The sequence below is a fragment of the Scyliorhinus torazame genome, chromosome 1 (genome assembly GCF_047496885.1).
Source record: "Scyliorhinus torazame isolate Kashiwa2021f chromosome 1, sScyTor2.1, whole genome shotgun sequence".
Classification (NCBI taxonomy): domain Eukaryota; kingdom Metazoa; phylum Chordata; class Chondrichthyes; order Carcharhiniformes; family Scyliorhinidae; genus Scyliorhinus; species Scyliorhinus torazame.
This window is the reverse complement of record NC_092707.1, coordinates 423,755,016-423,898,362: the sequence shown is the minus strand read 5'-3', so window position 1 is coordinate 423,898,362 and position 143,347 is coordinate 423,755,016. Positions and strand designations below refer to the sequence as shown.

At 58.0% G+C, this 143,347-nt stretch overlaps 1 protein-coding gene across 1 annotated transcript; it reads left to right on the top strand.

Moving 5' to 3' along the window:
- The first annotated feature begins 23,986 nt into the window (after positions 1-23,986).
- Positions 23,987-114,614, top strand: cenpo (centromere protein O). The gene is made up of 4 exons (XM_072515500.1): positions 23,987-24,116; positions 106,551-106,816; positions 110,967-111,138; positions 114,085-114,614. Exons 1-4 carry the CDS (start codon positions 23,987-23,989, stop codon positions 114,249-114,251), a joined length of 735 nt encoding a protein of 244 aa, XP_072371601.1. The 3' UTR covers positions 114,252-114,614.
- Positions 114,615-143,347: the final 28,733 nt, after the last annotated feature.

The window sequence follows — 143,347 nt, the reverse complement described above, 5'->3', positions numbered from 1 at the left end:
TTCCTCACAGGAACATGCCTGTCCTGTATTCCCTTCAACTGACACTTGAAAGCCTCCCACATGTCAGATGTTGATTTGCCCTCAAACATCCGCCCCCAATCTATGTTCTTCAGTTCCCGCCTAATATTGTCATAATTAGCCTTCCCCCAATTTAGCACATTCATCCTCGGACCACTCTTATCCTTGTCCACCAGTACTTTAAAACTTACTGAATTGTGGTCACTGTTACCAAAATGCTCCCCTACTGAAACATCTACCACCTGGCCGGGCTCATTCCCCGATACCAGGTCCAGTACCGCCCCTTCCCTAGTTGGACTGTTTACATATTGTTTTAAGAAGCCCTCCTGGATTCTCCTTACAAACTCTGCCCCGTCTAAGCCCCTGGCACTAAGTGAATCCCAGTCAATATTGGGGAAGTTGAAGTCTCCCATCACCACAACCCTGTTGTTTTTACTCTTTTCCAAAATCTGTCTACCTATCTGCTCCTCTATCTCCCGCTGGCTGTTGGGAGGCCTGTAGTATACCCCCAACATTGTGACTGCACCCTTCTTATTCCTGATCTCTACCCATATAGCCTCACTGCCCTCTGAGGTGTCCTCTCGCAGTATAGCTGTGATATTCTCCCGAACAAGTAGCGCAACTCCGCCTCCCCTTTTACATCCCCCTCTATCCCGCCTGAAACATCTAAATCCTGGAACGTTTAGCTGCCAATCCTGCCCTTCCCTCAACCAGGTCTCTGTAATGGCAATAACATCATAGTTCCAAGTAGTAATCCAAGCTCTAAGTTCATCTGCCTTACCCGTAATGCTCCTTGCATTAAAACATATGCACTTCAGGCCACCAGACCCGCTGTGTTCAGCAACTTTTCCCCGTCTGCTCTGCCTCAGAGCCACACTGTCCCTATTCCCTAGTTCTCCCTCAATGCTCTCACCTTCTGACCTATTGCTCCCGTACCCACCCCCCTGCCATACTCGTGGCCGTTGATGAAGACCGCCGTCATTGCAGTCGCGAGTGTCCGAGGTCGATTTTGGTCCAACGTCACCGAGGCCAGATGGAGCAGTTGCGGGTTGTGATCGGGCAGCATGTAGTCGGCCGTGCTGGGGGCCTGGGGCCCCATCCAAGATGGTGTCTCCCATGGATCGCACATGGTGGTCGGGGAGGGACAAAATGGCGGCGCCCATCCGTCCAGCGTGGTGTCCGAGGGGCAAGATGGCCGCGCCCGTGGGTCGGACGTAGCCCTAGGATAGGGGGGTGGCGGTGAGTGCTGGCCGCCTGGGGCCCGTAGGGAAGATTGCCGCGGCGGTCCGGAGTCGCTGTAGACCGCGGCTACGGCTCGTGCTTGGCAGACCCCCACAAAATGGCCCTTCTTGCCGCACCCTTTGCAGGTGGAGGTGCGGGCTGGGCAGCGCGTGCGGAGATGCTTCACCTGCCCGCAGAAGAAACCGGGGCCCGACGGAGTTAGCAGGCTGTCTTACAGCGCAGGCCTGCGGGGACACGGGGAAGGTCAGTGGGGCTGCCGCTGCAGGATGCCACGCAGCCCAGGGGGCCGCCGCGCGGTCGGACGCATAGGACTGCACGTTTCTGGAGGCAACATCCATGGACCCTGCCAGGGCCCGTGCCTCTCACTCCCAGGGTGTCCTTTTCTAAGAGTCTTTGTCGGATCTCAAAGGAGCTCATACCTGCTACGAAGGCATCCCGGATCAGAAGTTCCTTGTGCTCGCTGCCCGAAACTTGCGGGCAGCCACAGTTTCTGCCCAGCACCAGTAGCGCACGGTAGAAGTCCTCCAGCGGTTCCCCGGGGCTTTGCCGTCTAGTTGCAAGCAGGTGACGTGCGTAGACCTGGTTTACAGGGCGTATATAATGTCCTTTTAACAGTTCGATCGCAGCATCGTAGTCCTCCGCCTCCTCGATGAGGGTGAAGATTCCAGGGCTTACTCTCGAGTGCAAGAGATGCAGTTTCTGTTCTCCTGAGGGGGTGCCTCCGGCCGTCTTGAGGTAGCCTTTAAAGCACGCCAGCCAGTGCTTAAATATCGACGCCGAGTTCTCCGCGTGGGGGCTGAGTTGTAGACACTCCGGCTTGATTCGGAGATCCATTATTTCAGCTTAAGAGTAGTCTATTAAATTGACGCACGATCAATTAAACTCAAAGACGAGGTTGTAACATAACTGAAGGCTTTAATAGACTAGAACTGTTCCCCAGCAGCTTCGGTACAGAATGAGGCTGCTGGGACGGCACCGGTTCTTATACCCCGCCTGTCAGGGCGGAGCTACATACCAAACAGCCAATGGTAAACTCCTAGGTTTACCCAATGGTCTACAGACTCTCCGGTACTGCAATACCTGATAATACCACAACATAGGAGCAGAACTAGGCCACTCGGCCCATCGAGTCTGCTCCGCCATTTAATCATGACTGATATTTTCTCATCCCCATTCTCCTGCCTTCTCCCCATAACCCCTGATCCCCTTATTAATCAGGAACCTATCTATCTCTGTCTTAAAGACACTCAGTGATTTGGCCTCCACAGCGTTCTGCGGCAAACAGTGCCACAGATTCATCACCCTCTGGCTGAAGAAATTCCTCCTCATCTCTGTTTTAAAGGATTGCCCCTTTACAAACAAAGAACAAAGAAAAGTACAGCACAGGAACGGGCCCTTCGGCCCTCCAAGCCTGTGTCGGCCATGCTGCCCGTCTAAACTAAAATCTTCTACACTTCCGGGGTCAGTATCCCTCTATTCCCATCCTATTCATGTATTTGTCAAGATGCCCCTTAAACGTCACTATCGTCCCTGCTTCCAGCACCTCCTCCGGTAGCGAGTTCCAGGCACCCACTACCCTCTGTGTAGAAAACTTGCCTCGTACATCTCTAAACCTTGCACCTTAAACCTATGCCCCCGAGTAATTGACTCCTGTACCCTGGCAAAAAGCCTCTGACTATCCACTCTGTCTATGACCCCCATAATTTTGTAGACCTCTATCAGGTCGCCCCTCAACCTCCTTTGTTCCAGTGAGAACAAACCGAGTTTATTCAACCGTTCCTCATAGCTAATGCCCTCCATACCAGGCAACATCCTGGTAAATCTCTCCTGCACCCTCTCTAAGCCTCCATATCCTTCTGGTAGTGTGGCAACCAGAATGTGTGGCTAACTAAGGTTCTGTACAGCTGCAACATGACTTGACTTGCCAATTCTTATACTCAATGCCCCGGCCAATGAAGGCAAGCATGCCATATGCCTTCTTGACCACCTTCTCCACCTGTGTTGCCCCTTTCAATGACCTGTGGACCTGTAGAGATGGTGTCCTCTGGTTTTAGTTTTTCCTAGAAGTGGAAACATCCTCTCCACGTCCACTCTATCCAGGCCTCGCAGTATCCTGTAAGTTTCAATAAGGTTCCACCTCGTCCTCCTAAACGCGAGAGTACAGACCCAGAGTCCTCAACCGTTCCTCGTACGACAAGCTCTTCATTCCAGGGATCATTCTTGTGAACCTCCTCTGGACCCTTTCCAAGGCCAGCACATCTTTACTTAGATACTGGGTCCAATACTGCTCACAATACTCCAAATGGGGTCTGACCAGAGCCTTATACAGCGTCAGAAGTACACCCCTGGTCTTGTATTCTAGCCCTCGCAACATGAATGCTAACATTGCATTTGCCTTCTTAACTGCCAACTGAACCTGCACATTAACCTGAAGAGAATCATGAACAAGGACTGCCAAGTCCCTTTGAGCTGATTTCCTAAGCATTTCCCCATTTAGAAATTAGTCTGTGCCTTAAAATCCTCCTTCCAAAGTGCAGAACCTCACACTTTTCCACATTGTATTTAATTTGCCACTTCATTGCCCACTCTCTTAGCCTGTCCAAATCCTTCTGCAGCCTCCTTGCTTCCTCAATACTACCTGTCCCTCTACAGATCTTTGTATCATCTGCAAACTTAGCAACTGTGCCTTCAGTTCCTTCTTCCAGATCATTAATGTATATTGTGAAAACAAAAGAGAGATTGTTCATTTAAATCAATCATTCCTATTAAAATGCAAATGCAGGGCAAGGAAAGACTGGATGGGGGAGGGGGGGGGGGGGTTTGGCTGTGGAAGGGGAATGGGAGGAAATGGATTTGGGGAGAAGGGGGGGGGGGACAGAAAACAGACGATGGGGATTAGAGCAAGTGGAGTGTAAGTGCAAAATGGGCTTCTTCAGCTGAATTTTTTTTTAAACAAACAATTTTATTGAGGTATTTTAGGCTTATAGAAAAAATGACATTGTACAGTACAAACAAAAAAAGAAGTCAAGACACAAATTCCACATTACACATAATGCAAACTACGGCTCTGTTCACACAGGGACCTGCCTCAATATCCCCCTACTCTACCCTCGCCCCCCCCCCCCCCCCCCCCCCCCCGGCTGACGCTTACTCCTCTGCGAAGAAGTCAATGAATGGCTGCCACCTTCGGGCGAAACCTAGTAGCGAACCTCTCAAGGCGAACTTGACTTTCTCTAGGCCAAGAAAGCTCGCCACGTCCGATAGCCATACCCCAGCCCTCGGGGGCTTTGAGTCCCATCATGCTGACAGTATTCGTCGCCGGGCTACCAGGGAAGCAAAGGCCAGAACGTCGGCCACTCTCTCTTCCTGGAATCCCGGGTCCTCCGAAACCCCAAAGATTGCCACCTCCGGGCTCATTACCACCCCAGTTTTCAACACCCGGGACATGACATCTGCGAATCCCTGCCAAAACCCCCCGAGTTTAGGGCACGACCAGAACATTTGTACATGGTTAGCCGGCCCTCCAGCGCATCTAGCACACTTGTCCTCCAGCCCGAAGAATTTACTCATCCGGGCCACCGTCATGTGGGCCCGGTGCACGACCTTAAACTGGATCAGGCTGAGCCTGGCGCATGTTGCGGTCGTGTTTACTCTGCTCAGGGCTCCTGCGCAAATACCGTCCTCCAGCTCCCCCGCGGGCTCCTCCTCCCACTTAAGCTTCAGGTTCTCGATCTGTGTATCCTCAGCTCTCATTAGCTCCTTGTAGACGTCTGAAACTCTACCTTCTCTCACCTCTCCCCTAGAAACTACCCTGTCCTGCCTCCCCTTCGGCGGGAGACGTGGGAAGGACGGCACCAGTCTGCGTACAAAATCCCTCACCTGCAAGTATCTAAAGTCGTTCCCTCTCGTCAGCCCAAACTTCTCCTCCAGCGCCCTCATGCTTGGAAAGCTCCCTTCCAGGAACAGATCCCCCATCCTCACAATCCCCGCCCTCCTCCACAGTTGATACCTCCCGTCCATGTTCCCTGGGGCAAATCGGTGGTTGCCCAGATAGGGGTCCACACCGATGCTCTTACCTCCCCTACATGCCTCCTCCACTGGCCCCAGATCCGAAGAGCTGCCACCACCATCGGGCTGGTGGAGTACCGTGCCGGCGAAAGCGGCAGAGGCGCCGTGACCAGGGCTGCTAAGCTAGTGCCCCTGCACGAAGCAGCCTCCATCCGCTCCCAAACCCACCCCGCACCCACCATCCATTTCCTTATCATCGCTATGTTGGCCACCCAGTATTAGTTGCTGAAGTTCGGCAACGCCAGCCCCCCTTCTCCTCTGTTCCTTTCAAGCATCACCCTCTTCAGGGGCTGTTTAGCACAGGGCTAAATCGCTGGCTTTGAAAGCAAACCAAGGCCGGCCAGCAGCACAGTTCAATTCCCGTAACAGGCACCGGAATATGGAAACTAGGGGCTTTTCACTAACTTCATTGAAGCCTACTTGTGACAATAAGCGGGGACTTCCCTGCCCATACAAATCCCAGGATAATTTTATTCAGCCTCTTAAAGAAGGACAGCGGGATAAAGATGGGGAGACACTGAAAAACAAACAAGAACCGCGGGAGAATCGTCATGTTAACAGTCTGCACCCTCCCCGCCAATGACAGCGGGAGCGCATCCCACCCACGGACCACCAGTCGGGACAGGTTGAGCTTGTGCAACCTGCCCCAGTCCCGTGCCACCTGAATCCCCGAATATCGGAAACTCTCACCCACTAGCCTGAACGGCAACCCCTTCAGCCTACTCTCCTGCCCCCTCGCCTGAATTACAAACAACTCACTCTTAGCCATGTTCAGTTTGTATCCGGAGAACCGGCCAAATTCCCTCCGGGTTGCCATAATAACGTCCATCCCCACCATCAGGTCTGATAATCCGTGTATAAAGAGACTCTATGTTCCACTCTTCTCTTCCCCCCCCCCCCCCCCCCCCCCCCCCCCCGGACCAGCCCTTTCCAGCCCCTAGAAGCTCTCAATGCAATTGCCAGCGGCTCTATGGCCAGCGCAAATAGCAGTGGGGAGAAAGGGCAGCCCTGTCTTGTCCCACAGTGCAGTCTAAAGTAGTCCGATGTCGTCCTGTTCGTCCTTACACCCGCCTCCAGAGCCTGATACAATAGCCTAGCCCATGAACCCCCCCCCGAACCCGATCCGTCCTAGTACCTCCCACAGATACTCCCACTCGACCCGGTCAAAAACCTTTTCAGCTTCCATGGCTACCACTATCTCTACCTCCCTCCTTTCCGGGGGCATCATAATCACGTTGAGCAGCCTTCTTATGTTGGGCACCAGCTGCCTCCCCTTTACAAACCCGGTTTGGTCCTCCACAATTACATCCGGGACACAGTCCTCAATTCTGGTCGCCAGAATCTTGGCCAGTAACTTGGCGGCTACGTTGATCAAAGAAATCGGCCTGTGTGACCCACAGGCCTCCGGGTCCTTATCCCGTTTCAGAATGAGCGAGATGGTGGCCTGCAACATCGTCGGGGTAAACTCCCTCTGTCTCTTGCCTCGTTAAAGACCCTGACCAGCACCGGCCCCACTATCCCGGCAAATATTTTGTAAAACTCCACCGGATACCAGTCCGGCCCCGGGGCTTTACCCGACTGCATTACCTTAGAACATAGAACATAGAACAATACAGCGCAGTACAGGCCCTTCGGCCCACGATGTTGCACCGAAACAAAAGCCATCTAACCTACACTATGTTTATCCAATAAACTTTTAAATGCCCTCAATGTTGGCGAGTTCACTACTGTAGCAGGTAGGGCATTCCACGGCCTCACTACTCTTTGCGTAAAGAACCTACCTCTGACCTCTGTCCTATATCTATTACCCCTCAGTTTAAAGTTATGTCCCCTCGTGCCAGCCATTTCCATCCGCGGGAGAAGGCTCTCACTGTCCACCCTATCCAACCCCCTGATCATTTTGTATGCCTCTATTAAGTCTCCTCTTAACCTTCTTCTCTCCAACGAAAACAACCTCAAGTCCATCAGCCTTTCCTCATAAGATTTTCCCTCCATACCAGGCAACATCCTGGTAAATCTCCTCTGCACCCGCTCCAAAGCCTCCACGTCCTTCCTATAATGCGGTGACCAGAACTGTACGCAATACTCCAAATGTGGCCGTACCAGAGTTCTGTACAGCTGCAACATGACCTCCCGACTCCGGAACTCAATCCCTCTACCAATAAAGGCCAACACTCCATAGGCCTTCTTCACAACCCTATCAACCTGGGTGGCAACTTTCAGGGATCTATGTACATGGACACCTAGATCCCTCTGCTCATCCACACTTTCAAGAACTTTACCATTAGCCAAATATTCCGCATTCCTGTTATTCCTTCCAAAGTGAATCACCTCACACTTCTCTACATTAAACTCCATTTGCCACCTCTCAGCCCAGCTCTGCAGCTTATCTATATCCCTCTGTAACCTGCAACATCCTTCCACACTATCGACAACACCACCGACTTTAGTATCGTCTGCAAATTTACTCACCCACCCTTCTGCGCCTTCCTCTAGGTCATTGATAAAAATGACAAACAGCAACGGCCCCAGAACAGATCCTTGTGGTACTCCACTTGTGACTGTACTCCATTCTGAACATTTCCCATCAACCACCACCCTCTGTCTTCTTTCAGCTAGCCAATTTCTGATCCACATCTCTAAATCACCCTCAATCCCCAGCCTCCGTATTTTTTGCAATGGCCTACCGTGGGGAACCTTATCAAACGCTTTGCTGAAATCCATATACACCACATCAACTGCTCTACCCTCGTCTACCTGTTCAGTCACCTTCTCAAAGAACTCTATAAGGTTTGTGAGGCATGACCTACCCTTCACAAAGCCATGCTGACTATCCCTGATCATATCATTCCTATCTAGATGATTATAAATCTTGTCTCTTATAATCCCCTCCAAGACTTTACCCACTACAGACGTGAGGCTCACCGGTCTATAGTTGCCGGGGTTGTCTCTGCTCCCCTTTTTGAACAAAGGGACCACATTTGCTGTCCTCCAGTCCTCTGGCACTATTCCTGTAGCCAATGATGACATAAAAATCAAAGCCAAAGGTCCAGCAATCTCTTCCCTGGCCTCCCAGAGAATCCTAGGATAAATCCCATCAGGTCCCGGGGACTTATCTATTTTCAGCCTGTCCAGAATTGTCAACACCTCTTCCCTACGTACCTCAATGCCATCTATTCTATTAGCCTGGGGCTCAGCATTCTCCTCCACAACATTATCTTTTTCCTGAGTGAATACTGACGAAAAATATTCATTTAGTATCTCGCCTATCTCTTCAGACTCCACACACAATTTCCCATCCCTGTCCTTGACTGGTCCTACTCTTTCCCTAGTCATTCACTTATTCCTGACATACCTATAGAAAGCTTTTGGGTTTTCCTTGATCCTTCCTGCCAAATACTTCTCATGTCCCCTCCTTGCTCGTCTTAGCTCTCTCTTTAGATCCTTCCTCGCTACCTTGTAACTATCCATCGCCCCAACCGAAATTTCACACTTCATCTTCACATAGGCGTCCTTCTTCCTCTTAACAAGAGATTCCACTTCCTTGGTAAACCACGGTTCCCTCGCTCGACGCCTTCCTCCCTGTCTGACCGGTACATACTTATCAAGAACACGCAGTAGCTGATCCTTGAACAAGCCCCACTTATCCAGTGTGCCCAACACTTGCAGCCTACTTCTCCACCTTATCCCCCCCAAGTCACGTCTAATGGCATCATAATTGCCCTTCCCCCAGCTATAACTCTTGCCCTGCAGTGTATACTTATCCCTTTCCATCATTAACGTAAACTGGCCCTCCAACACCTCTTCGATCCTGACCAGGGCCCCCAGTCCGTCCACCAACCCCCTCCCCACTCTTGGGAAGGTCAGTCCGTCCAAGAATCGCCTCATCCTCCCCGATCCCCCGGGTGGTTCTGAAGTGTACAGCTTCCTATAAAAGTCCCTAAAGAACTTGTTCAGCCCCGCTGGATCACCCACTAGATTACCTTCCCCATTCACTACCCTCCCTATTTCCTTAGCCGCTTCCCTCTTCCTCAGTTGCTGCGCAAGCATTCTATTGGCCTTCTCCCCATGCTCATAAATCGCGCCTTTTACCTTTCTAAGCTGCTCTACAGCCTTGCCTGTAGTCAGCACCCCAAATTCGGCCTGCAGCTTCTGTCGTTTCCTGAGTAACTCTGGCCTATCCGTCTGTAGAATTTCCTTAATCAGTCTGTCCGTCTCTGCCCTATCTGTTCTGGTCCTGTACGCCCGGATTGAAATCAGCTCCCCTCTCACCACTGCCTTCAGTGCCTCCCAGAGCACCGCTGCCGAGACTTCTCCAGTATCGTTCACCTGCAGGTAATTCTGCATGCATTTCCTCAGTCTCTCGCACACCGCCTCGTCCGCAAATAGTCCAACTTCCAGCCTCCATGGTGGGCGCTGAAAGCTATCATTACAAACTGCTGGTCTACTCAGTGCAGAGCATGGTCAGATATGACAATTGCCGAATATTCTGACCCCACCATTCCGGCCAGCAGGTCCCTACTCACCACAAAGTAGTCAATTCGGGAATACACCTTGTGGACGTGGGAGTAGTACGAGAACTCCCTCGCCATCGGCCGGCTAAGTCTCCACGGATCTGCTCCCCCCGTTTGCTCCATGAACCCTCTCAGTTCCTTTGCCATCGCCGGCAACCTGCCCGTTCTTGAGCATGGCCGGTCCAGGCTCGGGTCCAGGACTGTATTAAAGTCCCCGCTCATGATCAACTTAGGCGAGTCCAAGTCGGGGATCTTCCCTAGAATCATCCTAATAAAATCCACATCGTCCCAGTTAGGGGCATACACACTGACCAGGACTACTCTCACCCCTTCGAGCATTCTTCAGCTGAAGTTACATGTGCTTTATTTTATGTTCTATGTACCTGTGTGTGAGCCTCACAAACTCGTCCTGTTTTGGTTTGAATTCTCTGCTCACTCTGCCGCCGTCGCAGTGTCAGTTGTGAGAAATGCTACTTCTGTAATGGGACCTCATGAAGCCCGTGCGTGTTTTCAAAACATTCTTCCTCAGGCTGTGGGTGTTACCTGCTCGCCCAGCATTCATTGCTCATCCCTATTGCCTTTGCGAGGTGGTGGTGAGCTGTCTTCAACTGCTACAGTCCGTGTGGTGTAGGTACTGTTGCAACACCCTGGGCGAGTACACAGTCAATTCCAGTCCCACAGACCCCCGAGTCCCAACACAAATGAATTAACCAATAATTCGTATAAAAGTTGCAGAATCTTAAGTCCGTTGACTATTCAATAAGTTATAGCCACCAGGTTTGTAAATTGAACACAATAACTGTTTATTTATTACAGAAACAAAGAATTATTATTATTTGTTTTATAAATTTAGAGTACCCAATTTGTTTTCCAATTAAGGGGCAATTTAGCGTGGCCAATCCACCTACGCTGCACATCTTTGGGTTGTGGGGGTGAGACCCACGCAGACACGGGGAGAATGTGCAAACTCCACACGGACAGTGACCTAGAGCCGGGATCGAACTCGGCGTCATGAGGCAGCAGTGCTAACCACTGCACCACCATGTCGCCCTATAAATTAGAGAATTATAAGGGAATAACAGCCAGCTGAATCTACTTTACCGTCGCACCCTCTATCGTAACCTCTACCCAAACACACATCAGACAGACATACACATAGTTTGGGAGGAATAATAAGGGGATTAAGGGTCCTGTGCTGGTCCCTATTATTTGCCATTTGTTTTTTTAAATAAATTTAGAGTATCCAATTCATTATTTCCAATTAAGGGGCAATTTAGCGCGGCCAATCCATCTACCCTGCACATCTTTGGGTTGTGGGGGTGAGACCCACGCAAACACGGAGAGAATGTGCAAACTCCACACGGGCAGTGACTCAGAGCAGCGATTGAACCTGGGACCTCGGCGCCGTGAGGCAGCAGGGCTAACCCACTGCGCCACCGTGCTGCCCCCTGTTTACCATTTATATATACGATATAGATGACTGAGTAAGTTTGCGGCTGACACAAAGATAGGCCGGACGGTTAACAGTGAGGCTGAGTGTCCCGGGTTACAGGGAGATACAGACGGGATGCTCAAATGGGCAGATGGAATTTAACCCTGAAAAGTGTGAGGTGTCACACTTTGGAAGGAGTAATGTGACAAGGAAATATTCAATGAACGGCCTGACACTGGGAGGTTCCGAGGAACAAAGGGACCTTGCCGTGTTTGTCCAGAGATCTCTGAAGGCAGAAGGGCAGGTTAATAGGGGGTGAAAAAGGCATATGGGGCACTTGCCTTTATCAATCGGGGCATCGATTACAAAAGCAGGGGGGTCATGTTGGAGTTGTACAGAAAATTGGTGAGGCCACAGCTGGAGCACTGTGTGCAGTTCTGGTCACCACATTATAGGAAGGATGTGATTGCACTGGAGGGGGTGCAGAGGAAATTCACCAGGATGTTGTCTGGGAAGAAACATTTAAGTTATGAAGAGAGGTTGGATAGGCTTGGCTTGTTTTCTCTGGAGGAGAGAAGACTGAGGGACGACCTGATTGAGGTGGACAAGATTGTGAGGGGCATGGACAGGGTGGATAGGAAACAGCTGTTCCCCTTAGTTGAAGGGTCAGTTACGAGGGGGACACAAGTTCAAGGTGAGGGGAGGGAGATTCAGGGGGGATTTGAGGAAAAACCTTTTTACCCAGAGGGAGGTGAGGGTCTGGAACGCACTGCCTGGGAGGGTGGTGAGGGTCTGGAATGCGCTGCCTGGGAGGGTGGTGAGGGTCTGGAACGCGCTGCCTGGGAGGGTGGTGAGGGTCTGGAACACGCTGCCTGGGAGGGTGGTGAGGGTCTGGAACGCACTGCCTGGGAGGGTGGTGAGGGTCTGGAACGCGCTGCCTGGGAGGGTGGTGATGGTCTGGAACACACTGCCTGGGAGGGGGGGTAACGGTCTGGAACGCGCTGCCTGGGAGGGTGGTGAGTGTCTGGAACGCACTGTCTGGGAGGGTGGTGAGGGTCTGGAACGCGCTGCCTGGGAGGGTGGTGAGGGTCTGGAACGCGCTGCCTGGGAGGGTGGTGAGGGTCTGGAACGCGCTGCCTGGGAGGGTGGTGAGGGTCTGGAACGCGCTGCCTGGGAGGGCGGTGAGGGTCTGGAACGCGCTGCCTGGGAGGGGGGTGAGGGTCTGGAACGCGCTGCCTGGGAGGGTGGTGAGGGTCTGGAACGCGCTGCCTGGGAGGGTGGTGAGGGTCTGGAACGCGCTGTCTGGGAGGGTGGTGAGGGTCTGGAACGCGCTGCCTGGGAGGGTGGGAGAGGCGGTTGCCTCACATCCTTTAAAAAGTACCTGGATGAGTACTTGGCCGTCATAACATTCGAGGCTACGGACCAAGAGCTGTTGAATGGGATTAGACAAATGGGTCGGGGGCTTTACCTGCGTTGGTACTGACCCGATGGGTTGAAGGGCCTCTTCTGCTCTATTATTCTCTGAACCTGGGGGATACGAAGAGTGTGAAGGGCACAGAGGGTGCAAAATTCTGGAACTGTATTCAAGAGAAGCTTTTTAGCCAACACGCAAAAACCCCAATGAGACTAGATTTGGTCTTGGGAAATGATGCTGGGAAAGTGGATGAAGCCGCGTGTGGGAGCTTTTTGGAAATAGTGACCATAATACAATTAGATTTAGCATCATTTTTTTTAAATTTAAGAGGCCAATCCACCTACCCGGCTCATCTTTGGGTTGTGGGGGCGAAACCCATGCAGACACGGGGAGAATGTGCAAACTCCACACGGACAGTGACCCAGAGCCGGGATCGAACCTGCGACCTCGGCGCCGTGAGGCAGCAGTGCTAACCATTGCGCCACCGTGCTGCCCTCAGATTTAGCACCATTATGCAGAACCGAGGAGGCTGAGCGGAGACCTAACTGAAGTGGACAAAATTATGAGGGACGAGGATAGGGTAGACAGAGAAGACCTGTTTCCTTCCAGAAGAAATTACCAGCAAGGATAGATGAGGATATTTGTAAAAGGATGAGAGGGGACAAGAGGAAAAACCTTTTCACCCAGCGGGTGGGAGGTGTCTGGAATGCACCACCTAGATTGGTGGTTGAGGTAAAAAGCAACTCATTTAAAAGTACCTGGGTCTGACGTGCTGTAAGCTGAAGTGTAAGTGTGAGTGCCGTCAGTGTGAGTGCCATCGGTGTTGGTGCCGTCGGTGTGAGTGCCGTCAGTGTGAGTGCCGTCAGTGCGAGTGTCATCGGTGTTGGTGCCGTCGGTGCGAGTGCCGTCAGTGCGAGTGCCGTCGGTGCGAGTGCCGTCGGTGCGAGTGCCATCGGTGTTGGTGCCGTCAGTGTCAGTGCCGTCGGTGTGAGTGCCGTCGGTGCAGGTGCCGTCGGTGTGAGTGCCGTCAGTGTGAGTGCCGTCGGTGTTTGTGCCGTCGGTGTTTGTGCCGTCGGTGTTGGTGCCGTCGGTGTGAGTGCCGTCGGTGTGAGTGCCGTCAGTGTGAGTGCCGTCGGGGCGAGTGCCATCGGTGTTGGTGCCGTCGGTGCGAGTGCCGTCGGTGCGAGTGCCGTCGGTGCGAGTGCCGTCGGTGCGGGTGCCGTCGGTGCGGGTGCCGTCGGTGCGGGTGCCGACGGTGCGGGTGCCGTCGGTGCGGGTGCCGTCGGTGCAGGTGCCGTCGGTGCAGGTGCCGTCGGTGCGAGTGCCGTCGGTGCGAGTGCCGTCGGTGCGGGTGCCGTCGGTGTTGGTGCCGTCGGTGTTGGTGCCGTCAGTGTGAGTGCCATCGGTGTTCGGTGCTGGTGCCGTCGGTGCGGGTGCCGTCGGTGTTGGTGCCGTCGGTGTTGGTGCCGTCAGTGTGAGTGCCATCGGTGTTGGTGCCGTCAGTGTGAGTGCCGTCGGTGCGAGTGCCGTCGGTGCGAGTGCCGTCGGTGCGAGTGCCGTCGGTGCGGGTGCCGTCAGTGCTGGTGCCATCGGTGCTGGTGCCGTCGGTGTGAGTGCCGTCGGTGCGAGTGCCGTCGGTGCGAGTGCCGTCGGTGCGAGTGCCGTCGGTGCGAGTGCCGTCGGTGCGAGTGCCGTCGGCGCGGGTGCCGTCGGCGCGAGTGCCGTCGGCGCGAGTGCCGTCGGAGCGTGTGCCGTCGGAGCGTGTGCCGTCGGTGTGAGTGCCGTCGGTGCGAGTGCTGTCGGTGCGAGCGCCATCGGTGTTGGTGCCGTCGGTGTGAGTGCCGTCGGTGTGAGTGCCGTCGGTGTGAGTGCCGTCGGTGTGAGTGCCGTCGGTGTGAGTGCCGTCGGTGTGAGTGCCGTCGGTGTGAGTGCCGTCGGTGCGAGTGCCGTCGGTGCGAGTGCCGTCGGTGCGAGTGCCGTCGGTGCGAGTGCCGTCGGTGCGAGTGCCGTCGGTGCGAGTGCCGTCGGTGCGAGTGCCGTCGGTGCGAGTGCCGTCGGTGCGAGTGCCGTCGGTGCGAGTGCCGTCGGTGCGAGTGCCGTCGGTGCGAGTGCCGTCGGTGCGAGTGCCGTCGGTGCGGGTGCCGTCGGTGCGGGTGCCGTCGGTGCGGGTGCCGTCGGTGCGGGTGCCGTCGGTGCGGGTGCCGTCGGTGCGGGTGCCGTCGGTGCGGGTGCCGTCGGTGCGGGTGCCGTCGGTGCGGGTGCCGTCGGTGCGGGTGCCGTCGGTGCGGGTGCCGTCGGTGCGGGTGCCGTCGTGTGATTGCCGTCGGTGCTGGTGCCGTCGTGTGAGTGCCGTCAGTGTGAGTGCCGTCAGTGTGAGTGCCATCGGTGTGAGTGCCGTCAGTGTGAGTGCCGTCAGTGTGAGTGCCGTCAGTGCGAGTGCCATCGGTGTTGGTGCGGGTGCCGTCAGTGTGAGTGCCGTCAGTGTTGGTGCCGTCAGTGTTGGTGCCGTCAGTGTTGGTGCCGTCAGTGTTGGTGCCGTCAGTGTTGGTGCCGTCAGTGTTGGTGCCGTCAGTGTTGGTGCCGTCAGTGTGAGTGCCGTCTGTGTTGGTGCCGTCAGTGCGCGTGCCATCGGTGTTGGTACCGTCAGTGCGAGCGCCGTCGGTGTTGGTGCCGTCAGTGTGAGTGCCGTCAGTGTGAGTGCCGTCGGTGCCGTCGGTGTTGGTGCCGTCAGTGTGAGTGCCGTCGGTGTGAGTGCCGTCGGTGTGAGTGCCGTCGGTGTGAGTGCCGTCGGTGTGAGTGCCGTCGGTGTGAGTGCCGTCGATGTGAGTGCCGTCGTGTGAGTGCCGTCGTGTGAGTGCCGTCGTGTGAGTGCCGTCGTGTGAGTGCCGTCGTGTGAGTGCCGTCGTGTGAGTGCCGTCGCGTGAGTGCCGTCGCGTGAGTGCCGTCAACGTGAGTGCCGTCGGTGCGAGTGCCGTCGGTGCGAGTGCCGTCGGTGCGAGTGCCGTCGGTGCGAGTGCCGTCGGTGCGAGTGCCGTCGGTGCGAGTGCCGTCGGTGCGAGTGCCGTCGGTGCGAGTGCCGTCGGTGCGAGTGCCGTCGGTGCGAGTGCCGTCGGTGCGAGTGCCGTCGGTGCGAGTGCCGTCGGTGCGAGTGCCGTCGGTGCGAGTGCCGTCGGTGCGAGTGCCGTCGGTGCGAGTGCCGTCGGTGCGAGTGCCGTCGGTGCGAGTGCCGTCGGTGCGAGTGCCGTCGGTGCGAGTGCCGTCGGTGCGAGTGCCGTCGGTGCGAGTGCCGTCGGTGCGAGTGCCGTCGGTGCGAGTGCCGTCGGTGCGAGTGCCGTCGGTGCGAGTGCCGTCGGTGCGTGTGCCGTCGGTGCGTGTGCCGTCGGTGCGTGCGCCGTCGGTGCGGGTGCCGTCGGAGCTGGTGCCGTCGGTGTGGGTGCCGTCGGTGTGAGTGCCGTCGGTGCGGGTGCCGTCGGTGCGGGTGCCGTCGGTGCGGGTGCCGTCGGTGCGGGTGCCGTCGGTGCGGGTGCCGTCGGTGCGGGTGCCGTCGGTGCGGGTGCCGTCGGTGCGGGTGCCGTCGGTGCGGGTGCCGTCGGTGCGGGTGCCGTCGGTGCGGGTGCCGTCGGTGCGGGTGCCGTCGGTGCGGGTGCCGTCGGTGCGGGTGCCGTCGGTGCGGGTGCCGGCGGTGCGGGTGCCGTCGGTGCGGGTGCCGTCGGTGCGGGTGCCGTCGGTGCGGGTGCCGTCGGTGCGAGTGCCGTCGGTGTTGGTGCGGGTGCCGTCAGTGTGAGTGCCGTCAGTGTTGGTGCCGTCAGTGTTGGTGCCGTCAGTGTTGGTGCCGTCAGTGTGAGTGCCGTCTGTGTTGCTGCCGTCAGTGCGCGTGCCATCGGTGTTGGTACCGTCAGTGCGAGCGCCGTCGGTGTTGGTGCCGTCAGTGTGAGTGCCGTCAGTGTGAGTGCCGTCGGTGCCGTCGGTGTGAGTGCCGTCGGTGTTGGTGCCGTCGGTGTTGGTGCCGTCGGTGTTGGTGCCGTTGGTGTGAGTGCCGTCGGTGTGAGTGCCGTCGGTGTGAGTGCCGTCGGTGTGAGTGCCGTCGGTGTGAGTGCCGTCGTGTGAGTGCCGTCGTGTGAGTGCCGTCGTGTGAGTGCCGTCGGTGCGAGTGCCGTCGGTGCGAGTGCCGTCGGTGCGAGTGCCGTCGGTGTTGGTGCGGGTGCCGTCAGTGTGAGTGCCGTCAGTGTTGGTGCCGTCAGTGTTGGTGCCGTCAGTGTTGGTGCCGTCAGTGTTGGTGCCGTCAGTGTTGGTGCCGTCAGTGTGAGTGCCGTCTGTGTTGCTGCCGTCAGTGCGCGTGCCATCGGTGTTGGTACCGTCAGTGCGAGCGCCGTCGGTGTTGGTGCCGTCAGTGTGAGTGCCGTCAGTGTGAGTGCCGTCGGTGCCGTCGGTGTGAGTGCCGTCGGTGTTGGTGCCGTCGGTGTTGGTGCCGTCGGTGTTGGTGCCGTCGGTGTGAGTGCCGTCGGTGTGAGTGCCGTCGTGTGAGTGCCGTCGGTGCGAGTGCCGTCGGTGCGAGTGCCGTCGGTGCGAGTGCCGTCGGTGCGAGTGCCGTCGGTGCGAGTGCCGTCGGTGCGAGTGCCGTCGGTGCGAGTGCCGTCGGTGCGAGTGCCGTCGGTGCGAGTGCCGTCGGTGCGAGTGCCGTCGGTGCGAGTGCCGTCGGTGCGTGTGCCGTCGGTGCGTGTGCCGTCGGTGCTGGTGCCGTCGGTGCGTGCGCCATCGGTGTTGGTGCCGTCAGTGCGAGTGCTGTCGGAGCGAGTGCCGTCGGTGCGAGTGCCGTCGGTGTTGGTGCCGTCGGTGTGGGTGCCGTCGGTGTGAGTGCCGTCGGTGTGAGTGCCGTCGGTGTGAGTGCCGTCGGTGTGAGTGCCGTCGGTGGGAGTGCCGTCGGTGCGAGTGCCGTCGGTGCGAGTGCCGTCGGTGCGAGTGCCGTCGGTGCGAGTGCCGTCGGTGCGAGTGCCGTCGGTGCGGGTGCCGTCGGTGCGGGTGCCGTCGGTGCGGGTGCCGTCGGTGCGGGTGCCGTCGGTGCGGGTGCCGTCGGTGCGGGTGCCGTCGGTGCGGGTGCCGTCGGTGCGGGTGCCGTCGGTGCGGGTGCCGTCGGTGCGGGTGCCGTCGGTGCGGGTGCCGTCGGTGCGGGTGCCGTCGGTGCGGGTGCCGTCGGTGCGGGTGCCGTCGGTGCGGGTGCCGTCGGTGCGGGTGCCGTCGGTGCGGGTGCCGTCGGTGCGGGTGCCGTCGGTGCGGGTGCCGTCGGTGCTGGTGCCGTCGGTGCTGGTGCCGTCGGTGCTGGTGCCGTCGGTGCTGGTGCCGTCGGTGCGAGTGCCGTCGGTGCGAGTGCCGTCGGTGCGAGTGCCGTCGGTGCGAGTGCCGTCGGTGCGAGTGCCGTCGGTGCGAGTGCCGTCGGTGCGAGTGCCGTCGGTGCGAGTGCCGTCGGTGCGAGTGCCGTCGGTGCGAGTGCCGTCGGTGTTAGAACATAGAACATAGAACAATACAGCGCAGTACAGGCCCTTCGGCCCACGATGTTGCACCGAAACAAAAGCCATCTAACCTACACTATGCCATTATCATCCATATGTTTATCCAATAAACTTTTAAATGCCCTCAATGTTGGCGAGTTCACTACTGTAGCAGGTAGGGCATTCCACGGCCTCACTACTCTTTGCGTAGTCTTTGCGAGTGCGGTCGGGGTGAGGTCCGGGCGGGGCGAGTGCGGTCGGGGAGAGGTCCGGGCGAGTGCGGTCGGGCGAGGGCGGTCCGGGCGAGTGCGGTCGGGGAGAGGTCCGGGCGAGTGCGGTCGGGGCGAGGGCGGTCCGGGCGAGGGCGGTCGGGGCGAGGTCCAGGCGAGTGCGGTCGGGGCGAGGGCGGTCCGGGCGAGTGCGGTCGGGGCGAGGTCCAGGCGAGTGCTGTCGGGGCGAGGGCTGGGCGAGGTGCGGTCGGGGCGTATGTGTTGGTGCCGTCAGTGTGAGTGCCGTCAGTGCGAGTGCCGTCAGTGCGAGTGCCGTCGGGGCGAGTGCCGTCAGTGTGAGTGCCGTCAGTGCGAGTGCCGTCAGTGCGAGTGCCGTCAGTGCGAGTGCCGTCGGGGCGAGTGCCGTCAGTGCGAGTGCCGTCAGTGCGAGTGCCGTCAGTGCGAGTGCCGTCGGGGCGAGTGCCATCGGTGTTGGTGCCGTCAGTGCGAGTGCCGTCAGTGCGAGTGCCGTCGGGGCGAGTGCCGTCGGGGCGAGTGCCATCGGTGTTGGTGCCGTCAGTGTGAGTGCCGTCAGTGTGAGTGCCGTCAGTGCGAGTGCCATCGGTGTTGGTGCCGTCAGTGCGAGTGCCATCGGTGTTGGTGCCGTCAGTGCGAGTGCGGCCGGGGCGAGTGCGGCCGGGGCGAGTGCGGTCGGGGTGAGGTCCGGGCGGGGCGAGTGCGGTCGGGGCGAGGGCGGTCCGGGCGAGTGCGGTCGGGGCCAGGTCCAGGCGAGTGCGGTCGGGGCGAGGGCGGTCCGGGCGAGTGCGGTCGGGGCGAGGTCCAGGCGAGTGCGGTCGGGGCGAGGTGCGGTCGGGGCGAGGTCCGGGCAGGGCGAGTGCAGTCCGGGCGGGCGGGGCGAGGTCCGGGCAGGGCGAGTGCGGTCGGGGCGAGGTCCGTGCGGGGCGAGTGCGGCCGGGGCGACGTCCGGGTGGGGCGAGGTGCGGTCGGGGCGAGGTGCGGTCGGGGCGAGGTCCGGGCAGGGCGAGTGCAGTCCGGGCGGGCGGGGCGAGGTCCGGGCAGGGCGAGTGCGGTCGGGGCGAGGTCCGGGTGGGGCGAGGTCCGGGTTGGGCGAGGTGCGGTCGGGGCGAGGTCCGGGCGGGGCGAGTGCGGTCAGGGCGAGTGCTGTTGGGGCGAGGTCCGGGCGGGGCGAGTAGGGTCGGGGCGAGGTCCGGGCGGGGCGAGGTCCGGGCGGGGCGAGTGCGGTCAGGGCGAGTGCTGTCGGGGCGAGGTCCGGGCGGGGCGAGGTCCGGGCGGGGCGAGTGCGGTCAGGGCGAGTGCTGTCGGGGCGAGGTCCGGGCGGGGCGAGTAGGGTCGGGGCGAGGCCCGGGCGGGGCGAGTGCAGTCGGGGCGAGGTCCGGGCGGGGTGAGTGCGGTCGGGGCGAGGCGCGGTCGGGGCGAGGCGCGGTCGGGGCGAGGCGCGGTCTGGGCGAGTGCGGTCGGGGCGTATGTGTTGGTGCCGTCAGTGTGAGTGCCGTCAGTGCGAGTGCGGTCGGGGCGAGGTCCAGGCGAGTGCTGTCGGGGCGAGGTCAGGGCGAGGTGCGGTCGGGGCGTATGTGTTGGTGCCGTCAGTGTGAGTGCCGTCAGTGCGAGTGCCGTCAGTGCGAGTGCCGTCGGGGCGAGTGCCGTCAGTGTGAGTGCCGTCAGTGGGAGTGCCGTCAGTGGGAGTGCCGTCAGTGGGAGTGCCGTCAGTGCGAGTGCCGTCAGTGCGAGTGCCGTCGGGGCGAGTGCCGTCAGTGTGAGTGCCGTCAGTGTGAGTGCCGTCAGTGTGAGTGCCGTCAGTGTGAGTGCCGTCAGTGTGAGTGCCGTCAGTGCGAGTGCCGTCAGTGCGAGTGCCGTCAGTGCGAGTGCCGTCAGTGCGAGTGCCGTCAGTGCGAGTGCCGTCAGTGCGAGTGCCGTCGGGGCGAGTGCCGTCAGTGCGAGTGCCGTCAGTGCGAGTGCCGTCAGTGCGAGTGCCGTCAGTGCGAGTGTCATCGGTGTTGGTGCCGTCAGTGCGAGTGCCATCGGTGTTGGTGCCGTCAGTGCGAGTGCCGTCAGTGCGAGTGCCGTCAGTGCGAGTGCCGTCGGGGCGAGTGCCGTCGGGGCGAGTGCCATTGGTGTTGGTGCCGTCAGTGCGAGTGCCGTCAGTGCGAGTGCCGTCAGTGCGAGTGCCGTCAGTGCGAGTGCCGTCAGTGTGAGTGCCGTCAGTGCGAGTGCCATCGGTGTTGGTGCCGTCAGTGCGAGTGCGGCCGGGGCGAGTGCGGCCGGGGCGAGTGCGGCCGGGGCGAGTGCGGTCGGGGTGAGGTCCGGGCGGGGCGAGTGCGGTCGGGGCGAGGGCGGTCCGGGCGAGTGCGGTCGGGGCGAGGGCGGTCCGGGCGAGTGCGGACGGGGCGAGGTCCAGGCGAGTGCGGTCGGGGCGAGGTGCGGTCGGGGCGAGGTGCGGTCGGGGCGAGGTGCGGTCGGGGCGAGGTCCGGGCAGGGCGAGTGCAGTCCGGGCGGGCGGGGCGAGGTCCGGGCAGGGCGAGTGCGGTCGGGGCGAGGTCCGTGCGGGGCGAGTGCGGCCGGGGCGAGGTCCGGGTGGGGCGAGGTCCGGGTTGGGCGAGGTGCGGTCGGGGCGAGGTCCGGGCGGGGCGAGGTCCGGGCGGGGCGAGTGCGGTCAGGGCGAGTGCTGTCGGGGCGAGGTCCGGGCGGGGCGAGTAGGGTCGGGGCGAGGTCCGGGCGGGGCGAGTGCAGTCGGGGTGAGTGCGGTCGGGGCGAGGCGCGGTCGGGGCGAGGCGCGGTCGGGGCGAGTGCGGTCGGGGCGAGGTCCAGGCGAGTGCGGTCGGGGCGAGGTGCGGTCGGGGCGAGGTCCGGGCAGGGCGAGTGCAGTCCGGGCGGGCGGGGCGAGGTCCGGGCAGGGCGAGTGCGGTCGGGGCGAGGTCCGGGTGGGGCGAGGTCCGGGCAGGGCGAGTGCGGTCGGGGCGAGGTCCGGGTGGGGCGAGGTCCGGGTTGGGCGAGGTGCGGTCGGGGCGAGGTCCGTGCGGGGCGAGTGCGGTCGGGGCGAGGTCCGGGTGGGGCGAGGTCCGGGTTGGGCGAGGTGCGGTCGGGGCGAGGTCCGGGCGGGGCGAGGTCCGGGCGGGGCGAGGTCCGGGCGGGGCGAGGTCCGGGCGGGGCGAGTGCGGTCAGGGCGAGTGCTGTCGGGGCGAGGTCCGGGCGGGGCGAGTAGGGTCGGGGCGAGGTCCGGGCGGGGCGAGTGCGGTCGGGGCGAGGCGCGGTCGGGGCGAGGCGCGGTCGGGGCGAGTGCGGTCGGGGCGAGGTCCAGGCGAGTGCGGTCGGGGCGAGGTGCGGTCGGGGCGAGGTGCGGTCGGGCGAGGTCCGGGCAGGGCGAGTGCAGTCCGGGCGGGCGGGGCGAGGTCCGGGCAGGGCGAGTGCGGTCGGGGCGAGGTCCGGGTGGGGCGAGGTCCGGGTTGGGCGAGGTGCGGTCGGGGCGAGGTCCGGGCGGGGCGAGGTCCGGGCGGGGCGAGTGCGGTCAGGGCGAGTGCTGTCGGGGCGAGGTCCGGGCGGGGCGAGGGCGGGGCGAGTGCGGTCAGGGCGAGTGCTGTCGGGGCGAGGTCCGGGCGGGGCGAGTAGGGTCGGGGCGAGGTCCGGTCGGGGCGAGTGCAGTCGGGGCGAGGTCCGGGCGGGGCGAGTGCAGTCGGGGCGAGGTCCGGGCGGGGTGAGTGCGGTCGGGGCGAGGCGCGGTCGGGGCGAGGCGCGGTCGGGGCGAGGCGCGGTCGGGGCGAGTGCGGTCGGGGCGAGGTCCAGGCGAGTGCGGTCGGGGCGAGGTGCGGTCGGGGCGAGGTGCGGTCGGGCGAGGTCCGGGCAGGGCGAGTGCAGTCCGGGCGGGCGGGGCGAGGTCCGGGCAGGGCGAGTGCGGTCGGGGCGAGGTCCGGGTGGGGCGAGGTCCGGGTTGGGCAAGGTGCGGTCGGGGCGAGGTCCGGGCGGGGCGAGGTCCGGGCGGGGCGAGTGCGGCCAGGGCGAGTGCTGTCGGGGCGAGGTCCGGGCGGGGCGAGGTCCGGGCGGGGCGAGTGCGGTCAGGGCGAGTGCTGTCGGGGCGAGGTCCGGGCGGGGCGAGTAGGGTCGGGGCGAGGTCCGGTCGGGGCGAGTGCAGTCGGGGCGAGGTCCGGGCGGGGCGAGTGCAGTCGGGGCGAGGTCCGGGCGGGGTGAGTGCGGTCGGGGCGAGGCGCGGTCGGGGCGAGGCGCGGTCGGGGCGAGGCGCGGTCTGGGCGAGTGCGGTCGGGGCGAGGTCCGGGCAGGGCGAGGTCCGGGCGGGGCGAGGTCCGGGTGGGGCGAGTGCGGCCGGGGCGAGGTCCGGGTGGGGCGAGGTGCGGGTGGGGCGAGGTGCGGTCGGGGCGAGGTGCGGTCGGGGCGAGGTGCGGCCGGGGCGAGTGCGGCCGGGGCGAGTGCGGCCGGGGCGAGTGCGGCCTGGGCGAGTGCGGCCTGGGCGAGTGCGGTCGGGGCGAGGTCCGGGTGGGGCGAGTGCGGTCGGGGCGAGGTCCGGGTGGGGCGAGTGCGGCCGGGGCGAGGTCCGAGTGGGGCGAGTGCGGTCTGGGCGAGTGCGGCCTGGGCGAGTGCGGCCTGGGCGAGTGCGGTCGGGGCGAGGTCCGGGTGGGGCGAGTGCGGTCGGGGCGAGGTCCGGGTGGGGCGAGTGCGGCCTGGGCGAGTGCGGCCTGGGCGAGTGCGGCTTGGGCGAGTGCGGTCGGGGCGAGGTCCGGGTGGGGCGAGTGCGGTCGGGGCGAGTGCGGCCGGGGCGAGGTCCGAGTGGGGCGAGGTCCGGGCGGGGCGAGTGCGGTCGGGGCGAGGTCCGGGCGGGGCGAGGTGCGGTCGGGGCGAGGTGCGGTCGGGGCGAGGTGCGGTCGGGGCGAGTGCAGTCCGGGCAGGCGGGGCGAGGTCCGGGCGGGGCGAGTGCGGTCGGGGCGAGGTCCGTGCGGGGCGAGTGCGGTCGGGGCGAGTGCGGCCGGGGCGAGGTCCGGGTGGGGCGAGTGCGGTCGGGGCGAGGTCCGGGTGGGGCGAGGTGCGGTCGGGGCGAGGTGCGGTCGGGGCGAGGTGCGGTCGGGGCGAGGTGCGGTCGGGGCGAGGTGCGGTCGGGGCGAGGTGCGGTCGGGGCGAGTGCAGTCCGGGCAGGCGGGGCGAGGTCCGGGCGGGGCGAGTGCGGTAGGGGCGAGTGCGGCCGGGGCGAGTGCGGTCGGGGCGAGTGCGGCCGGGGCGAGGTCCGGGTGGGGCGAGTGCGGTCGGGGCGAGGTCCGGGTGGGGCGAGGTGCGGTCGGGGCGAGGTGCGGTCGGGGCGAGGTGCGGTCGGGGCGAGGTGCGGTCGGGGCGAGGTGCGGTCAGTGTGAGTGCTGTAACCTGCAGGGCTGCGGACCAGGGATTAAAATGACCGGTAATTTCTCCTTTTTTTTGGGTCAGTACAAACATAGGCTGAATGGCCTCTTTCTGTGTCACTATGTTTCAATGGTTCAATATCAGGGTGAGGTGCAATATTGTCTATAGACAGCTCAGTGTTGGTTCCACCATCCCATACTCACACCTGGACTCTTTATGTGCAGCCCATGTTGGATATCCTTGCAGAGACACGCGCAATCTCAACACCACAGTCGGACCAGGTGGATGTTCGTACCACGTTGCTGAAAGAGAGGGTGAAGACTCTGCAAGACATTCTGGGGGCTTATCACTTTACAGGTGGGTTCCTTTTACATCTCAACATTCATGAACTCACAGCTGGGTAGCGTGGTTTGAGCACTGACTACATTACATTGTGAGCGCCGACTTCATGAAAAGATAAGAGTGGGTTAGGAGTCTATGGTCACTTGGCTTTGTCATGCTGTATGTTCATGGATGATCATTGGCCTTCTCTCCACTTTCTCACTCACTGCCCATATCCATTGGTTCCCTGCGAGACTAACAACCTGTCCATCTCAGCCTTAAATATACTCAGCAAAGAAGACTCCGTATCCACCTGGAGTACAGAATTCCAAAGGTTCACAATGCTCTGCTCGTCAATGATTTAATTTCTCCTCATCTCAGCGCAAACAATTGTTCCCACGTTCTACATTCCCCAGCCAGGAGAGACGACCTCTCTGTCCACCTTATCAAGTCCCTTTAGATCTTTGAATGAGATTACCTCTCTAATCATCAGAGAATAGAAACCCAATTTACTCAGCCTTTCATTCCAGCAACTAGTGAAGTGAACCTTCGCTGCATCACCTCCAATTCCTTGAACATGGAGACCAACATTGCACACACTATTCCAGACGTCGTCTCACCAAAGACCTGTAGAATCCGAGCAAGATTCTTGTATTCCAATCCTCTTGCAATAAAGACCAACATGCCATGTGCCTTTCTAATTGCTGGCTGTACCTGCATTCTAACTTTCTGATGTTCCTTGTACAAGCACGCCCAGATCTCTCTGAACATCAACAGACACAAGTTTCATACTGTTGCTAACTTTGCCTTAGTTCAATTGCTCTGTTTTATTACCTTTGCTCTCGAGTCGCCAGGTATCTTTATGATACCACCACGAGGTTCAAGTCCAAGTAATTGGCACTCACGACATAGGTAGGAAAGGGGACAAGGATGTCAGGCAGGCTTTCAGGGAGCTAGGATGGAAGCTCAGAACTAGAACAAACAGAGTTATCTCTGGGTTGTTGCCCGTGCCACGTGATAGTGAGATAAGGAATAGGGAGAGAGAGCATTTAAACACGTGGCTACAGGGATGGTGCAGGCGGGAGGGATTCAGATTTCTGTATAACTGGGGCTCTTTCTGGGGAAGGTGGGACCTCTACAGACAGGATGGTCTACATCTGAACCTGAGGGGCACAAATATCCTGGGGGGGAGATTTGTTAGTGCTCTCTGGGGGGGTTTAAACTAATGCAGCTGGGGCATGGGAACCTGGATTGTAGTTTTAGGGTACGGGAGAATGAGAGTATAGAGGTCAGGAGCACAGATTTGACGTCGCAGGAGGGGGCCAGTGTGCAGGTAGGTGGTTTGAAGTGTGTCTACTTCAATGCCAGGAGTATACGAAATAAGGTAGGGGAACTGGCAGCATGGGTTGGTACCTGGGACATCGATGTTGTGGCCATTTCGGATACATGGATAGAGCAGGGACAGGAATGGATGTTGCAGGTTCCAGGGTTTAGGTGTTTTAGTAAGCTCAGAGAAGGAGGCAAAAGAGGGGGAGGTGTGGCGCTGCTAGTCAAGAGCAGTATTACGGTGGCGGAGAGGATGCTAGATGGGGTCTCATCTTCCGAGGTAGTATGGGCTGAGGTTAGAAACAGGAAAGGAGAGGTCACCCTGTTGGGAGTTTTCTATCGGCCTCCAAATAGTTCTAGGGATGTAGAGGAAAGGATGGCGAGGATGATCCTGGATAAGAGCGAAAGTAACAGGGTAGTTATTATGGGAGACTTTAACTTTCCAAATATTGACTGGAAATGATATAGTTCGAGTACATTAGATGGGTCGTTTTTTGTACAGTGTGTGCAGGAGGGTTTCCTGACACACTATGTTGACAGGCCAACAAGAGGCGAGGCCACGTTGGATTTGGTTTTGGGTAATGAACCAGGCCAGGTGTTGGATTTGGAGGTAGGAGAGCACTTTGGGGACAGTGACCACAATTCGGTGACGTTTACGCTAGTGATGGAAAGGGATAAGTATACACCGCAGGGCAAGAGTTATAGCTGGGGGAAGGGCAATTATGATGCCATTAGACGTGACTTGGGGGGGATAAGGTGGAGAAGTAGACTGCAAGTGTTGGGCACACTGGATAAGTGGGGCTTGTTCAAGGATCAGCTACTGCGTGTTCTTGATAAGTACGTACCGGTCAGGCAGGGAGGAAGGCTTAGAGCGAGGGAACCGTGGGATACCAAAGAAGTGGAATCTCTTGTTAAGAGGAAGAAGGAGGCCTATGTGAAGATGAGGTGTGAAGTTTCAGTTGGGGCGATGGATAGTTACAAGGTAGCGAGGAAGGATCTAAAGAGAGAGCTAAGACGAGCAAGGAGGGGACATGAGAAGTATTTGGCAGGTAGGATCAAGGAAAATCCAAAAGCTTTCTATAGGTATGTCAGGAATAAGCGAATGACTAGGGTAAGAGTAGGACCAGTCAAGGACAGGGATGGGAAGTTGTGTGTGGAGTCTGAAGAGATAGGCAAGATACTAAATGAATATTTTTCGTCAGTATTCACTCAGGAAAAAGATAATGTTGTGGAGGAGAATGCTGAGCCCCAGGCTAATAGAATAGATTACAGTACGAAGTCTTACAACACCAGGTTAAAGTCCAACAGGTTTGTTTCGATGTCACTAGCTTTCGGAGCGCTGCTCCTTCCTCAGGTGAATGAAGAGGTCTGTTCCAGAAACACATATATAGACAAATTCAAAGATGCCAAACAATGCTAGGAATGCGAGCATTAGCAGGTGATTAAATCTTTACAGATCCAGAGATGGGGTAACCCCAGGTTAAAGAGGTGTGAATTACATCAAGCCAGGACAGTTGGTAGGATTTCGCAGGCCAGATGGTGGGGGATGAATGTAATGTGACATGAATCCCAGGTCCCGGTTGAGGCCGCACTCATGTGTGCGGAACTTGGCTATAAGCTTCTGCTCGGCGATTCTGCGTTGTCGCGCGTCCTGAAGGCCGCCTTGGAGAACGCTTACCCGGAGATCAGAGGCTGAATGCCCTTGACTGCTGAAGTGTATTGTTCCTGGGGATTGCTCATTAGTATGCAGGTGGCTGGTGTTTTGTTATGCTGATGGTTGCTGATATCGATATTGTCTGGCCTTTCCAGAGGTAAATACACAGCCAACCTGCAGCTGCTCGATTTTGTCCTGTTGGCTGACTTTCCCATCAGCCTTTGCCGTTCGCCATTTTGAATCGGGAGTTGGCCATTTTAAGTGGCTACAATACCTTTTTTGAAAGAAAACTGTTTTGCTATTATGAATAAACTGAATAACCGCAATGTCTGTGCGGAATCTGCGCGTTCTCCCCGTGTCTGCGCGTTCTCCCCGTGTCTGCGCGTTCTCCTCGACTCTGCGCGTTCTCCCCGTGTCTGCGCGTTCTCCCCGTGTCTGCGCGTTCTCCCCGTGTCTGCTCCTTCTCCCCGTGTCTGCGCCTTCTCCCCGTGTCTGCGCCTTCTCCCCGTGTCTGCGCGTTCTCCTCGTCTCTGCGCGTTCTCCCCGTGTCTGCGCGTTCTCCCCGTGTCTGCACCTTCTCCCCGTGTCTGCACCTTCTCCCCGTGTATGCGCATTCTCCTCGTCTCTGCGCGTTCTCCCCGGGTGACTGCGCGTTCTCCCCGTGTCTGAACCTTCTCCCCGTGTCTGCGAGTTCTCCCCGTGTCTGCGCGTTCTCCCAGTGTCTGCGCCTTCTCCCCGTGTCTGCGCGTTCTCCCCGTGTCTGCGCGTTCTCCCCGTGTCTGCGCGTTCTCCCCGTGTCTGCGCGTTCTCCCCGTGTCTGCACGTTCTCCCCGTGTCTGCACGTTCTCCCCATGTCTGCGCCTTCTCCCCGTGTCTGCGCCTTCTCCCCGTGTCTGATCCTTCTCCCCGTGTCTGATCCTTCTCCCCGTGTCTGCGCGTTCTCCCCGTGTTTGATCCTTCTCCCCGTGTATGCGCGTTCTCCCCGTGTCTGCATCTTCGCCCCGTGTCCGCGCGTTCTCCTCGTCTCTGCGCGTTCTCCCCCTGTCTGCGCGTTTTCCCCGTGTCTGCGCGTTCTCGCCGTGTCTGCGCGTTCTCGCCGTGTCTGCACCTTCTCCCCGTGTCTGCACCTTCTCCCCGTGTCTGCGCGTTCTCTCCGTGTCTGCGCGTTCTCCCCGTGTCTGCGCGTTCTCGCCGTGTCTGCGCGTTCTCCCCGTGTCTGCGCGTTCTCCCCGTGTCTGCGCCTTCTCCCCGTGTCTGCGCCTTCTCCCCGTGTCTGCGCGTTCTCCCCGTGTCTGCACCTTCTCCCCGTGTCTGCGCGTTCTCCCCGTGTCTGCGCGTTCTCCCCGTGTCTGCACCTTCTCCCCGTGTCTGCTCCTTCTCCCCGTGTCTGCTCCTTCTCCCCGTGTCTGCACCTTCTCCCCGTGTCTTCGCGTTCTCCCCGTGTCTTTGCGTTCTCCCCGTGTCTGCGCGTTCTCCCCATGTCTGCGCGTTCTCCTCGTCTCTGCGAGTTCTCCCCGTGTCTGCGCGTTCTCCCCGTGTCTGCGCCTTCTCCCCGTGTCTGCGCATTCTCCCCGTGTCTGCACCTTCTCCCCGTGTCTGCACCTTCTCCCCGTGTCTGCGAGTTCTCCCCGTGTCTGCGCGTTCTCCACGTCTCTGCGCGTTCTCCCCGTCTCTGCGCGTTCTCCCCGTGTCTGCGAGTTCTCCCCGTGTCTGCGCGTTCTCCCCGTGTCTGCCCCTTCTCCCCGTGTGTGCGCGATCTCCCCGTGTCTGCGCGCTCTCCCCGTGTCTGCGCGCTCTCCCCGTGCCTGCGCGTTCTCCCCGTGCCTGCACGTTCTCCCCGTGTTTGATCCTTCTCCCCGTGTCTGCGCGTTCTCCCCGTGTCTGCGCATTCTCCCCGTGTCTGCACGTTCTCCCCGTGTTTGCACGTTCTCCCCGTGTCTGCGCGTACTCCCCGTGTCTGAGCCTTCTCCCCGTGTCTGCGCCTTCTCCCCGTGTCTGCGCCTTCTCCCCGTGTTTGATCCTTCTCCCCGTGTCTGCGCGTTCTCCCCGTGTTTGTGCCTTCTACCCGTGTCTGATCCTTCTCCCCGTGTCTGCGCGTACACCCCGTGTCTGATCCTTCTCCCCGTGTCTGATCCTTCTCCCTGTGTCTGCGCGTTCTCCCCGTGTCTGCGCGTACTTCCCGTGTCTGCGCGTTCTCCCCGTGTCTGCACGTTCTCCCCGTGTTTGCACGTTCTCCCCGTGTCTGCGCCTTCTCCCCGTGTCTGCGCCTTCTCCCCGTGTTTGATCCTTCTCCCCGTGTATGCGCGTTCTCCCTGTGTCTGCACCTTCTCCCCGTGTCTGCGCGTTCTCCTCGTCTCTGCGCGTTCTCCCCGTGTCTGCGCGTTCTCCTCGTCTCTGCACCTTCTTCCCGTGTCTGCACCTTCTCCCCGTGTCTGCGAGTTCTCCGCGTCTCTGCGCGTTCTCCCCGTGTCTGCACCTTCTTCCCGTGTCTGCACCTTCTCCCCGTGTCTGCGCGTTCTCCTCGTCTCTGCGCGTTCTCCCCGTGTCTGCACCTTCTCCCCGTGTCTGCGCGTTCTCCCCGTGTCTGCACCTTCTCCCCGTGTCTGCGAGTTCTCCCCGTGTCTGAGCCTTCTCCCCGTGTCTGCACGTTCTCCCCGTGTCTGCACGTTCTCCCCGTGTCTGCACGTTCTCCCCGTGTCTGCGCTTTCTCCCCGTGTCTGCACCTTCTCCCCGTGTCTGCGCGTTCTCCACGTGTCTGCACCTTCTCCCCGTGTCTGCACCTTCTCCCCGTGTCTGCGCGTTCTCCTCGTCTCTGCGCGTTCTCCCCGTGTCTGCGCGTTCTCCCCGTGTCTGCACCTTCTTCCCGTGTCTGCACCTTCTGCCCGTGTATGCGAGTTCTCCCCGTGTCTGCGCGTTCTCCCCGTGTGTGCGCGATCTCCCCATGCCTGCGCGTTCTCCCCGTGCCTGCGCGTTCTCCCCGTGCCTGCGCGTTCTCCCCGTGCCTGCGCGTTCTCCCCGTGTCTGCGCGTTCTCCCCGTGTCTGCGCGTTCTCCCCGTGTATGCGCGTTCTCCCCGTGTCTGCATCTTCGCCCCGTGTCCGCGCGTTCTCCTCGTCTCTGCGCGTTCTCCCCCTGTCTGCGCGTTTTCCCCGTGTCTGCGCGTTCTCCCCGTGTCTGCACCTTCTCCCCGTGTCTGCGCGATCTCCTCGTCTCTGCGCGTTCTCCTCGTCTCTGCGCGTTCTCCTCGTGTCTGCGCGTTTTCCTCGTCTCTGCGCGTTCTCCCCGTGTCTGCGCGTTCTCCCCGTGTCTGCGCGTTCTCCCCGTGTCTGCGCCTTCTCCCCGTGTCTGCACCTTCTCCCCGTGTCTGCGCGTTCTCCCCGTGTCTGCGCGTTCTCCCCGTGTCTGCGCGTTCTCCCCGTGTCTGCTCCTTCTCCCCGTGTCTGCTCCTTCTCCCCGTGTCTGCACCTTCTCCCCGTGTCTTCGCGTTTTCCCCGTGTCTTCGTGTTCTCCCCGTGTCTGCGCGTTCTCCCCGTGTCTGCGCGTTCTCCCCGTGTCTGCGCGTTCTCCTCGTCTCTGCGAGTTCTCCCCGTGTCTGCGCGTTCTCCTCGTCTCTGCGAGTTCTCCCCGTGTCTGCGCGTGCTCCCCGTGTCTGCGCCTTTTCCCCGTGTCTGCGAGTTCTCCCCATGTCTGCACTTTCTCCTCGTGTCTGCGCGTTCTCCTCGTCTCTGCGCGTTCTCCTCGTCTCTGCGCGTTCTCCTCGTCTCTGCGCGTTCTCCCCGTGTCTGCACCTTCTCCCCGTGTCTGCGCGTTCTCCCCGTGTCTGCACCTTCTCCCCGTGTCTGCGAGTTCTCCCCGTGTCTGAGCCTTCTCCCCGTGTCTGCACGTTCTCCCCGTGTCTGCACGTTCTCCCCGTGTCTGCACGTTCTCCCCGTGTCTGCGCTTTCTCCCCGTGTCTGCACCTTCTCCCCGTGTCTGCGCGTTCTCCACGTGTCTGCACCTTCTCCCCGTGTCTGCACCTTCTCCCCGTGTCTGCGCGTTCTCCTCGTCTCTGCGCGTTCTCCCCGTGTCTGCGCGTTCTCCCCGTGTCTGCACCTTCTTCCCGTGTCTGCACCTTCTGCCCGTGTATGCGAGTTCTCCCCGTGTCTGCGCGTTCTCCCCGTGTGTGCGCGATCTCCCCATGCCTGCGCGTTCTCCCCGTGCCTGCGCGTTCTCCCCGTGCCTGCGCGTTCTCCCCGTGCCTGCGCGTTCTCCCCGTGTCTGCGCGTGCTCCCCGTGTCTGCGCCTTTTCCCCGTGTCTGCGAGTTCTCCCCATGTCTGCACTTTCTCCTCGTGTCTGCGCGTTCTCCTCGTCTCTGCGCGTTCTCCCCGTGTCTGTGCGTTCTCCCCGTGTCTGCGCGTTCTCCCCGTGTCTGCACCTTCTCCCCGTGTCTGCGCCTTCTCCCCGTGTCTGCACCTTCTCCCCGTGTCTGCGAGTTCTCCCTGTGTCTGCGCGTTCTCCCCCTGTCTGCGCGTTTTCCCCGTGTCTGCGCGTTCTCCCCGTGTCTGCACCTTCTCCCCGTGTCTGCGCGATCTCCTCGTCTCTGCGCGTTCTCCTCGTCTCTGCGCGTTCTCCCCGTGTCTGCGCGTTTTCCTCGTCTCTGCGCGTTCTCCCCGTGTCTGCGCGTTCTCCCCGTGTCTGCGCGTTCTCCCCGTGTCTGCGCCTTCTCCCCGTGTCTGCACCTTCTCCCCGTGTCTGCGCGTTCTCCCCGTGTCTGCGCGTTCTCCCCGTGTCTGCTCCTTCTCCCCGTGTCTGCTCCTTCTCCCCGTGTCTGCACCTTCTCCCCGTGTCTTCGCGTTCTCCCCGTGTCTGCGCGTTCTCCCCGTGTCTGCGCGTTCTCCCCGTGTCTGCGCGTTCTCCCCGTGTCTGCGCGTTCTCCCCGTGTCTGCTCCTTCTCCCCGTGTCTGCGCCTTCTCCCCGTGTCTGCGCGTTCTCCTCGTCTCGGCGCGTTCTCCCCGTGTCTGCACCTTCTCCCCGTGTCTGCACCTTCTCCCCGTGTATGCGCATTCTCCTCGTCTCTGCGCGTTCTCCCCGTGTCTGCGCGTTCTCCCCGTGTCTGAACCTTCTCCCCGTGTCTGCGAGTTCTCCCCGTGTCTGCGCGTTCTCCCAGTGTCTGCGCCTTCTCCACGTGTCTGCGCGTTCTCCCCGTGTCTGCGCGTTCGCCCCGTGTCTGCGCGTTCTCCCCGTGTCTGCGCGTTCTCCCCGTGTCTGCACGTTCTCCCCGTGTCTGCACGTTCTCCCCATGTCTGCGCCTTCTCCCCGTGTCTGCGCCTTCTCCCCGTGTCTGATCCTTCTCCCCGTGTCTGATCCTTCTCCCCGTGTCTGCGCGTTCTCCCCGTGTTTGATCCTTCTCCCCGTGTATGCGCGTTCTCCCCGTGTCTGCATCTTCGCCCCGTGTCCGCGCGTTCTCCTCGTCTCTGCGCGTTCTCCCCCTGTCTGCGCGTTTTCCCCGTGTCTGCGCGTTCTCGCCGTGTCTGCGCGTTCTCGCCGTGTCTGCACCTTCTCCCCGTGTCTGCACCTTCTCCCCGTGTCTGCATCTTCGCCCCGTGTCTGCGCGTTCTCTCCGTGTCTGCGCGTTCTCCCCGTGTCTGCGCGTTCTCGCTGTGTCTGCGCGTTCTCCCCGTGTCTGCGCGTTCTCCCCGTGTCTGCACCTTCTCCCCGTGTCTGCGCGTTCTCCCCGTGTCTGTGCGTTCTCCCCGTGTCTGCACCTTCTCCCCGTGTCTGCTCCTTCTCCCCGTGTCTGCTCCTTCTCCCCGTGTCTGCACCTTCTCCCCGTGTCTTCGCGTTCTCCCCGTGTCTTTGCGTTCTCCCCGTGTCTGCGCGTTCTCCCCATGTCTGCGCGTTCTCCTCGTCTCTGCGAGTTCTCCCCGTGTCTGCGCGTTCTCCCCGTGTCTGCGCCTTCTCCCCGTGTCTGCGCATTCTCCCCGTGTCTGCACCTTCTCCCCGTGTCTGCACCTTCTCCCCGTGTCTGCGAGTTCTCCACGTCTCTGCGCGTTCTCCCCGTCTCTGCGCGTTCTCCCCGTGTCTGCGAGTTCTCCCCGTGTCTGCGCGTTCTCCCCGTGTCTGCCCCTTCTCCCCGTGTCTGCGTGATCTCCCCGTGTCTGCGCGCTCTCCCCGTGTCTGCGCGCTCTCCCCGTGTCTGCGCGCTCTCCCCGTGTCTGCGCGCTCTCCCCGTGCCTGCGCGTTCTCCCCGTGCCTGCACGTTCTCCCCGTGTTTGATCCTTCTCCCCGTGTCTGCGCGTTCTCCCCGTGTCTGCGCATTCTCCCCGTGTCTGCACGTTCTCCCCGTGTTTGCACGTTCTCCCCGTGTCTGCGCGTACTCCCCGTGTCTGAGCCTTCTCCCCGTGTCTGCGCCTTCTCCCCGTGTCTGCGCCTTCTCCCCGTGTTTGATCCTTCTCCCCGTGTCTGCGCGTTCTCCCCGTGTTTGTGCCTTCTCCCCGTGTCTGATCCTTCTCCCCGTGTCTGCGCGTACACCCCGTGTCTGATCCTTCTCCCCGTGTCTGATCCTTCTCCCCGTGTCTGCGCGTTCTCCCCGTGTCTGCGCGTACTTCCCGTGTCTGCGCGTTCTCCCCGTGTCTGCACGTTCTCCCCGTGTTTGCACGTTCTCCCCGTGTCTGCGCCTTCTCCCCGTGTCTGCGCCTTCTCCCCGTGTTTGATCCTTCTCCCCGTGTATGCGCGTTCTCCCTGTGTCTGCACCTTCTCCCCGTGTCTGCGCGTTCTCCTCGTCTCTGCGCGTTCTCCCCGTGTCTGCGCGTTCTCCTCGTGTCTGCACCTTCTTCCCGTGTCTGCACCTTCTCCCCGTGTCTGCGAGTTCTCCGCGTCTCTGCGCGTTCTCCCCGTGTCTGCACCTTCTTCCCGTGTCTGCACCTTCTCCCCGTGTCTGCGCGTTCTCCTCGTCTCTGCGCGTTCTCCCCGTGTCTGCACCTTCTCCCCGTGTCTGCGCGTTCTCCCCGTGTCTGCACCTTCTCCCCGTGTCTGCGAGTTCTCCCCGTGTCTGAGCCTTCTCCCCGTGTCTGCACGTTCTCCCCGTGTCTGCACGTTCTCCCCGTGTCTGCACGTTCTCCCCGTGTCTGCGCTTTCTCCCCGTGTCTGCACCTTCTCCCCGTGTCTGCGCGTTCTCCACGTGTCTGCACCTTCTCCCCGTGTCTGCACCTTCTCCCCGTGTCTGCGCGTTCTCCTCGTCTCTGCGCGTTCTCCCCGTGTCTGCGCGTTCTCCCCGTGTCTGCACCTTCTTCCCGTGTCTGCACCTTCTGCCCGTGTATGCGAGTTCTCCCCGTGTCTGCGCGTTCTCCCCGTGTGTGCGCGATCTCCCCATGCCTGCGCGTTCTCCCCGTGCCTGCGCGTTCTCCCCGTGCCTGCGCGTTCTCCCCGTGCCTGCGCGTTCTCCCCGTGCCTGCGCGTTCTCCCCGTGTCTGCGCGTTCTCCCCGTGTCTGCGCGTTCTCCCCGTGTATGCGCGTTCTCCCCGTGTCTGCATCTTCGCCCCGTGTCCGCGCGTTCTCCTCGTCTCTGCGCGTTCTCCCCCTGTCTGCGCGTTTTCCCCGTGTCTGCGCGTTCTCCCCGTGTCTGCACCTTCTCCCCGTGTCTGCGCGTTCTCCTCGTCTCTGCGCGTTCTCCTCGTGTCTGCTGGTTTTCCTCGTCTCTGCGCGTTCTCCCCGTGTCTGCGCGTTCTCCCCGTGTCTGCGCGTTCTCCCCGTGTCTGCACCTTCTCCCCGTGTCTGCGCGTTCTCCCCGTGTCTGCGCGTTCTCCCCGTGTCTGCGCGTTCTCCCCGTGTCTGCTCCTTCTCCCCGTGTCTGCTCCTTCTCCCCGTGTCTGCACCTTCTCCCCGTGTCTTCGCGTTTTCCCCGTGTCTTCGTGTTCTCCCCGTGTCTGCGCGTTCTCCCCGTGTCTGCGCGTTCTCCCCGTGTCTGCGCGTTCTCCCCGTGTCTGCGCGTTCTCCTCGTCTCTGCGAGTTCTCCCCGTGTCTGCGCGTTCTCCTCGTCTCTGCGAGTTCTCCCCGTGTCTGCGCGTGCTCCCCGTGTCTGCGCCTTTTCCCCGTGTCTGCGAGTTCTCCCCATGTCTGCACTTTCTCCTCGTGTCTGCGCGTTCTCCTCGTCTCTGCGCGTTCTCCCTGTGTCTGCACCTTCTTCCCGTGTCTGCACCTTCTCCCCGTGTCTGCGCGTTCTCCTCGTCTCTGCGCGTTCTCCCCGTGTCTGCTCCTTCTCCCCGTGTCTGCGCGTTCTCCCCGTGTCTGCACCTTCTCCCCGTGGCTGCGAGTTCTCCCCGTGTCTGAGCCTTCTCCCCGTGTCTGCACGTTCTCCCCGTGTCTGCACGTTCTCCCCGTGTCTGCACGTTCTCCCCGTGTCTGCACGTTCTCCCCGTGTCTGCGCTTTCTCCCCGTGTCTGCACCTTCTCCCCGTGTCTGCGCGTTCTCCACGTGTCTGCACCTTCTCCCCGTGTCTGCACCTTCTCCCCGTGTCTGCGCGTTCTCCTCGTCTCTGCGCGTTCTCCCCGTGTCTGCGCGTTCTCCCCGTGTCTGCACCTTCTTCCCGTGTCTGCACCTTCTGCCCGTGTATGCGAGTTCTCCCCGTGTCTGCGCGTTCTCCCCGTGTGTGCGCGATCTCCCCATGCCTGCGCGTTCTCCCCGTGCCTGCGCGTTCTCCCCGTGCCTGCGCGTTCTCCCCGTGCCTGCGCGTTCTCCCCGTCTCTGCGCGTTCTCCCCGTGTCTGCGCGTTCTCCCCGTGTATGCGCGTTCTCCCCGTGTCTGCATCTTCGCCCCGTGTCCGCGCGTTCTCCTCGTCTCTGCGCGTTCTCCCCCTGTCTGCGCGTTTTCCCCGTGTCTGCGCGTTCTCCCCGTGTCTGCACCTTCTCCCCGTGTCTGCGCGATCTCCTCGTCTCTGCGCGTTCTCCTCGTCTCTGCGCGTTCTCCCCGTGTCTGCGCGTTTTCCTCGTCTCTGCGCGTTCTCCCCGTGTCTGCGCGTTCTCCCCGTGTCTGCGCCTTCTCCCCGTGTCTGCACCTTCTCCCCGTGTCTGCGCGTTCTCCCCGTGTCTGCGCGTTCTCCCCGTGTCTGCGCGTTCTCCCCGTGTCTGCACCTTCTCCCCGTGTCTGCTCCTTCTCCCCGTGTCTGCTCCTTCTCCCCGTGTCTGCACCTTCTCCCCGTGTCTTCGCGTTTTCCCCGTGTCTTCGTGTTCTCCCCGTGTCTGCGCGTTCTCCCCGTGTCTGCGCGTTCTCCCCGTGTCTGCGCGTTCTCCTCGTCTCTGCGAGTTCTCCCCGTGTCTGCGCGTTCTCCTCGTCTCTGCGAGTTCTCCCCGTGTCTGCGCGTGCTCCCCGTGTCTGCGCCTTTTCCCCGTGTCTGCGAGTTCTCCCCATGTCTGCACTTTCTCCTCGTGTCTGCGCGTTCTCCTCGTCTCTGCGCGTTCTCCCCGTGTCTGCGCGTTCTCCCCGTGTCTGCGCGTTCTCCCCGTGTCTGCACCTTCTCCCCGTGTCTGCGCCTTCTCCCCGTGTCTGCACCTTCTCCCCGTGTCTGCGAGTTCTCCCTGTGTCTGCGCGTTCTCCCCCTGTCTGCGCGTTTTCCCCGTGTCTGCGCGTTCTCCCCGTGTCTGCACCTTCTCCCCGTGTCTGCGCGATCTCCTCGTCTCTGCGCGTTCTCCTCGTCTCTGCGCGTTCTCCCCGTGTCTGCGCGTTTTCCTCATCTCTGCGCGTTCTCCCCGTGTCTGCGCGTTCTCCCCGTGTCTGCGCGTTCTCCCCGTGTCTGCGCGTTCTCCCCGTGTCTGCGCCTTCTCCCCGTGTCTGCGCGTTCTCCCCGTGTCTGCTCCTTCTCCCCGTGTCTGCTCCTTCTCCCCGTGTCTGCACCTTCTCCCCGTGTCTGCGCGTTCTCCTCGTCTCTGCGAGTTCTCCCCGTGTCTGCGCGTTCTCCTCGTCTCTGCGAGTTCTCCCCGTGTCTGCGCGTGCTCCCCGTGTCTGCGCGTTCTCCCCGTGTCTGCGCGTTCTCCTCGTCTCTGCGAGTTCTCCCCGTGTCTGCGCGTTCTCCTCGTCTCTGCGAGTTCTCCCCGTGTCTGCGCGTGCTCCCCGTGTCTGCGCCTTTTCCCCGTGTCTGCGAATTCTCCCCATGTCTGCACTTTCTCCTCGTGTCTGCGCGTTCTCCTCGTCTCTGCGCGTTCTCCTCGTCTCTGCGCGTTCTCCCCGTGTCTGCACCTTCTCCCCGTGTCTGCGCGTTCTCCCCGTGTCTGCACCTTCTCCCCGTGTCTGCGAGTTCTCCCCGTGTCTGAGCCTTCTCCCCGTGTCTGCACGTTCTCCCCGTGTCTGCACGTTCTCCCCGTGTCTGCACGTTCTCCCCGTGTCTGCGCTTTCTCCCCGTGTCTGCACCTTCTCCCCGTGTCTGCGCGTTCTCCCCGTGTCTGCACCTTCTTCCCGTGTCTGCACCTTCTGCCCGTGTATGCGAGTTCTCCCCGTGTCTGCGCGTTCTCCCCGTGTCTGCGCGTTCTCCCCGTGTGTGCGCGATCTCCCCATGCCTGCGCGTTCTCCCCGTGCCTGCGCGTTCTCCCCGTGCCTGCGCGTTCTCCCCGTGCCTGCGCGTTCTCCCCGTGTCTGCGCGTTCTCCCCGTGTCTGCGCGTTCTCCCCGTGTCTGCGCGTTCTCCCCGTGTATGCGCGTTCTCCCCGTGTCTGCATCTTCGCCCCGTGTCCGCGCGTTCTCCTCGTCTCTGCGCGTTCTCCCCCTGTCTGCGCGTTTTCCCCGTGTCTGCGCGTTCTCCCCGTGTCTGCACCTTCTCCCCGTGTCTGCGCGATCTCCTCGTCTCTGCGCGTTCTCCTCGTCTCTGCGCGTTCTCCCCGTGTCTGCGCGTTTTCCTCGTCTCTGCGCGTTCTCCCCGTGTCTGCGCGTTCTCCCCGTGTCTGCGCGTTCTCCCCGTGTCTGCGCCTTCTCCCCGTGTCTGCACCTTCTCCCCGTGTCTGCGCGTTCTCCCCGTGTCTGCGCGTTCTCCCCGTGTCTGCACCTTCTCCCCGTGTCTGCTCCTTCTCCCCGTGTCTGCACCTTCTCCCCGTGTCTGCACCTTCTCCCCGTGTCTTCGCGTTTTCCCCGTGTCTTCGTGTTCTCCCCGTGTCTGCGCGTTCTCCCCGTGTCTGCGCGTTCTCCCCGTGTCTGCGCGTTCTCCTCGTCTCTGCGAGTTCTCCCCGTGTCTGCGCGTTCTCCTCGTCTCTGCGAGTTCTCCCCGTGTCTGCGCGTGCTCCCCGTGTCTGCGCCTTTTCCCCGTGTCTGCGAGTTCTCCCCATGTCTGCACTTTCTCCTCGTGTCTGCGCGTTCTCCTCGTCTCTGCGCGTTCTCCCCGTGTCTGCGCGTTCTCCCCGTGTCTGCGCGTTCTCCCCGTGTCTGCACCTTCTCCCCGTGTCTGCGCCTTCTCCCCGTGTCTGCACCTTCTCCCCGTGTCTGCGAGTTCTCCCTGTGTCTGCGCGTTCTCCCCCTGTCTGCGCGTTTTCCCCGTGTCTGCGCGTTCTCCCCGTGTCTGCACCTTCTCCCCGTGTCTGCGCGATCTCCTCGTCTCTGCGCGTTCTCCTCGTCTCTGCGCGTTCTCCCCGTGTCTGCGCGTTTTCCTCGTCTCTGCGCGTTCTCCCCGTGTCTGCGCGTTCTCCCCGTGTCTGCGCGTTCTCCCCGTGTCTGCGCCTTCTCCCCGTGTCTGCACCTTCTCCCCGTGTCTGCGCGTTCTCCCCGTGTCTGCGCGTTCTCCCCGTGTCTGCGCGTTCTCCCCGTGTCTGCTCCTTCTCCCCGTGTCTGCTCCTTCTCCCCGTGTCTGCACCTTCTCCCCGTGTCTTCGCGTTTTCCCCGTGTCTTCGTGTTCTCCCCGTGTCTGCGCGTTCTCCCCGTGTCTGCGCGTTCTCCCCGTGTCTGCGCGTTCTCCTCGTCTCTGCGAGTTCTCCCCGTGTCTGCGCGTTCTCCTCGTCTCTGCGAGTTCTCCCCGTGTCTGCGCGTGCTCCCCGTGTCTGCGCCTTTTCCCTGTGTCTGCGAGTTCTCCCCATGTCTGCACTTTCTCCTCGTGTCTGCGCGTTCTCCTCGTCTCTGCGCGTTCTCCCCGTGTCTGCGCGTTCTCCCCGTGTCTGCGCGTTCTCCCCGTGTCTGCACCTTCTCCCCGTGTCTGCGCCTTCTCCCCGTGTCTGCACCTTCTCCCCGTGTCTGCGAGTTCTCCCTGTGTCTGCGCGTTCTCCCCGTGTCTGCGCGTTCACCCCGTCTCTGCGCGTTCTCCTCTGAGTGAGACCGATGTGTGACTGACTCACACGGTGTCCACAGAGTGAGACCGGTGTGTGACTGACTCACACGGTGTCTACAGAGTGAGACCGGTGTGTGACTGACTCACACGGTGTCCACAGAGTGAGACCGGTGTGTGACTGACTCACACGGTGTCTACAGAGTGAGACCGGTGTGTGACTGACTGGCACGGTGTCCACAGAGTGAGACCGGTGTGTGACTGACTCACACGGTGTCTACAGAGTGAGACCGGTGTGTGACTGACTCACACGGTGTCCACAGAGTGAGACCGGTGTGTGACTGACTCACACGGTGTCTACAGAGTGAGACCGGTGTGTGACTGACTCGCACGGTGTCTACAGAGTGAGACCGGTGTGTGACTGACTGGCACGGTGTCCACAGAGTGAGACCGGTGTGTGACTGACTCCCACGGTGTCGACAGAGTGAGACCGGTGTGTGACTGACTCGCACGGTGTCTACAGAGTGAGACCGGTGTGTGACTGACTCACACGGTGTCTACAGAGTGAGACCGGTGTGTGACTGACTCGCACGGTGTCTACAGAGTGAGACCGGTGTGTGACTGACTCACACGGTGTCTACAGAGTGAGACCGGTGTGTGACTGACTGGCACGGTGTCTACAGAGTGAGACCGGTGTGTGACTGACTGGCACGGTGTCTACAGAGTGAGACCGGTGTGTGACTGACTCGCACGGTGTCCACAGAGTGAGACCGGTGTGTGACTGACTCCCACGGTGTCTACAGAGTGAGACCGGTGTGTGACTGACTCCCACGGTGTCTACAGAGTGAGACCGGTGTGTGACTGACTCCCACGGTGTCTACAGAGTGAGACCGGTGTGTGACTGACTCACACGGTGTCTACAGAGTGAGACCGGTGTGTGACTGTCTCGCACGGTGTCTACAGAGTGAGACCGGTGTGTGACTGACTCCCACGGTGTCTACAGAGTGAGACCGGTGTGTGACTGACTCCCACGGTGTCTACAGAGTGAGAGCGGTGTGTGACTGACTCCCACGGTGTCTACAGAGTGAGACCGGTGTGTGACTGACTGGCACGGTGTCTACAGAGTGAGACCGGTGTGTGACTGACTCACACGGTGTCTACAGAGTGAGACCGGTGTGTGACTGACTCACACGGTGTCTACAGAATGAGACCGGTGTGTGACTGACTCACACGGTGTCTACAGAATGAGACCGGTGTGTGACTGACTGGCACGGTGTCTACAGAATGAGACCGGTGTGTGACTGACTGGCACGGTGTCTACAGAATGAGACCGGTGTGTGACTGACTCGCACGGTGTCTACAGAGTGAGACCGGTGTGTGACTGACTCGCACGGTGTCTACAGAGTGAGACCGGTGTGTGACTGACTCACACGGTGTCTACAGAGTGAGACCGGTGTGTGACTGACTCGCACGGTGTCTACAGAGTGAGACCGGTGTGTGACTGACTCACACGGTGTCTACAGAGTGAGACCGGTGTGTGACTGACTCACACGGTGTCTACAGAGTGAGACCGGTGTGTGACTGACTGGCACGGTGTCTACAGAGTGAGACCGGTGTGTGACTGACTCACACGGTGTCTACAGAGTGAGACCGGTGTGTGACTGACTCACACGGTGTCTACAGAGTGAGACCGGTGTGTGACTGACTCACACGGTGTCTACAGAGTGAGACCGGTGTGTGACTGACTCGCACGGTGTCTACAGAGTGAGACCGGTGTGTGACTGACTCGCACGGTGTCTACAGAGTGAGACCGGTGTGTGACTGACTCGCACGGTGTCTACAGAGTGAGACCGGTGTGTGACTGACTGGCACGGTGTCTACTGAGTGAGACCGGTGTGTGACTGACTCACACGGTGTCTACAGAGTGAGACCGGTGTGTGACTGACTCACACGGTGTCTACAGAGTGAGACCGGTGTGTGACTGACTCGCACGGTGTCTACAGAGTGAGACCGATGTGTGACTGACTGGCACGGTGTCTACAGAGTGAGACCGGTGTGTGACTGTCTCGCACGGTGTCTACAGAGTGAGACCGGTGTGTGACTGACTCGCACGGTGTCTACAGAGTGAGACCGGTGTGTGACTGACTGGCACGGTGTCTACAGAGTGAGACCGGTGTGTGACTAACTCACACGGTGTCTACAGGGTGAGACCGGTGTGTGACTGACTCACACGGTGTCTACAGAGTGAGACCGGTGTGTGACTGACTGGCACGGTGTCTACAGAGTGAGACCGGTGTGTGACTGTCTCGCACGGTGTCTACAGAGTGAGACCGGTGTGTGACTGACTCGCACGGTGTCTACAGAGTGAGACCGGTGTGTGACTGTCTCGCACGGTGTCCACAGAGTGAGACCGGTGTGTGACTGACTGGCACGGTGTCTACAGAGTGAGACCGGTGTGTGACTGACTCGCACGGTGTCTACAGAGTGAGACCGGTGTGTGACTGACTCGCACGGTGTCTACAGAGTGAGACCGGTGTGTGACTGACTCGCACGGTGTCTACAGAGTGAGACCGGTGTGTGACTGACTCGCACGGTGTCTACAGAGTGAGACCGGTGTGTGACTGACTCACACGGTGTCTACAGAGTGAGACCGGTGTGTGACTGACTCACGTGGTGTCTACAGAGTGAGACCGGTGTGTGACTGACTCACACGGTGTCTACAGAATGAGACCGGTGTGTGACTGACTGGCACGGTGTCTGCAGAGTGAGACCGGTGTGTGGCTGACTGGCACGGTGTCTACAGAGTGAGACCGGTGTGTGACTGACTCACACGGTGTCTAGAGTGAGTCCGGTGTGTGACTGTCTCGCACGGTGTCTACAGAGTGAGACCGGTGTGTGACTGACTCGCACGGTGTCTACAGAGTGAGACCGGTGTGTGACTGACTCACACGGTGTCCACAGAGTGAGACCGGTGTGTGACTGACTCGCACGGTGTCTACAGAGTGAGACCGGTGTGTGACTGACTCACGTGGTGTCTACAGAGTGAGACCGGTGTGTGACTGACTCCCACGGTGTCTACAGAGTGAGACCGGTGTGTGACTGACTGGCACGGTGTCTACAGAGTGAGACCGGTGTGTGACTGACTCGCACGGTGTCTACAGGGTGAGACCGGTGTGTGACTGACAGACACTGAGTCTACAGAGTGAGACCGGTGTGTGACTGACTCGCACGGTGTCTACAGAGTGAGACCGGTGTGTGACTGACTCACACGGTGTCTACAGAGTGAGACCGGTGTGTGACTGTCTCGCACGGTGTCTACAGAGTGAGACCGGTGTGTGACTGACTCGCACGGTGTCTACAGAGTGAGACCGGTGTGTGACTGACTCACACGGTGTCTACAGAGTGAGACCGGTGTGTGACTGACTCACACGGTGTCCACAGAGTGAGACCGGTGTGTGACTGACTCACACGGTGTCTACAGGGTGAGACCGGTGTGTGACTGACAGACACTGAGTCTACAGAGTGAGACCGGTGTGTGACTGTCTCGCACGGTGTCTACAGAGTGAGACCGGTGTGTGACTGACTCACACGGTGTCTACAGAGTGAGACCGGTGTGTGACTGACTCACACGGTGTCTATAGAGTGAGACCGGTGTGTGACTGACTGGCACAGTGTCTACAGAGTGAGATCGGTGTGTGACTGACTCACACGGTGTCTACAGAGTGAGACCGGTGTGTGACTGACTCACACGGTGTCTGCAGAGTGAGACCGGTGTGTGACTGACTCACACGGTGTCTGCAGAGTGAGACCGGTGTGTGACTGACTCACACGGTGTCTACAGAGTGAGACCGGTGTGTGACTGACTCACACGGTGTCTACAGAGTGAGACCGGTGTGTGACTGACTCACACGGTGTCTACAGAGTGAGACCGATGTGTGACTGACTCACACGGTGTCCACAGAGTGAGACCGGTGTGTGACTGACTCGCACGGTGTCTACAGAGTGAGACCGGTGTGTGACTGACGCGCACGGTGTCTACAGAGTGAGACCGGTGTGTGACTGACTCGCACGGTGTCTACAGAGTGAGACCGGTGTGTGACTGACTGGCACGGTGTCCACAGAGTGAGACCGGTGTGTGACTGACTCACACGGTGTCTACAGAGTGAGACCGGTGTGTGACTGACTCGCACGGTGTCTACAGAGTGAGACCGGTGTGTGACTGACTCGCACGGTGTCCACAGAGTGAGACCGGTGTGTGACTGACTCACACGGTGTCTACAGAGTGAGACCGGTGTGTGACTGACTGGCACGGTGTCTACAGAGTGAGACCGGTGTGTGACTGACTCGCACGGTGTCTACAGAGTGAGACCGGTGTGTGACTGACTCACACGGTGTCTACAGAGTGAGACTGGTGTGTGACTGACTCGCACGGTGTCCACAGAGTGAGACCGGTGTGTGACTGACTCACACGGTGTCTACAGAGTGAGACCGGTGTGTGACTGACTCACACGGTGTCTACAGAGTGAGACCGGTGTGTGACTGACTGGCACGGTTTCCACAGAGTGAGACCGGTGTGTGACTGACTCGCACGGTGTCTACAGAGTGAGACCGGTGTGTGACTGACTCACACGGTGTCTACAGTATGAGACCGGTGTGTGACTGACGCACACGGTGTCTACAGTGTGAGACCGGTGTGTGACTGACTCACACGGTGTCTACAGAGTGAGACCGGTGTGTGACTAACTCGCACGGTGTCTACAGAGTGAGACCGGTGTGTGACTGACTGGCACGGTGTCCACAGAGTGAGACCGGTGTGTGACTGACTCACACGGTGTCTACAGAGTGAGACCGGTGTGTGACTGACTCGCACGGTGTCTACAGAGTGAGACCGGTGTGTGACTGACTCGCACGGTGTCTACAGAGTGAGACCGGTGTGTGACTGTCTCGCACGGTGTCTACAGAGTGAGACCGGTGTGTGACTGACTCACACGGTGTCTACAGAGTGAGACCGGTGTGTGACTGACTCACGTGGTGTCTACAGAGTGAGACCGGTGTGTGACTGACTCACACGGTGTCCACAGAGTGAGACCGGTGTGTGACTGTCTCGCACGGTGTCCACAGAGTGAGACCGGTGTGTGACTGACTCACACGGTGTCTACAGAGTGAGACCGGTGTGTGACTGACTGGCACGGTGTCTGCAGAGTGAGACCGGTGTGTGGCTGACTGGCACGGTGTCTACAGAGTGAGACCGGTGTGTGACTGACTCACACGGTGTCTAGAGTGAGTCCGGTGTGTGACTGTCTCGCACGGTGTCTACAGAGTGAGACCGGTGTGTGACTGACTCGCACGGTGTCTACAGAGTGAGACCGGTGTGTGACTGACTCACACGGTGTCCACAGAGTGAGACCGGTGTGTGACTGACTCGCACGGTGTCTACAGAGTGAGACCGGTGTGTGACTGACTCACGTGGTGTCTACAGAGTGAGACCGGTGTGTGACTGACTCCCACGGTGTCTACAGAGTGAGACCGGTGTGTGACTGACTGGCACGGTGTCTACAGAGTGAGACCGGTGTGTGACTGACTCGCACGGTGTCTACAGGGTGAGACCGGTGTGTGACTGACAGACACTGAGTCTACAGAGTGAGACCGGTGTGTGACTGACTCGCACGGTGTCTACAGAGTGAGACCGGTGTGTGACTGACTCACACGGTGTCTACAGAGTGAGACCGGTGTGTGACTGTCTCGCACGGTGTCTACAGAGTGAGACCGGTGTGTGACTGACTCGCACGGTGTCTACAGAGTGAGACCGGTGTGTGACTGACTCACACGGTGTCTACAGAGTGAGACCGGTGTGTGACTGACTCACACGGTGTCCACAGAGTGAGACCGGTGTGTGACTGACTCACACGGTGTCTACAGGGTGAGACCGGTGTGTGACTGACAGACACTGAGTCTACAGAGTGAGACCGGTGTGTGACTGTCTCGCACGGTGTCTACAGAGTGAGACCGGTGTGTGACTGACTCACACGGTGTCTACAGAGTGAGACCGGTGTGTGACTGACTCACACGGTGTCTATAGAGTGAGACCGGTGTGTGACTGACTGGCACAGTGTCTACAGAGTGAGACCGGTGTGTGACTGACTCACACGGTGTCTACAGAGTGAGACCGGTGTGTGACTGACTCACACGGTGTCTGCAGAGTGAGACCGGTGTGTGACTGACTCACACGGTGTCTGCAGAGTGAGACCGGTGTGTGACTGACTCACACGGTGTCTACAGAGTGAGACCGGTGTGTGACTGACTCACACGGTGTCTACAGAGTGAGACCGGTGTGTGACTGACTCACACGGTGTCTACAGAGTGAGACCGATGTGTGACTGACTCGCACGGTGTCTACAGAGTGAGACCGGTGTGTGACTGACTCGCACGGTGTCTACAGAGTGAGACCGGTGTGTGACTGACGCGCACGGTGTCTACAGAGTGAGACCGGTGTGTGACTGACTCGCACGGTGTCTACAGAGTGAGACCGGTGTGTGACTGACTGGCACGGTGTCCACAGAGTGAGACCGGTGTGTGACTGACTCACACGGTGTCTACAGAGTGAGACCGGTGTGTGACTGACTCGCACGGTGTCTACAGAGTGAGACCGGTGTGTGACTGACTCGCACGGTGTCCACAGAGTGAGACCGGTGTGTGACTGACTCACACGGTGTCTACAGAGTGAGACCGGTGTGTGACTGACTGGCACGGTGTCTACAGAGTGAGACCGGTGTGTGACTGACTCGCACGGTGTCTACAGAGTGAGACCGGTGTGTGACTGACTCACACGGTGTCTACAGAGTGAGACTGGTGTGTGACTGACTCGCACGGTGTCCACAGAGTGAGACCGGTGTGTGACTGACTCACACGGTGTCTACAGAGTGAGACCGGTGTGTGACTGACTCACACGGTGTCTACAGAGTGAGACCGGTGTGTGACTGACTCGCACGGTGTCTACAGAGTGAGACCGGTGTGTGACTGACTGGCACGGTTTCCACAGAGTGAGACCGGTGTGTGACTGACTCGCACGGTGTCTACAGAGTGAGACCGGTGTGTGACTGACTCACACGGTGTCTACAGTATGAGACCGGTGTGTGACTGACTCACACGGTGTCTACAGAGTGAGACCGATGTGTGACTGACTCGCACGGTGTCTACAGAGTGAGACCGGTGTGTGACTGACTCGCACGGTGTCTACAGAGTGAGACCGGTGTGTGACTGACTCGCACGGTGTCTACAGAGTGAGACCGGTGTGTGACTGACTCACACGGTGTCTACAGAGTGAGACCGGTGTGTGACTGACTCACACGGTGTCTACAGAGTGAGACCGGTGTGTGACTGACTCACACAGTGTCTACAGAGTGAGACCGGTGTGTGACTGACTCACACGGTGTCTACAGAGTGAGACCGGTGTGTGACTGACTCGCACGGTGTCTACAGAGTGAGACCGGTGTGTGACTGACTCACACGGTGTCTACAGAGTGAGACCGGTGTGTGACTGACTGGCACGGTGTCTACAGAGTGAGACCGGTGTGTGACTGACTCGCATGGTGTCTACAGAGTGAGACCGGTGTGTGACTGACTCGCACGGTGTCCACAGAGTGAGACCGGTGTGTGACTGACTCGCACGGTGTCTACAGAGTGAGACCGGTGTGTGACTGACTCACACGGTGTCTACAGAGTGAGACCGGTGTGTGACTGACTCACACGGTGTCTACAGAGTGAGACCGGTGTGTGACTGTCTCGCACGGTGTCTACAGAGTGAGACCGGTGTGTGACTGACTCACACGGTGTCTACAGAGTGAGACCGGTGTGTGACTGACTCACACGGTGTCCACAGAGTGAGACCGGTGTGTGACTGACTGGCATGGTGTCTACAGAGTGAGACCGGTGTGTGACTGACTGGCACAGTGTCTACAGAGTGAGACCGGTGTGTGACTGACTCCCACGGTGTCTACAGAGTGAGACCGGTGTGTGACTGACTCACACGGTGTCTACAGAGTGAGACCGGTGTGTGACTGACTCACACGGTGTCTACAGAGTGAGACCGGTGTGTGACTGACTCACACGGTGTCTACAGAGTGAGACCGGTGTGTGACTGACTCGCACGGTGCCTACAGAGTGAGACCGGTGTGTGACTGACTCACACGGTTTCTACAGAGTGAGACCGGTGTGTGACTGACTCGCACGGTGTCTACAGAGTGAGACCGGTGTGTGACTGTCTCGCACGGTGTCTACAGAGTGAGACCGGTGTGTGACTGACTCGCACGGTGTCTACAGAGTGAGACCGGTGTGTGACTGACTCGCACGGTGTCTACAGAGTGAGACCGGTGTGTGACTGACTCGCACGGTGTCTACAGAGTGAGACCGGTGTGTGACTGTCTCGCACGGTGTCTACAGAGTGAGACCGGTGTGTGACTGACTCACACGGTGTCTACAGAGTGAGACCGGTGTGTGACTGACTCACACGGTGTCTACAGAGTGAGACCGGTGTGTGACTGACTGGCACGGTGTCTACAGAGTGAGACCGGTGTGTGACTGACGCACACGGTGTCTACAGAGTGAGACCGGTGTGTGACTGACTCGCACGGTGTCTACAGAGTGAGACCGGTGTGTGACTGACTGGCACGGTGTCTACAGAGTGAGACCGGTGTGTGACTGTCTCGCACGGTGTCTACAGAGTGAGACCGGTGCGTGACTGACTCACACGGTGTCTACAGAGTGAGACCGGTGTGTGACTGACTCACACGGTGTCTACAGAGTGAGACCGGTGTGTGACTGACTGGCACGGTGTCTGCAGAGTGAGACCGGTGTGTGACTGTCTCGCACGGTGTCTACAGAGTGAGACCGGTGTGTGACTGACTCACACGGTGTCTACAGAGTGAGACCGGTGTGTGACTGACTCACACGGTGTCTACAGAGTGAGACCGTTGTGTGACTGACTCACACGGTGTCTACAGAGTGAGACCGGTGTGTGACTGACTCACACGGTGTCTACAGAGTGAGACCGGTGTGTGACTGACTCGCACGGTGTCTACAGAGTGAGACCGGTGTGTGACTGACTCACACGGTGTCTACAGAGTGAGACCGGTGTGTGACTGACTCACACGGTGTCCACAGAGTGAGACCGGTGTGTGACTGACTCACACGGTGTCTACAGGGTGAGACCGGTGTGTGACTGACAGACACTGAGTCTACAGAGTGAGACCGGTGTGTGACTGTCTCGCACGGTGTCTACAGAGTGAGACCGGTGTGTGACTGACTCACACGGTGTCTACAGAGTGAGACCGGTGTGTGACTGACTCGCACGGTGTCCACAGAGTGAGACCGGTGTGTGACTGACTCACACGGTGTCTACAGAGTGAGACCGGTGTGTGACTGACTGGCACGGTGTCCACAGAGTGAGACCGGTGTGTGACTGACTCACACGGTGTCTACAGAGTGAGACCGGTGTGTGACTGACTCGCACGGTGTCTACAGAGTGAGACCGGTGTGTGACTGACTCGCACGGTGTCCACAGAGTGAGACCGGTGTGTGACTGACTCACACGGTGTCTACAGAGTGAGACCGGTGTGTGACTGACTCACACGGTGTCTACAGAGTGAGACCGGTGTGTGACTGACTCGCACGGTGTCTACAGAGTGAGACCGGTGTGTGACTGTCTCGCACGGTGTCTACAGAGTGAGACCGGTGTGTGACTGACTCACACGGTGTCTACAGAGTGAGACCGGTGTGTGACTGACTCGCACGGTGTCCACAGAGTGAGACCGGTGTGTGACTGACTCGCACGGTGTCTACAGAGTGAGACAGGTGTGTGACTGACTCACACGGTGTCTACAGAGTGAGACTGGTGTGTGACTGACTCGCACGGTGTCCACAGAGTGAGACCGGTGTGTGACTGACTGGCACGGTGTCTACAGAGTGAGACCGGTGTGTGACTGACTCACACGGTGTCTACAGAGTGAGACCGGTGTGTGACTGACTCGCACGGTGTCCACAGAGTGAGACCGGTGTGTGACTGACTCACACGGTGTCTACAGAGTGAGACCGGTGTGTGACTGACTGGCACGGTGTCTACAGAGTGAGACCGGTGTGTGACTGACTCACACGGTGTCTACAGAGTGAGACCGGTGTGTGACTGACTCGCACGGTGTCCACAGAGTGAGACCGGTGTGTGACTGACTGGCACGGTGTCTACAGAGTGAGACCGGTGTGTGACTGACTCACACGGTGTCTACAGAGTGAGACCGGTGTGTGACTGACTCACACGGTGTCTATAGAGTGAGACCGGTGTGTGACTGACTCACACGGTGTCTACAGAGTGAGACCGGTGTGTGACTGACTCGCACGGTGTCTACAGAGTGAGACCGGTGTGTGACTGACTCGCACGGTGTCCACAGAGTGAGACCGGTGTGTGACTGACTCACACGGTGTCTACAGAGTGAGACCGGTGTGTGACTGACTCACACGGTGTCTACAGAGTGAGACCGGTGTGTGACTGACTCACACGGTGTCTACAGAGTGAGACCGGTGTGTGACTGACTCACACGGTGTCTACAGAGTGAGACCGGTGTGTGACTGACTCACACGGTGTCTACAGAGTGAGACCGGTGTGTGACTGACTCACACGGTGTCTATAGAGTGAGACCGGTGTGTGACTGACTCACACGGTGTCTACAGAGTGAGACCGGTGTGTGACTGACTCGCACGGTGTCTACAGAGTGAGACCGGTGTGTGACTGACTCACACGGTGTCTACAGAGTGAGACCGGTGTGTGACTGACTCACACGGTGTCTACAGAGTGAGACCGGTGTGTGACTGACTCACACGGTGTCTACAGAGTGAGACCGGTGTGTGACTGACAGGCACAGTGTCTACAGAGTGAGACCGGTGTGTGACTGACTCGCACGGTGTCCACAGAGTGAGACCGGTGTGTGACTGACTCACACGGTGTCTACAGAGTGAGACCGGTGTGTGACTGACAGGCACGGTGTCTACAGAGTGAGACCGGTGTGTGACTGACTCACACGGTGTCTACAGAGTGAGACCGGTGTGTGACCGACTCACACGGTGTTCACAGAGTGAGACCGGTGTGTGACTGTCTCGCACGGTGTCTACAGAGTGAGACCGGTGTGTGACTGACTGGCACGGTGTCCACAGAGTGAGACCGGTGTGTGACTGACTCGCACGGTGTCTACAGAGTGAGACCGGTGTGTGACTGACTCACACGGTGTCTACAGAGTGAGACGGGTGTGTGACTGACTCACACGGTGTCTACAGAGTGAGACCGGCGTGTGACTGACTCACACGGTGTCTACAGAGTGAGACCGGTGTGTTACTGACTGGCACGGTGTCTACAGAGTGAGACCGGTGTGTGACTGACTGGCACGGTGTCTACAGAGTGAGACCGGTGTGTGACTGTCTCGCACGGTGTCTACAGAGTGAGACCGGTGTGTGACTGACTCGCACGGTGTCTACAGAGTGAGACCGGTGTGTGACTGACTCACACGGTGTCTACAGAGTGAGACCGGTGTGTGACTGACTCGCACGGTGTCTACAGAGTGAGACCGGTGTGTGACTGACTCGCACGGTGTCTACAGAGTGAGACCGGTGTGTGACTGACTCACACGGTGTCCACAGAGTGAGACCGGTGTGTTACTGACTCACACGGTGTCTACAGGGTGAGACCGGTGTGTGACTGACAGACACTGAGTCTACAGAGTGAGACCGGTGTGTGACTGTCTCGCACGGTGTCTACAGAGTGAGACCGGTGTGTGACTGACTCACACGGTGTCTACAGAGTGAGACCGGTGTGTGACTGACTCACACGGTGTCTACAGAGTGAGACCGGTGTGTGACTGACTGGCACGGTGTCCACAGAGTGAGACCGGTGTGTGACTGACTCACACGGTGTCTACAGAGTGAGACCGGTGTGTGACTGACTCGCACGGTGTCTACAGAGTGAGACCGGTGTGTGACTGACTCGCACGGTGTCTACAGAGTGAGACAGGTGTGTGACTGACTCACACGGTGTCTACAGAGTGAGACTGGTGTGTGACTGACTCGCACGGTGTCCACAGAGTGAGACCGGTGTGTGACTGACTCGCACGGTGTCTACAGAGTGAGACCGGTGTGTGACTGACTCACACGGTGTCTACAGAGTGAGACCGGTGTGTGACTGACTGGCACGGTGTCCACAGAGTGAGACCGGTGTGTGACTGACTCGCACGGTGTCTACAGAGTGAGACCGGTGTGTGACTGACTCACACGGTGTCTACAGAGTGAGACCGGTGTGTGACTGACTCGCACGGTGTCCACAGAGTGAGACCGGTGTGTGACTGACTGGCACGGTGTCTACAGAGTGAGACCGGTGTGTGACTGACTCACACGGTGTCTACAGAGTGAGACCGGTGTGTGACTGACTCACACGGTGTCTACAGAGTGAGACCGGTGTGTGACTGACTCACACGGTGTCTACAGAGTGAGACCGGTGTGTGACTGACTCGCACGGTGTCCACAGAATGAGACCGGTGTGTGACTGACTCACACGGTGTCTACAGAGTGAGACCGGTGTGTGACTGACTCACACGGTGTCTACAGAGTGAGACCGGTGTGTGACTGACAGGCACGGTGTCTACAGAGTGAGACCGGTGTGTGACTGACTCACACGGTGTCTACAGAGTGAGACCGGTGTGTGACTGACTGGCACGGTGTCCTCAGAGTGAGACCGGTGTGCGACTGACTCGCACGGTGTCTACAGAGTGAGACCGGTGTGTGACTGACTCACACGGTGTCTACAGAGTGAGACCGGTGTGTGACTGACTCACACGGTGTCTACAGAGTGAGACCGGCGTGTGACTGACTCACACGGTGTCTACAGAGTGAGACCGGTGTGTTACTGACTGGCACGGTGTCTACAGAGTGAGACCGGTGTGTGACTGACTCGCACGGTGTCTACAGAGTGAGACCGGTGTGTGACTGACTCGCACGGTGTCTACAGAGTGAGGCCGGTGTGTGACTGACTCGCACGGTGTCTACAGAGTGAGACCGGTGTGTGACTGACTCGCACGGTGTCCACAGAGTGAGACCGGTGTGTGACTGACTCGCACGGTGTCTACAGAGTGAGACCGGTGTGTGACTGACTCGCACGGTGTCTACAGAGTGAGACCGGTGTGTGACTGTCTCGCACGGTGTCCACAGAGTGAGACCGGTGTGTGACTGACTCACACGGTGTCTACAGAGTGAGACCGGTGTGTGACTGACTCACACGGTGTCCACAGAGTGAGACCGGTGTGTGACTGACTCGCACGGTGTCGACAGAGTGAGACCGGTGTGTGACTGACTCACACGGTGTCTACAGAGTGAGACCGGTGTGTGACTGACTCGCACGGTGTCCACAGAGTGAGACCGGTGTGTGACTGACTCACACGGTGTCTACAGAGTGAGACCGGTGTGTGACTGACTCACACGGTGTCTACAGAGTGAGACCGGTGTGTGACTGACTCGCACGGTGTCTACAGAGTGAGACCGGTGTGTGACTGACTCGCACGGTGTCGACAGAGTGAGACCGGTGTGTGACTGACTCACACGGTGTCTACAGAGTGAGACAGGTGTGTGACCGACTCACACGGTGTCTACAGAGTGAGACCGGTGTGTGACTGACTCACACGGTGTCTACAGTATGAGACCGCTGTGTGACTGACGCACACGGTGTCTACAGTGTGAGACCGGTGTGTGACTGACTCACACGGTGTCTACAGAGTGAGACCGGTGTGTGACTGACTCACACGGTGTCTACAGAGTGAGACCGGTGTGTGACTGACTCACACGGTGTCTACAGAGTGAGACCGGTGTGTGACTGACTCGCACGGTGTCCACAGAGTGAGACCGGTGTGTGACTGACTCGCACGGTGTCTACAGAGTGAGACCGGTGTGTGACTGACTCGCACGGTGTCTACAGAGTGAGACCGGTGTGTGACTGTCTCGCACGGTGTCCACAGAGTGAGACCGGTGTGTGACTGACTCACACGGTGTCTACAGAGTGAGACCGGTGTGTGACTGACTCACACGGTGTCCACAGAGTGAGACCGGTGTGTGACTGACTCGCACGGTGTCGACAGAGTGAGACCGGTGTGTGACTGACTCACACGGTGTCTACAGAGTGAGACCGGTGTGTGACTGACTCGCACGGTGTCCACAGAGTGAGACCGGTGTGTGACTGACTCACACGGTGTCTACAGAGTGAGACCGGTGTGTGACTGACTCACACGGTGTCTACAGAGTGAGACCGGTGTGTGACTGACTCGCACGGTGTCGACAGAGTGAGACCGGTGTGTGACTGACTCACACGGTGTCTACAGAGTGAGACAGGTGTGTGACCGACTCACACGGTGTCTACAGAGTGAGACCGGTGTGTGACTGACTCACACGGTGTCTACAGAGTGAGACCGGTGTGTGACTGACTCACACGGTGTCTACAGAGTGAGACCGGTGTGTGACTGACTCGCACGGTGTCTACAGAGTGAGACCGGTGTGTGACTGACTCACACGGTGTCTACAGAGTGAGACCGGTGTGTGACTGACTCGCACGGTGTCTACAGAGTGAGACCGGTGTGTGACTGACTCACACGGTGTCTACAGTATGAGACCGCTGTGTGACTGACGCACACGGTGTCTACAGTGTGAGACCGGTGTGTGACTGACTCACACGGTGTCTACAGAGTGAGACCGGTGTGTGACTGACTCACACGGTGTCTACAGAGTGAGACCGGTGTGTGACTGACTCACACGGTGTCTACAGAGTGAGACCGGTGTGTGACTGACTCACGTGGTGTCTACAGAGTGAGACCGGTGTGTGACTGACTCACACGGTGTCTACAGAGTGAGACCGGTGCGTGACTGACTCACACGGTGTCTACAGAGTGAGACCGGTGTGTGACTGACTCACACGGTGTCTACAGAGTGAGACCGGTGTGTGACTGTCTTGCACGGTGTCTACAGAGTGAGACCGGTGTGTGACTGACTCACACGGTGTCTACAGAGTGAGACCGATGTGTGACTGACTCGCACGGTGTCTACAGAGTGAGACCGGTGTGTGACTGACTCACACGGTGTCTACAGAGTGAGACCGGTGTGTGACTGACTCGCACGGTGTCTACAGAGTGAGACCGGTGTGTGACTGACTCGCACGGTGTCTACAGAGTGAGACCGGTGTGTGACTGACTCACACGGTGTCTACAGAGTGAGACCGGTGTGTGACTGACTCACACGGTGTCTACAGAGTGAGACCGGTGTGTGACTGACTCACACAGTGTCTACAGAGTGAGACCGGTGTGTGACTGACTCACACGGTGTCTACAGAGTGAGACCGGTGTGTGACTGACTCGCACGGTGTCTACAGAGTGAGACCGGTGTGTGACTGACTCACACAGTGTCTACAGAGTGAGACCGGTGTGTGACTGACTCACACGGTGTCTACAGAGTGAGACCGGTGTGTGACTGACTGGCACGGTGTCTACAGAGTGAGACCGGTGTGTGACTGACTCGCACGGTGTCCACAGAGTGAGACCGGTGTGTGACTGTCTCGCCCGGTGTCTACAGAGTGAGACCGGTGTGTGACTGACTCGCACGGTGTCCACAGAGTGAGACCGGTGTGTGACTGACTCGCACGGTGTCTACAGAGTGAGACCGGTGTGTGACTGACTCACACGGTGTCTACAGAGTGAGACCGGTGTGTGACTGTCTCGCACGGTGCCTACAGATTGAGATCGGTGTGTGACTGACTCACACGGTGTCTACAGAGTGAGACCGGTGTGTGACTGTCTCGCACGGTGTCTACAGAGTGAGACCGGTGTGTGACTGACTCACACGGTGTCCACAGAGTGAGACCGGTGTGTGACTGACTGGCATGGTGTCTACAGAGTGAGACCGGTGTGTGACTGACTGGCACAGTGTCTACAGAGTGAGACCGGTGTGTGACTGACTCACACGGTGTCTACAGAGTGAGACCGGTGTGTGACTGACTCACACGGTGTCTACAGAGTGAGACCGGTGTGTGACTGACTCACACGGTGTCTACAGAGTGAGACCGGTGTGTGACTGACTCACACGGTGTCTACAGAGTGAGACCGGTGTGTGACTGACTCGCACGGTGTCTACAGAGTGAGACCGGTGTGTGACTGACTCACACGGTGTCTACAGAGTGAGACCGGTGTGTGACTGACTCGCACGGTGTCTACAGAGTGAGACCGGTGTGTGACTGTCTCGCACGGTGTCTACAGAGTGAGACCGGTGTGTGACTGACTCGCACGGTGTCTACAGAGTGAGACCGGTGTGTGACTGACTCGCACGGTGTCTACAGAGTGAGACCGGTGTGTGACTGACTCGCACGGTGTCTACAGAGTGAGACCGGTGTGTGACTGTCTCGCACGGTGTCTACAGAGTGAGACCGGTGTGTGACTGACTCACACGGTGTCTACAGAGTGAGACCGGTGTGTGACTGTCTCGCACGGTGTCTACAGAGTGAGACCGGTGCGTGACTGACTCACACGGTGTCTACAGAGTGAGACCGGTGTGTGACTGACTCACACGGTGTCTACAGAGTGAGACCGGTGTGTGACTGACTGGCACGGTGTCTGCAGAGTGAGACCGGTGTGTGACTGTCTCGCACGGTGTCTGCAGAGTGAGACCGGTGTGTGACTGACTCACACGGTGTCTGCAGAGTGAGACCGGTGTGTGACTGTCTCGCACGGTGTCTACAGAGTGAGACCGGTGTGTGACTGACTCACACGGTGTCTACAGAATGAGACCGGTGTGTGACTGACTGACACGGTGTCTACAGAGTGAGACCGGTGTGTGACTGACTCGCACGGTGTCCACAGAGTGAGACCGGTGTGTGACTGTCTCGCACGGTGTCTACAGAGTGAGACCGGTGTGTGACTGACTCGCACGGTGTCCACAGAGTGAGACCGGTGTGTGACTGTCTCGCACGGTGTCCACAGAGTGAGACCGGTGTGTGACTGACTCGCACGGTGTCCACAGAGTGAGACCGGTGTGTGACTGTCTCGCACGGTGTCTACAGAGTGAGACCGGTGTGTGACTGACTCGCACGGTGTCTACAGAGTGAGACCGGTGTGTGACTGACTGGCACGGTGTCTACAGAGTGAGACCGGTGTGTGACTGACTGGCACGGTGTCTACAGAGTGAGACCGGTGTGTGACTGACTCGCACGGTGTCTACAGAGTGAGACCGGTGTGTGACTGTCTGGCACGGTGTCTACAGAGTGAGACCGGTGTGTGACTGACTCACACGGTGTCTACAGAGTGAGACCGGTGTGTGACTGTCTCGCACGGTGCCTACAGATTGAGATCGGTGTGTGACTGACTCACACGGTGTCTACAGAGTGAGACCGGTGTGTGACTGTCTCGCACGGTGTCTACAGAGTGAGACCGGTGTGTGACTGACTCACACGGTGTCCACAGAGTGAGACCGGTGTGTGACTGACTGGCATGGTGTCTACAGAGTGAGACCGGTGTGTGACTGACTCACACGGTGTCTACAGAGTGAGACCGGTGTGTGACTGACTCACACGGTGTCTACAGAGTGAGACCGGTGTGTGACTGACTCACACGGTGTCTACAGAGTGAGACCGGTGTGTGACTGACTCACACGGTGTCTACAGAGTGAGACCGGTGTGTGACTGACTCGCACGGTGTCTACAGAGTGAGACCGGTGTGTGACTGACTCACACGGTGTCTACAGAGTGAGACCGGTGTGTGACTGACTCGCACGGTGTCTACAGAGTGAGACCGGTGTGTGACTGACTCGCACGGTGTCTACAGAGTGAGACCGGTGTGTGACTGACTCGCACGGTGTCTACAGAGTGAGACCGGTGTGTGACTGTCTCGCACGGTGTCTACAGAGTGAGACCGGTGTGTGACTGACTCGCACGGTGTCTACAGAGTGAGACCGGTGTGTGACTGTCTCACACGGTGTCTACAGAGTGAGACCGGTGTGTGACTGACTCGCACGGTGTCTACAGAGTGAGACCGGTGTGTGACTGTCTCGCACGGTGTCTACAGAGTGAGACCGGTGCGTGACTGACTCACACGGTGTCTACAGAGTGAGACCGGTGTGTGACTGACTCACACGGTGTCTACAGAGTGAGACCGGTGTGTGACTGACTGGCACGGTGTCTGCAGAGTGAGACCGGTGTGTGACTGTCTCGCACGGTGTCTACAGAGTGAGACCGGTGTGTGACTGACTCACACGGTGTCTACAGAATGAGACCGGTGTGTGACTGACTCACACGGTGTCTACAGAGTGAGACCGGTGTGTGACTGACTCGCCCGGTGTCCACAGAGTGAGACCGGTGTGTGACTGTCTCGCACGGTGTCTACAGAGTGAGGCCGGTGTGTGACTGACTCGCACGGTGTCCACAGAGTGAGACCGGTGTGTGACTGTCTCGCACGGTGTCTACAGAGTGAGACCGGTGTGTGACTGTCTGGCACGGTGTCTACAGAGTGAGACCGGTGTGTGACTGACTCACACGGTGTCTACAGAGTGAGACCGGTGTGTGACTGACTCACGTGGTGTCTACAGAGTGAGACCGGTGTGTGACTGACTCACACGGTGTCTACAGAGTGAGACCGGTGTGTGACTGACTCGCACGTTGTCTACAGAGTGAGACCGGTGTGTGACTGACTCACACGGTGTCTACAGAGTGAGACCGGTGTGTGACTGTCTTGCACGGTGTCTACAGAGTGAGACCGGTGTGTGACTGACTCACACGGTGTCTACAGAGTGAGACCGGTGTGTGACTGACTCACACGGTGTCTACAGAGTGAGACCGGTGTGTGACTGACTCGCACGGTGTCTACAGAGTGAGACCGGTGTGTGACTGACTCGCACGGTGTCTACAGAGTGAGACCGGTGTGTGACTGACTCACACGGTGTCTACAGAGTGAGACCGGTGTGTGACTGACTCACACGGTGTCTACAGAGTGAGACCGGTGTGTGACTGACTCGCACGGTGTCTACAGAGTGAGACAGGTGTGTGACCGACTCACACGGTGTCTACAGAGTGAGACCGGTGTGTGACTGACTCACGCGGTGTCCACAGAGTGAGACCGGTGTGTGACTGACTCACACGGTGTCTACAGAGTGAGACCGGTGTGTGACTGACTCGCACGGTGTCTACAGAGTGAGACCGGTGTGTGACTGACTCACACAGTGTCTACAGAGTGAGACCGGTGTGTGACTGACTCACACGGTGTCTACAGAGTGAGACCGGTGTGTGACTGACTGGCACGGTGTCTACAGAGTGAGACCGGTGTGTGACTGACTCGCATGGTGTCTACAGAGTGAGACCGGTGTGTGACTGACTCGCACGGTGTCTACAGAGTGAGACTGGTGTGTGACTGACTCGCACGGTGTCTACAGAGTGAGACCGGTGTGTGACTGACTCACACAGTGTCTACAGAGTGAGACCGGTGTGTGACTGACTCACACGGTGTCTACAGAGTGAGACCGGTGTGTGACTGACTCACACAGTGTCTACAGAGTGAGACCGGTGTGTGACTGACTCACACGGTGTCTACAGAGTGAGACCGGTGTTTGACTGACTCGCACGGTGTCTACAGAGTGAGACCGGTGTGTGACTGACTCACACAGTGTCTACAGAGTGAGACCGGTGTGTGACTGACTCACACGGTGTCTACAGAGTGAGACCGGTGTGTGACTGACTGGCACGGTGTCTACAGAGTGAGACCGGTGTGTGACTGACTCGCATGGTGTCTACAGAGTGAGACCGGTGTGTGACTGACTCGCACGGTGTCCACAGAGTGAGACCGGTGTGTGACTGACTCGCACGGTGTCTACAGAGTGAGACCGGTGTGTGACTGACTCACACGGTGTCTACAGAGTGAGACCGGTGTGTGACTGACTCACACGGTGTCTACAGAGTGAGACCGGTGTGTGACTGTCTCGCACGGTGCCTACAGAGTGAGATCGGTGTGTGACTGACTCACACGGTGTCTACAGAGTGAGACCGGTGTGTGACTGTCTCGCACGGTGTCTACAGAGTGAGACCGGTGTGTGACTGACTCACACGGTGTCCACAGAGTGAGACCGGTGTGTGACTGACTGGCATGGTGTCTACAGAGTGAGACCGGTGTGTGACTGACTGGCACAGTGTCTACAGAGTGAGACCGGTGTGTGACTGACTCACACGGTGTCTACAGAGTGAGACCGGTGTGTGACTGACTCACACGGTGTCTACAGAGTGAGACCGGTGTGTGACTGACTCCCACGGTGTCTACAGAGTGAGACCGGTGTGTGACTGACTGGCACGGTGTCTACAGAGTGAGACCGGTGTGTGACTGACTCGCACGGTGTCCACAGAGTGAGACCGGTGTGTTACTGACTCACACGGTGTCTACAGAGTGAGACCGGTGTGTGACTGACTCGCACGGTGTCTACAGAGTGAGACCGGTGTGTGACTGACTCACACGGTGCCTACAGAGTGAGACCGGTGTGTGACTGACTCACACGGTGTCTACAGAGTGAGACCGGTGTGTGACTGACTCACACGGTGTCTACAGAGTGAGACCGGTGTGTGACTGACTCGCACGGTGCCTACAGAGTGAGACCGGTGTGTGACTGACTCACACGGTGTCTACAGAGTGAGACCGGTGTGTGACTGACTCGCACGGTGTCTACAGAGTGAGACCGGTGTGTGACTGTCTCGCACGGTGTCTACAGAGTGAGACCGGTGTGTGACTGACTCGCACGGTGTCTACAGAGTGAGACCGGTGTGTGACTGACTCGCACGGTGTCTACAGAGTGAGACCGGTGTGTGACTGACTCGCACGGCGTCTACAGAGTGAGACCGGTGTGTGACTGTCTCGCACGGTGTCTACAGAGTGAGACCGGTGTGTGACTGACTCGCACGGTGTCTACAGAGTGAGACCGGTGTGTGACTGTCTCACACGGTGTCTACAGAGTGAGACCGGTGTGTGACTGACTCGCACGGTGTCTACAGAGTGAGACCGGTGTGTGACTGACTCGCACGGTGTCTACAGAGTGAGACCGGTGTGTGACTGACTGGCACGGTGTCTACAGAGTGAGACCGGTGTGTGACTGTCTCGCACGGTGTCTACAGAGTGAGACCGGTGCGTGACTGACTCACACGGTGTCTACAGAGTGAGACCGGTGTGTGACTGACTCACACGGTGTCTACAGAGTGAGACCGGTGTGTGACTGACTGGCTCGGTGTCTGCAGAGTGAGACCGGTGTGTGACTGTCTCGCACGGTGTCTACAGAGTGAGACCGGTGTGTGACTGACTCACACGGTGTCTACAGAGTGAGACCGGTGTGTGACTGACTCACACGGTGTCTACAGAGTGAGACCGGTGTGTGACTGACTCACACGGTGTCTACAGAGTGAGACCGGTGTGTGACTGACTCGCACGGTGTCTACAGAGTGAGACCGGTGTGTGACTGTCTCGCACGGTGTCCACAGAGTGAGACCGGTGTGTGACTGACTCGCACGGTGTCTACAGAGTGAGACCGGTGTGTGACTGACTCACACGGTGTCCACAGAGTGAGACCGGTGTGTGACTGACTCACACGGTGTCTACAGGGTGAGACCGGTGTGTGACTGACAGACACTGAGTCTACAGAGTGAGACCGGTGTGTGACTGTCTCGCACGGTGTCTACAGAGTGAGACCGGTGTGTGACTGACTCACACGGTGTCTACAGAGTGAGACCGGTGTGTGACTGACTCGCACGGTGTCCACAGAGTGAGACCGGTGTGTGACTGACTCACACGGTGTCTACAGAGTGAGACCGGTGTGTGACTGACTGGCACGGTGTCCACAGAGTGAGACCGGTGTGTGACTGACTCACACGGTGTCTACAGAGTGAGACCGGTGTGTGACTGACTCGCACGGTGTCTACAGAGTGAGACCGGTGTGTGACTGACTCGCACGGTGTCCACAGAGTGAGACCGGTGTGTGACTGACTCACACGGTGTCTACAGAGTGAGACCGGTGTGTGACTGACTGGCACGGTGTCTACAGAGTGAGACCGGTGTGTGACTGACTCGCACGGTGTCTACAGAGTGAGACAGGTGTGTGACTGACTCACACGGTGTCTACAGAGTGAGACCGGTGTGTGACTGACTCGCACGGTGTCCACAGAGTGAGACCGGTGTGTGACTGACTCACACGGTGTCTACAGAGTGAGACCGGTGTGTGACTGACTGGCACGGTGTCCACAGAGTGAGACCGGTGTGTGACTGACTCGCACGGTGTCTACAGAGTGAGACCGGTGTGTGACTGACTCACACGGTGTCCACAGAGTGAGACCGGTGTGTGACTGACTCGCACGGTGTCCACAGAGTGAGACCGGTGTGTGACTGACTCGCACGGTGTCTACAGAGTGAGACCGGTGTGTGACTGACTCGCACGGTGTCCACAGAGTGAGACCGGTGTGTGACTGACTCGCACGGTGTCCACAGAGTGAGACCGGTGTGTGACTGACTCACACGGTGTCTACAGAGTGAGACCGGTGTGTGACTGACAGGCACGGTGTCTACAGAGTGAGACCGGTGTGTGACTGACTCACACGGTGTCTACAGAGTGAGACCGGTGTGTGACTGACTCGCACGGTGTCCACAGAGTGAGACCGGTGTGTGACTGACTCACACGGTGTCTACAGAGTGAGACCGGTGTGTGACTGACTCGCACGGTGTCCACAGAGTGAGACCGGTGTGTGACTGACTCACACGGTGTCTACAGAGTGAGACCGGTGTGTGACTGACTGGCACGGTGTCCACAGAGTGAGACCGGTGTGTGACTGACTCACACGGTGTCTACAGAGTGAGACCGGTGTGTGACTGACTCACACGGTGTCTATAGAGTGAGACCGGTGTGTGACTGTCTCACACGGTGTCTACAGAGTGAGACCGGTGTGTGACTGACTGGCACGGTGTCCACAGAGTGAGACCGGTGTGCGACTGACTCGCACGGTGTCTACAGAGTGAGACCGGTGTGTGACTGACTCACACGGTGTCTAAAGAGTGAGACCGGTGTGTGACTGACTCACACGGTGTCTACAGAGTGAGACCGGCGTGTGACTGACTCACACGGTGTCTACAGAGTGAGACCGGTGTGTTACTGACTGGCACGGTGTCTACAGAGTGAGACCGGTGTGTGACTGACTGGCACGGTGTCTACAGAGTGAGACCGGTGTGTGACTGACTCACACGGTGTCTACAGAGTGAGACCGGTGTGTGACTGACTCGCACGGTGTCCACAGAGTGAGACCGGTGTGTGACTGACTCGCACGGTGTCTACAGAGTGAGACCGGTGTGTGACTGACTCGCACGGTGTCTACAGAGTGAGACCGGTGTGTGACTGTCTCGCACGGTGTCCACAGAGTGAGACCGGTGTGTGACTGACTCACACGGTGTCTACAGAGTGAGACCGGTGTGTGACTGACTCACACGGTGTCTACAGAGTGAGACCGGTGTGTGACTGACTCGCACGGTGTCTACAGAGTGAGACCGGTGTGTGACTGACTCGCACGGTGTCCACAGAGTGAGACCGGTGTGTGACTGACTCGCACGGTGTCTACAGAGTGAGACCGGTGTGTGACTGACTCACACGGTGTCTACAGAGTGAGACCGGTGTGTGACTGACTCACACGGTGTCTACAGAGTGAGACCGGTGTGTGACTGACTCGCACGGTGTCTACAGAGTGAGACCGGTGTGTGACTGACTCGCACGGTGTCTACAGAGTGAGACCGGTGTGTGACTGTCTCGCACGGTGTCCACAGAGTGAGACCGGTGTGTGACTGACTCGCACGGTGTCTACAGAGTGAGACCGGTGTGTGACTGACTCGCACGGTGTCTACAGAGTGAGACCGGTGTGTGACTGACTCACACGGTGTCTACAGAGTGAGACCGGTGTGTGACTGACTCGCACGGTGTCTACAGAGTGAGACCGGTGTGTGACTGACTCACACGGTGTCTACAGTATGAGACCGCTGTGTGACTGACGCACACGGTGTCTACAGTGTGAGACCGGTGTGTGACTGACTCACACGGTGTCTACAGAGTGAGACCGGTGTGTGACTGACTCACACGGTGTCTACAGAGTGAGACCGGTGTGTGACTGACTCACACGGTGTCTACAGAGTGAGACCGGTGTGTGACTGACTCACGTGGTGTCTACAGAGTGAGACCGGTGTGTGACTGACTCACACGGTGTCTACAGAGTGAGACCGGTGCGTGACTGACTCACACGGTGTCTACAGAGTGAGACCGGTGTGTGACTGACTCACACGGTGTCTACAGAGTGAGACCGGTGTGTGACTGTCTTGCACGGTGTCTACAGAGTGAGACCGGTGTGTGACTGACTCACACGGTGTCTACAGAGTGAGACCGATGTGTGACTGACTCGCACGGTGTCTACAGAGTGAGACCGGTGTGTGACTGACTCACACGGTGTCTACAGAGTGAGACCGGTGTGTGACTGACTCGCACGGTGTCTACAGAGTGAGACCGGTGTGTGACTGACTCGCACGGTGTCTACAGAGTGAGACCGGTGTGTGACTGACTCACACGGTGTCTACAGAGTGAGACCGGTGTGTGACTGACTCACACGGTGTCTACAGAGTGAGACCGGTGTGTGACTGACTCACACAGTGTCTACAGAGTGAGACCGGTGTGTGACTGACTCACACGGTGTCTACAGAGTGAGACCGGTGTGTGACTGACTCGCACGGTGTCTACAGAGTGAGACCGGTGTGTGACTGACTCACACAGTGTCTACAGAGTGAGACCGGTGTGTGACTGACTCACACGGTGTCTACAGAGTGAGACCGGTGTGTGACTGACTGGCACGGTGTCTACAGAGTGAGACCGGTGTGTGACTGACTCGCACGGTGTCCACAGAGTGAGACCGGTGTGTGACTGTCTCGCCCGGTGTCTACAGAGTGAGACCGGTGTGTGACTGACTCGCACGGTGTCCACAGAGTGAGACCGGTGTGTGACTGACTCGCACGGTGTCTACAGAGTGAGACCGGTGTGTGACTGACTCACACGGTGTCTACAGAGTGAGACCGGTGTGTGACTGTCTCGCACGGTGCCTACAGATTGAGATCGGTGTGTGACTGACTCACACGGTGTCTACAGAGTGAGACCGGTGTGTGACTGTCTCGCACGGTGTCTACAGAGTGAGACCGGTGTGTGACTGACTCACACGGTGTCCACAGAGTGAGACCGGTGTGTGACTGACTGGCATGGTGTCTACAGAGTGAGACCGGTGTGTGACTGACTGGCACAGTGTCTACAGAGTGAGACCGGTGTGTGACTGACTCACACGGTGTCTACAGAGTGAGACCGGTGTGTGACTGACTCACACGGTGTCTACAGAGTGAGACCGGTGTGTGACTGACTCACACGGTGTCTACAGAGTGAGACCGGTGTGTGACTGACTCACACGGTGTCTACAGAGTGAGACCGGTGTGTGACTGACTCGCACGGTGTCTACAGAGTGAGACCGGTGTGTGACTGACTCACACGGTGTCTACAGAGTGAGACCGGTGTGTGACTGACTCGCACGGTGTCTACAGAGTGAGACCGGTGTGTGACTGTCTCGCACGGTGTCTACAGAGTGAGACCGGTGTGTGACTGACTCGCACGGTGTCTACAGAGTGAGACCGGTGTGTGACTGACTCGCACGGTGTCTACAGAGTGAGACCGGTGTGTGACTGACTCGCACGGTGTCTACAGAGTGAGACCGGTGTGTGACTGTCTCGCACGGTGTCTACAGAGTGAGACCGGTGTGTGACTGACTCACACGGTGTCTACAGAGTGAGACCGGTGTGTGACTGTCTCGCACGGTGTCTACAGAGTGAGACCGGTGCGTGACTGACTCACACGGTGTCTACAGAGTGAGACCGGTGTGTGACTGACTCACACGGTGTCTACAGAGTGAGACCGGTGTGTGACTGACTGGCACGGTGTCTGCAGAGTGAGACCGGTGTGTGACTGTCTCGCACGGTGTCTGCAGAGTGAGACCGGTGTGTGACTGACTCACACGGTGTCTGCAGAGTGAGACCGGTGTGTGACTGTCTCGCACGGTGTCTACAGAGTGAGACCGGTGTGTGACTGACTCACACGGTGTCTACAGAATGAGACCGGTGTGTGACTGACTGACACGGTGTCTACAGAGTGAGACCGGTGTGTGACTGACTCGCACGGTGTCCACAGAGTGAGACCGGTGTGTGACTGTCTCGCACGGTGTCTACAGAGTGAGACCGGTGTGTGACTGACTCGCACGGTGTCCACAGAGTGAGACCGGTGTGTGACTGTCTCGCACGGTGTCCACAGAGTGAGACCGGTGTGTGACTGACTCGCACGGTGTCCACAGAGTGAGACCGGTGTGTGACTGTCTCGCACGGTGTCTACAGAGTGAGACCGGTGTGTGACTGACTCGCACGGTGTCTACAGAGTGAGACCGGTGTGTGACTGACTGGCACGGTGTCTACAGAGTGAGACCGGTGTGTGACTGACTGGCACGGTGTCTACAGAGTGAGACCGGTGTGTGACTGACTCGCACGGTGTCTACAGAGTGAGACCGGTGTGTGACTGTCTGGCACGGTGTCTACAGAGTGAGACCGGTGTGTGACTGACTCACACGGTGTCTACAGAGTGAGACCGGTGTGTGACTGTCTCGCACGGTGCCTACAGATTGAGATCGGTGTGTGACTGACTCACACGGTGTCTACAGAGTGAGACCGGTGTGTGACTGTCTCGCACGGTGTCTACAGAGTGAGACCGGTGTGTGACTGACTCACACGGTGTCCACAGAGTGAGACCGGTGTGTGACTGACTGGCATGGTGTCTACAGAGTGAGACCGGTGTGTGACTGACTCACACGGTGTCTACAGAGTGAGACCGGTGTGTGACTGACTCACACGGTGTCTACAGAGTGAGACCGGTGTGTGACTGACTCACACGGTGTCTACAGAGTGAGACCGGTGTGTGACTGACTCACACGGTGTCTACAGAGTGAGACCGGTGTGTGACTGACTCGCACGGTGTCTACAGAGTGAGACCGGTGTGTGACTGACTCACACGGTGTCTACAGAGTGAGACCGGTGTGTGACTGACTCGCACGGTGTCTACAGAGTGAGACCGGTGTGTGACTGACTCGCACGGTGTCTACAGAGTGAGACCGGTGTGTGACTGACTCGCACGGTGTCTACAGAGTGAGACCGGTGTGTGACTGTCTCGCACGGTGTCTACAGAGTGAGACCGGTGTGTGACTGACTCGCACGGTGTCTACAGAGTGAGACCGGTGTGTGACTGTCTCACACGGTGTCTACAGAGTGAGACCGGTGTGTGACTGACTCGCACGGTGTCTACAGAGTGAGACCGGTGTGTGACTGTCTCGCACGGTGTCTACAGAGTGAGACCGGTGCGTGACTGACTCACACGGTGTCTACAGAGTGAGACCGGTGTGTGACTGACTCACACGGTGTCTACAGAGTGAGACCGGTGTGTGACTGACTGGCACGGTGTCTGCAGAGTGAGACCGGTGTGTGACTGTCTCGCACGGTGTCTACAGAGTGAGACCGGTGTGTGACTGACTCACACGGTGTCTACAGAATGAGACCGGTGTGTGACTGACTCACACGGTGTCTACAGAGTGAGACCGGTGTGTGACTGACTCGCCCGGTGTCCACAGAGTGAGACCGGTGTGTGACTGTCTCGCACGGTGTCTACAGAGTGAGGCCGGTGTGTGACTGACTCGCACGGTGTCCACAGAGTGAGACCGGTGTGTGACTGTCTCGCACGGTGTCTACAGAGTGAGACCGGTGTGTGACTGTCTGGCACGGTGTCTACAGAGTGAGACCGGTGTGTGACTGACTCACACGGTGTCTACAGAGTGAGACCGGTGTGTGACTGACTCACGTGGTGTCTACAGAGTGAGACCGGTGTGTGACTGACTCACACGGTGTCTACAGAGTGAGACCGGTGTGTGACTGACTCGCACGTTGTCTACAGAGTGAGACCGGTGTGTGACTGACTCACACGGTGTCTACAGAGTGAGACCGGTGTGTGACTGTCTTGCACGGTGTCTACAGAGTGAGACCGGTGTGTGACTGACTCACACGGTGTCTACAGAGTGAGACCGGTGTGTGACTGACTCACACGGTGTCTACAGAGTGAGACCGGTGTGTGACTGACTCGCACGGTGTCTACAGAGTGAGACCGGTGTGTGACTGACTCGCACGGTGTCTACAGAGTGAGACCGGTGTGTGACTGACTCACACGGTGTCTACAGAGTGAGACCGGTGTGTGACTGACTCACACGGTGTCTACAGAGTGAGACCGGTGTGTGACTGACTCGCACGGTGTCTACAGAGTGAGACAGGTGTGTGACCGACTCACACGGTGTCTACAGAGTGAGACCGGTGTGTGACTGACTCACGCGGTGTCCACAGAGTGAGACCGGTGTGTGACTGACTCACACGGTGTCTACAGAGTGAGACCGGTGTGTGACTGACTCGCACGGTGTCTACAGAGTGAGACCGGTGTGTGACTGACTCACACAGTGTCTACAGAGTGAGACCGGTGTGTGACTGACTCACACGGTGTCTACAGAGTGAGACCGGTGTGTGACTGACTGGCACGGTGTCTACAGAGTGAGACCGGTGTGTGACTGACTCGCATGGTGTCTACAGAGTGAGACCGGTGTGTGACTGACTCGCACGGTGTCTACAGAGTGAGACTGGTGTGTGACTGACTCGCACGGTGTCTACAGAGTGAGACCGGTGTGTGACTGACTCACACAGTGTCTACAGAGTGAGACCGGTGTGTGACTGACTCACACGGTGTCTACAGAGTGAGACCGGTGTGTGACTGACTCACACAGTGTCTACAGAGTGAGACCGGTGTGTGACTGACTCACACGGTGTCTACAGAGTGAGACCGGTGTTTGACTGACTCGCACGGTGTCTACAGAGTGAGACCGGTGTGTGACTGACTCACACAGTGTCTACAGAGTGAGACCGGTGTGTGACTGACTCACACGGTGTCTACAGAGTGAGACCGGTGTGTGACTGACTGGCACGGTGTCTACAGAGTGAGACCGGTGTGTGACTGACTCGCATGGTGTCTACAGAGTGAGACCGGTGTGTGACTGACTCGCACGGTGTCCACAGAGTGAGACCGGTGTGTGACTGACTCGCACGGTGTCTACAGAGTGAGACCGGTGTGTGACTGACTCACACGGTGTCTACAGAGTGAGACCGGTGTGTGACTGACTCACACGGTGTCTACAGAGTGAGACCGGTGTGTGACTGTCTCGCACGGTGCCTACAGAGTGAGATCGGTGTGTGACTGACTCACACGGTGTCTACAGAGTGAGACCGGTGTGTGACTGTCTCGCACGGTGTCTACAGAGTGAGACCGGTGTGTGACTGACTCACACGGTGTCCACAGAGTGAGACCGGTGTGTGACTGACTGGCATGGTGTCTACAGAGTGAGACCGGTGTGTGACTGACTGGCACAGTGTCTACAGAGTGAGACCGGTGTGTGACTGACTCACACGGTGTCTACAGAGTGAGACCGGTGTGTGACTGACTCACACGGTGTCTACAGAGTGAGACCGGTGTGTGACTGACTCCCACGGTGTCTACAGAGTGAGACCGGTGTGTGACTGACTGGCACGGTGTCTACAGAGTGAGACCGGTGTGTGACTGACTCGCACGGTGTCCACAGAGTGAGACCGGTGTGTTACTGACTCACACGGTGTCTACAGAGTGAGACCGGTGTGTGACTGACTCGCACGGTGTCTACAGAGTGAGACCGGTGTGTGACTGACTCACACGGTGCCTACAGAGTGAGACCGGTGTGTGACTGACTCACACGGTGTCTACAGAGTGAGACCGGTGTGTGACTGACTCACACGGTGTCTACAGAGTGAGACCGGTGTGTGACTGACTCGCACGGTGCCTACAGAGTGAGACCGGTGTGTGACTGACTCACACGGTGTCTACAGAGTGAGACCGGTGTGTGACTGACTCGCACGGTGTCTACAGAGTGAGACCGGTGTGTGACTGTCTCGCACGGTGTCTACAGAGTGAGACCGGTGTGTGACTGACTCGCACGGTGTCTACAGAGTGAGACCGGTGTGTGACTGACTCGCACGGTGTCTACAGAGTGAGACCGGTGTGTGACTGACTCGCACGGCGTCTACAGAGTGAGACCGGTGTGTGACTGTCTCGCACGGTGTCTACAGAGTGAGACCGGTGTGTGACTGACTCGCACGGTGTCTACAGAGTGAGACCGGTGTGTGACTGTCTCACACGGTGTCTACAGAGTGAGACCGGTGTGTGACTGACTCGCACGGTGTCTACAGAGTGAGACCGGTGTGTGACTGACTCGCACGGTGTCTACAGAGTGAGACCGGTGTGTGACTGACTGGCACGGTGTCTACAGAGTGAGACCGGTGTGTGACTGTCTCGCACGGTGTCTACAGAGTGAGACCGGTGCGTGACTGACTCACACGGTGTCTACAGAGTGAGACCGGTGTGTGACTGACTCACACGGTGTCTACAGAGTGAGACCGGTGTGTGACTGACTGGCTCGGTGTCTGCAGAGTGAGACCGGTGTGTGACTGTCTCGCACGGTGTCTACAGAGTGAGACCGGTGTGTGACTGACTCACACGGTGTCTACAGAGTGAGACCGGTGTGTGACTGACTCACACGGTGTCTACAGAGTGAGACCGGTGTGTGACTGACTCACACGGTGTCTACAGAGTGAGACCGGTGTGTGACTGACTCGCACGGTGTCTACAGAGTGAGACCGGTGTGTGACTGTCTCGCACGGTGTCCACAGAGTGAGACCGGTGTGTGACTGACTCGCACGGTGTCTACAGAGTGAGACCGGTGTGTGACTGACTCACACGGTGTCCACAGAGTGAGACCGGTGTGTGACTGACTCACACGGTGTCTACAGGGTGAGACCGGTGTGTGACTGACAGACACTGAGTCTACAGAGTGAGACCGGTGTGTGACTGTCTCGCACGGTGTCTACAGAGTGAGACCGGTGTGTGACTGACTCACACGGTGTCTACAGAGTGAGACCGGTGTGTGACTGACTCGCACGGTGTCCACAGAGTGAGACCGGTGTGTGACTGACTCACACGGTGTCTACAGAGTGAGACCGGTGTGTGACTGACTGGCACGGTGTCCACAGAGTGAGACCGGTGTGTGACTGACTCACACGGTGTCTACAGAGTGAGACCGGTGTGTGACTGACTCGCACGGTGTCTACAGAGTGAGACCGGTGTGTGACTGACTCGCACGGTGTCCACAGAGTGAGACCGGTGTGTGACTGACTCACACGGTGTCTACAGAGTGAGACCGGTGTGTGACTGACTGGCACGGTGTCTACAGAGTGAGACCGGTGTGTGACTGACTCGCACGGTGTCTACAGAGTGAGACAGGTGTGTGACTGACTCACACGGTGTCTACAGAGTGAGACCGGTGTGTGACTGACTCGCACGGTGTCCACAGAGTGAGACCGGTGTGTGACTGACTCACACGGTGTCTACAGAGTGAGACCGGTGTGTGACTGACTGGCACGGTGTCCACAGAGTGAGACCGGTGTGTGACTGACTCGCACGGTGTCTACAGAGTGAGACCGGTGTGTGACTGACTCACACGGTGTCCACAGAGTGAGACCGGTGTGTGACTGACTCGCACGGTGTCCACAGAGTGAGACCGGTGTGTGACTGACTCGCACGGTGTCTACAGAGTGAGACCGGTGTGTGACTGACTCGCACGGTGTCCACAGAGTGAGACCGGTGTGTGACTGACTCGCACGGTGTCCACAGAGTGAGACCGGTGTGTGACTGACTCACACGGTGTCTACAGAGTGAGACCGGTGTGTGACTGACAGGCACGGTGTCTACAGAGTGAGACCGGTGTGTGACTGACTCACACGGTGTCTACAGAGTGAGACCGGTGTGTGACTGACTCGCACGGTGTCCACAGAGTGAGACCGGTGTGTGACTGACTCACACGGTGTCTACAGAGTGAGACCGGTGTGTGACTGACTCGCACGGTGTCCACAGAGTGAGACCGGTGTGTGACTGACTCACACGGTGTCTACAGAGTGAGACCGGTGTGTGACTGACTGGCACGGTGTCCACAGAGTGAGACCGGTGTGTGACTGACTCACACGGTGTCTACAGAGTGAGACCGGTGTGTGACTGACTCACACGGTGTCTATAGAGTGAGACCGGTGTGTGACTGTCTCACACGGTGTCTACAGAGTGAGACCGGTGTGTGACTGACTGGCACGGTGTCCACAGAGTGAGACCGGTGTGCGACTGACTCGCACGGTGTCTACAGAGTGAGACCGGTGTGTGACTGACTCACACGGTGTCTAAAGAGTGAGACCGGTGTGTGACTGACTCACACGGTGTCTACAGAGTGAGACCGGCGTGTGACTGACTCACACGGTGTCTACAGAGTGAGACCGGTGTGTTACTGACTGGCACGGTGTCTACAGAGTGAGACCGGTGTGTGACTGACTGGCACGGTGTCTACAGAGTGAGACCGGTGTGTGACTGACTCACACGGTGTCTACAGAGTGAGACCGGTGTGTGACTGACTCGCACGGTGTCCACAGAGTGAGACCGGTGTGTGACTGACTCGCACGGTGTCTACAGAGTGAGACCGGTGTGTGACTGACTCGCACGGTGTCTACAGAGTGAGACCGGTGTGTGACTGTCTCGCACGGTGTCCACAGAGTGAGACCGGTGTGTGACTGACTCACACGGTGTCTACAGAGTGAGACCGGTGTGTGACTGACTCACACGGTGTCTACAGAGTGAGACCGGTGTGTGACTGACTCGCACGGTGTCTACAGAGTGAGACCGGTGTGTGACTGACTCGCACGGTGTCCACAGAGTGAGACCGGTGTGTGACTGACTCGCACGGTGTCTACAGAGTGAGACCGGTGTGTGACTGACTCACACGGTGTCTACAGAGTGAGACCGGTGTGTGACTGACTCACACGGTGTCTACAGAGTGAGACCGGTGTGTGACTGACTCGCACGGTGTCTACAGAGTGAGACCGGTGTGTGACTGACTCGCACGGTGTCTACAGAGTGAGACCGGTGTGTGACTGTCTCGCACGGTGTCCACAGAGTGAGACCGGTGTGTGACTGACTCGCACGGTGTCTACAGAGTGAGACCGGTGTGTGACTGACTCACACGGTGTCTACAGAGTGAGACCGGTGTGTGACTGACTCGCACGGTGTCTACAGAGTGAGACCGGTGTGTGACTGACTCGCACGGTGTCTACAGAGTGAGACCGGTGTGTGACTGACTCGCACGGTGTCCACAGAGTGAGACCGGTGTGTGACTGTCTCGCACGGTGTCCACAGAGTGAGACCGGTGTGTGACTGACTCACACGGTGTCTACAGAGTGAGACCGGTGTGTGACTGACTCACACGGTGTCTACAGAGTGAGACCGGTGTGTGACTGACTCGCACGGTGTCTACAGAGTGAGACCGGTGTGTGACTGACTCGCACGGTGTCCACAGAGTGAGACCGGTGTGTGACTGACTCGCACGGTGTCGACAGAGTGAGACCAGTGTGTGACTGACTCACACGGTGTCTACAGAGTGAGACAGGTGTGTGACCGACTCACACGGTGTCTACAGAGTGAGACCGGTGTGTGACTGACTCACACGGTGTCTACAGTATGAGACCGCTGTGTGACTGACGCACACGGTGTCTACAGTGTGAGACCGGTGTGTGACTGACTCACACGGTGTCTACAGAGTGAGACCGGTGTGTGACTGACTCACACCGTGTCCACAGAGTGAGACCGGTGTGTGACTGACTCGCACGGTGTCTACAGTGTGAGACCGGTGTGTGACTGACTGGCACGGTGTCCACAGAGTGAGACCGGTGTGTGACTGACTCACACGGTGTCTACAGAGTGAGACCGGTGCGTGACTGACTCACACGGTGTCTACAGAGTGAGACCGGTGTGTGACTGACTCACACGGTGTCTACAGAGTGAGACCGGTGTGTGACTGACTCACACGGTGTCTACAGAGTGAGACCGGTGTGTGACTGACTCACACGGTGTCTACAGAATGAGACCGGTGTGTGACTGACTGGCACGGTGTCTACAGAGTGAGACCGGTGTGTGACTGACTCACACGGTGTCTACAGAGTGAGACCGGTGTGTGACTGACTCACACGGTGTCTACAGAATGAGACCGGTGTGTGACTGACTGGCACGGTGTCTACAGAGTGAGACCGGTGTGTGACTGACTCACACGGTGTCTACAGAGTGAGACCGGTGTGTGACTGACTGGCACGGTGTCTACAGAGTGAGACCGGTGTGTGACTGACTCGCACGGTGTCCACAGAGTGAGACCGGTGTGTGACTGACTCGCACGGTGTCTACAGAGTGAGACCGGTGTGTGACTGTCTCGCACGGTGTCTACAGAGTGAGGCCGGTGTGTGACTGACTCGCACGGTGTCTACAGAGTGAGGCCGGTGTGTGACTGACTCGCACGGTGTCCACAGAGTGAGACCGGTGTGTGACTGTCTCGCACGGTGTCTACAGAGTGAGACCGGTGTGTGACTGACTCGCACGGTGTCTACAGAGTGAGACCGGTGTGTGACTGACTCGCACGGTGTCTACAGAGTGAGACCGGTGTGTGACTGACTCACACGGTGTCTACAGAGTGAGACCGGTGTGTGACTGACTCACACGGTGTCTACAGAGTGAGACCGGTGTGTGACTGACTCACACGGTGTCTACAGAATGAGACCGGTGTGTGACTGACTGGCACGGTGTCTACAGAGTGAGACCGGTGTGTGACTGACTCACACGGTGTCTACAGAGTGAGACCGGTGTGTGACTGACTGGCACGGTGTCTACAGAGTGAGACCGGTGTGTGACTGACTCGCACGGTGTCCACAGAGTGAGACCGGTGTGTGACTGACTCGCACGGTGTCTACAGAGTGAGACCGGTGTGTGACTGTCTCGCACGGTGTCTACAGAGTGAGGCCGGTGTGTGACTGACTCGCACGGTGTCTACAGAGTGAGGCCGGTGTGTGACTGACTCGCACGGTGTCCACAGAGTGAGACCGGTGTGTGACTGTCTCGCACGGTGTCTACAGAGTGAGACCGGTGTGTGACTGACTGGCACGGTGTCTACAGAGTGAGACCGGTGTGTGGCTGACTCGCACGGTGTCTACAGAGTGAGACCGGTGTGTGACTGACTCACACGGTGTCTACAGAGTGAGACCGGTGTGTGACTGACTGGCACGGTGTCTACAGAGTGAGACCGGTGTGTGACTGACTCGCACGGTGTCTACAGAGTGAGACCGGTGTGTGACTGACTGGCACGGTGTCTACAGAGTGAGACCGGTGTGTGACTGTCTCGCACGGTGTCTACAGAGTGAGACCGGTGTGTGACTGACTGGCACGGTGTCTACAGAGTGAGACCGGTGTGTGACTGACTCGCACGGTGTCTACAGAGTGAGACCGGTGTGTGACTGACTGGCTCGGTGTCTGCAGAGTGAGACCGGTGTGTGACTGTCTCGCACGGTGTCTACAGAGTGAGACCGGTGTGTGACTGACTCACACGGTGTCTACAGAGTGAGACCGGTGTGTGACTGACTCACACGGTGTCTACAGAGTGAGACCGGTGTGTGACTGACTCACACGGTGTCTACAGAGTGAGACCGGTGTGTGACTGACTCGCACGGTGTCTACAGAGTGAGACCGGTGTGTGACTGTCTCGCACGGTGTCCACAGAGTGAGACCGGTGTGTGACTGACTCGCACGGTGTCTACAGAGTGAGACCGGTGTGTGACTGACTCACACGGTGTCCACAGAGTGAGACCGGTGTGTGACTGACTCACACGGTGTCTACAGGGTGAGACCGGTGTGTGACTGACAGACACTGAGTCTACAGAGTGAGACCGGTGTGTGACTGTCTCGCACGGTGTCTACAGAGTGAGACCGGTGTGTGACTGACTCACACGGTGTCTACAGAGTGAGACCGGTGTGTGACTGACTCGCACGGTGTCCACAGAGTGAGACCGGTGTGTGACTGACTCACACGGTGTCTACAGAGTGAGACCGGTGTGTGACTGACTGGCACGGTGTCCACAGAGTGAGACCGGTGTGTGACTGACTCACACGGTGTCTACAGAGTGAGACCGGTGTGTGACTGACTCGCACGGTGTCTACAGAGTGAGACCGGTGTGTGACTGACTCGCACGGTGTCCACAGAGTGAGACCGGTGTGTGACTGACTCACACGGTGTCTACAGAGTGAGACCGGTGTGTGACTGACTGGCACGGTGTCTACAGAGTGAGACCGGTGTGTGACTGACTCGCACGGTGTCTACAGAGTGAGACAGGTGTGTGACTGACTCACACGGTGTCTACAGAGTGAGACCGGTGTGTGACTGACTCGCACGGTGTCCACAGAGTGAGACCGGTGTGTGACTGACTCACACGGTGTCTACAGAGTGAGACCGGTGTGTGACTGACTGGCACGGTGTCCACAGAGTGAGACCGGTGTGTGACTGACTCGCACGGTGTCTACAGAGTGAGACCGGTGTGTGACTGACTCACACGGTGTCCACAGAGTGAGACCGGTGTGTGACTGACTCGCACGGTGTCCACAGAGTGAGACCGGTGTGTGACTGACTCGCACGGTGTCTACAGAGTGAGACCGGTGTGTGACTGACTCGCACGGTGTCCACAGAGTGAGACCGGTGTGTGACTGACTCGCACGGTGTCCACAGAGTGAGACCGGTGTGTGACTGACTCACACGGTGTCTACAGAGTGAGACCGGTGTGTGACTGACAGGCACGGTGTCTACAGAGTGAGACCGGTGTGTGACTGACTCACACGGTGTCTACAGAGTGAGACCGGTGTGTGACTGACTCGCACGGTGTCCACAGAGTGAGACCGGTGTGTGACTGACTCACACGGTGTCTACAGAGTGAGACCGGTGTGTGACTGACTCGCACGGTGTCCACAGAGTGAGACCGGTGTGTGACTGACTCACACGGTGTCTACAGAGTGAGACCGGTGTGTGACTGACTGGCACGGTGTCCACAGAGTGAGACCGGTGTGTGACTGACTCACACGGTGTCTACAGAGTGAGACCGGTGTGTGACTGACTCACACGGTGTCTATAGAGTGAGACCGGTGTGTGACTGTCTCACACGGTGTCTACAGAGTGAGACCGGTGTGTGACTGACTGGCACGGTGTCCACAGAGTGAGACCGGTGTGCGACTGACTCGCACGGTGTCTACAGAGTGAGACCGGTGTGTGACTGACTCACACGGTGTCTAAAGAGTGAGACCGGTGTGTGACTGACTCACACGGTGTCTACAGAGTGAGACCGGCGTGTGACTGACTCACACGGTGTCTACAGAGTGAGACCGGTGTGTTACTGACTGGCACGGTGTCTACAGAGTGAGACCGGTGTGTGACTGACTGGCACGGTGTCTACAGAGTGAGACCGGTGTGTGACTGACTCACACGGTGTCTACAGAGTGAGACCGGTGTGTGACTGACTCGCACGGTGTCCACAGAGTGAGACCGGTGTGTGACTGACTCGCACGGTGTCTACAGAGTGAGACCGGTGTGTGACTGACTCGCACGGTGTCTACAGAGTGAGACCGGTGTGTGACTGTCTCGCACGGTGTCCACAGAGTGAGACCGGTGTGTGACTGACTCACACGGTGTCTACAGAGTGAGACCGGTGTGTGACTGACTCACACGGTGTCTACAGAGTGAGACCGGTGTGTGACTGACTCGCACGGTGTCTACAGAGTGAGACCGGTGTGTGACTGACTCGCACGGTGTCCACAGAGTGAGACCGGTGTGTGACTGACTCGCACGGTGTCTACAGAGTGAGACCGGTGTGTGACTGACTCACACGGTGTCTACAGAGTGAGACCGGTGTGTGACTGACTCACACGGTGTCTACAGAGTGAGACCGGTGTGTGACTGACTCGCACGGTGTCTACAGAGTGAGACCGGTGTGTGACTGACTCGCACGGTGTCTACAGAGTGAGACCGGTGTGTGACTGTCTCGCACGGTGTCCACAGAGTGAGACCGGTGTGTGACTGACTCGCACGGTGTCTACAGAGTGAGACCGGTGTGTGACTGACTCACACGGTGTCTACAGAGTGAGACCGGTGTGTGACTGACTCGCACGGTGTCTACAGAGTGAGACCGGTGTGTGACTGACTCGCACGGTGTCTACAGAGTGAGACCGGTGTGTGACTGACTCGCACGGTGTCCACAGAGTGAGACCGGTGTGTGACTGTCTCGCACGGTGTCCACAGAGTGAGACCGGTGTGTGACTGACTCACACGGTGTCTACAGAGTGAGACCGGTGTGTGACTGACTCACACGGTGTCTACAGAGTGAGACCGGTGTGTGACTGACTCGCACGGTGTCTACAGAGTGAGACCGGTGTGTGACTGACTCGCACGGTGTCCACAGAGTGAGACCGGTGTGTGACTGACTCGCACGGTGTCGACAGAGTGAGACCAGTGTGTGACTGACTCACACGGTGTCTACAGAGTGAGACAGGTGTGTGACCGACTCACACGGTGTCTACAGAGTGAGACCGGTGTGTGACTGACTCACACGGTGTCTACAGTATGAGACCGCTGTGTGACTGACGCACACGGTGTCTACAGTGTGAGACCGGTGTGTGACTGACTCACACGGTGTCTACAGAGTGAGACCGGTGTGTGACTGACTCACACCGTGTCCACAGAGTGAGACCGGTGTGTGACTGACTCGCACGGTGTCTACAGTGTGAGACCGGTGTGTGACTGACTGGCACGGTGTCCACAGAGTGAGACCGGTGTGTGACTGACTCACACGGTGTCTACAGAGTGAGACCGGTGCGTGACTGACTCACACGGTGTCTACAGAGTGAGACCGGTGTGTGACTGACTCACACGGTGTCTACAGAGTGAGACCGGTGTGTGACTGACTCACACGGTGTCTACAGAGTGAGACCGGTGTGTGACTGACTCACACGGTGTCTACAGAATGAGACCGGTGTGTGACTGACTGGCACGGTGTCTACAGAGTGAGACCGGTGTGTGACTGACTCACACGGTGTCTACAGAGTGAGACCGGTGTGTGACTGACTCACACGGTGTCTACAGAATGAGACCGGTGTGTGACTGACTGGCACGGTGTCTACAGAGTGAGACCGGTGTGTGACTGACTCACACGGTGTCTACAGAGTGAGACCGGTGTGTGACTGACTGGCACGGTGTCTACAGAGTGAGACCGGTGTGTGACTGACTCGCACGGTGTCCACAGAGTGAGACCGGTGTGTGACTGACTCGCACGGTGTCTACAGAGTGAGACCGGTGTGTGACTGTCTCGCACGGTGTCTACAGAGTGAGGCCGGTGTGTGACTGACTCGCACGGTGTCTACAGAGTGAGGCCGGTGTGTGACTGACTCGCACGGTGTCCACAGAGTGAGACCGGTGTGTGACTGTCTCGCACGGTGTCTACAGAGTGAGACCGGTGTGTGACTGACTCGCACGGTGTCTACAGAGTGAGACCGGTGTGTGGCTGACTCGCACGGTGTCTACAGAGTGAGACCGGTGTGTGACTGACTCACACGGTGTCTACAGAGTGAGACCGGTGTGTGACTGACTGGCACGGTGTCTACAGAGTGAGACCGGTGTGTGACTGACTCGCACGGTGTCTACAGAGTGAGACCGGTGTGTGACTGACTGGCACGGTGTCTACAGAGTGAGACCGGTGTGTGACTGTCTCGCACGGTGTCTACAGAGTGAGACCGGTGTGTGACTGACTGGCACGGTGTCTACAGAGTGAGACCGGTGTGTGACTGACTCGCACGGTGTCTACAGAGTGAGACCGGTGTGTGACTGACTCACACGGTGTCTACAGAGTGAGACCGGTGTGTGACTGACTCACGTGGTGTCTACAGAGTGAGACCGGTGTGTGACTGACTCACACGGTGTCTACAGAGTGAGACCGGTGTGTGACTGACTCGCACGGTGTCTACAGAGTGAGACCGGTGTGTGACTGACTCACACGGTGTCTACAGAGTGAGACCGGTGTGTGACTGTCTTGCACGGTGTCTACAGAGTGAGACCGGTGTGTGACTGACTCACACGGTGTCTACAGAGTGAGACCGATGTGTGACTGACTCGCACGGTGTCTACAGAGTGAGACCGGTGTGTGACTGACTCACACGGTGTCTACAGAGTGAGACCGGTGTGTGACTGACTCGCACGGTGTCTACAGAGTGAGACCGGTGTGTGACTGACTCGCACGGTGTCTACAGAGTGAGACCGGTGTGTGACTGACTCACACGGTGTCTACAGAGTGAGACCGGTGTGTGACTGACTCACACGGTGTCTACAGAGTGAGACCGGTGTGTGACTGACTCGCACGGTGTCTACAGAGTGAGACCGATGTGTGACTGACTCGCACGGTGTCTACAGAGTGAGACCGGTGTGTGACTGACTCACACGGTGTCTACAGAGTGAGACCGGTGTGTGACTGACTCGCACGGTGTCCACAGAGTGAGACCGGTGTGTGACTGACTCACACAGTGTCTACAGAGTGAGACCGGTGTGTGACTGACTCACACGGTGTCTACAGAGTGAGACCGGTGTGTGACTGACTCGCACGGTGTCTACAGAGTGAGACCGGTGTGTGACTGACTCACACAGTGTCTACAGAGTGAGACCGGTGTGTGACTGACTCACACGGTGTCTACAGAGTGAGACCGGTGTGTGACTGACTCGCACGGTGTCTACAGAGTGAGACCGGTGTGTGACTGACTCACACAGTGTCTACAGAGTGAGACCGGTGTGTGACTGACTCACACGGTGTCTACAGAGTGAGACCGGTGTGTGACTGACTGGCACGGTGTCTACAGAGTGAGACCGGTGTGTGACTGACTCGCATGGTGTCTACAGAGTGAGACCGGTGTGTGACTGACTCGCACGGTGTCCACAGAGTGAGACCGATGTGTGACTGACTCGCACGGTGTCTACAGAGTGAGACCGGTGTGTGACTGACTCACACGGTGTCTACAGAGTGAGACCGGTGTGTGACTGTCTCGCACGGTGCCTACAGATTGAGATCGGTGTGTGACTGACTCACACGGTGTCTACAGAGTGAGACCGGTGTGTGACTGTCTCGCACGGTGTCTACAGAGTGAGACCGGTGTGTGACTGACTCACACGGTGTCCACAGAGTGAGACCGGTGTGTGACTGACTGGCATGGTGTCTACAGAGTGAGACCGGTGTGTGACTGACTAGCACGGTGTCTACAGAGTGAGACCGGTGTGTGACTGACTCGCACGGTGTCTACAGAGTGAGACCGGTGTGTGACTGACTCACACGGTGTCTACAGAGTGAGACCGGTGTGTGACTGACTCACACGGTGTCTACAGAGTGAGACCGGTGTGTGACTGACTCGCACGGTGTCTACAGAGTGAGACCGGTGTGTGACTGACTCGCACGGTGTCTACAGAGTGAGACCGGTGTGTGACTGACTCGCACGGTGTCTACAGAGTGAGACCGGTGTGTGACTGACTCGCACGGTGTCTACAGAGTGAGACCGGTGTGTGACTGTCTCGCACGGTGTCTACAGAGTGAGACCGGTGTGTGACTGACTCGCACGGTGTCTACAGAGTGAGACCGGTGTGTGACTGACTCGCACGGTGTCTACAGAGTGAGACCGGTGTGTGACTGACTCGCACGGTGTCTACAGAGTGAGACCGGTGTGTGACTGTCTCGCACGGTGTCTACAGAGTGAGACCGGTGTGTGACTGACTCGCACGGTGTCTACAGAGTGAGACCGGTGTGTGACTGTCTCACACGGTGTCTACAGAGTGAGACCGGTGTGTGACTGACTGGCACGGTGTCTGCAGAGTGAGACCGGTGTGTGACTGTCTCGCACGGTGTCTACAGAGTGAGACCGGTGCGTGACTGACTCACACGGTGTCTACAGAGTGAGACCGGTGTGTGACTGTCTCGCACGGTGTCCACAGAGTGAGACCGGTGTGTGACTGACTCGCACGGTGTCTACAGAGTGAGACCGGTGTGTGACTGACTCACACGGTGTCTACAGAGTGAGACCGGTGTGTGACTGACTCGCACGGTGTCTACAGAGTGAGACCGGTGTGTGACTGACTCGCACGGTGTCTACAGAGTGAGACCGGTGTGTGACTGACTCGCACGGTGTCCACAGAGTGAGACCGGTGTGTGACTGTCTCGCACGGTGTCCACAGAGTGAGACCGGTGTGTGACTGACTCACACGGTGTCTACAGAGTGAGACCGGTGTGTGACTGACTCACACGGTGTCTACAGAGTGAGACCGGTGTGTGACTGACTCGCACGGTGTCTACAGAGTGAGACCGGTGTGTGACTGACTCGCACGGTGTCCACAGAGTGAGACCGGTGTGTGACTGACTCGCACGGTGTCGACAGAGTGAGACCAGTGTGTGACTGACTCACACGGTGTCTACAGAGTGAGACAGGTGTGTGACCGACTCACACGGTGTCTACAGAGTGAGACCGGTGTGTGACTGACTCACACGGTGTCTACAGTATGAGACCGCTGTGTGACTGACGCACACGGTGTCTACAGTGTGAGACCGGTGTGTGACTGACTCACACGGTGTCTACAGAGTGAGACCGGTGTGTGACTGACTCACACCGTGTCCACAGAGTGAGACCGGTGTGTGACTGACTCGCACGGTGTCTACAGTGTGAGACCGGTGTGTGACTGACTGGCACGGTGTCCACAGAGTGAGACCGGTGTGTGACTGACTCACACGGTGTCTACAGAGTGAGACCGGTGCGTGACTGACTCACACGGTGTCTACAGAGTGAGACCGGTGTGTGACTGACTCACACGGTGTCTACAGAGTGAGACCGGTGTGTGACTGACTCACACGGTGTCTACAGAGTGAGACCGGTGTGTGACTGACTCACACGGTGTCTACAGAATGAGACCGGTGTGTGACTGACTGGCACGGTGTCTACAGAGTGAGACCGGTGTGTGACTGACTCACACGGTGTCTACAGAGTGAGACCGGTGTGTGACTGACTCACACGGTGTCTACAGAATGAGACCGGTGTGTGACTGACTGGCACGGTGTCTACAGAGTGAGACCGGTGTGTGACTGACTCACACGGTGTCTACAGAGTGAGACCGGTGTGTGACTGACTGGCACGGTGTCTACAGAGTGAGACCGGTGTGTGACTGACTCGCACGGTGTCCACAGAGTGAGACCGGTGTGTGACTGACTCGCACGGTGTCTACAGAGTGAGACCGGTGTGTGACTGTCTCGCACGGTGTCTACAGAGTGAGGCCGGTGTGTGACTGACTCGCACGGTGTCTACAGAGTGAGGCCGGTGTGTGACTGACTCGCACGGTGTCCACAGAGTGAGACCGGTGTGTGACTGTCTCGCACGGTGTCTACAGAGTGAGACCGGTGTGTGACTGACTCGCACGGTGTCTACAGAGTGAGACCGGTGTGTGGCTGACTCGCACGGTGTCTACAGAGTGAGACCGGTGTGTGACTGACTCACACGGTGTCTACAGAGTGAGACCGGTGTGTGACTGACTGGCACGGTGTCTACAGAGTGAGACCGGTGTGTGACTGACTCGCACGGTGTCTACAGAGTGAGACCGGTGTGTGACTGACTGGCACGGTGTCTACAGAGTGAGACCGGTGTGTGACTGTCTCGCACGGTGTCTACAGAGTGAGACCGGTGTGTGACTGACTGGCACGGTGTCTACAGAGTGAGACCGGTGTGTGACTGACTCGCACGGTGTCTACAGAGTGAGACCGGTGTGTGACTGACTCACACGGTGTCTACAGAGTGAGACCGGTGTGTGACTGACTCACGTGGTGTCTACAGAGTGAGACCGGTGTGTGACTGACTCACACGGTGTCTACAGAGTGAGACCGGTGTGTGACTGACTCGCACGGTGTCTACAGAGTGAGACCGGTGTGTGACTGACTCACACGGTGTCTACAGAGTGAGACCGGTGTGTGACTGTCTTGCACGGTGTCTACAGAGTGAGACCGGTGTGTGACTGACTCACACGGTGTCTACAGAGTGAGACCGATGTGTGACTGACTCGCACGGTGTCTACAGAGTGAGACCGGTGTGTGACTGACTCACACGGTGTCTACAGAGTGAGACCGGTGTGTGACTGACTCGCACGGTGTCTACAGAGTGAGACCGGTGTGTGACTGACTCGCACGGTGTCTACAGAGTGAGACCGGTGTGTGACTGACTCACACGGTGTCTACAGAGTGAGACCGGTGTGTGACTGACTCACACGGTGTCTACAGAGTGAGACCGGTGTGTGACTGACTCGCACGGTGTCTACAGAGTGAGACCGATGTGTGACTGACTCGCACGGTGTCTACAGAGTGAGACCGGTGTGTGACTGACTCACACGGTGTCTACAGAGTGAGACCGGTGTGTGACTGACTCGCACGGTGTCTACAGAGTGAGACCGGTGTGTGACTGACTCACACAGTGTCTACAGAGTGAGACCGGTGTGTGACTGACTCACACGGTGTCTACAGAGTGAGACCGGTGTGTGACTGACTCGCACGGTGTCTACAGAGTGAGACCGGTGTGTGACTGACTCACACAGTGTCTACAGAGTGAGACCGGTGTGTGACTGACTCACACGGTGTCTACAGAGTGAGACCGGTGTGTGACTGACTCGCACGGTGTCTACAGAGTGAGACCGGTGTGTGACTGACTCACACAGTGTCTACAGAGTGAGACCGGTGTGTGACTGACTCACACGGTGTCTACAGAGTGAGACCGGTGTGTGACTGACTGGCACGGTGTCTACAGAGTGAGACCGGTGTGTGACTGACTCGCATGGTGTCTACAGAGTGAGACCGGTGTGTGACTGACTCGCACGGTGTCCACAGAGTGAGACCGATGTGTGACTGACTCGCACGGTGTCTACAGAGTGAGACCGGTGTGTGACTGACTCACACGGTGTCTACAGAGTGAGACCGGTGTGTGACTGTCTCGCACGGTGCCTACAGATTGAGATCGGTGTGTGACTGACTCACACGGTGTCTACAGAGTGAGACCGGTGTGTGACTGTCTCGCACGGTGTCTACAGAGTGAGACCGGTGTGTGACTGACTCACACGGTGTCCACAGAGTGAGACCGGTGTGTGACTGACTGGCATGGTGTCTACAGAGTGAGACCGGTGTGTGACTGACTAGCACGGTGTCTACAGAGTGAGACCGGTGTGTGACTGACTCGCACGGTGTCTACAGAGTGAGACCGGTGTGTGACTGACTCACACGGTGTCTACAGAGTGAGACCGGTGTGTGACTGACTCACACGGTGTCTACAGAGTGAGACCGGTGTGTGACTGACTCACACGGTGTCCACAGAGTGAGACCGGTGTGTGACTGACTCGCACGGTGTCTACAGAGTGAGACCGGTGTGTGACTGACTCGCACGGTGTCTACAGAGTGAGACCGGTGTGTGACTGACTCACACGGTGTCTACAGAGTGAGACCGGTGTGTGACTGACTCGCACGGTGTCTACAGAGTGAGACCGGTGTGTGACTGTCTCGCACGGTGTCTACAGAGTGAGACCGGTGTGTGACTGACTCGCACGGTGTCTACAGAGTGAGACCGGTGTGTGACTGACTCGCACGGTGTCTACAGAGTGAGACCGGTGTGTGACTGACTCGCACGGTGTCTACAGAGTGAGACCGGTGTGTGACTGTCTCGCACGGTGTCTACAGAGTGAGACCGGTGTGTGACTGACTCGCACGGTGTCTACAGAGTGAGACCGGTGTGTGACTGTCTCACACGGTGTCTACAGAGTGAGACCGGTGTGTGACTGACTGGCACGGTGTCTGCAGAGTGAGACCGGTGTGTGACTGTCTCGCACGGTGTCTACAGAGTGAGACCGGTGCGTGACTGACTCACACGGTGTCTACAGAGTGAGACCGGTGTGTGACTGACTCACACGGTGTCTACAGAGTGAGACCGGTGTGTGACTGACTGGCACGGTGTCTGCAGAGTGAGACCGGTGTGTGACTGTCTCGCACGGTGTCTACAGAGTGAGACCGGTGCGTGACTGACTCACACGGTGTCTACAGAGTGAGACCGGTGTGTGACTGACTCACACGGTGTCTACAGAGTGAGACCGGTGTGTGACTGACTGGCACGGTGTCTGCAGAGTGAGACCGGTGTGTGACTGTCTCGCACGGTGTCTACAGAGTGAGACCGGTGTGTGACTGACTCACACGGTGTCTACAGAATGAGACCGGTGTGTGACTGACTGGCACGGTGTCTACAGAGTGAGACCGGTGTGTGACTGACTCGCACGGTGTCTACAGAGTGAGACCGGTGTGTGACTGTCTCGCACGGTGTCTACAGAGTGAGACCGGTGTGTGACTGACTCGCACGGTGTCCACAGAGTGAGACCGGTGTGTGACTGTCTCGCACGGTGTCTACAGAGTGAGGCCGGTGTGTGACTGACTCGCACGGTGTCTACAGAGTGAGGCCGGTGTGTGACTGACTCGCACGGTGTCCACAGAGTGAGACCGGTGTGTGACTGTCTCGCACGGTGTCTACAGAGTGAGACCGGTGTGTGACTGACTCACACGGTGTCTACAGAGTGAGACCGGTGTGTGACTGACTCACACGGTGTCTACAGAGTGAGACCGGTGTGTGACTGTCTGGCACGGTGTCTACAGAGTGAGACCGGTGTGTGACTGTCTGGCACGGTGTCTACAGAGTGAGACCGGTGTGTGACTGACTCACACGGTGTCTACAGAGTGAGACCGGTGTGTGACTGACTGGCACGGTGTCTACAGAGTGAGACCGGTGTGTGACTGTCTCACACGGTGTCTACAGAGTGAGACCGGTGTGTGACTGACTCGCACGGTGTCTACAGAGTGAGACCGGTGTGTGACTGTCTCGCACGGTGTCTACAGAGTGAGACCGGTGCGTGACTGACTCACACGGTGTCTACAGAGTGAGACCGGTGTGTGACTGACTGGCACGGTGTCTGCAGAGTGAGACCGGTGTGTGACTGACTGGCACGGTGTCTACAGAGTGAGACCGGTGTGTGACTGTCTCGCACGGTGTCTACAGAGTGAGACCGGTGTGTGACTGACTGGCACGGTGTCTACAGAGTGAGACCGGTGTGTGACTGACTGGCACGGTGTCTACAGAGTGAGACCGGTGTGTGACTGTCTCGCACGGTGTCTACAGAGTGAGGCCGGTGTGTGACTGACTCGCACGGTGTCTACAGAGTGAGGCCGGTGTGTGACTGACTCGCACGGTGTCCACAGAGTGAGACCGGTGTGTGACTGTCTCGCACGGTGTCTACAGAGTGAGACCGGTGTGTGACTGACTCGCACGGTGTCTACAGAGTGAGACCGGTGTGTGACTGTCTGGCACGGTGTCTACAGAGTGAGACCGGTGTGTGACTGACTCACACGGTGTCTACAGAGTGAGACCGGTGTGTGACTGTCTCGCACGGTGCCTACAGATTGAGATCGGTGTGTGACTGACTCACACGGTGTCTACAGAGTGAGACCGGTGTGTGACTGACTCGCACGGTGTCTACAGAGTGAGACCGGTGCGTGACTGACTCACACGGTGTCTACAGAGTGAGACCGGTGTGTGACTGACTCACACGGTGTCTACAGAGTGAGACCGGTGTGTGACTGACTGGCACGGTGTCTGCAGAGTGAGACCGGTGTGTGACTGTCTCGCACGGTGTCTACAGAGTGAGACCGGTGCGTGACTGACTCACACGGTGTCTACAGAGTGAGACCGGTGTGTGACTGACTCACACGGTGTCTACAGAGTGAGACCGGTGTGTGACTGACTGGCACGGTGTCTGCAGAGTGAGACCGGTGTGTGACTGTCTCGCACGGTGTCTACAGAGTGAGACCGGTGCGTGACTGACTCACACGGTGTCTACAGAGTGAGACCGGTGTGTGACTGACTCACACGGTGTCTACAGAGTGAGACCGGTGTGTGACTGACTGGCACGGTGTCTGCAGAGTGAGACCGGTGTGTGACTGTCTCGCACGGTGTCTACAGAGTGAGACCGGTGTGTGACTGACTCACACGGTGTCTACAGAATGAGACCGGTGTGTGACTGACTGGCACGGTGTCTACAGAGTGAGACCGGTGTGTGACTGTCTCGCACGGTGTCTACAGAGTGAGACCGGTGTGTGACTGACTCGCACGGTGTCCACAGAGTGAGACCGGTGTGTGACTGTCTCGCACGGTGTCTACAGAGTGAGGCCGGTGTGTGACTGACTCGCACGGTGTCTACAGAGTGAGGCCGGTGTGTGACTGACTCGCACGGTGTCCACAGAGTGAGACCGGTGTGTGACTGTCTCGCACGGTGTCTACAGAGTGAGACCGGTGTGTGACTGACTCGCACGGTGTCTACAGAGTGAGACCGGTGTGTGACTGACTCACACGGTGTCTATAGAGTGAGACCGGTGTGTGACTGACTGGCACGGTGTCCACAGAGTGAGACCGGTGTGTGACTGTCTCGCACGGTGTCCACAGAGTGAGACCGATGTGTGACTGACTCACACGGTGTCCACAGAGTGAGACCGGTGTGTGACTGTCTCGCACGGTGTCTACAGAGTGAGACCGGTGTGTGACTGACTCGCACGGTGTCTACAGAGTGAGACCGGTGTGTGACTGACTCGCACGGTGTCCACAGAGTGAGACCGGTGTGTGACTGTCTCGCACGGTGTCTACAGAGTGAGGCCGGTGTGTGACTGACTCGCACGGTGTCTACAGAGTGAGACCGGTGTGTGACTGACTCGCACGGTGTCTACAGAGTGAGACCGGTGTGTGACTGACTCACACGGTGTCTATAGAGTGAGACCGGTGTGTGACTGACTGGCACGGTGTCCACAGAGTGAGACCGGTGTGTGACTGTCTCGCACGGTGTCCACAGAGTGAGACCGATGTGTGACTGACTCACACGGTGTCCACAGAGTGAGACCGGTGTGTGACTGTCTCGCACGGTGTCTACAGAGTGAGACCGGTGTGTGACTGACTCGCACGGTGTCTACAGAGTGAGACCGGTGTGTGACTGACTCGCACGGTGTCCACAGAGTGAGACCGGTGTGTGACTGTCTCGCACGGTGTCTACAGAGTGAGGCCGGTGTGTGACTGACTCGCACGGTGTCTACAGAGTGAGACCGGTGTGTGACTGACTCGCACGGTGTCCACAGAGTGAGACCGGTGTGTGACTGACTCACACGGTGTCTACAGAGTGAGACCGGTGTGTGACTGACTCACACGGTGTCTACAGAGTGAGACCGGTGTGTGACTGACTCGCACGGTGTCTACAGAGTGAGACCGGTGTGTGACTGTCTGGCACGGTGTCTACAGAGTGAGACCGGTGTGTGACTGACTGGCACGGTGTCTACAGAGTGAGACCGGTGTGTGACTGTCTGGCACGGTGTCTACAGAGTGAGACCGGTGTGTGACTGACTCACACGGTGTCTACAGAGTGAGACCGGTGTGTGACTGTCTCGCACGGTGTCTACAGAGTGAGGCCGGTGTGTGACTGTCTGGCACGGTGTCTACAGAGTGAGACCGGTGTGTGACTGTCTGGCACGGTGTCTACAGAGTGAGACCGGTGTGTGACTGACTCACACGGTGTCTACAGAGTGAGACCGGTGTGTGACTGACTCACACGGTGTCTACAGAGTGAGACCGGTGTGTGACTGACTGGCACGGTGTCTACAGAGTGAGACCGGTGTGTGACTGACTCACACGGTGCCTACAGAGTGAGACCGGTGTGTGACTGACTGGCACGGTGTCTACAGAGTGAGACCGGTGTGTGACTGACTCACACGGTGTCTACAGAGTGAGACCGGTGTGTGACTGACTCGCACGGTGTCTACAGAGTGAGACCGGTGTGTGACTGACTCGCACGGTGTCCACAGAGTGAGACCGGTGTGTGACTGACTCACACGGTGTCTACAGAGTGAGACCGGTGTGTGACTGACTCACACAGTGTCTACAGAGTGAGACCGGTGTGTGACTGACTCACACGGTGTCTACAGAGTGAGACCGGTGTGTGACTGACTCGCACGGTGTCTACAGAGTGAGACCGGTGTGTGACTGACTGGCACGGTGTCTACAGAGTGAGACCGGTGTGTGACTGTCTGGCACGGTGTCTACAGAGTGAGACCGGTGTGTGACTGACTCACACGGTGTCTACAGAGTGAGACCGGTGTGTGACTGACTCACACGGTGTCTACAGAGTGAGACCGGTGTGTGACTGACTCACACGGTGTCTACAGAGTGAGACCGGTGTGTGACTGACTCACACGGTGTCTACAGAGTGAGACCGGTGTGTGACTGACTCACACGGTGTCTACAGAGTGAGACCGGTGTGTGACTGACTCACACGGTGTCTACAGAGTGAGACCGGTGTGTGACTGACTCACACGGTGTCTACAGAGTGAGACCGGTGTGTGACTGACTCACACGGTGTCTACAGAGTGAGACCGGTGTGTGACTGTCTCGCACGGTGTCTACAGAGTGAGACCGGTGTGTGACTGACTGGCACGGTGTCTACAGAGTGAGACCGGTGTGTGACTGACTAGCACGGTGTCTACAGAGTGAGACCGATGTGTGACTGACTCACACGGTGTCTACAGAGTGAGACCGGTGTGTGACTGACTCACACGGTGTCTACAGAGTGAGACCGGTGTGTGACTGACTCACACGGTGTCTACAGAGTGAGACCGGTGTGTGACTGACTCACACGGTGTCTACAGAGTGAGACCGGTGTGTGACTGACTCGCACGGTGTCCACAGAGTGAGACCGGTGTGTGACTGACGCGCACGGTGTCTACAGTGTGAGACCGGTGTGTGACTGACTGGCACGGTGTCCACAGAGTGAGACCGGTGTGTGACTGACTCACACGGTGTCTACAGAGTGAGACCGGTGTGTGACTGACTCACACGGTGTCTACAGAGTGAGACCGGTGTGTGACTGACTCACACGGTGTCTACAGAGTGAGACCGGTGTGTGACTGACTGGCACGGTGTCTACAGAGTGAGACCGGTGTGTGACTGTCTCGCACGGTGTCTACAGAGTGAGACCGGTGTGTGACTGACTCACACGGTGTCCACAGAGTGAGACCGGTGTGTGACTGACTCACACGGTGTCTACAGAGTGAGACCGGTGTGTGACTGACTGGCACGGTGTCTACAGAGTGAGACCGGTGTGTGACTGTCTCGCACGGTGTCTACAGAGTGAGACCGGTGTGTGACTGATTCACACGGTGTCTACAGAGTGAGACCGGTGTGTGACTGACTCGCACGGTGTCTACAGAGTGAGACTGGTGCGTGACTGACTCACACGGTGTCTACAGAGTGAGACCGGTGTGTGACTGACTGGCACGGTGTCTGCAGAGTGAGACCGGTGTGTGACTGTCTCGCACGGTGTCTACAGAGTGAGACCGGTGTGTGACTGACTCACACGGTGTCTACAGAATGAGACCGGTGTGTGACTGACTGGCACGGTGTCTACAGAGTGAGACCGGTGTGTGACTGTCTCGCACGGTGTCCACAGAGTGAGACCGGTGTGTGACTGTCTCGCACGGTGTCTACAGAGTGAGACCGGTGTGTGACTGACTCACACGGTGTCTACAGAATGAGACCGGTGTGTGACTGACTGGCACGGTGTCTACAGAGTGAGACCGGTGTGTGACTGACTCGCACGGTGTCCACAGAGTGAGACCGGTGTGTGACTGTCTCGCACGGTGTCTACAGAGTGAGGCCGGTGTGTGACTGACTCGCACGGTGTCTACAGAGTGAGGCCGGTGTGTGACTGACTCGCACGGTGTCCACAGAGTGAGACCGGTGTGTGACTGACTCACACGGTGTCTACAGAGTGAGACCGGTGTGTGACTGACTCGCACGGTGTCTACAGAGTGAGACCGGTGTGTGACTGACTCACACGGTGTCTACAGAGTGAGACCGGTGTGTGACTGTCTTGCACGGTGTCTACAGAGTGAGACCGGTGTGTGACTGACTCACACGGTGTCTACAGAGTGAGACCGGTGTGTGACTGACTCGCACGGTGTCTACAGAGTGAGACCGGTGTGTGACTGACTCACACGGTGTCTACAGAGTGAGACCGGTGTGTGACTGACTCACACGGTGTCTACAGAGTGAGACCGGTGTGTGACTGACTCACACAGTGTCTACAGAGTGAGACCGGTGTGTGACTGACTGGCACGGTGTCTACAGAGTGAGACCGGTGTGTGACTGTCTCGCACGGTGTCTACAGAGTGAGACCGGTGTGTGACTGACTCACACGGTGTCTACAGAGTGAGACCGGTGTGTGACTGACTCACACGGTGTCTACAGAATGAGACCGGTGTGTGACTGACTGGCACGGTGTCTACAGAGTGAGACCGGTGTGTGACTGTCTCGCACGGTGTCTACAGAGTGAGACCGGTGTGTGACTGACTCGCACGGTGTCTACAGAGTGAGACCGGTGTGTGACTGACTCACACGGTGTCTACAGAGTGAGACCGGTGTGTGACTGTCTCGCACGGTGTCTACAGACTGAGACCGGTGTGTGACTGACTCACGTGGTGTCTACAGAGTGAGACCGGTGTGTGACTGACTCACACGGTGTCTACAGAGTGAGACCGGTGTGTGACTGACTCGCACGGTGTCTACAGAGTGAGACCGGTGTGTGACTGACTCGCACGGTGTCTACAGAGTGAGACCGGTGTGTGACTGACTGGCACGGTGTCTACAGAGTGAGACCGGTGTGTGACTGTCTCGCACGGTGTCTACAGAGTGAGACCGGTGTGTGACTGACTCACGTGGTGTCTACAGAGTGAGACCGGTGTGTGACTGACTCACACGGTGTCTACAGAGTGAGACCGGTGTGTGACTGACTCGCACGGTGTCTACAGAGTGAGACCGGTGTGTGACTGACTCACATGGTGTCTACAGAGTGAGACCGGTGTGTGACTGACTCGCACGGTGTCTACAGAGTGAGACCGGTGTGTGACTGACTCGCACGGTGTCTACCGAGTGAGACCGGTGTGTGACTGACTCACACGGTGTCTACAGAGTGAGACCGGTGTGTGACTGACTCACACGGTGTCTACAGAGTGAGACCGGTGTGTGACTGACTCACACGGTGTCTACAGAGTGAGACCGGTGTGTGACTGACTCGCACGGTGTCTACAGAGTGAGACCGGTGTGTGACTGACTCACACAGTGTCTACAGAGTGAGACCGGTGTGTGACTGACTCACACGGTGTCTACAGAGTGAGACCGGTGTGTGACTGACTGGCACGGTGTCTACAGAGTGAGACCGGTGTGTGACTGTCTCGCACGGTGTCTACAGAGTGAGACCGGTGTGTGACTGACTCGCACGGTGTCCACAGAGTGAGACCGGTGTGTGACTGTCTCGCACGGTGTCTACAGAGTGAGGCCGGTGTGTGACTGACTCGCACGGTGTCTACAGAGTGAGGCCGGTGTGTGACTGACTCGCACGGTGTCCACAGAGTGAGACCGGTGTGTGACTGTCTCGCACGGTGTCTACAGAGTGAGACCGGTGTGTGACTGACTCGCACGGTGTCTACAGAGTGAGACCGGTGTGTGACTGACTGGCACGGTGTCTACAGAGTGAGACCGGTGTGTGACTGTCTCGCACGGTGTCTACAGAGTGAGACCGGTGTGTGACTGACTCACACGGTGTCTACAGAGTGAGACCGGTGTGTGACTGACTCACGTGGTGTCTACAGAGTGAGACCGGTGTGTGACTGACTCACACGGTGTCTACAGAGTGAGACCGGTGTGTGACTGACTCGCACGGTGTCTACAGAGTGAGACCGGTGTGTGACTGACTCACACGGTGTCTACAGAGTGAGACCGGTGTGTGACTGTCTTGCACGGTGTCTACAGAGTGAGACCGGTGTGTGACTGACTCACACGGTGTCTACAGAGTGAGACCGGTGTGTGACTGACTCGCACGGTGTCTACAGAGTGAGACCGGTGTGTGACTGACTCGCACGGTGTCTACAGAGTGAGACCGGTGTGTGACTGACTCGCACGGTGTCTACAGAGTGAGACCGGTGTGTGACTGACTCGCACGGTGTCTACAGAGTGAGACCGGTGTGTGACTGACTCACACGGTGTCTACAGAGTGAGACCGGTGTGTGACTGACTCACACGGTGTCTACAGAGTGAGACCGGTGTGTGACTGACTCACACGGTGTCTACAGAGTGAGACCGGTGTGTGACTGACTCACACGGTGTCCACAGAGTGAGACCGGTGTGTGACTGACTCACACGGTGTCTACAGAGTGAGACCGGTGTGTGACTGACTCACACGGTGTCTACAGAGTGAGACCGGTGTGTGACTGACTCACACGGTGTCTACAGAGTGAGACCGGTGTGTGACTGACTCACACGGTGTCTACAGAATGAGACCGGTGTGTGACTGACTGGCACGGTGTCTACAGAGTGAGACCGGTGTGTGACTGTCTCGCACGGTGTCTACAGAGTGAGGCCGGTGTGTGACTGACTCGCACGGTGTCTACAGAGTGAGGCCGGTGTGTGACTGACTCACACGGTGTCCACAGAGTGAGACCGGTGTGTGACTGTCTCGCACGGTGTCTACAGAGTGAGACCGGTGTGTGACTGACTCGCACGGTGTCCACAGAGTGAGACCGGTGTGTGACTGTCTCGCACGGTGTCTACAGAGTGAGACCGGTGTGTGACTGACTCGCACGGTGTCTACAGAGTGAGACCGGTGTGTGACTGACTGGCACGGTGTCTACAGAGTGAGACCGGTGTGTGACTGTCTCGCACGGTGTCTACAGAGTGAGACCGGTGTGTGACTGACTCACACGGTGTCTACAGAGTGAGACCGGTGTGTGACTGACTCACACGGTGTCTACAGAGTGAGACCGGTGTGTGACTGACTCGCACGGTGTCTACAGAGTGAGACCGGTGTGTGACTGACTCACACGGTGTCTACAGAGTGAGACCGGTGTGTGACTGTCTTGCACGGTGTCTACAGAGTGAGACCGGTGTGTGACTGACTCACACGGTGTCTACAGAGTGAGACCGATGTGTGACTGTCTCGCACGGTGTCTACAGAGTGAGACGGGTGTGTGACTGACTCACACGGTGTCTACAGAGTGAGACCGGTGTGTGACTGACTCGCACGGTGTCTACAGAGTGAGACCGGTGTGTGACTGACTCGCACGGTGTCTACAGAGTGAGACCGGTGTGTGACTGACTCACACGGTGTCTACAGAGTGAGACCGGTGTGTGACTGACTCACACGGTGTCTACAGAGTGAGACCGGTGTGTGACTGACTCACACGGTGTCTACAGAGTGAGACCGGTGTGTGACTGACTGGCACGGTGTCTACAGAGTGAGACCGGTGTGTGACTGACTCGCATGGTGTCTACAGAGTGAGACCGGTGTGTGACTGACTCGCACGGTGTCTACAGAGTGAGACCGGTGTGTGACTGACTCGCATGGTGTCTACAGAGTGAGACCGGTGTGTGACTGACTCGCACGGTGTCTACAGAGTGAGACCGGTGTGTGACTGACTCACACGGTGTCTACAGAGTGAGACTGGTGTGTGACTGACTCGCACGGTGTCCACAGAGTGAGACCGGTGTGTGACTGACTCGCACGGTGTCTACAGAGTGAGACCGGTGTGTGACTGACTCACACGGTGTCTACAGAGTGAGACCGGTGTGTGACTGACTCACACGGTGTCTACAGAGTGAGACCGGTGTGTGACTGTCTCGCACGGTGCCTACAGAGTGAGATCGGTGTGTGACTGACTCACACGGTGTCTACAGAGTGAGACCGGTGTGTGACTGTCTCGCACGGTGCCTACAGAGTGAGATCGGTGTGTGACTGACTCACACGGTGTCTACAGAGTGAGACCGGTGTGTGACTGTCTCGCACGGTGCCTACAGAGTGAGACCGGTGTGTGACTGACTCACACGGTGTCCACAGAGTGAGACCGGTGTGTGACTGACTGGCATGGTGTCTACAGAGTGAGACCGGTGTGTGACTGACTGGCACAGTGTCTACAGAGTGAGACCGGTGTGTGACTGACTCGCACGGTGTCTACAGAGTGAGACCGGTGTGTGACTGACTGGCACGGTGTCTACAGAGTGAGACCGGTGTGTGACTGACTCGCACGGTGTCTACAGAGTGAGACCGGTGTGTGACTGTCTCGCACGGTGTCTACAGAGTGAGACCGGTGTGTGACTGACTCGCACGGTGCCTACAGAGTGAGACCGGTGTGTGACTGACTCGCACGGTGTCTACAGAGTGAGACCGGTGTGTGACTGACTCACACGGTGTCTACAGAGTGAGACCGGTGTGTGACTGACTCGCACGGTGTCTACAGAGTGAGACCGGTGTGTGACTGACTCACACGGTGTCTACAGAGTGAGACCGGTGTGTGACTGACTCGCACGGTGTCTACAGAGTGAGACCGGTGTGTGACTGACTCGCACGGTGTCTACAGAGTGAGACCGGTGTGTGACTGACTCACACGGTGTCTACAGAGTGAGACCGGTGTGTGACTGACTCGCACGGTGTCTACAGAGTGAGACCGGTGTGTGACTGACTCGCACGGTGTCTACAGAGTGAGACCGGTGTGTGACTGACTCGCACGGTGTCTACAGAGTGAGACCGGTGTGTGACTGTCTCGCACGGTGTCTACAGAGTGAGACCGGTGTGTGACTGACTCGCACGGTGTCTACAGAGTGAGACCGGTGTGTGACTGACTCACACGGTGTCTACAGAGTGAGACCGGTGTGTGACTGTCTCGCACGGTGTCTACAGAGTGAGACCGGTGTGTGACTGACTCGCACGGTGTCTACAGAGTGAGACCGGTGTGTGACTGTCTCACACGGTGTCTACAGAGTGAGACCGGTGTGTGACTGACTCACACGGTGTCTAAAGAGTGAGACCGGTGTGTGACTGACTGGCACGGTGTCTGCAGAGTGAGACCGGTGTGTGACTGACTCGCACGGTGCCTACAGAGTGAGACCGGTGTGTGACTGACTCACACGGTGTCTAAAGAGTGAGACCGGTGTGTGACTGACTGGCACGGTGTCTGCAGAGTGAGACCGGTGTGTGACTGACTCGCACGGTGTCTAAAGAGTGAGACCGGTGTGTGACTGACTGGCACGGTGTCTGCAGAGTGAGACCGGTGTGTGACTGACTGGCACGGTGTCTACAGAGTGAGACCGGTGTGTGACTGACTCGCACGGTGTCTACAGAGTGAGACCGGTGTGTGACTGACTCACACGGTGTCTACAGAGTGAGACCGGTGTGTGACTGTCTCGCACGGTGTCTACAGAGTGAGACCGGTGTGTGACTGACTCGCACGGTGTCTACAGAGTGAGACCGGTGTGTGACTGACTCACACGGTGTCTACAGAGTGAGACCGGTGTGTGACTGACTCACACGGTGTCTACAGAGTGAGACCGGTGTGTGACTGTCTCACACGGTGTCTACAGAGTGAGACCGGTGTGTGACTGACTGGCACGGTGTCTACAGAGTGAGACCGGTGTGTGACTGACTCGCACGGTGTCTACAGAGTGAGACCGGTGTGTGACTGACTGGCACGGTGTCTACAGAGTGAGACCGGTGTGTGACTGACTCGCACGGTGTCTACAGAGTGAGACCGGTGTGTGACTGACTCGCACGGTGTCTACAGAGTGAGACCGGTGTGTGACTGACTCGCACGGTGTCTACAGAGTGAGACCGGTGTGTGACTGACTGGCACGGTGTCTACAGAGTGAGACCGGTGTGTGACTGTCTCGCACGGTGTCTACAGAGTGAGACCGGTGCGTGACTGACTCACACGGTGTCTACAGAGTGAGACCGGTGTGTGACTGACTCACACGGTGTCTAAAGAGTGAGACCGGTGTGTGACTGACTGGCACGGTGTCTGCAGAGTGAGACCGGTGTGTGACTGTCTCGCACCGTGTCTACAGAGTGAGACCGGTGTGTGACTGACTCACACGGTGTCTACAGAATGAGACCGGTGTGTGACTGACTGGCACGGTGTCTACAGAGTGAGACCGGTGTGTGACTGTCTCGCACGGTGTCTACAGAGTGAGACCGGTGTGTGACTGACTGGCACGATGTCTACAGAATGAGACCGGTGTGTGACTGACTGGCACGGTGTCTACAGAGTGAGACCGGTGTGTGACTGTCTCGCACGGAGTCTACAGAGTGAGACCGGTGTGTGACTGTCTCGCACGGTGTCTACAGAGTGAGACCGGTGTGTGACTGACTCGCACGGTGTCTACAGAGTGAGACCGGTGTGTGACTGACTGGCACGGTGTCTACAGAGTGAGACCGGTGTGTGACTGACTCACACGGTGTCTACAGAGTGAGACCGGTGTGTGACTGACTCGCACGGTGTCTACAGAGTGAGACCGGTGTGTGACTGTCTCGCACGGTGTCTACAGAGTGAGACCGGTGTGTGACTGACTCACACGGTGTCTATAGAGTGAGACCGGTGTGTGACTGACTGGCACGGTGTCTACAGAGTGAGACCGGTGTGTGACTGACTCACACGGTGTCTACAGAGTGAGACCGGTGTGTGACTGACTCGCACGGTGTCTACAGAGTGAGACCGGTGTGTGACTGACTCACACGGTGTCTACAGAGTGAGACCGGTGTGTGACTGACTCGCACGGTGTCCACAGAGTGAGACCGGTGTGTGACTGTCTCGCACGGTGTCTACAGAGTGAGGCCGGTGTGTGACTGACTCGCACGGTGTCTACAGAGTGAGGCCGGTGTGTGACTGACTCGCACGGTGTCTACAGAGTGAGACCGGTGTGTGACTGACTCGCACGGTGTCTACAGAGTGAGACCGGTGTGTGACTGACTCGCACGGTGTCTACAGAGTGAGACCGGTGTGTGACTGTCTCACACGGTGTCTACAGAGTGAGACCGGTGTGTGACTGACTCGCACGGTGTCTACAGAGTGAGACCGGTGTGTGACTGTCTCACACGGTGTCTACAGAGTGAGGCCGGTGTGTGACTGACTCGCACGGTGTCTACAGAGTGAGACCGGTGTGTGACTGACTCACACGGTGTCTACAGAGTGAGACCGGTGTGTGACTGACTCGCACGGTGTCTACAGAGTGAGACCGGTGTGTGACTGTCTCACACGGTGTCTACAGAGTGAGACCGGTGTGTGACTGACTCGCACGGTGTCTACAGAGTGAGACCGGTGTGTGACTGTCTCGCACGGTGTCTACAGAGTGAGACCGGTGTGTGACTGACTCACACGGTGTCTATAGAGTGAGACCGGTGTGTGACTGACTGGCACGGTGTCTACAGAGTGAGACCGGTGTGTGACTGACTCACACGGTGTCTACAGAGTGAGACCGGTGTGTGACTGACTCGCACGGTGTCTACAGAGTGAGACCGGTGTGTGACTGACTCACACGGTGTCTACAGAGTGAGACCGGTGTGTGACTGACTCGCACGGTGTCCACAGAGTGAGACCGGTGTGTGACTGTCTCGCACGGTGTCTACAGAGTGAGGCCGGTGTGTGACTGACTCGCACGGTGTCTACAGAGTGAGGCCGGTGTGTGACTGACTCGCACGGTGTCTACAGAGTGAGACCGGTGTGTGACTGACTCGCACGGTGTCTACAGAGTGAGACCGGTGTGTGACTGTCTCACACGGTGTCTACAGAGTGAGGCCGGTGTGTGACTGACTCGCACGGTGTCCACAGAGTGAGACCGGTGTGTGACTGTCTCGCACGGTGTCTACAGAGTGAGACCGGTGTGTGACTGACTCGCACGGTGTCTACAGAGTGAGACCGGTGTGTGACTGTCTCACACGGTGTCTACAGAGTGAGACCGGTGTGTGACTGACTGGCACGGTGTCTACAGAGTGAGACCGGTGTGTGACTGTCTCGCACGGTGTCTACAGAGTGAGACCGGTGTGTGACTGACTCACACGGTGTCTACAGAGTGAGACCGGTGTGTGACTGACTCACGTGGTGTCTACAGAGTGAGACCGGTGTGTGACTGACTCACACGGTGTCTACAGAGTGAGACCGGTGTGTGACTGACTCGCATGGTGTCCACAGAGTGAGACCGGTGTGTGACTGACTCGCACGGTCTCTACAGAGTGAGACCGGTGTGTGACTGTCTCGCACGGTGTCTACAGAGTGAGACCGGTGTGTGACTGACTCGCACGGTGTCCACAGAGTGAGACCGGTGTGTGACTGACTCACACGGTGTCCACAGAGTGAGACCGGTGTGTGACTGACTGGCATGGTGTCTACAGAGTGAGACCGGTGTGTGACTGACTCACACGGTGTCTACAGAGTGAGACCGGTGTGTGACTGACTCACACGGTGTCTACAGAGTGAGACCGGTGTGTGACTGACTCACACGGTGTCTACAGAGTGAGACCGGTGTGTGACTGACTCACACGGTGTCTACAGAGTGAGACCGGTGTTTGACTGACTCACACGGTGTCTACAGAGTGAGACCGGTGTGTGACTGACTCGCACGGTGTCTACAGAGTGAGACCGGTGTGTGACTGACTCGCACGGTGTCTACAGAGTGAGACCGGTGTGTGACTGACTCGCACGGTGTCTACAGAGTGAGACCGGTGTGTGACTGTCTCGCACGGTGTCTACAGAGTGAGACCGGTGTGTGACTGACTCGCACGGTGTCTACAGAGTGAGACCGGTGTGTGACTGACTCGCACGGTGTCTACAGAGTGAGACCGGTGTGTGACTGACTCGCACGGTGTCTACAGAGTGAGACCGGTGTGTGACTGACTCGCACGGTGTCTACAGAGTGAGACCGGTGTGTGACTGACTGGCACGGTGTCTACAGAGTGAGACCGGTGTGTGACTGACTGGCACGGTGTCTACAGAGTGAGACCGGTGTGTGACTGACTCACACGGTGTCTACAGAGTGAGACCGGTGTGTGACTGACTCGCACGGTGTCTACAGAGTGAGACCGGTGTGTGACTGACTCACACGGTGTCTACAGAGTGAGACCGGTGTGTGACTGTCTCGCACGGTGTCTACAGAGTGAGACCGGTGCGTGACTGACTCACACGGTGTCTACAGAGTGAGACCGGTGCGTGACTGACTCACACGGTGTCTACAGAGTGAGACCGGTGTGTGACTGACTCACACGGTGTCTAAAGAGTGAGACCGGTGTGTGACTGACTGGCACGGTGTCTGCAGAGTGAGACCGGTGTGTGACTGTCTCGCACCGTGTCTACAGAGTGAGACCGGTGTGTGACTGACTCACACGGTGTCTACAGAATGAGACCGGTGTGTGACTGACTGGCACGGTGTCTACAGAGTGAGACCGGTGTGTGACTGTCTCGCACGGTGTCTACAGAGTGAGACCGGTGTGTGACTGACTGGCACGGTGTCTACAGAATGAGACCGGTGTGTGACTGACTGGCACGGTGTCTACAGAGTGAGACCGGTGTGTGACTGACTCACACGGTGTCTACAGAGTGAGACCGGTGTGTGACTGACTGGCACGGTGTCTACAGAGTGAGACCGGTGTGTGACTGACTCACACGGTGTCTACAGAGTGAGACCGGTGTGTGACTGACTGGCACGGTGTCTACAGAGTGAGACCGGTGTGTGACTGACTCACACGGTGTCTACAGAGTGAGACCGGTGTGTGACTGACTCGCACGGTGTCTACAGAGTGAGACCGGTGTGTGACTGACTCACACGGTGTCTACAGAGTGAGACCGGTGTGTGACTGACTCGCACGGTGTCCACAGAGTGAGACCGGTGTGTGACTGTCTCGCACGGTGTCTACAGAGTGAGGCCGGTGTGTGACTGACTCGCACGGTGTCTACAGAGTGAGGCCGGTGTGTGACTGACTCGCACGGTGTCCACAGAGTGAGACCGGTGTGTGACTGTCTCGCACGGTGTCTACAGAGTGAGGCCGGTGTGTGACTGACTCGCACGGTGTCTACAGAGTGAGGCCGGTGTGTGACTGACTCGCACGGTGTCCACAGAGTGAGACCGGTGTGTGACTGTCTCGCACGGTGTCTACAGAGTGAGACCGGTGTGTGACTGACTCACACGGTGTCTACAGAGTGAGACCGGTGTGTGACTGACTCGCACGGTGTCCACAGAGTGAGACCGGTGTGTGACTGTCTCGCAGGGTGTCTACAGGGTGAGGCCGGTGTGTGACTGACTCACACGGTGTCTACAGAGTGAGACCGGTGTGTGACTGACTCACACGGTGTCTACAGAGTGAGACCGGTGTGTGACTGACTCGCACGGTGTCTACAGAGTGAGGCCGGTGTGTGACTGACTCCCACGGTGTCTACAGAGTGAGACCGGTGTGTGACTGACTCCCACGGTGTCTACAGAGTGAGACCGGTGTGTGACTGACTCACACGGTGTCTACAGAGTGAGACCGGTGTGTGACTGACTCGCACGGTGTCTACAGAGTGAGACCGGTGTGTGACTGACTCACACGGAGTCTACAGAGTGAGACCGGTGTGTGACTGACTCACACCGTGTCTACAGAGTGAGACCGGTGTGTGACTGACTCGCACGGTGTCTACAGAGTGAGGCCGGTGTGTGACTGACTCGCACGGTGTCTACAGAGTGAGACCGGTGTGTGACTGACTCGCACGGTGTCCACAGAGTGAGACCGGTGTGTGACTGACTCACACGGTGTCTACAGAGTGAGACCGGTGTGTGACTGACTAGCACGGTGTCTACAGAGTGAGACCGGTGTGTGACTGTCTCGCCCGGTGTCTACAGAGTGAGACCGGTGTGTGACTGACTGGCACGGTGTCTACAGAGTGAGACCGGTGTGTGACTGACTGGCACGGTGTCTACAGAGTGAGACCGGTGTGTGACTGACTCACACGGTGTCTACAGAGTGAGACCGGTGTGTGACTGACTAGCACGGTGTCTACAGAGTGAGACCGGTGTGTGACTGTCTCGCCCGGTGTCTACAGAGTGAGACCGGTGTGTGACTGTCTCGCACGGTGTCTACAGAGTGAGACCGGTGCGTGACTGACTCACACGGTGTCTACAGAGTGAGACCGGTGCGTGACTGACTCACACGGTGTCTACAGAGTGAGACCGGTGTGTGACTGACTCACACGGTGTCTAAAGAGTGAGACCGGTGTGTGACTGACTGGCACGGTGTCTGCAGAGTGAGACCGGTGTGTGACTGTCTCGCACCGTGTCTACAGAGTGAGACCGGTGTGTGACTGACTCACACGGTGTCTACAGAATGAGACCGGTGTGTGACTGACTGGCACGGTGTCTACAGAGTGAGACCGGTGTGTGACTGTCTCGCACGGTGTCTACAGAGTGAGACCGGTGTGTGACTGACTGGCACGGTGTCTACAGAATGAGACCGGTGTGTGACTGACTGGCACGGTGTCTACAGAGTGAGACCGGTGTGTGACTGACTCACACGGTGTCTACAGAGTGAGACCGGTGTGTGACTGACTGGCACGGTGTCTACAGAGTGAGACCGGTGTGTGACTGACTCACACGGTGTCTACAGAGTGAGACCGGTGTGTGACTGACTGGCACGGTGTCTACAGAGTGAGACCGGTGTGTGACTGACTCACACGGTGTCTACAGAGTGAGACCGGTGTGTGACTGACTCGCACGGTGTCTACAGAGTGAGACCGGTGTGTGACTGACTCACACGGTGTCTACAGAGTGAGACCGGTGTGTGACTGACTCGCACGGTGTCCACAGAGTGAGACCGGTGTGTGACTGTCTCGCACGGTGTCTACAGAGTGAGGCCGGTGTGTGACTGACTCGCACGGTGTCTACAGAGTGAGGCCGGTGTGTGACTGACTCGCACGGTGTCCACAGAGTGAGACCGGTGTGTGACTGTCTCGCACGGTGTCTACAGAGTGAGGCCGGTGTGTGACTGACTCGCACGGTGTCTACAGAGTGAGGCCGGTGTGTGACTGACTCGCACGGTGTCCACAGAGTGAGACCGGTGTGTGACTGTCTCGCACGGTGTCTACAGAGTGAGACCGGTGTGTGACTGACTCACACGGTGTCTACAGAGTGAGACCGGTGTGTGACTGACTCGCACGGTGTCCACAGAGTGAGACCGGTGTGTGACTGTCTCGCAGGGTGTCTACAGGGTGAGGCCGGTGTGTGACTGACTCACACGGTGTCTACAGAGTGAGACCGGTGTGTGACTGACTCACACGGTGTCTACAGAGTGAGACCGGTGTGTGACTGACTCGCACGGTGTCTACAGAGTGAGGCCGGTGTGTGACTGACTCCCACGGTGTCTACAGAGTGAGACCGGTGTGTGACTGACTCCCACGGTGTCTACAGAGTGAGACCGGTGTGTGACTGACTCACACGGTGTCTACAGAGTGAGACCGGTGTGTGACTGACTCGCACGGTGTCTACAGAGTGAGACCGGTGTGTGACTGACTCACACGGAGTCTACAGAGTGAGACCGGTGTGTGACTGACTCACACCGTGTCTACAGAGTGAGACCGGTGTGTGACTGACTCGCACGGTGTCTACAGAGTGAGGCCGGTGTGTGACTGACTCGCACGGTGTCTACAGAGTGAGACCGGTGTGTGACTGACTCGCACGGTGTCCACAGAGTGAGACCGGTGTGTGACTGACTCACACGGTGTCTACAGAGTGAGACCGGTGTGTGACTGACTAGCACGGTGTCTACAGAGTGAGACCGGTGTGTGACTGTCTCGCCCGGTGTCTACAGAGTGAGACCGGTGTGTGACTGACTGGCACGGTGTCTACAGAGTGAGACCGGTGTGTGACTGACTGGCACGGTGTCTACAGAGTGAGACCGGTGTGTGACTGACTCACACGGTGTCTACAGAGTGAGACCGGTGTGTGACTGACTAGCACGGTGTCTACAGAGTGAGACCGGTGTGTGACTGTCTCGCCCGGTGTCTACAGAGTGAGACCGGTGTGTGACTGACTCACACGGTGTCTACAGAGTGAGACCGGTGTGTGACTGACTCGCACGGTGTCTACAGAGTGAGACCGGTGTGTGACTAACTCGCACGGTGTCTACAGAGTGAGACCGGTGTGTGACTGACTGGCACGGTGTCTACAGAGTGAGACCGGTGTGTGACTGACGCACACGGTGTCTACAGAGTGAGACCGGTGTGTGACTGACTGGCACGGTGTCTACAGAGTCAGACCGGTGTGTGACTGACTCACACGGAGTCTATAGAGTGAGACCGGTGTGTGACTGACGCACACGGTGTCTACAGAGTGAGACCGGTGTGTGACTGACAGGCACGGTGTCTACAGAGTGAGACCGGTGTGTGACTGACTCGCACGGTGTCTACAGAGTGAGACCGGTGTGTGACTGACTCACACCGTGTCTACAGAGTGAGACCGGTGTGTGACTGACTCACACCGTGTCTACAGAGTGAGACCGGTGTGTGACTGACACACACGGTGTCTACAGAGTGAGACCGGTGTGTGACTATCTCGCACGGTGTCTACAGAGTGAGACCGGTGTGTGACTGACTCACACGGTGTCTACAGAGTGAGACCGGTGTGTGACTGACTCACACGGTGTCTACAGAGTGAGGCCGGTGTGTGACTGACTCCCACGGTGTCTACAGAGTGAGACCGGTGTGTGACTGACTGGCACGGTGTCTACAGAGTGAGACCGGTGTGTGACTGACTCGCACGGAGTCTACAGAGTGAGACCGGTGTGTGACTGACTCGCACGGTGTCTACAGAGTGAGACCGGTGTGTGACTGACTCACACGGTGTCTACAGAGTGAGACCGGTGTGTGACTGACTCACACGGTGTCTACAGAGTGAGACCGGTGTGTGACTGACTCACACGGTGTCTACAGAGTGAGACCGGTGTGTGACTGACTCACACGGTGTCTACAGAGTGAGACCGGTGTGTGACTGACTCACACGGTGTCTACAGAGTGAGACCGGTGTGTGACTGACTCACACCGTGTCTACAGAGTGAGACCGGTGTGTGACTGACTCGCACGGTGTCTACAGAGTGAGACCGGTGTGTGACTGACTCACACGGTGTCTATAGAGTGAGACCGGTGTGTGACTGACTGGAACGGTGTCTACAGAGTGAGACCGGTGTGTGACTGACTCACACGGTGTCTACAGAGTGAGACCGGTGTGTGACTGTCTCGCACGGTGTCCACAGAGTGAGACCGGTGTGTGACTGACCCGCACGGTGTCTACAGAGTGAGACCGATGTGTGACTGACTCACGGTGTCTACAGAGTGAGACCGGTGTGTGACTGTCTCGCACGGTGTCTACAGAGTGAGACCGGTGTGTGACTGACTCACACGGTGTCTACAGAGTGAGACCGGTGTGTGACTGTCTCGCACGGTGTCTACAGAGTGAGACCGGTGTGTGACTGTCTCGCACGGTGTCCACAGAGTGAGACCGGTGTGTGACTGACCCGCACGGTGTCTACAGAGTGAGACCGATGTGTGACTGACTCACACGGTGTCTACAGAGTGAGACCGGTGTGTGACTGTCTCGCACGGTGTCCTCAGAGTGAGACCGGTGTGTGACTGACCCGCACGGTGTCTACAGAGTGAGACCGATGTGTGACTGACTCACACGGTGTCTACAGAGTGAGACCGGTGTGTGACTGACTCGCACGGTGTCTACAGAGTGAGACCGGTGTGTGACTGACTCGCACGGTGTCTACAGAGTGAGACCGGTGTGTGACTGACTCACACGGTGTCTACAGAGTGAGACCGGTGTGTGACTGACTCACACGGTGTCTACAGAGTGAGACCGGTGTGTGACTATCTCGCACGGTGTCTGCAGAGTGAGACCGGTGTGTGACTGACTCACACGGTGTCTGCACTGAATCACAGAAAGTCATTGCAGAGAAAGGATCGATTTGGCCGTGTCTGACTGTGCTGGAATTGAGTGAGGTATCAGAGAATGTCTGGTTTACAGATGCAAAGGTGTGAAACTATCTTCACGTCATTGCTGCTTATCATTGATCTTTTGTTGTATCTGTGTAGGGATTAGTGCGAAGGTGAGAGAGCTGAACTCCACAAACACGTTCTGTATCAGCACTGCGTACGAGGGCATCTACCTAGATTCCTATTACCTGGATATTCAGATGCAGCATCCTCGCAAGATCATTTCTCACAACATTCCTGCCTTCATCCCCCTGGAGCAGACAGCTCATACCCACCTGCAGCAGGACCTGCTGCGATTTATGGATGTACTGCGTGATGCCCTGAATGCCTACGCCAGCAGAAGATACCAGGTGGAGCAGTTACAGGTATACAGCAGAGTAGCCACAGGCAGCACGGTAGCACAGTGGTTAGCACCGTGGCTTCACAGTGCCAGGGTCCCAGGTTTGATTCCCCGCTGGGACACTGTGCGGAATCTGCGCGTTCTCCCCATGTCTGCGTGGGTTTCCTCCGGGTACTCCGGTTTCCTCCCACAGTCCAAAGACGTGCAGGTTAGGTGGATTGGCCGTGATAAATTGTCCTTAGTGTCCAAAAAGTTTAGGAGGCGTTTTTGGGTTACGGGGATAGGGTGGAAGTGAGGGCTTAAGGGGATCGGTGCAGACTCGATGGGCCGAATGGCCTCCTTCTGCACTGCATGTTCTATGGTCAATAGATACAGAGTCAAGCTATCTCTACGCTGTCCCCATCAAACACTCCCAGGTACAGCACGGGGTTAGATACAGAGTAAAGTTCTCTCTACACTGCCCCCATCAAACACTCCCAGAACAGGTACAGCACGGGGTTAGATACAGAGTAAGACTCCCTCTCCACTGTCCCCATCAAACACTCCCAGGACAGGTACAGCACGGGGTTAGATACAGAGTAAAGCTCCCTCTCCACTGTCCCCATCAAACACTCCCAGGACAGGTACAGCACGGGGTTAGATACAGAGTAAAGCTCCCTCTCCACTGTCCCCATCAAACACTCCCAGGACAGGTACAGCACGGGGTTAGATAGAGTAAAGGTCCTTCTACACTGTCCCCATCAAACACTCCCAGGTACAGCACGGGGTTAGATACAGAGTAAAGTTCTCTCTACACTGCCCCCATCAAACACTCCCAGGACAGGTACAGCTCGAGGTTAGATACAGAGTTCAAAGAACAAAGAAAAGTACAGCACAGGAACAGGCCCTTCGGCCCTCCAAGCCTGTGCCGACCATGCTGCCCGACTAAACTAAAATCTTCCACACTTCCTGGGTCTGTGTCCCTCCATTCCCACCCTATTCATATATTTATCAAGATGCCCCTTAAATGTCACTATCGTAAAGCTCCCTCTACACTGTCTCCAACAAATACTCTCAGGACAGGTACAGCACGGGGTTAGATACAGAGTAAGACTCCCTCTCCACTGTCCCCATCAAACACTCCCAGGACAGGTACAGCACGGGGTGAGATAGAGTAAAGGTCCTTCTACACTGTCCCCATCAAACACTCCCAGGACAGGTACAGCACGGGGTTAGATACAGAATAAAGCTACTCCACACTGTCCCCATCAAACATTCCCAGGACAGGTACAGCACGGGGTTAGATACAGAGTCCAGCTCCCTCTACACTGTCCCCATCAAACACACCCAGGACAGATACAGCACGGGGTTAGATACAGAGTAAAGCTCCCACTACACTGTCCCCATCAAACACTCCCAGGACAGGTACAGCACGGGGTTAGATACAGAGTAAAGCTCCCACTACACTGTCCCCATCAAACACTCCCAGGACAGGTACAGCACGGGGTTAGATACAGAGTCCAGCTCCCTCTACACTGTCCCCATCAAACACACCCAGGACAGGTACAGCACGGGGTCAGATACAGAGTAAAGCTCCCTCTTCATGTGACATGTGGGAGGCTTTCAAGTGTCAGTTGATAGGAATACAGGACAGGCATGTTCCTGTGAGGAAGAAAGACAAATACGGCAATTTTCGGGAACCTTGGATGACGAATGATATTGTAGGCCTCGTCAAAAAGCAAAAGGAGGCATTTGTCAGGGCTAAAAGGCTGGGAACAGACGAAGCCTGTGTGGCATATAAGGAAAGTAGGAAGGAACTTAAGCAGGGAGTCAGGAGGGCTAGAAGGGGTCATGAAAAGTCATTGGCAAATAGGGTCAAGGAAAATCCCAAGGCTTTTTACACTTACATAAAAAGCAAGAGGGTAGCCAGGGAAAGGGTTGGCCCACTGAAGGATAGGCAAGGGAATCTATGTGTGGAGCCAGAGGAAATGGGCGAGGTACTAAATGAATACTTTGCATCAGTATTCACCAAAGAGAAGGAATTGGTAGATGTTGAGTCTGGAGAAGGGGGTGTAGATAGCCTGGGTCACATTGTGATCCAAAAAGACGAGGTGTTGGGTGTCTTAAAAAATATTAAGGTAGATAAGTCCCCAGGGCCGGATGGGATCTACCCCAGAATACTGAAGGAGGCTGGAGAGGAAATTGCTGAGGCCTTGACAGAAATCTTTGGATCCTCGCTGTCTTCAGGGGATGTCCCGGAGGACTGGAGAATAGCCAATGTTGTTCCTCTGTTTAAGAAGGGTGGCAGGGATAATCCCGGGAACTACAGGCCGGTGAGCCTTACTTCAGTGGTAGGGAAATTACTGGAGAGAATTCTTCGAGACAGGATCTACTCCCATTTGGAAGCAAATGGACGTATTAGTGAGAGGCAGCACGGTTTTGTGAAGGGGAGGTCGTGTCTCACTAACTTGATAGAGTTTTTCGAGGAGGTCACTAAGATGATTGATGCAGGTAGGGCAGTAGATGTTGTCTATATGGACTTCAGTAAGGCCTTTGACAAGGTCCCTCATGGTAGACTAGTACAAAAGGTGAAGTCACACGGGATCAGGGGTGAACTGGCAAGGTGGATACAGAACTGGCTAGGCCATAGAAGGCAGAGGGTAGCAATGGAGGGATGCTTTTCTAATTGGAGGGCTGTGACCAGTGGTGTTCCACAGGGATCAGTGCTGGGACCTTTGCTCTTTGTAGTATATATAAATGATTTGGAGGAAAATGTAACTGGTCTGATTAGTAAGTTTGCAGACGACACAAAGGTTGGTGGAATTGCGGATAGCGATGAGGACTGTCTGAGGATACAGCAGGATTTAGATTGTCTGGAGACTTGGGCGGAGAGATGGCAGATGGAGTTTAACCTGGACAAATGTGAGGTAATGCATTTTGGAAGGGCTAATGCAGGTAGGGAATATACAGTGAATGGTAGAACCCTCAAGAGTATTGAAAGTCAAAGAGATCTAGGAGTACAGGTCCACAGATCACTGAAAGGGGCTACACAGGTGGAGAAGGTAGTCAAGAAGGCATACGGCATGCTTGCCTTCATTGGCCGGGGCATTGAGTATAAGAATTGGCAAGTCATGTTGCAGCTGTATAGAACCTTAGTTAGGCCACACTTGGAGTATAGTGTTCAATTCTGGTCGCCACACTACCAGAAGGATGTGGAGGCTTTAGAGAGGGTGCAGAAGAGATTTACCAGAATGTTGCCTGGTATGGAGGGCATAAGCTATGAGGAGCGATTGAATAAACTCGGTTTGTTCTCACTGGAACGAAGGAGGTTGAGGGGCGACCTGATAGAGGTATACAAAATTATGAGGGGCATAGACAGAGTGGATAGTCAGAGGCTTTTCCCCAGGGTAGAGGGGTCAATTACTAGGGGGCATAGGTTTAAGGTGAGAGGGGCAAAGTTTAGAGTAGATGTACGAGGCAAGTTTTTTACGCAGAGGGTAGTGGGTGCCTGGAACTCACTACCGGAGGAGGTAGTGGAGGCAGGGACGATAGGGACATTTAAGGGGCATCTTGACAAATATATGAATAGGATGGGAATAGAAGGATACGGACCCAGGAAGTGTAGAAGATTGTAGTTTAGTCGGGCAGTATGGTCGGCACGGGCTTGAAGGGCCGAAGGGCCTGTTCCTGTGCTGTACATTTCTTTGTTCTTTGTTTGTTTGTTCTTTGTTCACTGTCCCCATCAAACACTCCCAGGACAGGCACAGCACGGGGTTAGATACAGAGTAAAGCTCCCTCTACACTGTCCCCATCAAACACTCCCAGGACAGATACAGCATGGGGTTAGATACAGAGTAAAGCTCCCTCTACACTGTCCCCATCAAACACTCCCAGGACAGATACAGCATGGGGTTAGATACAGAGTCCAGCTCCCTCTACACTGTCCCCATCAAACACACCCAGGACAGGTACAGCATGGGGTTAGATACAGAGTAAAGCTCCCTCTACACTGTCCCCATCAAACACTCCCAGGACAGATACAGCATGGGGTTAGATACAGAGTAAAGCTCCCTCTACACTGTCCCCATCAAACACTCCCAGGACAGTTAGGTACAGAGTTAAGCTCCTGGGAGTGTTATCCGGCATGTCTGTGCGGTTTTAAACAGCTAGTCACTGATGCTAACACTTCTTCGCAGAAACTCCACACTGCATCTTTAATTGGCCAGTTACAGAGGAATGCTGCATATAACGTGCTGAAGTTTCGGTATCAAATTTTGTGTGGGGACATGGAGCAGGATGTCCAGGTAAAAGTGGTGTATCGGCATCTCGCATGCTACCTCCCGACTGGAGTTACTCTCACCTGTTCAGGTAAGAGCAGATAGGAATTGGATTCCTGTGCATGATGATTAGTCAATAACAGCTGGAAGCGATGACATAGCTCTCCTCACACTGACACTGAGCCTTGTTGAGGTACATGTGAAATTAACTTTGTGATGGATAAGTCTTCCGACTGGGATTTTGTCCCATGACACTAACTGTCCTGATCACTAACTGATGAATGTAGTTTGGAGAGAGGAAGAACCAACCAGAGCTTCTACATCCTCAAGAAAGGAGGAATGGCTAAAGCAGGAAACTACAGGCCAGTCAGTCTAACCTCAGAGGTGGGGAAACCATTGGAAGCAATTCCGAGAGACTGAATTAATCTGCATTTGGAGAGACAAGGATTAATCAAGAACAGTAAGCATGGTTTTGTTCAGGGGAGGTCATTTCTGACCAACTTGATTCAGGTTTCTGAAGAGGTGACCAGGTGTTTAGATGAGGGGAGTAGATTTGACGGAGTTTACTTGGACTTCAGCAAGGCTTTTGATAAGGTGCCACATAGAACATAGAACAATACAGCGCAGTACAGGCCCTTCGGCCCACGATGTTGCACCGAAACAAAAGCCATCTAACCTACACTATGCCATTATCATCCATATGTTTATCCAATAAACTTTTAAATGCCCTCAATGTTGGCGAGTTCACTACTGTAGCAGGTAGGGCATTCCACGGCCTCACTACTCTTTGCGTAAAGAACCTACCTCTGACCTCTGTCCTATATCTATTATCCCTCAGTTTAAAGTTATGTCCCCTCGTGCCAGCCATATCCATCCGCGGGAGAAGGCTCTCACTGTCCACCCTATCCAACCCCCTGATCATTTTGTATGCCTCTATTAAGTCTCCTCTTAACCTTCTTCTCTCCAACGAAAACAACCTCAAGTCCATCAGCCTTTCCTCATAAGGTTTTCCCTCCATACCAGGCAACATCCTGGTAAATCTCCTCTGCACCCGCTCCAAAGCCTCCACGTCCTTCCTATAATGCGGTGACCAGAACTGTATGCAATACTCCAAATGTGGCCGTACCAGAGTTCTGTACAGCTGCAACATGACCTCCCGACTCCGGAACTCAATCCCTCTACCAATAAAGGCCAACACTCCATAGGCCTTCTTCACCACCCTATCAACCTGGGTGGCAACTTTCAGGGATCTATGTACATGGACACCTAGATCCCTCTGCTCATCCACACTTCCAAGAACTTTACCATTAGCCAAATATTCCGCATTCCTGTTATTCCTTCCAAAGTGAATCACCTCACACTTCTCTACATTAAACTCCATTTGCCACCTTCAGCCCAGCTCTGCAGTTTATCTATATCCCTCTGTAACCTGCTACTTCCTTCCACACTATCGACAACACCACCGACTTTAGTATCGTCTGCAAATTTACTCACCCACCCTTCTGCGCCTTCCTCTAGGTCATTGATAAAAATGACAAACAGCAACGGCCCCAGAACAGATCCTTGTGGTACTCCACTTGTGACTGTACTCCATTCTGAACATTTCCCATCAACCACCACCCTCTGTCTTCTTTCAGCTAGCCAATTTCTGATCCACATCTCTAAATCACCCTCAATCCCCAGCCTCCGTATTTTTTGCAATAGCCTACCGTGGGGAACCTTATCAAACGCTTTGCTGAAATCCATATACACCACATCAACTGCTCTACCCTCGTCTACCTGTTCAGTCACCTTCTCAAAGAACTCGATAAGGTTTGTGAGGCATGACCTACCCTTCACAAAGCCATGCTGACTATCCCTGATCATATTATTCCTATCTAGATGATTATAAATCTTGTCTCTTATAATCCCCTCCAAGACTTTACCCACTACAGACGTGAGGCTCACCGGTCTATAGTTGCCGGGGTTGTCTCTGCTCTGGGAGACTGATAGCGAAGGTAAGAGCCCATGGGATCCAAGGAAATTTGGCAAATTGGATGCAGAATTGGCTGAGTGGCAGGAAGCAGAGGGCGATGGTCGAGGGGTGTTTTTCTGACTGGAAGCCTGTGTCCAGTGGGGTCCCGCAGGGATCAGTGTTGGGCCCTTGCTGTTTGTGGTTTATAAAAATGATTTAGATGTGAATGTTGGAGAGTTGATCAGTAAGTTTGTGGATGATACAGAGATTGGTGGGTTGTTAATAGTGAGGAGGATAGTCTTCGATTACAGAAGGAGAGACGGGCTGGTCAGGTGGGCTGATCAGTGACAAATGGAATCCTTGTTCACGATTCTCTTGCGGTTAACGTGCAGGTTCAGTCGGCAGTTCGGAAGGCAAATGCAATGTTAGCATTCATGTCGAGAGGGCTAGAATACAAGACCAGGGATGTACTTCTGAGGCTGTATAAAGCTCTGGTCAGACCCCATTTGGAGTATTGTGAGCAGTTTTGGGCCCCGTATCTAAGGAAGGATGTGCTGGCCTTGGAAAGGGTCCAGAGAAGGTTCCCAAGAATAATCCCTGGAATGAAGAACTTGTCATATGAGGAACGGTTGAGGACTCTGGGTCTGTACTCGTGGAGTTTAGAAGGATGAGGGGGACCTGATTGAAACTTACAGGATACTGCGAGGCCTGGATAGAGTGGACGTGGAGAGGATGTTTCCACTTGTAGGTAAGGATTGCAGATTTCCTCTCTAAAGGATATTAGTGAACCACATGAGTTTTTACAAAAATCGACAATGTTTTCAAGGTCATCATCACTGACTTTGGCTTTATATTTCAGATTTATTAATGAAATTTCAATGACCCCGGCTGTTTTCGGATTGTGACTCTGGGTTGTTGGTTCTGGTCTCTGGATTACTCGTCCAGTAACATCTCAATGCTGCCACCAGCGTGCACAGCGCACGGGGCTGAGACTGTGCACACAGTTAATTATTTACCGAGAGAATGGGTAGAGTGAGGATTCACACGGAGCTCGCTGACTGCATTTGTTTTATTTTGCACTAGGGGCAGATGCAGAATCCGTGAATGCAAAGTTAGATTGTCACCGGCAGCTCTTTGAAAAGATGGAACTTTACCGAGTATTTGACAGCTTGAAGCTGCAGGAAGAATTGGCCGTGTCGAGCGGTATTCACTCTACCTTGCACAGCTCTCACACCCCCTCTTGCCAGTGAATACAACATACATTTCACCATCCAGTCTACAACGGGGCTGGGGGAGGGGCCAAGAGACAAGTTGGGTTGATATTGAAATTCTGAGTTATTCAGAGATTACTGACCCTGTAACTTCCATTACTTTCTGCAGCACATTGTTCAAAATGGAATATGAGTCACTGGGGCTGAGGGGGTGTTTTGAGAGAGCAGAGCACAAAGGGTTTTCGTTCAAATCTCAAACCAGAGACTTGAACAGATAAATCAAGCTTTTCAGTTCTGAGGGAGTGTCGCACTGTCAGAGGGTCAGTACTGAGGGAGTGCCGCACTGTCAGAGGGTCAGTACTGAGGGAGTGCAGCACTGTCAGAGGGTCAGTACTGAGGGAGTGCCGCACTGTCAGAGGGTCAGTACTGAGGGAGTGCTGCACTGTCAGAGGGTCAGTACTGAGCTGCACTGTCAGAGTGTCAGTCCTGAGGGAGTGCAGCACTGTCAGAGGGTCAGTACTGAGGGAGAGCTGCACTGTCAGAGGGTCAGTACTGAGGGAGTGCTGCACTATCAGAGGGTCAGTACTGAGGGAGTGCTGCACTGTCAGAGGGTCAGTACTGAGGGAGTGCTGCACTGTCAGAGGGTCAGTACTGAGGGAGCGCCGCACTGTCAGAGGGTCAGTACTGAGGGAGTGCCGCACTGTCAGAGGGTCAGTACTGAGGGAGTGCCGCACTGTCAGAGGGTCAGTACTGAGGGAGAGCTGCACTGTCAGAGGGTCAGTACTGAGGGAGTGCTGCACTGTCAGAGGGTCAGTACTGAGGGAGTGCTCCACTGTCAGAGGGTCAGTACTGAGGGAGCGCCGCACTGTCAGAGGGTCAGTACTGAGGGAGTGCTGCACTGTCAGAGGGTCAGTACTGAGGGAGTGCCGCACTGTCAGAGGGTCAGTACTGAGGGAGTGTCGCACTGTCAGAGGGTCAGTACTGAGGGAGTGCCGCACTGTCAGAGGGTCAGTACTGAGGGAGTGCGGCACTGTCGGAGGGTCAGTACTGAGGGAGTGCCGCACTGTCAGAGAGTCAGTACTGAGGGAGTGCCGCACTGCCAGTGGGTCAGTACTGAGGGAGTGCGGCACTGTCAGAGGGACAGTACTGAGGGAGTGCTGCACTGTCAGAGGGTCAGTACTGAGGGAGTGCCGCACTGTCAGAGGGTCAGTACTGAGGGAGTGCTGCACTGTCAGAGGGTCAGTACTGAGAGAGTGCCGCACTGTCAGAGGGTCAGCACTGAGGGAGAGCTGCACTGTCAGAGGGTCAGTACTGAGGGAGCGCCGCACTGTCAGAGGGTCAGTACTGAGGGAGTGCTGCACTGTCAGAGGGTCAGTACTGAGGGAGTGCTGCACTGCCAGAGGGTCAGTACTGAGGGAGTACTGCACTGTCAGAGGGTCAGTACTGAGGGAGTGCGGCACTGTCGGAGGGTCAGTACTGAGGGAGTGCTGCACTGTCAGAGGGTCAGTACTGAGCTGCACTGTCAGAGTGTCAGTCCTGAGGGAGTGCAGCACTGTCAGAGGGTCAGTACTGAGGGAGAGCTGCACTGTCAGAGGGTCAGTACTGAGGGAGTGCTGCACTATCAGAGGGTCAGTACTGAGGGAGTGCTGCACTGTCAGAGGGTCAGTACTGAGGGAGTGCTGCACTGTCAGAGGGTCAGTACTGAGGGAGCGCCGCACTGTCAGAGGGTCAGTACTGAGGGAGTGCCGCACTGTCAGAGAGTCAGTACTGAGGGAGTGCCGCACTGTCAGAGGGTCAGTACTGAGGGAGAGCTGCACTGTCAGAGGGTCAGTACTGAGGGAGTGCTGCACTGTCAGAGGGTCAGTACTGAGGGAGTGCTCCACTGTCAGAGGGTCAGTACTGAGGGAGCGCCGCACTGTCAGAGGGTCAGTACTGAGGGAGTGCTGCACTGTCAGAGGGTCAGTACTGAGGGAGTGCCGCACTGTCAGAGGGTCAGTACTGAGGGAGTGTCGCACTGTCAGAGGGTCAGTACTGAGGGAGTGCCGCACTGTCAGAGGGTCAGTACTGAGGGAGTGCGGCACTGTCGGAGGGTCAGTACTGAGGGAGTGCCGCACTGTCAGAGAGTCAGTACTGAGGGAGTGCCGCACTGCCAGTGGGTCAGTACTGAGGGAGTGCGGCACTGTCAGAGGGACAGTACTGAGGGAGTGCTGCACTGTCAGAGGGTCAGTACTGAGGGAGTGCCGCACTGTCAGAGGGTCAGTACTGAGGGAGTGCTGCACTGTCAGAGGGTCAGTACTGAGGGAGAGCCGCACTGTCAGAGGGTCAGTACTGAGGGAGCGCCGCACTGTCAGAGGGTCAGTACTGAGGGAGCGCCGCACTGTCAGAGGGTCAGTACTGAGGGAGTGCTGCACTGCCAGAGGGTCAGTACTGAGGGAGTACTGCACTGTCAGAGGGTCAGTACTGAGGGAGTGCGGCACTGTCGGAGGGTCAGTACTGAGGGAGTGCCGCACTGTCAGAGAGTCAGTACTGAGGGAGTGCCGCACTGCCAGTGGGTCAGTACTGAGGGAGTGCGGCACTGTCAGAGGGACAGTACTGAGGGAGTGCTGCACTGTCAGAGGGTCAGTACTGAGGGAGTGCCGCACTGTCAGAGGGTCAGTACTGAGGGAGTGCTGCACTGTCAGAGGGTCAGTACTGAGAGAGTGCCGCACTGTCAGAGGGTCAGCACTGAGGGAGAGCTGCACTGTCAGAGGGTCAGTACTGAGGGAGCGCCGCACTGTCAGAGGGTCAGTACTGAGGGAGTGCTGCACTGTCAGAGGGTCAGTACTGAGGGAGTGCTGCACTGCCAGAGGGTCAGTACTGAGGGAGTACTGCACTGTCAGAGGGTCAGTACTGAGGGAGTGCGGCACTGTCGGAGGGTCAGTACTGAGGGAGTGCCGCACTGTCAGAGAGTCAGTACTGAGGGAGTGCCGCACTGCCAGTGGGTCAGTACTGAGGGAGTGCGGCACTGTCAGAGGGACAGTACTGAGGGAGTGCTGCACTGTCAGAGGGTCAGTACTGAGGGAGTGCCGCACTGTCAGAGGGTCAGTACTGAGGGAGTGCTGCACTGTCAGAGGGTCAGTACTGAGGGAGTGCTGCACTGCCAGGGTCAGTACTGAGGGAGTGCCGCACTGTCAGAGGGTCAGTACTGAGGGAGTGCCGCACTGTCAGAGGGTCAGTACTGAGGGAGTGCCGCACTGTCAGAGGGTCAGTACTGAGAGAGTGCCGCACTGTCAGAGGGTCAGCACTGAGGGAGAGCTGCACTGTCAGAGGGTCAGTACTGAGGGAGCGCCGCACTGTCAGAGGGTCAGTACTGAGGGAGTGCTGCACTGTCAGAGGGTCAGTACTGAGGGAGTGCTGCACTGCCAGAGGGTCAGTACTGAGGGAGTACTGCACTGTCAGAGGGTCAGTACTGAGGGAGTGCCGCACTGTCAGAGGGTCAGTACTGAGGGAGTGCCGCACTGTCAGAGGGTCAGTACTGAGGGAGTGCTGCACTGTCAGAGGGTCAGTACTGAGCTGCACTGTCAGAGTGTCAGTCCTGAGGGAGTGCAGCACTGTCAGAGGGTCAGTACTGAGGGAGTGCCGCACTGTCAGAGGGTCAGTACTGAGGGAGTGCGGCACTGTCGGAGGGTCAGTACTGAGGGAGTGCCGCACTGTCAGAGGGTCAGTGCTGAGGGAGTCCTGCATTGTCAGAGGGTCAGTACTGAGGGAGTGCTGCACTGTCAGGGTCAGTACTGAGGGAGTGCTGCACTGTCAGAGGGTCAGTACTGAGGGAGTGCCGCACTGTCAGAGGGTCAGTATTGAGGGAGTGCTGCACTGTCAGAGGGTCAGTACTGAGGGAATGCCACACTGTCAGAGGGTCAGTACTGAGGGAGTGCTGCACTGTCGGGGTCAGTACTGAGGGAGTGCTGCACTGTTAGAGGGTCAATACTGAGGGAGTGCCGCACTGTCAGAGGGTCAGTACTGAGGGAGTACCGCACTGTCAGAGGGTCAGTACTGAGGGAGTGCTGCACAGTCAGAGGGTCAGTACTGAGGGAGTGCTGCACTGTCAGAGGGTCAGTACTGAGGGTGTGCTGCACTGTCAGAGGGTCAGTACTGAGGGAGTGCTGCACTGTCAGAGGGTCAGTACTGAGGGAGTGCTGCACTGTCAGAGGGTCAGTACTGAGGGAGCACCGCACTGTCAGAGGGTCAGTACTGAGGGAGTGCTGCACTGTCAGAGGGTCAGTACTGAGGGAGTGCCGCACTGTCAGAGGGTCAGTACTGAGGGAGTGCCACACTGTCAGAGGGTCAGTACTGAGGGAGTGCTGCACTGTCAAGAGCGTCAGTACTGATGGAGTGCCGCACTGTCAGAGGGTCAGTACTGAGGGAGCACCGCACTGTCAGAGGGTCAGTACTGAGGGAGTGCTGCACTGTCAGGGTCAGTACTGAGGGAGTGCTGCACTGTCAGAGGGTCAGTACTGAGGGAGTGCCGCATTGTCAGAGGGTCAGTACTGAGGGAGTGCCGCACTGTCAGAGGGTCAGTACTGAGGGAGTGTCGCACTGTCAGAGGGTGAGTACTGAGGGAGTGCCGCACTGTCAGAGGGTCAGTACTGAGGGAGAGCTGCACTGTCAGAAGGTCAGTACTGAGGGAGTGCCGCACTGTCAGAGGGTCAGTACTGAGGGAGTGTCGCAGTGTCAGAGGGTCAGTACTGAGGGAGTGCCGCACTGTCAGAGGGTCAGTACTGAGGGAGTGCCGCACTGTCAGAGGGTCAGTACTGAGGGAGTGCCGCACATGAGCAGCAGGAGAGCTGGGAGTTTCTTGCTGTCTTGGGTATTATTCCTCCCTCAGTAAAATCATGGAAAAACGTCCCAATTGATGATTTGATTAATGCTTGGTTGTATTACCGACCAGACATTCGCACGGCTGAAAGCTCCAGAGGGATCTCTGGGTTGTGAATGATGCTGATGAGAATTTGAATTCCATCTTCCTTCTTTCACTAAATTTTACTTGTTTATAATGAAGATTTTGTAAAGCTGAATAAAATTGTACACCCATCAGAAAAGAATCCTTGTGATATATTTCTATAGGCTGTGTTTGGCTCAGACTGTCTTTCCCTGTCCCATCTTTGATCTCCAGAGAGATACGTATGATGTTAAAGGACCTTTGGAGATGGAATTTATAATTCCCTTTACAGATTTGTCCATTACATTGAATTATCCCGAATTGAACAAATGTTGCCAGGTAAGTTCTACTCTGCATCAAGTGCCATTCTCTCCACACACGTGCCAAGCCATGTCCGTCTGCAACTGGAGAGAATCCAACTCACATCCCTTGTCAGTAATGGCATTGTCATCTCTGAATCCCCCAAAATCAACATCCTGGGGGTTATCATTGACCAGAAACTCAACTGGAAAAGCGAGATAAATACTGTGGCTACCAGAGCAGGTCAGAGACTGGGAATTCTGCAATAACTAACTCACCTCCTGACCTCTGGATGAGTGCTGTTCCAAAACTCCGGAATCTCGACGCCATTGTTACAATCGGTCTCTGGAAGAGGTCCGCTAATTTGTTATGCCCTGAGTGTGGATGAATTACCCGGCTCCCCTTCTTTACTCAACCCCCCCACACCCCAGTTGGTCACAACAAGGTGAGTTTATAAGAAAGCCCTTTCTCCATGAATCCCCTTACTAGCCCAAATGTGTTTACTTTTTGGAAGGAGGCAACTTAACCAGATTTCCCCGAGTCAAAGAAAGAGTTTATTAGGTACAAAAAAGTCAGGAAATAATAACGCATTACACATTGATCAAATGAGAACTTAACATTTTTTTACAATATGAATCAGAATTTGGCTTGTCCACCAGGGGAGGTGATGGGTACATTCCGCCTGTTAAATCGGGCGATTCCAGTAGAACTGACTGATAGACCGGTAGTTTAGAGCAGTGTTTTTCAAACTTTTTTTCCAGGGACCCATTTTTACCAACCGGCCGTTCTTTGTGACCCACACTGGCCGACCTTCGCGACCCACACTGGCCGACCTTCGCGACCCACACTGGCCGACCTTCGCGACCCACACTGGCCGACCTTCGCGACCCACACTGGCCGACCTTCACGACCCACACTGGCCGACCTTGGCGACCCACGCCGGCCGACCTTGGCGACCCACGCCAGCCGACCTTCGCGACCCACGCCGGCCGACCTTCGCGACCCACGCCGGCCGACCTTCGCAGCCCACACCTGCCGACCTTCGCAGCCCACGCCGGCCGTTCTTTGCGACCCACGCTGGCCGACCTTCGCAGCCCACACCGGCCGTTCTTTGCGACCCACACCGGCCGTTCTTTGCGACCCACACCGGCCGTTCTTTGCGACCCACACCTGCCGACCTTCGCAGCCCACGCCGGCCGTTCTTTGCGACCCACGCTGGCCGACCTTCGCAGCCCACACCGGCCGTTCTTTGCGACCCACACCGGCCGTTCTTTGCGACCCACGCTGGCCGACCTTCGCGACCCACGCTGGCCGACCTTCGCGACCCACGCCAGCCGACCTTCCCAGCCCACACCGGCCGTTCTTTGCGACCCACACCGGCCGTTCTTTGCGACCCACGCTGGCCGACCTTCGCGACCCACGCTGGCCGACCTTCGCGACCCACGCCAGCCGACCTTCCCAGCCCACACCGGCCGTTCTTTGCGACCCACACCGGCCGTTCTTTGCGACCCACGCCAGCCGACCTTCCCAGCCCACACCGGCCGTTCTTTGCGACCCACACCGGCCGTTCTTTGCGACCCACACCGGCCGACCTTCGCGACCCACGCCAGCCGACCTTCGCGACCCACGCCGGCCGACCTTCGCAGCCCACACTGGCCGTTCTTTGCGACCCACACCGGCCGACCTTCGCGACCCACGCCAGCCGACCTTCCCAGCCCACGCCGGCCGACCTTCCCAGCCCACGCCGGCCGACCTTCCCAGCCCACACCAGCCGACCTTCCCAGCCCACACCGGCCGTTCTTTGCGACCCACGCCAGCCGACCTTCCCAGCCCATGCCAGCCGACCTTCGCAGCCCACGCCAGCCGACCTTCCCAGCCCACGCCAGCTGACCTTCCCAGCCCACGCCGGCCGACCTTCCCAGCCCACACCGGCCGTTCTTTGCGACCCACGCCGGCCGACCTTCGTGACCCACACCGGCCGTTCTTTGCGACCCACACCGGCCGACCTTCGCAGCCCACGCCGGCCGACCTTCGCGACCCACACCGGCCGACCTTCGCAGCCCACGCCGGCCGACCTTCGCGACCCACACCGGCCGACCTTCGCAGCCCACGCCAGCCGACCTTCGCGACCCACACCGGCCGACCTTCGCAGCCCACGCCAGCCGACCTTCGCAGCCCACGCCAGCCGACCTTCGCAGCCCACGCCGACCGACCTTCCCAGCCCACACCAGCCGACCTTCGCAGCCCACACCGGCCGACCTTCGCGACCCATGCCGGCCAACCTTCGCGACCCACGCCAGCCGACCTTCGCAGCCCACGCCGGCCGACCTTCCCAGCCCACGCCGGCCGACCATCCCAGCCCACGCCGACCGACCTTCCCAGCCCACGCCAGCCGACCTTCGCAGCCCACACCGGCCGACCTTCGCGACCCACGCTGGCCAACCTTCGCGACCCACGCCAGCCGACCTTCGCAGCCCACGCCGGCCGACCTTCGCAGCCCACGCCGACCGACCTTCGCAGCCCACGCCGGCCGACCTTAGCGACCCAGGATCATTGAGCTTACCTGGCCGGTATAACATACTATAATTGTAGGTGGAGAGTTCGATCCTCCACCGTAATATCTTATCATTTTTGATTTTACCTCGTTGTTTGTTGTCGAACATGAACGCAACTGATCATTGGTCAGTAACGAGGGTAAATGGTTTTCCGGCCAGGTAGTGCCTCCAGTGCCGAACGGCTTCCACTATGGCTTGTGCCTCCTTCTCAACAGAGGAGTGGCTGATCTCGGGGCCTTGGAGTGTGCGGGAAAAGAGAGGGTGTGGTTGAGGGTGGCACCCAGGGCAAAGTCGGAGGCATCGCTCTCGACTTGGAATGGTGCAGACTCGTCTACCGCATGCATGGCGGCTTTGGCGATAGCGGTTTTTAGGAGGTGGAAGGCCTGGCAAGCCTCAGGCGGGAGGGGGAACGGAGGAGGGGTCGGGCCTTGTCAGCGTACTCGGCACCCACTGGGCATAGTAGGCAAAGAACCCGAGGCATCGCCTCAGTTCTTTGGGGCAGGTGGGAATGGGGAGTTCGAGAAGGGGGCGCAGACGGTCGGTATCGGGGCCGAGGACACCGTTCTCCACCACGTAGCCGAGTATGGCGAGGCGGGTGGTGCCGAAAACACATTTTGCCTCGTTGTACGTGAGATTGAGGCGTTTGGCAGTTTGGAGGAATTTAGTGAGGTTGATGTCATGGTCCTGCTGGTTGTGGCCGCAGATGGTGACGTCCAGATACGGGAAGGTAGCCCGCAGTCTGTTCTGGTCCACCATTCGGTCCATCTCCCGTTGGAAGACCGAGACTCCATTGGTGACGCCAAAGGGTACCCTAAGAAAGTGGTAGAGGCGGCCGTCCGCCTCGAAGGCCGTGAAGTTACGGTCCTCCGGGCGGATAGGCGCAGAGGTGAGGGAGGACCATGAATTTGAAATCCTGGAACACCGCGCCGTTCACTGAGAGGGTGACGACGCAGTAGCCCGAAACCTCGACCGACTGGGAGTTGGAGGCCATGGAAATTTGCCTGCGCATGGGTAGTACCTTGAGGGAGCAGCGGCGCAGGGTGTCCGGGTGGAGGAAGCTCTCCGTGCTGCCGCTGTCGAAGAGGCAGGTAACAGTGAAACAATTTACCTGAACCTCCATGGTGGATCTGGCGAGTTGATGCGGTCGGTCCTGGTCGAGGACGATGGATGCGATGGTGGAGCTGTTGGAGAAGGGTGCCGGATCCTGGGAGAGGCCTGCGGAAGAAGGTGGCGGCGCCCAGGCGTCGTAGGCTGCTGTTGGAGGCCAGGTTGCTGTCGTTGGCTGCATCTCAGTTGTTTGCAGCATTTCGGTCGAGTGCGCAGGTCCGAAAGTGACGATCAGCGGCGGGGCGGACTCGGAAGCGACGATCGGCGGCGGACCGGAAGTGACGTGCGGCGGACCGGAAGTGAAGGAAGCCGGGCCGGGGATAATCAAAGATGGCGGCGCCCATGCATCGCACGTGTCGAATAGCAAGCCGGGAACGGAGGATGGCGGCACCCAGGAGTAGCAGGACCCCGAGGCAGCGGTGGAGCGGCAGACGTTTGCAAAATGGCCTTTCTTGCCACAGGCTGAACAGGTAGCATCTCTAGCAGGGCAGCGTTTCCTGGGGTGATCTCTAGCAGGGCAGCGTTTCCTGGGGTGTTTTGCCTGGCCACAAAAGTAACACTGAGGCCCAGGCGTTCTTTTTACTGCTGGTGTGGCTGGGTGGGCCGTGACTTGCAGGGGTTGATGCTGGGCGGGCGGCAGGGAGGTAGCGGCCACGTAGGGAACGTGGGCAGGCGCATAGGAAGTTTGGGCAGGCATGTAGGACGTATTATTGTCGTAGGCTGCCTGTTGGGCCTCTGCCATAGTGACTGCCGTGTCCAGAGTCAGGGTAGTTTGTGCCAGTAGGAGTTGGCGAATTGGGACGGAAGCGATGCTGGCTACAAAGGCATCAAGCGCCAGGGCCTCAATGTTCTGCTCAGCAGAGACTGCTGGCGCGTTGCAGGTGAGCGCGAGGGCACGGAGGTCCCGAACAAACACGGATAGGGGTTCATCCGGCTGCTGGTGCCAGGAGGCGAGGCGGTGGCGGGCGTAAATAGAATTAACAGTTCGTGCATACCGGCTTTTGAGCTTCACGATGGCATCGGCGTAGGTCGTTGTTCCCGTGATGAGGTCGAAAAGCCCGTAGTCGAGCCGTGCGCACAGGAGGTTGAGTCGGTCAGCGTCCGTTTTGGCGAAGGCGGAGGATGCTTCCAGGTAGGCCTCGAAACACCGGAGCCAGCATTTGAAAAGGTGGTCCGCGCGTGGAGCGTGGGGGTCGAGCGAGAGCTTGTCGGGTTTCAGAGCAGCCTCCATTATAACTGTAGTATATTAAATTGATGCGCTAAGCGTCACAAACCACAAAGACAAGTGAGACTTTAACCAAGGCTTTAATACACTACATAGGAAGCTTACCCGACACAGACGACCCCAGACAAAATGGGTCCGTTCTCAGAAGCTGGGTCTTATACCTAACTCCTGGGGGAGTGGCCAAGGCGGAGCTCTCCGTGGCCAGGTCAGGTTACATACAGGTGACCGAACCTCTACAGAGCTACAGTACAATACACAGGATTACAGGGCCACGTTACACACAACTATTATATAACTATGTACAATGCTAGGGAAGTACATTGGTGTATCACCACAGGGGCCATCTGGGATGGGCTAGGTACAGAGTGGAATTTAAGGGGCAGGAGTTAAGTGGGGAAGATGACGGACGGTAGAGAGGATTGGAGGCGCAAGCCTCCGGTAAGGTTGGTAACGTGGAACGTCCGGGGACTGAATGGGCCGGTTAAAAGGTCGCGGGTGTTCGCGCACCTCAGGAGCTTGAAAGCGGGGGTGGTCTTTTTGCAGGAGACACACCTCCGTGTGAAGGACCAGGTTAGGTGAAGGAAGGGGTGGGTTGGGCAGGTTTTTCACTCGGGGTTTGATTCGAAATCGAGGGGAGTGGCGATTTTAATGAGCAAACAAATGGGATTTGAGAGTGCGGTGTTAGCTGTTTTAGTTGCTGTGATATGAAGAGTTTAAGTTCTTGTTCCTTTTCACCAAACACCGTTTATTTCACTTCCACAGCCTTTGCACAAAACTCTTAACAACACACCACCTGACAGAGGCCACCTGAAGCCCCTTTACATATCAGTGTCAATTAATGGATACTTAAACTAAATGAGACAACTAATTGCAATGTCTCTTAACCCATTACTTAACATGCGAAGGAAGTGAGGGATCCGGGTGGGAGATATGTGACTGTGAGTGGGGTATTGGAAGGGGCACCGGTAGAGTTTTTAAATGTGAAAGCCCCAAATTGGGATGATGTGGGTTTTATGAGGGGGTTGCTGGCAGCAATCCCGGATTTGGCCACTCACCAGTTGATCATGGGAGGAGATTGTAACTGTGTCCTGGAGCCGAGGGTGGATAGATCAAGCCCCAGGTCGATGGGTAGGGTACGAATGGCAAGGGAGCTGGGGGGGTTTATGGAGAGGATGGGTATGGTGGATCCATGGTGCTTTCAGAACCCAGGGGGAAGGGAGTATTCCTTCTTTTCACACGTCTATAACGTGTATTCGAGGATTGATTACTTTGTAGTGAGTCGGGAGATTTTGGTTGGGGTGGAGGGGGCAGAGTATGCGGGGATAGTTATCTCGGACCATGCACCCCACTGGCTGGATATTCGGTTCAGTACGGGACGAGAGCAGAGGAGATTTGACTCGGGGCTGTTGGCGGATGGAGGTTTTTGTGATAAGGTGCGGTTGGCGATTAGGGATTATGTGAAGTTCAATCAGAATGGGGAGGTGTCGGCGGGCATTTTTTGGGAAGCACTGAAGGCAGTGGTCCGGGGAAAAATTATCTCATTTACGGTTCGTGCGAATAAGGAAAGGAGGGCGGAACATGACCGTCTAGTGAGCGAGATAGCGGAGGTGGACAGGGAATAGTCGAGGGTGCCCACCGTGGCGAGGAGGAAAAAGTTGCAGGGGCAATTTGACAGGCTGACAATGGGGAGGGCGGTAGGGCAACTGTGTAGGGCAAGAGGGGTGCAATACGGGTATGGGGAGAAGGCGAGCCGCATGCTGGCGCTCCAGCTGCCGAGGCAGGCTGCGTCCAGGGAAATACTGAAGATCCGGACTGGGGCTGGGGATGTGGTGTCAGAGCCAGGGAAGATAAATGAGGCAATTAGAGAGTATTACCAGGGACTTTATGAGGCCGACCCAGGAGGAGAGGAGGGGGACATGGGGTGGTTTCTGGACGAGCTGGAATTTCCCCAGGTGGAGGAAGCAAAGAGGCAGGTGTTGGAGGAGCCTCTGGGGCTGAGGGAGGTGCTGGATAGTATCAGGGGTATGAAGTCGGGGAAGGCCCCTGGGCCGGATGGGTACCCAGCTGAATTTTATCAGGAATTTGCGACAGACCTGGCACCACATCTGTTGGGGGCGTTTAATGAAGCGCTGGAGAAGGGGGAGTTACCGGAGACGATGAAGCAGGCAGTAACCACACTAATCCCCAAAAAAGGAAGGATCCGGTGGAATGTGGGTCGTATAGATCCAGATCACTATTTTTAAATATATATATATATTTTATTCAAATTTTTCGGCCAAACAAAACAGTACAAAGGTTTTTCCCCTTTTTACAACAATAAAACAATATAAATAACAGTGACCGTTTTTAACAAATAAATAAATAATATATAAACTAAATGGCAACTGCCATAACAAAAATAATAGCTCTCCCAAATAATAAATCAAGCAATCCAATATACATAACCAAGTACAAATATCTATACAAAAACACCCCTGAGGACCCACCCGGGCCCTCCCCCCTTCCCCCCCTCCTCCCCCTCCCCCCTCCCCTCCCCCCCCTCCCCCCTCCCCTCCCCCCCTCCCCTCCACCTCCCCCCCTCCCCTCCCTTCTCCCCATCTCTCCCCCCTCCCCCTCTCCCCTCACCCCACCTCCTCCCCCCTCCCCCCCCTTCCCCCTCCCCCTCTCCCCTCCCTCCCCCTCCCCCCCCCTCCCCTGCTGCTTCATAGTCGGGGCAGCTTCCCCCTTTCCCTGCCTCATTAAAGGTTCTCGTCAAGAGTGGGGCCAGTAGGTCCATATATTTCCTATAAAATTCCACCGGGAACCATGAGTTACCAATCTGGAGGTCGTGAGTTCAATCCTATCATGGATAATTGTGATTTGAATTTTAAAAATCTGGTAACTTGTAGGCTTGTATCTGAAAGAAAAACCATGCACACATCTGGATTTTCATAAAAGCACTACTGGTTCGCCAGTATATTTCAGGAAAGGGAACCTTTCCCTACCTGGCCTGATCAATGTATGATTCCAGACCTACATTTTGTGATTGACTCTTGGTGCCCTTGGGCAACTCTGGGTGGTTAATAAATGCCACTTTCATCTTGGGCGATCTCCATCAGTGGTGCTGAAAACAGGCTGTTGCTTAAATTCTCAGTGGCAGCCTTCTGTCTTGCAAGATGGTGGTTAACTAGATTAAAATGGATAGTCAGAGGCTTTTCCCAGGGTAGAGGGTCAATTACTAGGGGGGCATAGGTTTAAGGTGAGAGGGGCAAAGTTTAGAGTAGATGTACGAGGCAAGTTTTTTACGCAGAGGGTAGTGGGTGCCTGGAACTCACTACCGGAGGAGGTAGTGGAGGCAGGGACGATAGGGACATTTAAGGGGCATCTTGACAAATATATGAATAGGATGGGAATAGAAGGATACGGACCCAGGAAGTGTAGAAGATTGTAGTTTAGTCGGGCAGTATGGTCGGCACGGGCTTGGAGGGCCGAAGGGCCTGTTCCTGTGCTGTACATTTCTTTGTTCTTGTTCTTTGTTGAACCCATCGGGTCCCGGGGCCTTTCCCGCCTGCATGCTCCCAATCCCCTTTATCACCTCCTCCACCTCAATTTGTGCTCCCAGTCCCGCCCTCTCCTGCTCCTCCACCTTCGGGAATTCCAGCTGATCCAGGAAATGCATCATTCCCTCCTTCCCTTCCGGGGGCTGAGCCTTATACAACCTCTCATAAAATGCCTTGAACACCCCGTTCACTCTCTCCGCTCCCCGTTCCATCTCTCCCTCCTCGTCTCTCACCCCACCTATCTCCCTCGCCGCTCCCCTCTTCCTCAATTGTTGGGCCAGTAGCCGGCTCGCCTTCTCTCCATACTCCTACTGTACACCCTGTGCCTCTGCCTTACCCGTGGTCAGCAGGTCAAATTCCACATGTAACCTTTGTCTTTCCCTGTACAGTCCCTCCTCCGGTGCCTCTGCATATTGCCTGTCCACCCTCAGAAGTTCTCTCAACAATCGCTCCCTTTCTATACTCTCTTGCTTCCCTTTATGTGCCCTTATGGATATCAGTTCCCCTCTGACCACCGCCTTCAACGCCTCCCAGACCACTCCCACCTGAACCTCTCCATTGTCATTAAGCTCCAAGTACTTTGGGGATTTTTCAGGGTATAAATTGAACATGGGGAAAAGTGAGTTGTTTGTGGTGCATCCAGGGGAGCAGAGTAGAGAAATAGAGGACCTACCGTTGAGGAAGGTAACAAGGGACTTTCGTTACCTGGGGATCCAGATAGCTAAGAATTGGGGCACATTGCATAGGTTAAATTTAAACACGGTTGGTGGAACAGATGGAGGAGGATTTCAAGAGATGGGATATGGTATCCCTGTCAATGGCAGGGAGGGTGCAGGCGGTTAAGATGGTGGTCCTCCCGAGATTCCTCTTTGTGTTTCAGTGCCTCCCGGTGGTGATCACGAAGGCTTTTTAAAAAGGATTGAAAAGAGCATCATGGGTTTTGTGTGGGCCGGGAAGACCCCGAGAGTGAGGAAGGGATTCTTACAGCGTAGCAGGGATAGGGGGGGGGCTGGCACTACCGAGCCTAAGTGAGTATTATTGGGCCGCTAATATTTCAATGGTGAGTAAGTGGATGGGAGAGGAGGAGGGAACAAGCTTGGAAGAGATTAGAGAGGGCGTCCTGTAGGGGGACTAGCCTACAGGCTATGGTGACAGCCTCATTGCCATTCTCACCGAGGAACTACACCACAAGCCCGGTGGTGGTGGCTACACTGAAGATTTGGGGACAGTGGAGACGGCATAGGGGAAAGACTGGAGCCTTGGGGGGGTCCCCGATAAGAAACAACCATAGGTTTGCCCCGGGGGGAATGGATGGGGGATATGGAATGAGGCAAAGAGCAGGAATAACGCAACTGAAAGATCTGTTTGTGGATGGGAAGTTCGCGAGTCTGGGAGCGCTGACCGAGAAATATGGGTTGCCCCAAGGGAATGCATTCAGGTATATGCAACTGAGGGCTTTTGCGAGGCAACAGGTGAGGGAATTCCGCAGCTCCCGACACAAGAGGTGCAGACAGAGTGATCTCAAAGACATGGGTGGGGGATGGTAAGGTGTCGGATATATATAGAGAAATGAGGGACGAAGGGGAGACTATGGTAGATGAACTAAAAGGAAATGGGAAGAAGAGCTGGGGGAGGAGATCGAGGAGGGGCTGTGGGCAGATGCCCTAAGCAGGGTAAACTCGTCGTCCTCGTGTGCCAGGGCTAAGCCTGATTCAGTTAAGGTATTACACAGGGCACATATGACTGGAGGCACGCTCAGTAAATTTTTTGGGGTGGAGGATAGGTGTGCGAGGTGCTCGAGAAGCCAGCGAATCATACCCATATGTTTTGGTCATGCCCGGCACTACAGGGGTTTTGGATGGGGGTGACAAAGGTGCTTTCAAAAGTAGTAGGAGTCCGGGTCGAACCAAGCTGGGGGTTGGCTATATTTGGGGTTGCACAAGAGCCGGGAGTGCAGGAGGCGAGAGAGGCCGATGTTTTGGCCTTTGCGTCCCTAGTAGCCCGGCGCAGGATATTGTTAATGTGGAAAGAAGCCAAGCCCCCCGGGGGTGGAGACCTGGATAAATGACATGGCGGGGTTTATAAAGCTAGAGCGGATTAAGTTCGTCCTAACGGGGTCGGCTCAAGGGTTCACCAGGCGGTGGCAACCGTTCGTCGAATACCTCGCAGAAAGATAGACGGAATGGGAAAAAGAAGGCAGCAGCAGCAGCCCAGGATCGGGGGGGGGGGGCGTGGGGGGGGGGGGGGGAGGGGGGGGGGGAGAGGAGGAACCAGAAGGACTCTCAGGGTTGTTTAATATATACTGTATAGTATGTATAGGTCGTTGCTACAGATAATTATATATTGGACTGTTAAATTATATTTTTGGAGAGTGTTACTTGTGACAAGGCAGTTGCCAATTCGGGCTAGTTTTTCATTTTTGTTACTTATTATTTATTTCATTTTTTGTTTATAAAATAGGTCATTGTTATTTGTGTTGTTATAATATTGTGCAAAGGATGCACAATGTACTGTGTTGGTTGACCAAAAATTTTCAATAAAATATTTAATTAAAAAAAATTAAGCTCCAAGTACCTTTCGATACACCCCCTCACCCTTAAACATACCCCCTCATCCGCCAATAAGCCCATATCCATTCTCCAGAGTGGGTGCTGTTCTTTTTCCTCTCCTACCTCCAGATCTACCCAATGTGGAGCATGGTCCGAGATGGCTATGGCCATATACTCCGTCCCTGTCACCTTCGGGATCAGTGCCCTTCCCAGGACAAAAAAGTCTATCCGTGAATATACTTTGTGAACATGGGAGAAAAATGAGAACTCCTTACCTCCTAGGCCTAATAAATCTCCAGGGGTCTACTCCTCCCATCTGCTCCATGAAGTCCTTGAGCACCTTGGCCGCTGCCGGCCTCCTCCCGGTCTTGGACCTCGACCGGTCAAGCCCTGGATCAAGCACCGTATTGAAGTCTCCCCCATTACCAACTTTCCCGCCTCCAGGTCCGGGATTACGCCCCAACATACGCCTCCTGAAGTTTGCATCATCCCAGTTCGGGGCATATACGTTCACCAGAACCACCGCCTCCCCTTGCAATCTGCCACTCACCATCACGTATCTACCCCCACTGTCCGTCACTATGGTCTTTGCCTCAAACAGTACCCATTTCCCAACTAATATAGCCACCCCCCTATGCTTCGTATCTAGACCTGAATGAAACACCTGTCCCACCCATCCTTTACGTAGTCTGACCTGGTCTATCCGTTTCAGGTGTGTCTCCTGCAACATAACCACATCTGCCTTTAATTTATTTTGGTGTGCGAGTACCCGTGCCCTTTTAATCGGCCCATTCAGCCCTCTCACGTTCCACGTGATTTACAGATGTGGATCAGAATTGGCTAGCTGAAAGAAGACAGAGGGTGGTGGTTGATGGGAAATGTTCAGAATGGAGTACAGTCACAAGTGGAGTACCACAAGGATCTGTTCTGGGGCCGTTGCTGTTTGTCATTTTTATCAATGACCTAGAGGAAGGCGCAGAAGGGTGGGTGAGTAAATTTGCAGACGACACTAAAGTCGGTGGTGTTGTCGATAGTGTGAAGGATGTAGGCAGGTTACAGAGGGATATAGATAAGCTGCAGAGCTGGGCTGAGAGGTGGCAAAATGGAGTTTAATGTAGAGAACTGTGAGGTGATTCACTTTGGAAGGAATAACATGAATGCGGAATATTTGGCTAATGGTAAAGTTCTTGGAAGTGTGGATGAGCAGAGGGATCTAGGTGTCCATGTACATAGATCCCTGAAAGTTGCCACCCAGGTTGATAGGGTTGTGAAGAAGGCCTATGGAGTGTTGGCCTTTATTGGTAGAGGGATTGCGTTCCGGAGTCAGGAGGTCATGTTGCAGCTGTACAAAACTCTGGTACGACCGCATTTGGAGTATTGCGTACAGTTCTGGTCACCGCATTATAGGAAGGACGTGGAAGCTTTGGAGCGGGTGCAGAGGAGATTTACCAGGATGTTGCCTGGTATGGAGGGAAGTTCTTATGAGGAAAGGCTGATGGACTTGAGGTTGTTTTCGTTAGAGAGAAGAAGGTTAAGAGGAGACTTAATAGAGGCATACAAAATGATCAGGGGGTTGGATAGGGTGGACAGTGAGAGCCTTCTCCCGCGGATGGATATGGCTGGCACGAGGGGACATAACTTTAAACTGAGGGGTAATAGATATAGGACAGAGGTCAGAGGTAGGTTCTTTACGCAAAGAGTAGTGAGGCCGTGGAATGCCCTACCTGCTACAGTAGTGAACTCGCCAACATTGAGGGCATTTAAAAGTTTATTGGATAAGCATATGGATGATAATGGCATAGTGTAGGTTAGATAGCTTTTGTTTCGGTGCAACATCGTGGGCCGAAGGGCCTGTACTGCGCTGTATTGTTCTATGTTCTATGTTCTATGATCCCGGTGTCGGCTGACGGAGAATCCCGCCCCCCTGATCCCGGTGTCGGCTGACGGAGAATCCCGTCCTGATCCCGGTGTCGGCTGACGGAGAATCCCGGCCTGATCCCGGTGTCGGCTGACGGAGAATCCCGGCCTGATCCCGGTGTCGGCTGACGGAGAATCCCGGCCTGATCCCGGTGTCGGCTGACGGAGAATCCCGGCCTGATCCCGGTGCCGGCTGACGGAGAATCCCGTCCTGATCCCGGTGTCGGCTGACGGAGAATCCGCGCCTGATCCCGGTGTCGGCTGACAGAGAATCCCGTCCTGATCCCGGTGTCGGCTGACGGAGAATCCCCCCCCCCCCCGATCCCGGTGTCGGCTGACGGAGAATCCCCCCCCCCTGATCCCGGTGTCGGCTGACGGAGAATCCCGGCCTGATCCCGGTGTCGGCTGACGGAGAATCCCGTCCTGATCCCGGTGTCGGCTGACGGAGAATCCCGCCCCCCTGATCCCGGTGTCGGCTGACGGAGAATCCCCCCCCCCCGATCCCGGTGTCGGCTGACGGAGAATCCCGCCCCCCTGATCCCGGTGTCGGCTGACGGAGAATCCCGGCCTGATCCCGGTGTCGGCTGACGGAGAATCCCAGCCTGATCCCGGTGTCGGCTGACGGAGAATCCCAGCCTGATCCCGGTGTCGGCTGACGGAGAATCCCGGCCTGATCCTGGTGTCGGCTGACGGAGAATCCCGGCCTGATCCCGGTGTCGGCTGACGGAGAATCCCGCCCCCCTGATCCCGGTGTCGGCTGACGGAGAATCCCGCCCCCCTGATCCCGGTGTCGGCTGACGGAGAATCCCGGCCTGATCCCGGTGTCGGCTGACGGAGAATCCCGGCCTGATCCCGGTGTCGGCTGACGGAGAATCCCGGCCTGATTCCGGTGTCGGCTGACGGAGAATCCCGCCCCCCTGATCCCGGTGTCGGCTGACGGAGAATCCCGGCCTGATCCCGGTGTCGGCTGACGGAGAATCCCCCCCCCTGATCCCGGTGTCGGCTAACGGAGAATTCCGGCCTGATCCCGGTGTCGGCTGACGGAGAATCCCACCTCCCGATCCCGGTGTCGGCTGACGGAGAATCCCGGCCTGATCCCGGTGTTGGTTGACGGAGAATCCCGGCCTGATCCCGGTGTCGGCTGACGGAGAATCCCCCCCTGATCCCGGTGTCGGCTGACGGAGAATCCCGGCCTGATCCCGGTGTCGGCTGACGGAGAATCCCGGCCTGATCCCGGTGTCGGCTGACGGAGAATCCCGCCCCCCTGATCCCGGTGTCGGCTGACGGAGAATCCCGCCCCCCTGATCCCGGTGTCGGCTGACGGAGAATCCCGCCCCCCTGATCCCGGTGTCGGCTGACGGAGAATCCCGGCCTGATCCCGGTGTCGGCTGACGGAGAATCCCGGCCTGATCCCGGTGTCGGCTGACGGAGAATCCCGGCCTGATCCCGGTGTCGGCTGACGGAGAATCCCGCCCCCCTGATCCCGGTGTCGGCTGACGGAGAATCCCGGCCTGATCCCGGTGTCGGCTGACGGAGAATCCCGGCCTGATCCCGGTGTCGGCTGACGGAGAATCCCCCCCTGATCCCGGTGTCGGCTGACGGAGAATCCCGGCCTGATCCCGGTGTCGGCTGACGGAGAATCCCCCCCTGATCCCGGTGTCGGCTGACGGAGAATCCCCCCCCCCCCTGATCCCGGTGTCGGCTAACGGAGAATCCCGGCCTGATCCCGGTGTCGGCTGACAGAGAATCCCACCTCCCGATCCCGGTGTCGGCTGACGGAGAATCCCGGCCTGATCCCGGTGTTGGTTGACGGAGAATCCCGGCCTGATCCCGGTGTCGGCTGACGGAGAATCCCCCCCTGATCCCGGTGTCGGCTGACGGAGAATCCCGGCCTGATCCCGGTGTCGGCTGACGGTGAATCCCCCCCCCGATCCCGGTGTCGGCTGACGGAGAATCCCGGCCTGATCCCGGTGTCGGCTGACGGAGAATCCCACCTCCCGATCCCGGTGTCGGCTGACGGAGAATCCCCCCCCTGATCCCGGTGTCGGCTGACGGAGAATCCCGGCCTGATCCCGGTGTCGGCTGACGGAGAATCCCGGCCTGATCCCGGTGTCGGCTGACGGAGAATCCCGGCCTGATCCCGGTGTCGGCTGACGGAGAATCCCGGCCTGATCCCGGTGTCGGCTGACGGAGAATCCCCCCCTGATCCCGGTGTCGGCTGACGGAGAATCCCGGCCTGATCCCCGTGTCGGCTGACGGAGAATCCCGGCCTGATCCCGGTGTCGGCTGACGGAGAATCCCGGCCTGATCCCGGTGTCGGCTGACGGAGAATCCCGGCCTGATCCCGGTGTCGGCTGACGGAGAATCCCACCTCCCGATCCCGGTGTTGGTTGACGGAGAATCCCCCCCTGATCCCGGTGTCGGCTGACGGAGAATCCCCCCCTGATCCCGGTGTCGGCTGACGGAGAATCCCGGCCTGATCCCGGTGTTGGCTGACGGAGAATCCCCCCCGATCCCGGTGTCGGCTGACGGAGAATCCCGGCCTGATCCCGGTGTCGGCTGACGGAGAATCCCGGCCTGATCCCGGTGTCGGCTGACGGAGAATCCCGGCCTGATCCCGGTGTCGGCTGACGGAGAATCCCAGCCTGATCCCGGTGTCGGCTGACGGAGAATCCCGGCCTGATCCCGGTGTCGGCTGACGGAGAATCCCGGCCTGATCCCGGTGTCGGCTAACGGAGAATTCCGGCCTGATCCCGGTGTCGGCTGACGGAGAATCCCACCTCCCGATCCCGGTGTCGGCTGACGGAGAATCCCGGCCTGATCCCGGTGTTGGTTGACGGAGAATCCCGGCCTGATCCCGGTGTCGGCTGACGGAGAATCCCCCCCTGATCCCGGTGTCGGCTGACGGAGAATCCCGGCCTGATCCCGGTGTCGGCTGACGGAGAATCCCGGCCTGATCCCGGTGTCGGCTGACGGAGAATCCCGCCCCCCTGATCCCGGTGTCGGCTGACGGAGAATCCCGCCCCCCTGATCCCGGTGTCGGCTGACGGAGAATCCCGGCCTGATCCCGGTGTCGGCTGACGGAGAATCCCGGCCTGATCCCGGTGTCGGCTGACGGAGAATCCCGGCCTGATCCCGGTGTCGGCTGACGGAGAATCCCGCCCCCCTGATCCCGGTGTCGGCTGACGGAGAATCCCGGCCTGATCCCGGTGTCGGCTGACGGAGAATCCCGGCCTGATCCCGGTGTCGGCTGACGGAGAATCCCCCCCTGATCCCGGTGTCGGCTGACGGAGAATCCCGGCCTGATCCCGGTGTCGGCTGACGGAGAATCCCCCCCTGATCCCGGTGTCGGCTGACGGAGAATCCCCCCCCCCCCTGATCCCGGTGTCGGCTAACGGAGAATCCCGGCCTGATCCCGGTGTCGGCTGACAGAGAATCCCACCTCCCGATCCCGGTGTCGGCTGACGGAGAATCCCGGCCTGATCCCGGTGTTGGTTGACGGAGAATCCCGGCCTGATCCCGGTGTCGGCTGACGGAGAATCCCCCCCTGATCCCGGTGTCGGCTGACGGAGAATCCCGGCCTGATCCCGGTGTCGGCTGACAGTGAATCCCCCCCCCCCGATCCCGGTGTCGGCTGACGGAGAATCCCGGCCTGATCCCGGTGTCGGCTGACGGAGAATCCCACCTCCCGATCCCGGTGTCGGCTGACGGAGAATCCCCCCCCTGATCCCGGTGTCGGCTGACGGAGAATCCCGGCCTGATCCCGGTGTCGGCTGACGGAGAATCCCGGCCTGATCCCGGTGTCGGCTGACGGAGAATCCCGGCCTGATCCCGGTGTCGGCTGACGGAGAATCCCGGCCTGATCCCGGTGTCGGCTGACGGAGAATCCCCCCCTGATCCCGGTGTCGGCTGACGGAGAATCCCGGCCTGATCCCCGTGTCGGCTGACGGAGAATCCCGGCCTGATCCCGGTGTCGGCTGACGGAGAATCCCGGCCTGATCCCGGTGTCGGCTGACGGAGAATCCCCCCCTGATCCCGGTGTCGGCTGACGGAGAATCCCCCCCTGATCCCGGTGTCGGCTGACGGAGAATCCCGGCCTGATCCCGGTGTTGGCTGACGGAGAATCCCCCCCGATCCCGGTGTCGGCTGACGGAGAATCCCGGCCTGATCCCGGTGTCGGCTGACGGAGAATCCCGGCCTGATCCCGGTGTCGGCTGACGGAGAATCCCGGCCTGATCCCGGTGTCGGCTGATGGAGAATCCCAGCCTGATCCCGGTGTCGGCTGGCGGAGAATCCCGGCCTGATCCCGGTGTCGGCTGACGGAGAATCCCGGCCTGATCCCGGTGTCGGCTGACGGAGAATCCCGGCCTGATCCCGGTGTCGGCTGACGGAGAATCCCACCTCCCGATCCCGGTGTTGGTTGACGGAGAATCCCACCTCCCGATCCCGGTGTCGGCTGACGGAGAATCCCGGCCTGATCCCGGTGTCGGCTGACGGAGAATCCCGGCCTGATCCCGGTGTCGGCTGACGGAGAATCCCCCCCTGATCCCGGTGTCGGCTGACGGAGAATCCCGGCCTGATCCCGGTGTCGGCTGACGGAGAATCCCCCCCTGATCCCGGTGTCGGCTGACGGAGAATCCCCCCCCCCCTGATCCCGGTGTCGGCTAACGGAGAATCCCGGCCTGATCCCGGTGTCGGCTGACAGAGAATCCCACCTCCCGATCCCGGTGTCGGCTGACGGAGAATCCCGGCCTGATCCCGGTGTTGGTTGACGGAGAATCCCGGCCTGATCCCGGTGTCGGCTGACGGAGAATCCCCCCCTGATCCCGGTGTCGGCTGACGGAGAATCCCGGCCTGATCCCGGTGTCGGCTGACGGTGAATCCCCCCCCCCCGATCCCGGTGTCGGCTGACGGAGAATCCCGGCCTGATCCCGGTGTCGGCTGACGGAGAATCCCACCTCCCGATCCCGGTGTCGGCTGACGGAGAATCCCCCCCCTGATCCCGGTGTCGGCTGACGGAGAATCCCGGCCTGATCCCGGTGTCGGCTGACGGAGAATCCCGGCCTGATCCCGGTGTCGGCTGACGGAGAATCCCGGCCTGATCCCGGTGTCGGCTGACGGAGAATCCCGGCCTGATCCCGGTGTCGGCTGACGGAGAATCCCCCCCTGATCCCGGTGTCGGCTGACGGAGAATCCCGGCCTGATCCCCGTGTCGGCTGACGGAGAATCCCGGCCTGATCCCGGTGTCGGCTGACGGAGAATCCCACCTCCCGATCCCGGTGTTGGTTGACGGAGAATCCCCCCCTGATCCCGGTGTCGGCTGACGGAGAATCCCCCCCTGATCCCGGTGTCGGCTGACGGAGAATCCCGGCCTGATCCCGGTGTTGGCTGACGGAGAATCCCCCCCGATCCCGGTGTCGGCTGACGGAGAATCCCGGCCTGATCCCGGTGTCGGCTGACGGAGAATCCCGGCCTGATCCCGGTGTCGGCTGACGGAGAATCCCGGCCTGATCCCGGTGTCGGCTGACGGAGAATCCCAGCCTGATCCCGGTGTCGGCTGACGGAGAATCCCGGCCTGATCCCGGTGTCGGCTGACGGAGAATCCCGGCCTGATCCCGGTGTCGGCTGACGGAGAATCCCGGCCTGATCCCGGTGTCGGCTGACGGAGAATCCCACCTCCCGATCCCGGTGTTGGTTGACGGAGAATCCCACCTCCCGATCCCGGTGTTGGTTGACGGAGAATCCCCCCCTGATCCCGGTGTTGGTTGACGGAGAATCCCCCCCTGAACCCGGTGTCGGCTGACGGAGAATCCCGGCCTGATCCCGGTGTCGGCTGACCGAGAATCCCGGCCTGATCCCGGTGTCGGCTGACGGAGAATCCCGGCCTGATCCCGGTGTCGGCTGACCGAGAATCCCGGCCTGATCCCGGTGTTGGCTGACCGAGAATCCCCCCCCCGATCCCGGTGTCGGCTGACGGAGAATCCCGGCCTGATCCCGGTGTCGGCTGACGGAGAATCCCGCCTCCCGATCCCGGTGTCGGCTGACGGAGAATCCCCCCCGATCCCGGTGTCGGCTGACGGAGAATCCCACCTCCCGATCCCGGTGTCGGCTGACGGAGAATCCCGGCCTGATCCCGGTGTCGGCTGACGGAGAATCCCGGCCTGATCCCGGTGTCGGCTGACGGAGAATCCCGGCCTGATCCCGGTGTCGGCTGACGGAGTATCCCACCTCCCGATCCCGGTGTTGGTTGACGGAGAATCCCACCTCCCGATCCCGGTGTTGGTTGACGGAGAATCCCCCCCTGATCCCGGTGTTGGTTGACGGAGAATCCCCCCCTCGATCCCGGTGTCGGCTGACGGAGAATCCCGGCCTGATCCCGGTGTCGGCTGACGGAGAATCCCGGCCTGATCCCGGTGTCGGCTGACGGAGAATCCCGGCCTGATCCCGGTGTCGGCTGACGGAGAATCCCCCCCGATCCCGGTGTCGGCTGACGGAGAATCCCGGCCTGATCCCGGTGTCGGCTGACGGAGAATCCCGGCCTGATCCCGGTGTCGGCTGACGGAGTATCCCACCTCCCGATCCCGGTGTTGGTTGACGGAGAATCCCACCTCCCGATCCCGGTGTTGGTTGACGGAGAATCCCCCCCTGATCCCGGTGTTGGTTGACGGAGAATCCCCCCCTCGATCCCGGTGTCGGCTGACGGAGAATCCCGGCCTGATCCCGGTGTCGGCTGACGGAGAATCCCGGCCTGATCCCGGTGTCGGCTGACGGAGAATCCCCCCCCCGATCCCGGTGTCGGCTGACAGAGAATCCCGGCCTGATCCCGGTGTCGGCTGACGGAGAATCCCGGCCTGATCCCGGTGTCGGCTGATGGAGAATCCCGGCCTGATCCCGGTGTCGGCTGATGGAGAATCCCGCCCTGATCCCGGTGTCGGCTGACGGAGAATCCCGGCCTGATCCCGGTGTCGGCTGATGGAGAATCCCCCCCGTGATCCCGGTGTCGGCTGACGGAGAATCCCGGCCTGATCCCGGTGTCGGCTGACGGAGAATCCCGGCCTGATCCCGGTGTCGGCTGACGGAGAATCCCGGCCTGATCCCGGTGTCGGCTGACGGAGAATCCCCCCCCCCCCCCGATCCCGGTGTCGGCTGACGGAGAATCCCCCCCCCGATCCCGGTGTCGGCTGACGGAGAATCCCGGCCTGATCCCGGTGTCGGCTGACGGAGAATCCCGGCCTGATCCCGGTGTCGGCTGACGGAGAATCCCGGCCTGATCCCGGTGTCGGTTGACGGAGAATCCCGGCCTGATCCCGGTGTCGGCTGACGGAGAATCCCGGCCTGATCCCGGTGTCGGCTGACGGAGAATCCCCCCCCCCCCCCGATCCCGGTGTCGGCTGACGGAGAATCCCCCCCCCCCGATCCCGGTGTCGGCTGACGGAGAATCCCGGCCTGATCCCGGTGTCGGCTGACGGAGAATCCCGGCCTGATCCCGGTGTCGGTTGACGGAGAATCCCGGCCTGATCCCGGTGTCGGCTGACGGAGAATCCCCCCCCCCCCCCGATCCCGGTGTCGGCTGACGGAGAATCCCCCCCCCCCCCTGATCCCGGTGTCGGCTGACGGAGAATCCCCCCCTGATCCCGGTGTCGGCTGACGGAGAATCCCGGCCTGATCCCGGTGTCGGCAGACGGAGAATCCCGGCCTGATCCCGGTGTCGGCTGACGGAGAATCCCGGCCTGATCCCGGTGTCGGCTGACGGAGAATCCCGGCCTGATCCCGGTGTCGGCTGACGGAGAATCCCCCCCCCCCCCGATCCCGGTGTCGGCTGACGGAGAATCCCGGCCTGATCCCGGTGTCGGCTGACAGAGAATCCCGGCCTGATCCCGGTGTCGGTTGACGGAGAATCCCCCCCCCCCTGATCCCGGTGTCGGCTGACGGAGAATCCCCCCCCCCCTGATCCCGGTGTCGGCTGACGGAGAATCCCCCCCCCCGATCCCGGTGTCGGCTGACGGAGAATCCCGGCCTGATCCCGGTGTCGGCTGACGGAGAATCCCCCCCCCCCCCGATCCCGGTGTCGGCTGACGGAGAATCCCGGCCTGATCCCGGTGTCGGCTGACAGAGAATCCCGGCCTGATCCCGGTGTCGGTTGACGGAGAATCCCCCCCCCCCTGATCCCGGTGTCGGCTGACGGAGAATCCCCCCCCCCGATCCCGGTGTCGGCTGACGGAGAATCCCGGCCTGATCCCGGTGTCGGCTGACGGAGAATCCCGGCCTGATCCCGGTGTCGGTTGACGGAGAATCCCGGCCTGATCCCGGTGTCGGCTGACGGAGAATCCCGGCCTGATCCCGGTGTCGTCTGACGGAGAATCCCCCCCTGATCCCGGTGTCGGCTGACGGAGAATCCCGGCCTGATCCCGGTGTCGGCTGACGGAGAATCCCGGCCTGATCCCGGTGTCGGCTGACGGAGAATCCCGGCCTGATCCCGGTGTCGGCTGACGGAGAATCCCCCCCCCTGATCCCGGTGTCGGCTGACGGAGAATCCCCCCCCCCCTGATCCCGGTGTCGGCTGACGGAGAATCCCGGCCTGATCCCGGTGTCGGCTGACGGAGAATCCCCCCCCCCCCCGATCCCGGTGTCGGCTGACGGAGAATCCCGCCCCCCTGATCCCGGTGTCGGCTGACGGAGAATCCCGGCCTGATCCCGGTGTCGGTTGACGGAGAATCCCGGCCTGATCCCGGTGTCGGCTGACGGAGAATCCCGGCCTGATCCCGGTGTCGGCTGACGGAGAATCCCCCCCCCCCGATCCCGGTGTCGGTTGACGGAGAATCCCGGCCTGATCCCGGTGTCGGCTGACGGAGAATCCCGGCCTGATCCCGGTGTCGGCTGACGGAGAATCCCGGCCTGATCCCGGTGTCGGCTGACGGAGAATCCCCCCCCCCCTGATCCCGGTGTTGGCTGACGGAGAATCCCCCCCTGATCCCGGTGTTGGCTGACGGAGAATCCCGGCCTGATCCCGGTGTCGGCTGACGGAGAATCCCGGCCTGATCCCGGTGTCGGCTGACGGAGAATCCCGGCCTGATCCCAGTGTCGGCTGACAGAGAATCCCGGCCTGATCCCGGTGTCGGTTGACGGAGAATCCCCCCCCCCCTGATCCCGGTGTCGGCTGACGGATAATCCCGGCCTGATCCCGGTGTCGGCTGACGGAGAATCCCGGCCTGATCCCGGTGTCGGCTGACGGAGAATCCCCCCCCCCCTGATCCCGGTGTCGGCTGACGGAGAATCCCGGCCTGATCCCGGTGTCGGCTGACGGAGAATCCCCCCCTGATCCCGGTGTCGGCTGACGGAGAATCCCGGCCTGATCCCGGTGTCGGCTGACGGAGAATCCCGGCCTGATCCCGGTGTCGGCTGACGGAGAATCCCGGCCTGATCCCGGTGTCGGCTGACGGAGAATCCCCCCCCCCTGATCCCGGTGTCGGCTGACGGAGAATCCCGGCCTGATCCCGGTGTCGGTTGACGGAGAATCCCGGCCTGATCCCGGTGTCGGCTGACGGAGAATCCCGGCCTGATCCCGGTGTCGGCTGATGGAGAATCCCCCCCTGATCCCGGTGTCGGCTGACGGAGAATCCCGGCCTGATCCCGGTGTCGGCTGACGGAGAATCCCGGCCTGATCCCGGTGTCGGCTGACGGAGAATCCCGGCCTGATCCCGGTGTCGGCTGACGGAGAATCCCCCCCCCTGATCCCGGTGTCGGCTGACGGAGAATCCCCCCCCCCCTGATCCCGGTGTCGGCTGACGGAGAATCCCGGCCTGATCCCGGTGTCGGCTGACGGAGAATCCCCCCCCCCCCCGATCCCGGTGTCGGCTGACGGAGAATCCCGGCCTGATCCCGGTGTCGGTTGACGGAGAATCCCGGCCTGATCCCGGTGTCGGCTGACGGAGAATCCCGGCCTGATCCCGGTGTCGGCTGACGGAGAATCCCCCCCCCCGATCCCGGTGTCGGTTGACGGAGAATCCCGGCCTGATCCCGGTGTCGGCTGACGGAGAATCCCCCCCTGATCCCGGTGTCGGCTGACGGAGAATCCCCCCCCGATCCCGGTGTCGGCTGACGGAGAATCCCCCCCTGATCCCGGTGTTGGCTGACGGAGAATCCCCCCCTGATCCCGGTGTTGGCTGACGGAGAATCCCGGCCTGATCCCGGTGTCGGCTGACGGAGAATCCCGGCCCCCTGATCCCGGTGTCGGCTGACGGAGAATCCCGGCCTGACCCCGGTGTCGGCTGACGGAGAATCCCGGCCTGACCCCGGTGTCGGCTGACGGAGAATCCCGCCCTGATCCCGGTGTCGGCTGACGGAGAATCCCGGCCTGATCCCGGTGTCGGCTGATGGAGAATCCCGGCCTGATCCCGGTGTCGGCTGACGGAGAATCCCGGCCTGATCCCGGTGTCGGCTGACGGAGAATCCCGGCCTGATCCCGGTGTCGGCTGACGGAGAATCCCGGCCTGATCCCGGTGTCGGCTGACGGAGAATCCCCCCCCCCCCGATCCCGGTGTCGGCTGACGGAGAATCCCGGCCTGATCCCGGTGTCGGATGACGGAGAATCCCGGCCTGATCCCGGTGTCGGCTGACGGAGAATCCCCCCCGATCCCGGTGTCGGCTGACGGAGAATCCCGGCCTGATCCCGGTGTTGGCTGACGGAGAATCCCGGCCTGATCCCGGTGTCGGCTGACGGAGAATCCCCCCTGATCCCGGTGTTGGCTGACGGAGAATCCCGGCCTGATCCCGGTGTCGGCTGACGGAGAATCCCGGCCTGATCCCGGTGTCGGCTGACGGAGAATCCCGGCCTGATCCCGGTGTCGGCTGACGGAGAATCCGCGCCTGATCCCGGTGTTGGCTGACGGAGAATCCCGGCCTGATCCCGGTGTCGGCTGACGGAGAATCCCGGCCTGATCCCGGTGTCGGCTGACGGAGAATCCCGGGCTGATCCCGGTGTCGGCTGACGGAGAATCCCGGCCTGATCCCGGTGTCGGCTGACGG

Coding starts and splice junctions, on each gene's coding strand:
- cenpo (XM_072515500.1), top strand. CDS start 23,987: ATGTTGGATATCCTTGCAGAGACACGCGCAATCTCAACACCACAGTCG. Junction 24,117..106,550: donor GGGGGCTTATCACTTTACAG/GTGGGTTCCTTT, acceptor GTATCTGTGTAG/GGATTAGTGCGAAGGTGAGA. Junction 106,817..110,966: donor ACCAGGTGGAGCAGTTACAG/GTATACAGCAGA, acceptor ACTTCTTCGCAG/AAACTCCACACTGCATCTTT.